This window comes from Crassostrea angulata, chromosome 5 (genome assembly GCF_025612915.1).
Source record: "Crassostrea angulata isolate pt1a10 chromosome 5, ASM2561291v2, whole genome shotgun sequence".
NCBI lineage: Eukaryota > Metazoa > Mollusca > Bivalvia > Ostreida > Ostreidae > Magallana > Magallana angulata.
The window spans coordinates 19,757,574-19,901,752 of NC_069115.1; the positions used below are offsets into that span (position 1 = coordinate 19,757,574).

General features: G+C 33.5%; 5 protein-coding genes and 1 long non-coding RNA gene across 7 annotated transcripts; 2 read left to right on the forward strand and 4 right to left on the reverse strand.

Moving 5' to 3' along the window:
- The first annotated feature begins 13,900 nt into the window (after window positions 1-13,900).
- LOC128183269 (tyrosine-protein phosphatase 10D-like) lies at window positions 13,901-36,474 on the forward strand. The gene is made up of 29 exons (XM_052852217.1): window positions 13,901-14,259; window positions 15,511-15,766; window positions 16,450-16,799; window positions 17,536-17,728; window positions 18,332-18,610; window positions 18,857-18,998; window positions 19,662-19,792; window positions 20,235-20,501; window positions 21,037-21,184; window positions 21,665-21,786; window positions 22,400-22,500; window positions 23,022-23,229; window positions 23,711-23,980; window positions 24,234-24,518; window positions 24,780-25,040; window positions 25,589-25,849; window positions 25,971-26,104; window positions 26,566-26,682; window positions 27,014-27,077; window positions 27,368-27,853; window positions 28,437-28,623; window positions 29,462-29,546; window positions 29,865-30,032; window positions 30,696-30,830; window positions 31,249-31,371; window positions 31,623-31,771; window positions 32,181-32,316; window positions 33,030-33,132; window positions 33,763-36,474. The coding sequence occupies exons 1-29, from the start codon at window positions 14,116-14,118 to the stop codon at window positions 33,795-33,797; spliced, it is 5,340 nt and encodes a 1,779-aa protein (XP_052708177.1). The 5' UTR covers window positions 13,901-14,115; the 3' UTR covers window positions 33,798-36,474.
- Window positions 36,475-42,681: 6,207 nt separating this feature from the next.
- On the forward strand, window positions 42,682-67,347 carry LOC128184718 (temptin-like). 2 transcript variants are annotated; one of them, XM_052854297.1, is made up of 4 exons: window positions 42,682-42,897; window positions 43,551-43,701; window positions 44,235-44,343; window positions 67,337-67,347. In XM_052854297.1, exons 1-3 carry the CDS (start codon window positions 42,718-42,720, stop codon window positions 44,297-44,299), a joined length of 396 nt encoding a protein of 131 aa, XP_052710257.1. In that variant the 5' UTR covers window positions 42,682-42,717; the 3' UTR covers window positions 44,300-44,343; window positions 67,337-67,347. The 2 variants fall into 2 exon arrangements, with proteins under 2 accessions (XP_052710257.1, XP_052710256.1); XM_052854296.1 differs by lacking the exon at window positions 67,337-67,347 and having other exon boundaries at window positions 44,235-44,467.
- LOC128184726 (uncharacterized) lies at window positions 48,940-52,324 on the reverse strand. The gene is made up of 3 exons (XR_008243771.1): window positions 51,835-52,324; window positions 51,166-51,299; window positions 48,940-49,071 (listed from the first exon to the last, which is right to left on the reverse strand). It is a non-coding gene; the product is annotated as an uncharacterized LOC128184726 (long non-coding RNA).
- LOC128185200 (angiopoietin-1 receptor-like) lies at window positions 56,598-60,280 on the reverse strand. The gene is made up of 6 exons (XM_052854857.1): window positions 59,893-60,280; window positions 59,230-59,363; window positions 57,534-57,671; window positions 57,293-57,412; window positions 56,846-56,965; window positions 56,598-56,602 (listed from the first exon to the last, which is right to left on the reverse strand). The coding sequence occupies exons 1-6, from the start codon at window positions 59,967-59,969 to the stop codon at window positions 56,598-56,600; spliced, it is 594 nt and encodes a 197-aa protein (XP_052710817.1). The 5' UTR covers window positions 59,970-60,280.
- LOC128184708 (uncharacterized) lies at window positions 65,969-72,749 on the reverse strand. Its single transcript, XM_052854282.1, has 4 exons — window positions 72,594-72,749; window positions 71,970-72,326; window positions 66,598-66,835; window positions 65,969-66,432 (listed from the first exon to the last, which is right to left on the reverse strand). Exons 1-4 carry the CDS (start codon window positions 72,747-72,749, stop codon window positions 65,969-65,971), a joined length of 1,215 nt encoding a protein of 404 aa, XP_052710242.1.
- Window positions 72,750-128,508: 55,759 nt separating this feature from the next.
- On the reverse strand, window positions 128,509-132,951 carry LOC128184709 (uncharacterized). The gene is made up of 5 exons (XM_052854283.1): window positions 132,796-132,951; window positions 132,335-132,555; window positions 131,965-132,154; window positions 129,235-129,472; window positions 128,509-129,037 (listed from the first exon to the last, which is right to left on the reverse strand). Exons 1-5 carry the CDS (start codon window positions 132,949-132,951, stop codon window positions 128,580-128,582), a joined length of 1,263 nt encoding a protein of 420 aa, XP_052710243.1. The 3' UTR covers window positions 128,509-128,579.
- Window positions 132,952-144,179: the final 11,228 nt, after the last annotated feature.

Consider the following 144,179-nt stretch of genomic DNA (forward strand, 5'->3'; position numbering starts at 1 on the left):
ATTTTCCTCGGAATTCACCTTTTTCCTGATGGAATATTTTAATTGGCCCTAATAGCCTTAGTTAAATGAAAAAAAATATAAATCCATGAGATAGTGTGATTTTAGCAGTGGCAGGGGTAATGGAGAAAAATACATGATTTTCTATGCTCTGAATTTATATTACCAGTATTTATCTTATTTATTTGTTTTAATTCATTCTATTTATTTGTTTTGTAATTGTTTGTTTGTTCTTTATTTTCATTTGTATAAATCATATTTGTACGACAAATCTCCTAACATCTTCCGGTAGAAAAGGGGGGGGGGGGTTAGTTTTTCACTGAAAAACTAACCCCCTTAGTTTTTCAGTGAAAAGCTAACCCCCCCCCCCCCCCCATTCGCGTAAAAAATCCAGCTGCTTTTCAATTTAGACATTAATATTTGATCTGTAATACGTAAATCATCTCCACAAGCTGTAAATTCTCCACTATAACATCGTAGATGTTGACTGGAAGCAACACTGCACTCCTCAAATCTAAACTTACAATGAAACGAAGTGAAGTAGCCTTTGTATGCGACAATGCTTGGCTAAAACGCGATGGCTACGATCGAGACGTACATAATCCAAACTGCGGTCGCGGCAGTTAAGAAATTCACCGAATTCCGAGTTACAATAAAACATCATAGCTATAAGCTTGACGTTATTTACATGACAAGTTCCAACAAGCACTGCATCCATTGCCACAGAAGATTTACCGATCCGCGTCACTTCCGTGTTCGTGACGTCATATATTCTGTTTGCACCGAGAGTTGAAATTGATGGGCGGATCATGAATTAAGCCTGAAATATCTACGAACTTAAAATTGCATACATCTTATCAGTCCCTGGCGACATGAAAATAAATATAATTTCAGCGGGGTTTACATGCTAAGTGTTTAAGTAGAAATACTAACGTAACAAGTATATTTTCTCATATATTTACAGGTACATGTACTCTAACAGTACGGTATATAAATAACGTATATATCTTGAACAGGTATTTATATGTGTTGTTCAAGTTGTATTCATTAATTTGATTTTTTAATTACCATATTATTTCAGTTTCTGCATGTGATTACAGTACAAGCAGTACGGTTTTTTTTACTATACTTTACATGTATAATAGGCATCTCTAACATTATTTAGGAATGATGGACGTTTTGAATGCATGTTTCTTCTTTAGTCAAACTACACAAATAAGCAGTGGTGTGTAGACATGAATAAACGTCTCTCTGTTTTTAACCTGTTGGGTTCATCATTTCTTTTAAAAAAATTCCATAATAATCAATATTATTTTAATATCTACTGACAATACTTGAAATACCACGTTTCTAATATAATGCATTCTTGACGCAGTACGTTGAATCACACAATGCATTAGCGTGATCGTAATATTCGTTCATTTTAATTTTATATTTGTAACATGCAGATATTAAAATTATATTGGAAAAAAACCCACAATAATTCTATGGAAGTCTGCGATGTACGTTGTTATGAGTTGTGATAGAATTATGGGCTCATTGTAAATCTTCATTTTAATATTCCTTTTTTTTTTAATTATATAGCTGGAGACATTACCCATCACCTAAGTAAGATGCTGCGTCAGTGGTCTGGCAGAAACTAAAGAGTTCTCTTCAAAATACTAATTCAAAGTTTTGAAGTTTCAGGATCCGCCCATGAATATTTCTGCCAACTAAAGTGTCGATTTTAGTGTGCAAGTCTTCCAAAACTTCTTCAAACTGACGTATAGCCTACTGTTACGTCACGAAGCTAGAACTGGAGATGTTCAGAGGCATTGCGAGCACCGGTTGCAGGCAGAGAGAGAGAGAGAGAGAGAGAGAGAGAGAGAGAGAGAGAGAGAGAGAGAGAGAGAGAGAATATTAAATGATTTTTATGCATGCATACATTTATTTTCAGAACTATGATAAAGCATGTTAAACGGCATATATATGTACATACATGTGAATGCATGAAACATACGTACATGACTGAAGAAGATTGAATAATATTAAAGATCACCGGTTGCAGAGAGAGAGAGAGAGAGAGAGAGAGAGAGAGAGAGAGAGAGAGAGAGTCAATGATTTTTATGCGTGTGTACATTTATTTTCAGAATTATAATAATGACTGTGATTCCCCCATGCACGAGGAAGATAATCTTTGCTAGCCAAGGGTTTTAGATACTTTACGTTCCTCATAAACTTTATATAAAGCTACAGTGAACATGAAAGAAGATCGACTGAATTAAAATTACAGAAAACATAAATATTATGGACACTGCTTGCACAGAGAATGAGAGAGAGAGAGAGAGAGAGAGAGAGGGGGGGGGGAGGGAGAATGCCATTAAAAAAACCAATTATTTTTTAAACAAGTAATACATGTAGCTTTCCAAAAAGCTTGCCTGACAAATGAAAATTGTTTCATAGGAAAGATGTACAAATTAGGCTATCTTTTAAAAAATATATATTTTTTAATTTTCGCTGCTGTTCATAAATTCATAAATGGAACGTGTATAATCAAGAATCAATTTAAATACATTTATTTTTTTCATCTAGTGAACGTACTACAATATATGGAAATATTCGCCCCGTTTTATTTTCGCCCATTTCGCCCCCGTTGTCAGCGGGCGAATTTAAGACTAGGCGAATTCAAATGTCTCAAAATATCTCAGTCTCTTTAAGCATAACTTTGGGCGGGCGATTTCAAGACGGGGCGAAACCGTTTGCAACTGAATAAGGGCGAAAATATACAGTACAATAATTTGACTATAAGCTTGGAATGTGGATCTGGGCATTCTTTCCACATATTTCAACCGCTATTTATTATAATCATGATTATATTGTTGTTGAATGTGTATGCCCCTTGATGACCCTTTAATTGGTGAATAAACAAACATAGATTTTTAGAATTTTATTATTTCAAATTATTTTAGGATTGTTCATGTATCAAAAAATTGTAGGCTTGACAGCAGAAGAGAAAACAGACAAAATTTAAATTTTATTTGCTAAATAAAGATGCAAAACCAAAGGCCATTTTTGTTATTTCCAACCATAGGATTTTTTTTTGTTTTCAAATAAAGCTACATGGGTACACGCGGTATTCTCACGATCCCAATTTGGACTCGTCCACTAATGTGATATTAATTTATTATGGCGCGAACTTCCATTAACATGTACCTTCACCCTCTGCCTTTCACCGAAAGGATTAGATCATCGATGCCTTGAATGAACTCATCAATGAGCCCATCAATGGATCTATGGGGGGGGGGGGGGGGGTCAAAGAAAGAAGATGGGACAATAAGAGGGCGCAAATGGCCATTTGGTTAAGTATTGAAACAGAATTTTGAATTTTTTGAGTCAATTGTATGAATTAAAATAGTGATGCACACTACTAGTTATTGTTTAATGTACATTTAGTATGACACGTACATGTAAATTAGTTTTTTCATAATTAATGATATTAAACAATTGATCAAAAAATCGGGACAAGCCCCGCTTCAGCGAATCAGTTCCTCCAGAAAATATTCCAGCTTTAGGAATATATATTTATTTTAATCCGAACTGATTATTTTTTGTTGATAATGATACAGCAAACTACATTGAAGCGTTTAATAGTAGCGAACTCCACAAAAGTTTCTACGTAATGTTTTGACTGACCTTTGTCCAATCAGATCGTGGCTGGGCGGAGTTGAGACCTTAACTTGAGAGAGAGAGAGAGAGAGAGAGAGAGAGAGTTAACTGGTTAATGGAGTAAATTATAGCCTAGATGAGGCAGATTAGCGAACTATCTGTCAACAATAGTTATAAAGTGACAAATCAAGGTCTAGTATATCTTTTTTAATTTATGAAACTTTGAAGACAACGATGTCTATATATAGATAATGTGAGGAGGTAATGTCAAACATCGAAGACTACGAATATTTAAGAAACTGTTTTTATTACAAGTGTTACCGTTAGTACTCTAATCAAAGTTTGCCGAATCTTCCTGGAATTAAACATAGGTTGTAAATTTACTTTGTATAAAACTTTCTTCATGGTTACTCAGTCTGAAACATTCTTTACCTGAGGACGAATTTGTCCGCCATTGTTTTACTTTTCCACTAAGCATCCACCTGCGTTGCCTTTCCTTTACACAACACCTAAATTCATCATGTTCATAAGTGATCATTCGTTCGCATTTCAAAATATTTAATGTCCATATTCTCGGACTCCATGCTAGGAAATTTAGTTGGTTAGCTACGTCATTCTTATCCATGTACATGTACGACGGCGCGCGGCCAAAGAAATTTTCACAATAGTTCTTTAAAACGCTTTAAAGTTATACCAATAGAGGATATATTATGTAATTTTTATAAACAGACCTTAATTAATTTGTTTGCAAGTTTATAACTAATGATTATTCCTTCATCGGCACCACTTATAATTTACTCAATTCACTCTCTCTCTCTCTCTCTCATTCAAATCACGAGCGGCAATGTCTTAACTCCGCCCAGCTACGTACTTACATTCTACCATAATATACAACATCCCTGTGAATGTTATTGTCATTTAAATTTTAGACCACCTGTTTTTAATTGACCCTTTCATTTTCGCAGTAAAAATCGTGCCTCTTGTTTATAGCCTTCAGTAGGGACTTGTTATCAAATATAAAATCTCGAGGTTTATTGATTTTAAACTTTATCTCCATTAATTGGTGGATAAAATATATTCTAGAAATAAATGTGACAATAAAAAAAGCAATAGTTTTTTCTGCTGTTGCAACATTTAACATGCTTAGTAGAGACCCCCCCCCCCCCCCCCCCCCCCTAAGGGTTTTTTTTTCCATCCGCGCCTGACCTAGTAAGGCATCAATAGTGAAACATAATATACTATTTTATGCAGAATGTTTCTTGAAAATGTCTTGATATACTTAGTTCTTATGCAAAACAGACACCCATTATTTTTTTTAAAAACATGGTATTGCACACAACAAGCATCAAACATGGCTATGATTTTTTTAAGTAACCTAAAGGCTAATGTTTATATTTTCAACCACTCTACACGTGGTTCAACACGACCGATAACTCTATTCTGAATATCATCGTTTAATTTGAATAACCGCTAGGTTGTGAAAAAAAAAACCCATATCTTGAAAGATATTCATGTTTTAACATAAATCAAAGTAGGATATGATATGAAAAACGACCAGAACTTACGTATTTTGAGAATATTATCCGAACACATATACTTCCGCTCGTGAACTTTCATTCGAGAACCTCTGGATTTATTATATACTTAACAACGATAGAGAAAACATTCCGAACACATTCGCAGGGGTGCACAATAGGCAACAATTTGTAGCGGTGACACCCCCCCCCCCCCCCTTCCACCAGGATTACACTTATATATGGTGAACCTCCCGTTTACTTGAATACTAATTGTTGCTAATTATATGCTATATGATAAATATTAATCTTTCTTACGTAAAATATTAATATTCCTAGCTCACATTGTCTGCACCGTTTTGGAGAATGCAACTTTCAAACCTTAAATATGCCTGATGTCTAGACGTCAGGCCAAATGCGCCATGCAGGCAAAAAGCACGAGAGCTCACTTTCAGACCCCCCACACCCCCCCCCCCCCTAAAAATAATGGGAGTCAATTCTTCGAACCCATGCAGCCAATCAATCCTCTATTTTATTTTACTTCTACAAAAGTATTTTATTTTCTTCCAGATATGCAGCTTAAATTGCCTCTCTAATGTCAAATATGAGAGGGGACTTGATGTAAAAGTTAGCTTTTTTCTAATCTTTTAAGAAAACCAGGATTGTATTATTTAGAGAGCTCTATCATTGACAACCATTCAAACATTAGTATATACATAACTTTACTAATACATAAATATATGTGTATTATTAGATACTGGTATATAGCTGAATAACCAATAATTGCATGTACAATTTAGATAACAGTCTCATCGGAAAGATTAATTCTGCACACCTTTAAAGGGCTGTATATAAATAAATCACATAAACATAAAGCCATCTTGGGATTTTTGACGACTGGAGCGGATCCTTAAAGTTCAGAAAGGACCGAGGATTCAATTTGGGTCTTCGTCGAACACTCTTTCCACCTGATAATGATGTCAGCATTGCATGTCAGTTTTGCATCACCAACTACTTTACATATCTATATATGTGTACATGTACACTGGTGATGTGTACGTATCTGTGTGATAAGCGATAAACCGTATGCATGGGAGTTTTTATATCGAAAGGATACTGCGGACTTCTTCCTCATCGGTAGATTGTTTATTGAATTTCTCAGTTTAATTATTATGTGTTAACGTTACGCCGCCCCAATAATTTTGCCATTTTTTTTAGAATAAATTTTATAGCAGCGATCTGTGTTTAACCCCCCCCCCCCACCTCCTTTATCGATCAAATTCACCGCCCCAATAAGAAATACATTTAGATGAACCTGCGTTATACGTACGCATTCAAACATTAATCTGTGCACGCTCAAGTTGATCAAGTTACATGATCAAAATTTAAAGAATATATATATAATTTTGTTGTGCGTGCATATAAAGACAGGTGCGCTTTCCTATCCATAGTCCCAGTATTTGTGTACACTATATAAGAATTTTCCTTACATTGACGGACAGCATGATCCTTCGTAATACTTGTACAGGCCTTCGAAGGTGCGATTATGTTGCATTTTTACCGGGTAGAAAATCTCAGGTGAGGTGGGTGGGGGGGGGGGCTTAACGCTGCTAATCACTATACACAGGAAGGAAATTAATACACAGGAATTAATAAATTGTCAGAACTGATCTTAATTGGTATAACCTATTGTTCTTAATGTCTGTATGACGCGATTTTATACGGAAATGAATCAGTCCAATCTAACAGCTGTACGTTCTACATCGAAGTCTGTGTCGTCCAAATTTTCTCTAAACAGACGTGCGTAAAGCACAAGTGAATAAATGCAGTAAATTAATTCTGCTTAAAAAAATATAGCTCAGCACATTGTACTTAATTTCAAAAAATTATTGTAAAAGAAAACAATGCGATCCATAAGAATGTGGAATGAAAAGGCAGCCATGTTACGATGACGATGGAGTTGTTTACCAACTCGTGCACCAAGTTCCATAGCCTGTATTACCAGTAAATAAAGCTTTAGTAGCTCATACGTTTGTTTTGAAAAGAAAATTTAATATGTTTTGAAGCTGCTCATCTTTGGGAATTTATTAGGTCGCACAAATTAAAATATGGTGTAATTTCTATTACTAAATGAAAAGTCCCGATCGGAATAATTAAATTGGGTGTAATGTTTAATATATATAAAACAATTGAGTGTTCACTCCAGATGCACCTGTTTTAAACCACAAAAGACAATGGCGAGAAAAGTGTTGTAGTTGTAATAGGATAAAAAGCTTTATTTATTTTCCTTTTTTGATGTTTTTGTTTTGTTTTGTTTTTTGGTTTTTTTTTTTTTTGGTCAAGATTTCGGATGTTTGCCGGTTTGGCATTTGTCAACTTTTCATTTACTAGCAGCAAAAAACACGTACACCCCGCAAGGTACATGTATACTATTAGACTTTGTATTTAAGTTACACATGCTTTTGAAATCAAGCCCGGTCTCTCCCCCCCCCCCCCCTTTCCTCCAGAAACAACATCAAAAATTCAAATGACCTCGCATTGTTACAAAACTGGGATAGTCAGACATATACATTTTTGTTTAATCTCATAAAAAATCAGCTCCTGTCCCGGGAGGAAACGCCCTAAATTCAACTCGGCATCTATCGGTTAGTTTAGCAGTCATCTATGTAGCACAATGGATATATACATGTAACTTCTGACCCACAAGTCCCGTGTTTGGAATATAGCAGGGACCTTTTTTTAACCATCAATCTTATTAAAATAATTATAAGACTTGTATAAAACCGCTTTTAATAAATTTTAAACAGTTGATATCCCCCCCCCCCCCTAAAAAAATAAATGGGTAGACCTTTATCTGTCAATCAAACACATGATATAATTTCATTTTTATGTATCACTGGGAAAAATAAGGTATTTCTATCAAACCCAAAAAAATCCGAAGCCTAGTTCCCGACTGATGAAAGTGGAATTAATGTTTTTTTCCTCAGTGGTACAATGTGATACTGGTATACATATCTGAAGGTCTGAAACTTTCGGTCTTAAAATTCCGATCCTCCAACCGAATTGTTTTTAGACCGGAAGCTACAGACCTGCAGCTTATACCGATTTAACAAATAAAGGAGTTTAGACAAAATGCCTTTAATTACAGTGCATCGAAATTGCATTTCATATTGATAATCTCTATAAAATATAAAAATTTGGGTTTACATGCAAAACTTTTCCCACAGGTGAAGAGGATTCTTACCTTATTCAATAATCCCAACATGTCACTTTCCAGTGGCGTCGGAAGCAAATTTAAAGGGAGGGGGCTAGAATATCATCAAAAATCTTGACAAGCAAAACGGAAAAAAAAGGCAAATTCCCCAAATCATGACATGTGTGTGTGTGGAGGGAGGGGGGGGGGGGGGGGTAGGGGTACCGATACCTTCAATCTTCAATATCACTCTTAAATTTCCTTATTTTCATTTCAAATTCTAATAGATACTCCCCCAAAAAATTGGAAAGGGGGGGGGGGGCAACTTCGTGATACTTCATTTTTTTAAATATGTAAATTAAAGAAAAATGATGTTTGCTACGAGAAAAGTTGGGGGGAGGGGGCTGGCTTGACCACCCCCCCCCCCCCCCCGACGTTTCCGACGCCTTAAATTTGCTTTCTACTGTGTTTGAGCTGCTTATCCTGGTATATTTGCCTGCTTTGGATCCCTGCTCCATGCAGTGATGTCACTAGATTTGAAGAGTATAAGTAAAAATATACGTTATTTAAATATGACAGGTTTTTTCCCTAAAAGGTCAGCTCAGTGTGGTAGAACATAAATAAAAAATACGTTATTTAAATCTTGTTGTAAGTGGTGCCCACCGATGGTCTAGGTAAGAATCTCAATGAAAGCTTATGTTTTGTTTTGTTGTTGTTTTTTAAATAGAAAAAATTCACAAGAAGATTTTGCATTGCCAGGGACTTCAACAGTACCCGGATAAAAAAACTTCGATTATTGTGTAAGGTGTTTTAAGTGTCTTTGAATGGCAAAAATGTATTCTTTTTTTAATTATAGACAGGAAGGGGGGGGGGGGGGGGGGTAATCACTCATTTGCTACAGTCAGACCGGTATGACACTTATCACACAATGTCATGGAAATGAAATCTGATTTTATGCGTATTTGCAGTTTACGGGATTGAAATCTATTAAAAGCATGTTAAGACTATAAACCTAAAAGTGATTGATTTCTTTTTTATGAAAGATCCAGTAAAAATTCATCTTTTTTAAGAATCTACATAGCACATAATACACGTACTTATTTTAGGGTCCAAATTCAACTAGCGTTTTCCTTTTCAACGAATCTGTTTCCTGTGAATTTAATTTTTATTTAATATTCAATCTTCAGTCATGTACGTATGTTTCATGCATTCACATGTATGTACATATATATGCCGTTTAACATGCTTTATCAAAGTTCTGAAAATAAATGTATGCATGCATAAAAATCATTTAATATTCTCTCTCTCTCTCTCTCTCTCTCTCTCTCTCTCTGCCTGCAACCGGTGATCTTTAATATTATTCAATCTTCTTCAGTCATGTACGTATGTTTCATGCATTCACATGTATGTACATATATATGCCGTTTAACATGCTTTATCATAGTTCTGAAAATAAATGTATGCATGCATAAAAATCATTTAATATTCTCTCTCTCTCTCTCTCTCTCTCTCTCTCTCTCTCTCTCTGCCTGCAACCGGTGCTCGCAAATGCCTCTGAACATCTCCAGTTCTAGCTTCGTGACGTAACAGTAGGCTATACGTCAGTTTGAAGAAGTTTTGGAAGACTTGCACACTAAAATCGACACTTTAGTTGGCAGAAATATTCATGGGCGGATCCTGAAACTTCAAAACTTTGAATTAGTATTTTGAAGAGAACTCTTTAGTTTCTGCCAGACCACTGACGCAGCATCTTACTTAGGTGATGGGAAATGTCTCCAGCTATATAAATTAAAAAAAAAAGGAATATTAAAATGAAGATTTACAATGAGCCCATAATTCTATCACAACTCATAACAACGTACATCGCAGACTTCCATAGAATTATTGTGGGTTTTTTTCCAATATAATTTTAATATCTGCATGTTACAAATATAAAATTAAAATGAACGAATATTACGATCACGCTAATGCATTACTGCGTCAAGAATGCATTATATTAGAAACGTGGTATTTCAAGTATTGTCAGTAGATATTAAAATAATATTGATTATTATGGAATTTTTTTAAAAGAAATGATGAACCCAACAGGTTAAAAACAGAGAGACGTTTATTCATGTCTACACACCACTGCTTATTTGTGTAGTTTGACTAAAGAAGAAACATGCATTCAAAACGTCCATCATTCCTAAATAATGTTAGAGATGCCTATTATACATGTAAAGTATAGTAAAAAAAACCGTACTGCTTGTACTGTAATCACATGCAGAAACTGAAATAATATGGTAATTAAAAAATCAAATTAATGAATACAACTTGAACAACACATATAAATACCTGTTCAAGATATATACGTTATTTATATACCGTACTGTTAGAGTACATGTACCTGTAAATATATGAGAAAATATACTTGTTACGTTAGTATTTCTACTTAAGTAATGTGTAAACACTTAGGATGTAAACCCCGCTGAAATTATATTTATTTTCATGTCGCCAGGGACTGATAAGATGTATCCAATTTTAAGTTCGTAGATATTTCAGGCTTAATTCATGATCCGCCGATGAATTTCAACCCTCAGTGCAAACAGAATATATGACGTCACGAACACGGAAGTGACGCGGATCGGTAAATCTTCTGTGGCAATGGATGCAGTGCTTGTTGGAACTTGTCATGTAAATAACGTCAAGCTTATAGCTATGATGTTTTATTGTAACTCGGAATTCGGTGAATTTCTTAACTGCCGCGACCGCAGTTTGGATTATGTACGTCTCGATCGTAGCCATCGCTTTTTAGCCAAGAATTGTTGCATACAAAGGTTACTCACTTCGTTTCATTGTAAGTTTAGATTTGAGGAGTGCAGTGTTGCTTCCAGTCAACATCTACGATGTTAAAGTGGCGAATTTACAGCTTGTGGAGATGATTTACGTATTACAGATCAAATATTAATGTCTAAATTGAAAGGCAGCTGGATTTTACGCGAATGGGGGGGGGGGGTTAGCTTTTCACTGAAAAACTAAGGGGGTTAGTTTTTCAGTGAAAAACTAACCCCCCCCCCCTCTTTTCTACCGGAAGATGTTAGGAGATTTGTCGTACAAATATGATTTATACAAATGAAAATTTTTCAAATAAAGAACAAACAAACAATTACAAAACAAATAAATAGAATAAATTAAAACAAATAAATAAGATAAATACTGGTATATAAATTCAGAGCATAGAAAATCATGTATTTTTCTCCATTACCCCTGCCACTGCTAAAATCACACTATCTCATGGATTTATATTTTTTTTTCATGTAACTAAGGCTATTAGGGCCAATTACAATATTCCATCAGGAAAAAGGTGAATTCCGAGGAAAATAATTATTCTGAAATAAAATAATACCTTGTTATATATTATTTACTAACTTGAAATTTAAAATTAGCTGTAATGAGGCTGGTTGATAAAGGATCAAATTAAAGTCTGATGTTATGCAGGACAATGCTGATTTCTTTCTTCTGTTAGTTTGCAATTTTATTTGAAATCAATATTTAATTATTGTTGCATTAATATGTAGATAATGTATGTTGAAGTTTAAATTTACCATGATTGTGAATATCATTATGATTAGTGAATTGCCATGATTACAGGGATTAATTGTTAATCAGAAATCAAAATTGGTTTATGTACGAAATTTTATGAAAGATTTATTGAGATTTGGAAAATACACATTGTGTATTTAATATGTTACTAATATTATTACAAGTGTACACATTCATGTACCAGTGTATACTTAAATTTGCTACTAACATGCCTGTATCCTTCACTATGGACAAATTTTATTATAAAGGGTACCTTGTACTTCTAAAAAATATCAGATATTCAATTACCATGATTACCTAGTTTTATTTTGAAAAACCATATCTTAAAGATATAGTCGTATGTAAGCAACAGATAATCTGATATCCACATAGTATGGAACATATCATATTTCAAAGCTGGAGAATGGCTTATCCACGGATAACATTGTTGTATAAGGCAGGTGTGTCATGTATAGTGTAAATGGAGAAAAACAAGATCTCTCGATCTAAATACTTGATAATTTGGTTATATATACTTGGGTGTGATGAAGGACAAACCTAGTACTTTACCCTTTAAAGTGTGACTTGTGAGAAATATATTTGTATGCATAGCAGATTGATTACAACTTCAATATTCATTAACCCCATAATCAAAGTGTCCTAGATTTGTTTATATAATAATATATATTTGATAAAAATTTTTTTTGAAAAAATGTACTCTAGAGATGCCTGTAGAAAACTTGCTTATTTTTAATATGCTGTATATGTGCACATATCAGCATGTAAGAGGAAGGTTAATGGTTTAAGCTTAGTTACCGAATTACCTTCCTACTGAACTATCAGAAGAATGCATTAAATGGTGGCAACACACTTTGCAACTTCATCCATTCATTCTTAAACACCTATTTGTGCACCCATTTTATAATGATACAACTCAGACAGCCTAGTTTCAGAAAGGTGGTAAAAGGGCTCATTTTTAATATAATATCTGTGTGTTGAATCAATTGAATATTGATTCAGTGACATATATATACATGTACATGTATAACAGTATGTTATTACTAGTATGTATCTGGATTCAATTTCATTTGCTTAGAAACATGTACCGTTGATGTTTCTGAGCATATAAAGCAATGAATATGTTTGGGGCTACAAAACACAGAGTGTTAATTCTCTTAACCAGCCATGCATCATCATGGCCCCTCTGTCTTCCATCGTCCAATGATTAAATCGTGACCAACAGACCAATACACACAGATGACACATACACACACAGTGTACAAAGTACGTGTAGTAGAGTACTAGCTAGTATATAGACCACGTAATAGAATACCTCAATCCATGGATGTGCATAATTGATTCATATAAAATGGTGGTCTATGAGTAATCATTGTTAATGATAAAAGAAACACCTGTAAGCAATATGCTACAATGTAACATGTATTTTGTACACTAGGCAGTATCCCCTCTGTAGTCAGAGGGGGTTTCAGGTATCCAAACATGCGGGATCCAGAAATGTTTTCCATAGGGGGTCTAGTTCTCACATTCAAGCTTGCCAGGGGAGTATGAGGCAGATTTTGTGTAATTTTACAATGTAAATTTAAAAAAATTAAAATTTTCTGGGGGATGAAAGGGTCCCAGGTCCCAGCTAGGCTTTGGAGGAGAGGGTTGGGGGGGTGGGGGTCCCCCTCTGCCCTCTAGATCCATGCATGCCAACTATTGTGAAATGTATTGTTTAGGATAGATGATTGAGTTTAAACAATTTTCAAAATGCTGATAAGGGAATATCATAAATAGGTTAGTACATGTATATGTTAATTAGGATTGACTTAAATTTGACTAATTGGAATCTACATGCACACATCCGAAACTGCTGTTTCCCCTTCCCCAATCTCTTTGACAATATCAGAGCATAACTCTTTTTATCTATTTAATATATTATAGTATAAAACTTAACATTCACAAAAATCTGAAACAAAATTACATGTATATATATTAACATACATGTACATATCTATGAGATCTTGAACCATTAACACATTTAAGAGCCTAAATCAGTTCAGTGTTTATATTTTGAATGTGCCAATATTAAACAATGTTGAATTGTTTTTCCTGGAGAGATCATTGTACAATTGACAGCTAGAAACCAATATTTCTTATCAGTCCATAGGTTAAGTACAGTATAAACCCTTGTATACTCTGTGTATGTGTCAGCCTAGCCCCGGGGGTGAGTGTAATTCATGGACCGTCCCCGGGGGACAGGACAGAAACACTGACACAGCGAGAATCAGGAAGATTATAATAGCAACAACACTTCCTATAACAGGGGATAAACAAGCTTTAAGTTTGGTAATTTTTACATTATGTTTTTAAAATACAATACACAATTAATGTAATTTACATATTCATGACACTGTACACATCTGCATGTACCCGTTCACTCAAGAGGTTAAGTGTGACCCTTCCTTGTGGATTATCATCTTATCATGATTTATATCTGTTCAATATTTTTTTGTTTCAAATGATTGTGTGGCCACTGAAGAAGACAACATGATGCACATGTTAAATTCATTTCTCAAAACAAAAATTAATGTGCTTATAAATATGACATTGATTTTCTTAGTTATTGACATGGAGAAAATGCTCAATTTCTGAATGGATGCTAGTTCATAACTTTCGACTTTAATGGAGATGTGTAACTATGAAATATGATTAAATAAAAAAGATTGCCAACATTCACTGCAAACAAAAATATAGGAGCTACATTTATAAACAGGTTTAAAGATGCCCTACATGTTGAAATGAAATAAGACCTTAGGAAAGGCAGGCCTATATGTATCATACCGGTTGATTGATTTCATCAACCGATCTGATCATGAAATCATGTAATCTGTCAGTTGTGAACCTACGCATTTATGACCTCTGACCTTCAGTTCAGACGTCATTCAATGCATGAGTAAATCTAATATTTGACAAAAAAGTGACTGGAGTTTTTAATTTGAAAAAAATCAGTTGATTAACAAATAATAAATGTAAATCGGGTCTGAAAAAACTGGAACATTTTGCGTACCACTGACACATATAATCACTTGACAATGTAGGATACGTGACATAAAATGTTCAAAACTTTTAGCTTGAACTACTTTTTTTTTAATGCTAGTTTGATCTCATTTACTGAACTGCGTGAAGTATATTTTTCAAAATCCAGTGAATATATTTTTTTCTTTCCACAAAGTGAAAAACCAGTTTGCTGCAAATCATAATTTTTTCTACCCGTATTAACCCGCTATACAGTATGTAATACAGTATCTACTCCTATACACTAGCTGTATAAGTTTTTTGTAATTTAAACTTTTTCAATATTACAATGTATTATGTGTACTCCTATGAATTGAACTGAATCTACAATTATTTATTTGAATACAATCATGTAGATACATGTAGGTCCACTCCCATTGAAGAGGCTGTTCCTCTTCCTTTAAAGTATATCAAATGAACATTATATAATTACATGTATATATATACCGTATGTTTTTTTCAATAATCATGATAATATTTAACTAAATATTTTTTCTATAAATTTTTTTTTTTAATGAATAGGTCCACTCTCAAGAGACTGTCTCCACCTCGACCTCTGAGTATGAGCTGACGGTCAACATCACGGGCACTGACCCCAGTAAACAGTACCGCCTGGGCTATGGAACCACCTCCGAGAACCTAACCTGGGTTGAGCTGGCCGGGGGTGATGCTGCCACCTACCTCCTGTATCCAGTCATTGGACTCAACCCCGGGGTCACTTATAGGGTCAAGGTCGAAAAATCTGGGGCAGATATCTACAATCAGGAGGTCACAACCAGTATGTGTTTATTTCTTTGTGTTGTTTACACCCACACCTAAAAAAAACTAAGTAAGGATGGATAATACATGTAACATGGATTCTTACAAAATTTTACTTTTAGAGATTGACACTTGTGATGAGTAGGCAATTTGTATTGCACTGATTAGAAGAAGGATTTTTTTTTTTCAATGTTGGAAGTGGGTTCAGGGTTTCTAGAATTATAATGATGCTCAAATTAACAAATTTTGTATCATGAAATGATGTGTATTTGAATTATTAAGTGATGATTTTTCTTACTCTTAACTAATTAACTTTTAAAGAGGGAAATATTTATTGGTATATACTTGTTACAAAAATTGAGAACATTCATTGATTAGAACACCAATTTTCATAGATTTTATTGTTAAGTCGATCCACCAAATGAAATGTAAGATCAGACAACACAACATATTGCTAAGACCATGTATAGTCAACTGATAAATGTCTGTCTTCTCTTAACTGTGAATTTTGATACAACACAGGAAAATTTATGCCCTTGCATGAAAATTGATGAAACCACAGGGTTAATATATTAACTGATTTTTGTAAAACTCAGGGAAATCAAACCAATTATAAACCTGGAAGATAAATTAAAAAAAAATCCTTGTTACATAGTGATTTATTAGCTAACAATGTTTTTTTTGGTTTTTTTTTGTTATTAGACCCACTACCACCGGTGAACATCCTGGTCACATCAGCAGGAACCCACTTCCTGACCATCACCTGGGAAACGGACCCCGGGAGTACCCAGGATGGGGGCCGAGTTCTGTTATCCTCCAACGGGTCAGAGGTTATGACCTTTGAAGCGACCTCTGGAAAACAGGTCAATGCCACGAACCTTCAGCCTGGGGTCAGGTATTCCATCAGTGTGATAACGCTCAGTAGAGGGAAGGCCAGCGTGGAGTCCCAGCCCCACGCGGACAACACCGTGCCCCTAGCCCCCACTCTGACCTCTGTACAGGCCGTGGACACCAAGACCCTGATGATTACCTGGACTACCCAGGGAGACCATGTAAGGGGGTTTCTGTTAAACACGCTACATCGTCAAACACACCATATGGTTTTATCTTATTTTTACAAACTCTCCGTACTAGAAACTTGCATTAATATAAAAGAAAGAGTTATCCAACTTTGCATATAGATGAGGTTCTTCCATTTATATCTGAACTGATACATTTAACCTGTATTTGATTGTAAGAAATAAAAGTTTTGTTTGTCATGTTTGTGCATACTGATAAATCAGGGTGTGAATCAGATCACTGGAGCTCAATAATTTAACTTTTTTTTTTTTTATTAAATTGCAAAAAAGTTTTGACTCCAGGCCCTAAGGGCAATTAAAGTTTAACAAGTTCACATTTTATCTCTGTCTCACTTTTACAATGTAAAGAAATATATCATATGATGATAAAGCAAGAGAGAAGAACAGAGCTTATATAAATTTTCATGGCCCCAGGGGCCGGTACAGTCTCTAAACAATGGTACTGCCAGTCTGACTCTTAACCTTTTTTTTAACCTTTAAATATTAACCTTTTTAGGGAAGATATTTTTTAAAAGTTTGGTGGGGGTGGAGAAAGTTTTAATGAAAAATCCATTGTATTTATGAAAAGTATGTCTATACTAGTACTGTCCATAGAGGATGATGTTCTCCTGATATACATTATATTATAAAATAGCCTTTTGTTACGACAGCCAGTGAGCCTGTGGATGATGAGCATGTTATGTATTAAATATATCCATTCTCCCCACAGGATGATGTGCTTTTGACAGCCATCTACAACGACACGACCAACGAGGAGAAGACGCAGAAGCTGACCTGTAGGATGCTGTTCACGTTCTGCCTGGTGGACGTCCTCGGGGTGCCGGGGCAGAAGCTGCTGATCCAGGGCTACACCACCCTGGGGCAGAGGCAGAGTAATCCCTACAGCACCTACCACTCCACAAGTAAGTGTAGACAGGGTCAACAGCTGGTCAAAGGGGTATTATATGCACTAGTCTAATATATGTGTACTGTATCTGGGGGTATTCATTTAGTTACAACACCTACCGCTCCAAAAGTAGGTGTAGACGTGGTAAAAGGGGTGTAAAGTCTTATATTACTTGTCTAATATATATATGTACGGTAGTTGGGAGTATTCAGTACGTTACAACAATTAACACTTGACAAGTAGGTTTAGATATATTGAAAGAAAATCTTACTAGCCGTAAGGATTTTTCTCACTAGTCAGATATATATATTTATGTAAGGGTATGAATTGCTGTAAATTACAGCCTGTACAGGGTCAATCCCTCCACAAATAGGTGCGTTGCAGACATGTTATTGAAAAAAATTATCCTTTGATCTCATCTGCTTTGTCCATTATCTAAGTTTGTGAAAAAATAGTGACCTCTCTTCAATTGTTTTCAGATATTTATCATGGATGTCTATAGAGTAACTTTAGGCAAATAATGACACACATGTTGTACATTATGTTAAGATATTTCTTCCATCTCTCTGACAAAGTGAGAGGTGACACATACATGTATGGTTGTCTTCTACCCTTCCAGAACCAGAGACAGTGCTCGGTCTGCTAGACAACTCCAGCTCCACATCTCACCTCCATCTCACCATCCTACCCCCATCCTACTCCTACTTCAACCTGTACAACATCGAGGTGTTCCGAGACAACGACTCGGAGCTAGTGTTCGATCAGAACATCTCGCTGGCTCGCGACGAGACGGACATATTCCTGTGGAACTTGACAGCTGGAACTCTCTACAACTTCTCCGTGACGACGCGAACTATCTGGGAAGAGAGTGACATATTCTCCACAGAGTTTGTGACATGTAAGACAATAATATTTTGTATACTAAGTGTAGGAAATAAGGACGTTAATTTGTACAAAATTCAAATGTATCGGATTGATAAAATTTTGACATATAAAGTTGCAGTCAATAATTTCTACAAATGATATAAACTAAAGTTTTTTGACCAATTAAAAAGCATTTTACAACCAGAATTAATTATTTTGAAATATGATAAAAATAAATTTTGGTTTATTTGAATCCAATATAAAATTAATTTGATTACAGATCCGAATAGTCCAGAGAATCTCCAATTAACAGAGGTCACGAACTCTAGCGTGACCTTGACCTGGATGCCGGTGGCCTCTGGTGGCTTAGATTACTACCAGTCCAGTATATCCCCGCGGGAAACACTCACCAAGTCACCTGTGTAGGTTTCAGTATAATTATACATGTTCAATTATGAGTTGATAATTGAGTTAACATTTATTTGCTCATATTGTTACTGTAGTTTCCTTATTTTACATGTCATTGAGTACTTAATTCCACGATTCAACTAGTTTGCATCAAATCACGAGCATATGAAATCCTGAAAACCGAATTTTTAGCATACTTTCATTTAGTTTATATATGTCTGAAAAATAAAAGCGAGATTTTGAATTATGGGAGGTGTGCTTCTCGTGATTTAACGAGGATATTAATTCCTTGCGTTTAATTAGGAATCTTCAGTAAATCTTCATCTCCTGCCCACTGGAAAGTCATAACACTCGTTTAAAATAATATAAACTCCTCCAGTAAACAATTGAAATCAAATTCCCACAAATAGTTAACAACTGCATGTTTCAAAAATAGAAATCTTTATTATTTGCAAGTATTTATGAAGCAATTGATATAAAATATTACAATCATTGATTTAAAATTGTTGAAATTCAGTCACCTTTTCATGGTAGACCAAACATGTACTGAAAATCTTCATAATAATTTTTAGTAAAGATGAACTGAAAATCAACATGAATATTCTTGCACCCTGCAGTAGATTCTTCAGAACTGGTATTTATTTGCTTGTATTGTAAAAACCTGTATATCTTTGCAGCTTGCAGTACAATCTCCAGGTGAGAGAGGTGACCTTCAGTAGCCTTGTCCCCGGGAAAAACTACTCGGTCGATGTTCGCGCTGCCAAACAGAAGAAGCTGAGTCCCCGAATCTCTGCCGAATTCCTCACTTGTAAGTCCCCTGTACTGTACACAGAGGCAGTGTCAATGTGATAATGTAATATAGTACCCAAAAAAGTGATGCCACTTCAAACAATGAAAATGTTGATATGGTTTCACTGACGTATTCATGATGTTGTTTTTCCTAAGTGATTAATTCATAATGTAAATTCACAAAGATTCATTAATTATTGCATAGTTATATCGTAATGTCCAGGAAATATTTGTGTTCTTATGTTGATAATTTATAAAAAGAAAATCAAATGACAGGTAAGATGTTCATGATGTTTAGATTTGTAAGCTTGAGTGTGAATATGACTACATGGTAATATACATATGTAATATTACTTTTGCTAAGTTGTCTAAAGTTGATGGTTTACATTTTAATTGATTCTGATTGTAAATTTTACTATAATTTGAACTTAATTGTCTTAAACTTTCATATACACGCACAGTGCCAAATCCCCCGGAAATGGTCAACATCACTCCCATCAGTGGCAGAGAGCTGGATGTTGATTGGTCGCCACCGGCCAATGGAATAGTGGATTACTACACTTTGTATCTGACATCTGACCACGCCCATCAGATCAACGTTACGGATAAGGTGTTCATCAGCTACCACAGGTTTACCTCGCTTCACCCCGGGGAGACCTACACGGTTCATATCCGGTCACACGTGGCCAATGTCATGAGTTCAGAGGTCACCATGTCAGCCATGACCTGTAAGTGTTCAACTCTGGGGAAACATAGCTTGACTTTTAAAATTCATATTAATGATAATGTGCGGTGTTTTCCTTATGAACTTTACAGAGACGGAATCAGTAAATTTAATCTAGTTTGGAATCTAGTATAATTTTGTACCATTCATATAACTTATTATGATTTATTGACCCTGCAGTTAGAACGAGGGATCATTTACAGTGACTTCTGTCTTTTTGTACTATAGTTATGTATTTTGCTGATATTTATCTTTCATTTTACCATAATATTATAGATCAATAAAATCTGTTTGATGTAATTTTAATAAAAATGATGTTAATCAGCTTTACGAGATAAAGATTTATGTGTTAACTGGATGACTTTTGAGATTAAGCTATGAACAAAAACTGTGAAGGAAGTCACAGGAATCATCAAGTTGAAGGCAAAATTAATTACTTTGTTAATAATATGGTTATTGGATATTTTTAGAGGCATGTATATATTTAGTGTTTAAAGAACCCATCTCATCCATGTGTACATGTTTTATTTGTTGAATAGATCCAAGTTCTGTGGCCGAGCTGTATGTGGAATACGTGGGGACCCGGTCTGTCAACATCTCATGGCCACGCCCCAACGGCAGTGCCTTTGACACGTTCGAGATCGCCATAGACCCTCCCCATGTCAACGCCCCCATACGCATACCTGAGTAAGCACTTTAATTTACTTCTGTTGATGTTATGAACTTGAATTTAATAGTGATGCATTTATTTGAAGTGTATGTATTTGAGTAAGCACTTTAACTTCTGTTGGTTGTGTAGAAAATGTGTTATGATGTGAAATTATAGCAACACAATGGCATGTAGTTTAACATTTACATGTATGTCCAACAATCAATGACAACTTTGTTGATGCTATAGAAAACTTAGTTCTGTATGAATTAAAAATCAATTATAGTTTTACACTTGTACAAGAATGTAGTACATGTATTCTTACTTAATAAGCTGTGTAGAAATATTTTTCACATTAGTGCACTGTTGTTTTTTTTTCTTATTTATTTTGTTTATCAATGAAAATTGTGGTTTGTAACTTGATCACGTCAGTGTCTGTCTTGTGATTTCATCTTTTTTGACAATGACATTTTCCTAAAATATCTGATATATTTGTTGATTTTTTTTTATCTGTGCAGTGCTGATGACATCTTACAGTACACTTTCACTAACCTGACCCCAGGTCAGCTGTACAAGATCTCCATAGCAACAGTCAACAGTGGAACTCAGAGTGATCAGGCCAGCGTTTATGTCATCACAGGTACACACAGCAAATTAAAAGATCTTTGGTGACACTGATCAAAATTCAAAAGTTCGGGAAAAGCCAACCTTGAGTCTCATTTTCTAAATGTAAAGACAAAATGAGAATTTTTACCAGTACCATAGTTTAGTAAGCTTGTTTACCTTTCATTATCACAGAGCCAGTCATCATAACAAGTTACAAATTTCAAACCTATCTAGCCATCAATGAACATAGATTTTACAACATGACATTGTCAATTAAAATATTATTTAAGTTGATAAATTTTTTTGTCTGCCTAATGACAACAATTTTTGCAATATTTCATTAAAAAATTACTTTTTAGAAAAAATTATATTTTATGTACCTGTGCTAAATCACAATTAAAAGTCAAATCATATTTCATGTACCTCTGCTAAATCACCACAAATAAAAGTCAAAATGATTAATGCATAAAAAATAGAATGTTGTTTTATGATCCAGTGTACTGTCTCTGTGTAGAACCCCCTCCTGTGAATATTTCGTGAAAAGAACACAAAGCCATTTTATTTAATTTGTGAATGATACACATGTTTACTTTAAGAAACATGGTTTTATAATCCAGCGTTTATTGCTCAGAGTCTCTGTCTTGTAGAACCCCTCCCTGTGGAGGAGCTGAATGTGACCTCGGGTGACCCTTACACCCTCAACGTGGAGTGGAGCACCCCAGACCCTGCACAACAGCACCACTTCAATGTAATTACAGCCTACTGTTTAGATTTTCTACCATTATTCTCTTCATATTTCTTGATGAAAAAAATATTTTTCGCATACTACATGGATTATTTCTTTTAACTCTCTTCTGTTTTTCATAAAAATAAAGATGAAATCAATCTTCTAAATTTAATTATAATTGTAGAAGTTATGTGGAACTTTGTTCTAATCTTTAATATCAAATTATTTTTGGAAAAGGGGTGAGGGATTCACTCTGATATTTTACCTATTTGTAGATGGTTGAATCACCTTTTAAATAAGGAATGAATTAAAAAATTATTAATTTTATACAATACAAGATAGTTCAGTGCAGTTTACACTTTATAAACTGTGAAGCCAAATCCCTGTTTGAAACATATTTGACATTAGTCTCACTATGATATAAGCAACATTCTTTATGCAATATAAAATATTAATTTTTAGCCAATCAGAAAGAGCGTTACAACCAGAATTAAGTTATTAATGAAAAAAAAAGTAAATAACAGTTGACTTGTACTTTGTAGCTGCAGTACCATGACTGGTTGGACAGTGGGAATACTTCCTTCCCCATGGTGCTCGCCCTCCACGACCAATCCAAGTACGAGACCCACATCCTCAGCCTGAAACCGGGTCACCATTACTCGGTGTACGTCCAGGCTAAGCAGGTCAAGGACACAGGAAACGGGTCACTGGTGGCGTACAGCGCGTGGCAGAGTGTCAACAAGACGACCAGTAAGTGGCAGGGTTTGTGTCGCGGCGGCCGAGGAAATTCAAAATAAGGACATTAGATTTTATGTTGATATAAAGATATGTTATTAATACTATGGAAAAAAATTCAAAACTGCAAAAAAAGAATATTGGAATTAAGACAAGAAAAGGAAATGGGTTGTTTTGACTTTTAGATTTAGAATGTTTTATGGTATGTGCATTAAAAGTTTGATAAAATGTCTTTTAGAATGTGCTCGGAATAATTTCCATATCTGTGTTTATAATTATTAATTGAGAGAAAATCTATTGTATGTTATCTTATCACTGTGAAGTCTCAACCACAGCTTGATAGAAACCTGATGTATGATATCAGTATGTTTACATTACGGGGTAAACTTGAATGAACCTTATTTCAAACTTTCCATGATTTTATAAACTAATGTCTATAAATTTTTGAATTACAAACATGTATGCTGTACAATTAATACGGGAAATTCTGTTTTAGAGCCAAACAAAGTGATGAACTTGATGTACACAGCGTCACACGACAACATCCTTCTGACCTGGTTGCCAGGCAACGACAGTATGCAGGACAGTTACTTTGTGTGGTACCGGGCTCGTCTCCATGGCGACTACAGCCAGTGGATGAAGAATATTAGCAGTGATACGCGTATCGAGCTTACGTCGTTGTTCCCAGGACTGATGTACGAGATGGTGGTGTTCGCAGTCAGCCATTCCGAAATGAGTCCGCCCTCGGTCGTGTCAGCTCTCATGTGTAGGTCATAGTTCAGAGGTCATTGAATGATCCAAAGATTAAAAGGAATTCTAAAAAAAGATACTTTGTAATGATAGGAAACTTTCATAATAAAAGAAAACAATTAAGGTAACTATGTTTTCCAGAAAAACTACATAGTAAAGATATTTCACTTACCATTTATATTGAAATGGATAGGAATAATTCAATGAAAATATCTATCCAATGGCATGGAATTTTATCTTATATTTTTGGGGTAATTTATGGCTTTCAGCTCCTCTGCCTCCCAGCGATGTAATGGTGACCGCCATTAGCAATGACAGCCTCTCTCTGAATTGGACGTTTAACAGTAACGCCACCTTCGTGGAGAGCTGGAATGTTACACACACCAGTCTAATTGACGGAACCTCAGAAACGGCAACAATCCTAGCCAACGCCTCGCAGAATGTCATCAATTATAACGTTACTGGACTCACTTCTGGACACACCTATAGCATCTCCATCTACAGTGTTGTCCAAAATGTGGTCTCTGAAGCTATTAGCCTAAATGTCTCAGTCAGTAAGTACTATTGTTAGAGCCTTGTAGATCTTATGAACATAAGATGTTTGGGGGAATAAAACTTTGAAGTTGTTTTTTTTCCCTAATTTGGATTAAGATTTCAATCATTTGGCTGAAAGTATTTCGATACATATACCTTTCAGGTATTTAATTTTTGTAACAGTTTTGTAAATGAAGTTTTTCTTCTAATGATTTTAACAAAGTTTTTATTATCATTTGCAAATATTAAAACTACATGTAAAATTATTTGTCGTCTTACAGAGCCAGACATAGAGACGGTTTTATCAGAAGGCACCGTTGGCAGTAATAACCTGACAGTGTCGTACACACCGACAGACAACTACTTTCAGTTTTATGTCTTTGAGCTGCTGTCCCCATATTCGGTCCAGAGGAAGGACAGAAACGACTCGGACCGCAGCGTGGTGTTCTCCGGGCTGCAGGGCGGGACCAAGTACACGGTCAGGGTCATGGCTGTCAGCGGGGACCAGTCTAGTCCCCCGAGGTTCATACTAATTCGCACTGGTAAGCTGAAACTCCCCATTTTTAAAAAAAAAATCAATTTATTAATGAAATACTGTATACATGGTTATTTTGAATAGGCCTAGCCACAGTGGTGATTAAAGGGAGGTAATTGAGACATAAGATTTCCTCCAGTCTTAAATTTGCCCGCTAACAACAAGGTTGAAAGGGACAAAAATAGAATGGGGGTAAATATTTCCCTGTGTACAGGAGTACATGTAAAAAAAAATTACATGTCAGATTTATCTTTGAAAATTATTCTGAGAAAGCAGAGGAAAGAAAAGAAAAAAAGTTTCAAATTTAGTTCCATTACAAAAGGAGTAAACATGTATTGGGGGGGGGGGGGGGTTCATTGTAAATAAACGTTCAAATGAATAAAAAATCATTTTCATATTTTTATTCTCAAATGCTTCTCTCTACTGTGACAACAAACAGTAAAAGTTTTTTGATCTTTTAAATTTTAACTTTTAGTTGAATTTGTTGCAGTGAAAAACTGTTGTGTTTTTTTTTAAAGGCTATACAAGGGTTAATGTTCTTTGTTATTGTCTCAGTCCCAGAGTTGCCCTTTGTGGAGAGAGAGATGACTGCCAATTACATCAAGTTGAAAATCCACAAGCCCCCAGGGATTGTTGATACCTACAATGTGAGTTGTTCGCAGAACTGTGGATCACAGTCCAGGCCTGCCAATCAGACGATAGTCGAGCTAGAGTTTGGTCCCTTGAATCCCTACACGGATTACAATTTCGTTATTCAAGCCATCGCTGGGGACAAAGTGAACTCGCTATTTGTCTACTCCAGAACGGAAGAATCAGGTATTAAGGATTAAAATTGTTTTTCATAAATGAAATTGTCACATAAAGCACGGAGGGAAGGGAGTAATTTAGAAAAAAAAAACTTGAAAGATTTTAAAAAATAATTCTGTCTCTGTTTTAGCCCCCTCTGCTGTGCAAAATCTGAACGTGGTTGAGATATCACCTAGAACTGTAAATGTGAGCTGGTCACCCCCAATGTATCCGAATGGAATCGTCCGGTCTTATCACATTACATACACAGCTGAGGATGAAACTGTAAGAGGATCATTTAGTGATGATTGATTTTAACCAAATAAAGGTTTTTTGATTTAATACATATATATTAGATGGTAACTGTTGTTAAAAATCTGTTTCTTGGTTATACATGTAGTTATTAAACTGGACGCAGTGCGGCTTCATTTTTTTCAGCTGAAGTAAAGAAAAAAACTGATTGTTGATAATAATGTATATTTAAAAAAAAAAAAATCAAAAATACCTGTAAAACTATTCATGCATTATTCAATAGAGAGAGAGAGAGAGAGAGAGAGAGAGAGAGAGAGAGAGAGAGAGAGAGAGAGAGATATGAACAAATACATGTAATATTAAGTCATGCACAAGAGAAAAAATAATTTTGTGTAAATAGTACACATGTAATTAATTGTCTTCTCATGCCAACTTATGATATGTGTTCTAGTAACACATTAAAAAGATGTGTACATTTATTTTACATGCATCAGGGACATATAATGGACCAAGGACAGGCCGACATTACGGTGACCCCGGAACTATTGAGTGCCCAGACCTTCAGACAGAAGTTTGTGGACCTGAAGGCCGGCCTGAAGTACACGTTTAGAGTAAGTCAGACACTCAGAGGTTCCCTGTTCAATTTAGTTAGAACTTAGGCATGAATGTATCAAATGATTATGACATTTCATTTAGGGTTTTAAAATGAAGTTTTACTTTGAGGAGATGCTTTAACTAACGATTTAATTTGAACATATTTAATTGTATTTCATTGTCCATATCAACTACATGGACAGACAAATAAACTGGATGCAAGTTCTGACCCTTTTGATATCATTACAAATGTAAAAAACTAATTCAAATGCTCAGCTACTAAGTTATTAATAAAAGTTTATTACCAACACTTCAAAAAATAACTCTTTTTTGTCCTTTATTTTGCAGGTTTCAGCTAAAACAGTCCTTGCAAATATTCCAGAGAAAGCTGAAATTGTCCTACGCACATATAGTAAGATAATTTATGTAGAATGAAGTTTAAGTAAATCCTAAATTTAAGTTTTAAAAATGTGGCTATAGCACATGAAGCATAATAATTACTTAATATATCAAGTAAAATCTGATATTTGATATTATAATACTTGTAAGTGTTTGTGTTTCTAATCAACAGAAAATTTGAAACCCTGTAATATGCTACCGGTAGTTATTTTATATTTTGGGAAAAAACAATTAACAAATTGTAAAGACATACTAATAATGCAGACAGATTTATAATGGTTCTCTTGGTGATGTCTCATTTAGATCCACCGATTAAAGATGGCTTAACTCTGAGCCAGACCAAACCAAAACAGTTGACATCCGGGGGTCAAACTGTGACCCCTACAACCATCACCGCCAACTTCACCAACGCCTTCTCGGACAAGTACGGCCCCATCCAGGCCTATATTGTCATAATAGCCACCGACGCCGACGAAGAGCACATCAAAACCAGCACGCTGCCCGACTGGAAGGCAGCACAGGTCAACCCGAACATCAAGGCCTATCAGACTGTGCGCAACTGCTCCGACTTCTTCCTCCCATCGTCTTCCTGCGGACGAGCGCGCAATGTGCGCAGCACAGGGGGAGAGAAGAGCTTCAAGGTGTTCGAGATCGGAGTGGAGGCAGAGTGTGCTAACGTGCCGTACTGTAACGGTCCGCTCAAACAGAATACTAAGTACTATGTTAGACTGAGGGCGTACACTGCGGGGGGATACGCTGACACCGCTTACTCTGATCCCATTGTTACAGGTAAATGAGGCAACTTACAGTCACTGTAAACCAAGTTTTATTCGTGGGCAATTATTTTTGCGATGTTCAGGAAAGCCATTTCAAAACAGACTTGTAATTTACTGCTAGATGGAGAAACTTTAAAAAAAATAAATGTGTTACTTATTTGCAAAATTAGCTCATTTTAATTGATATAAAAATTTATTTTCAAACTTTTTACAAAGATTTTAATTTGAAGTAAATACTATCAATATTCCAATCAGTAGTGAGTGCTGATATATACAATATACATAATTCTATCATTTTTTATGTTTAATCAATACACTTACTCCAGTTTATTGTTTATAAGAAAGGTGAATGTATTTTACATGGTTATCAACCTTAAAGTTTGTTGTTACAGTGTAAACTTGATAATTATGAAAACAAAACTAGGTATTTAACCAGATCATCAATTTGAAATTAATCTACTTTATCTAAGTAGATTACCCCTGGTAAATAAGTCAATGTGTTTTATGAAGTGATCAATCTACATTATTAAGGAATGGTACCTAGTCAATAGGTCAATGTATTTTACGAGGTCATCATTCAACCCTTGTTGTTACAGGAACGGTCCCTGATCCAGATGAAGGACCAGGCACAGGGGCCATCATTGCCGCTGTGGTCAGCTCCATCTTTGTTGTTCTCTTCATCATCGCTGTCTTCTTTGTTCGTCGTCGATTTCAGAATAAGAGCCCGGGACATACCCCTGGAGGACCGTCTCCTAGAACCAGCTTCAGCCGGCACAAGAAGAGGTTTGTCTAGATGTCGAGGAATTCTACCTCAGATCTATATAATTATGTATTAATTGCACCGTAGATTTACGCACCTTAGATTTCTGTGTATCAGTATTAACTGTAAATCAACTTTTATTCGTGTGCGAGAAATTTTTGCAAGGTTCTTGAAAACCTGTTCATCACTAATATTTCTCACTGTGAACCAGTTTTTGACATATGGCTGTCATAACAACAAGATATTGTGAATGAATCTTTTGTCGCTAAAATTAGTTGTCGCGAATCAGTACATGTATATCCAGAGTTAATCACGAAATTAAATTGTCGCGATGTAAAGTTGGTTAACAGTATACGTTGTTACAGTCGTTGATTATAATTGGTACATTTTACGTTGATTGCACCATTATACATGTAGGATTCTATGTATCAACATTTGTATAAAGGCTGCTATATAGTTGTTTTTTGTACACAGTTGTTTTTACCTTAACATGAAGATGTTTTGTTGGACACTGCATTCGATTATTTTATAAATGCAGAAGTTTACCTGTATATGTAGTCGTTTAAATGTTTAATGATCGTTTCTAACAAGTTCTAGAATATCATATAAAATAGAATAACCGTTGTGTAGAATCTCAAATAACATGGAATAACTGTTATGTAGAAACTCAAATAACATGGAATAACTGTTATGTAGAATCTCAAATAACACAGATTAACCATTAACTTCAAACTCAAATAAAATAGAATAACTATTATGTACATGTACAAAAACTATATGCAATATCATTTCCATACCCTGAAGATAGGATCTTTATAGAGCCCTGTATGTAATTGAATGATATGTGTGTCTTTCTTTTAGCCATGAAGTCAAGGTGGCAGACTTTAAGGACTACATTAAGACCCTGTCTGCAGACTCGGACTTTAAATACGCAGAACAGTTTGAGGTTTGTTGTTTCTCATTTCATTCTCCTATTGTTATGCTACAGTTACACTGTTAGGCCAAAAATGATAATTTTTTGTTCCTCAGGCACTATTGCATTAGCTCAAATGCTGATGTATTGATTAATTTTATTTCCAAACTGAAAAAGCGAAGAATCTATATTTTTTTAAAAAATTTTTAATTATATTTTGAAAATTTTGGCATAAGTATTAAATTTAAGATTATTTTTTTTTGCCAAGTTGTTAAACTTTTTCAAAACATACACATAGTACATGTATTGATAGGAAGAAAAAAATGTTATGTTAGATTTTTAATTTGACAGGACCTGAAAGAAGTGGGACGAGAACAGACTTGTTCTGCAGCAGAGTTACCGGTGAACCGCGGGAAAAACCGATTTACCAATATTCTGCCGTACGACCATTCCCGAGTGAAGCTGCTTCCGACAGATGATGAAGAGGGGTCAGATTACATCAATGCAAACTACATGCCGGTATGCAAAAAAGTGTTGGCTAGATATTATAAATGTAAAAAATTTTCAAAATGTAAAAGTTGTACGTCAAATGCTTTGATTGAAATGTTTGATAAAGTTGATAAATAAATCTAGGGGTACCAATCTTAAAGCTTAAGAAAAAATAAAAGTAAATGAAAATGTTTAATCTAAATCAAATACATGTGAATGAAAATTTTTCAAATAAAAAACTTTAAATTTCTTTCTATGTTGTCGATGATATGTGAAATGACTGACACACATTCATGTAGATCAACATGAGACAGAATGATGTTCATTTCTTTGGATTTTGTTGATTCATATTTATAAAATGGCTCCTCTGTTCTGTATGCAGAGTTTTACCTCTATAGTAAAACATGGTTATAGTGAACATTCTTATGATGAATTGACGCTTACAGCGAAGTGAATTTCATTCCCCGTGACTTTATTACATATTGTAGATTTTATTACATGTTGTAAACTTGACAGATATAACAAATTAAGCTTATAACAAAGCAAAATTGCCCATCCCTGGCACTTTGTTAAACATGTAAGCATGTTTTACTGTATAAAGTATATGATATTTTCACAGTTACATTCAAATTGAAAGTTTTATTAGGTATTTTAACAGTCAGACACATTGAAATTCATCCGATCTATGTTCAGGGTTACACCTCTAAGCGAGAGTACATCGTGACCCAGGGACCCCTCCCCTCCACGAGGGACGATTTCTGGCGGATGATCTGGGAGCAGAACATCCGTAACATTGTGATGTTGACCAGGTGCACCGAGAAAGGCAGGGTGAGTGTAGAACAATGTAACATATAGCAGTCTGTGTTAATGAATGAAAAGTGTTTTTACTTCTGTAAGAGCATTATGTACATGGTATTTTGTCTTACATGTTATTGATATACCTGGTAGGATTCTTTAATGTATAAAGTCATTCTTGTATGTATGTGCATGAACCAAACAATTTGAAGAAGATCAAAACTTTATTTTAAGAGAATATGTATTAAGATAAAATGTTATCTAAAATGTAAAAAAATTCTCATCCAAAAAAAAAGGTAGAGAAAAGTGAAATTTACAGTTGAGTCAAAATGATTTCATAATTATAGTAATGATTTTGTTCTGTTTCAAATATGGTTATACATATGTACAGATCAATTAGTTACAAGGATACACACATTCAAGTAATTTACTGTTTGGTGCTGTTTTTCAGGAGAAATGTGATCATTACTGGCCGCCACACTCGGACGCCATGTTTTACGGTGACCTGCAAGTGGCAGTACTAACGGAGACCAGGTTTCCTTCCTGGAGCATCACAGAAATGAAGATAGCTTATGTAAGTTATGTGAGAACTTGTGTTCAAACCCATTGTTTATCATGTACCCGGTATACAAAAAATATGTTCAAGCCAATCCTAACTTCTCATCCTCGTGAGACTAAATTTACTGACTTCAATCTGTGGCAAGTCACAACATGACTATATCTTGTTACCAACTGTAAATGGTAATGAGCTTTATGTTTCTTGTGTATGAGGATTTTTATTTGGTATATTGCCCTATTTCTATAACTTTGATGTTTTTCTCCCAGGGTAATGTAACACGACCCATCAGACACTTCCATTTCACCGCTTGGCCGGACTTCGGGGTCCCGGAGCGACCCCAGAGCTTGATCAAGTTTGTACGCATCGTGAGGGACCAGATGATCAGAGAGTGTGGCCCAATGCTGGTCCACTGCAGGTAAGGGTTTGAATTAAAAATGAAGAAAAAATTCAGCATTTTGTTTATTTTGAGAATTAAAATGTTATTTTAGAAATGCAAAGTAAATGCACAGGTGAAGTGGGCCAAAAAAGAAAAAGAATATTTTGGTTTTTAAAAAGCATTACTGCATTAGATCAAATCCTGACACATTGATTAATCTTATTGCCATATTAAAAAGGTAAATAACTCTATTTAAGTTAAAATTCCATAGCATAGTTGAGTTATTCCACTTAGCCAATCTATAAAAAAAGGAATGAAAAACATGCCTGCCATATTGTATTCTGAAATGCTTGACTAGGGATTCAGTACAGTTTAAGCTGTAGCATTAAAACTGACCACCTTTGAAATAACGTAATCCTGATACATTTTACCTTGCTGTTTATGACAGTGCGGGTGTCGGACGATCAGGGACGTTCATCGTACTGGACCGCCTCCTACAGGAAATCAAGGAGCGAGACACGTTGGACATCTTTTCCATCGTCCACGACCTGAGGAAGGAGAGGGTGTGGATGGTGCAGACAGAGGTAGGTCCTCTATTCCTGTCTTTTGTACATCATACATTTGTGACTCTTGTGGTCAAACGCTGTGCAGATGTTTTGTGTGCATGTGTGTTAAACTCAAGTATGATAAAATTGTTAGTTATTTAATATGAAAATTTTTTTAGCAGTTGTGCCCTTTACCTTTCAGCTGGATTAACAAGAGCAACTTTTTTTCATTCTTTTTGTTCATTTAGAAAAAAAAAATGAGACTTTTTAAGAAGAGGTTATTGCTGGAAAATACATTTGTCATCTTTTCATTTCTTCTTCTCCAGTTTATATATTTGTAAAGCTAACAAAGATTTTTATTAACTAATTCTTATTGTACATGACATGTACTTATAAACAGTTTTGAGATATCTGCACATATTGATATGTGTACTGTATATAGGGAAATATTCGCCCCTGTTTTATTTTCGCCCCTTTCACCCTCGTTGTCAGCGGGCAAATTTAAGACTGGGAGATTCCATTCTCAAAGATAATACCTCTTTTAACAAAATTGCATCTGGGCGAATTCAAGACGGGACAAAACCGTTTGGAAGTGATGAAGAGCAAAAATAGTACGTGGCAAAAATAACCCTGTATACAGTAGTTAGAAGTGGCAAGTGGTCTCATTCTCTTGTAAAATAGGAGAGAAAGAGTGAATTGTCTCCCTTGGACTGAAGCAGAGTGTTCAGCGCATTCCTTTTCTCTCGTTACAGCAACAGTACGTGTGTGTTCACCAGTGTCTGCTCTGTGTCCTAGAGGGACGAGAAGAGGAGCATGTGTATCAAAATCTCGGAATCGCTAACGCCGCCTTCGACGGTGAGTCAATGTGTTGAGGTTTCATTTTTTCTTGTATCTGGGAGCATGCTACGTTTCAATTCACTGCCGTAAATTTATCAATTTGAAATCAACATCAAGAATCTGAAAATTTAGATAGGTTTCAGAGTTTTCAATTAAGAGTAACCGGTAAGGATAGTAAGAATTGTTTCTTTAAAATTAAACTCTAGGAATCTTTGCTCATCTCTTGACAAAAGCTTTTTAGATAATTGTGTGTACTTAAAAATCAGTACTTTGAGTTTTTGTCAAATGATTAAAAATCAAATGATTTTTTTGATGTTCAATCTTATAGTTGCTAATGTTTAGTGTCGATAGAGACCAGCTCATTGATAAATAAACAAATCTACATGTAAGTTGAAAGTGATAGATTTTTTATTATTGTTGGGAAAATTATACATGCACTTATGGGTTTAGCTGCAATAATGTAGCCCTCTCCGATTTTTTATATCTGATGTTAACCCTCTCCTCCCTCCCCCCCCCCCCCCCCCCCCAAAAAATGCGAGAGAGCTACATTATTGCAGCTATTATGGGTTATTCATTTAGTAATAATTATACATGCTTGTGTAATACATGCATACATACATGTAATTAGATGTATTTATGATTTTACAGCTGATGATGAAGGGATAAATGTGGAAATCCCTTGAGGGGCCTCCTTTCCCCAGTGTTATTATCTGTATATCATCGCAAGTTGCTGTTTTCACTAACATAGAAGCATACCGATACATCAAGGCTGATCAAATGACACATTTCATAGCTTTCAGAAATTGTCATACATGTATGGTATTGAACACAATTTTTTGTGAATTATTTTTCACTTCAAAGACGATTCTGTTAAACTGTATAATGTTTTTGTAAACGCATTGTATACAAGTTCTCAAGTTTCTTTTTTTTTTCATTAGAATATAATTCAGTATTTAATCATGCAAAAGAACTTGTTGAAATAATTTTATAAAGAATTAGTTAAGAGGCGTAAGAAATTGCCAAAAATATTATTTTTTGATGATTTGAATATCAGTGAAAATCCATGAAGGACTTTTTTTTTTAAAGATATTGTGTTTGTTGATGCAACTTTTTCCCGGATATGCATTTATTTTTTACGCATATCATACTTCACAACGAAATGCAGAATACAGCTTAATTTGTTTTGATGCATGACGCATCATTCTTAAAGCATGTTTTGTGCACAGTTTATACTGCCAGTAACTCATACAATCTTGTACCGTTGACTTATCAGAGGTACGTGTAGTGATCAATTAATTTTTTCTCATTAAATGATAAGATTTTTATGCCATGTGTGTTTTTTTTAATTATCATGTGTATATTATATATATCTTTGGTCGTGATATTGTAAGGTTGTGCGATTTGTCATATCATCTTTGTTGGTGCTGTGAAGCCTTTTTGTAAATATATCCATTCCAAAATCTTTGTACATCTATTGTTTTATTTTTTATATTGATATTTATTATGATTATATGTATTTATTGTTGGGCCATGTCGTTTTTTTTGTGTACTACTATTCTTGTAGTGGAAATCTTCCCATTAAGCATTGGAAGTCAGATTTAGCTAAGAATTATAATGTCATTGATGAAATATCAGATTATCAACGAACATTTCCTCAGTATATCTGCCATTTTCTATTTCTGTATACAGTGTGTGTTTATGCATGTATAATTACTATGTACATGTACATACACACAAAATTGATTCCACTTCCCCAGTCAACCAGAAATTGGGAACATTATTTTTTTTTATTGTTTAAAACATTTCATACATGTATATTTGTCACAAAAAATGAATTCTTTATATTTTTTTTTTGAAGAACAATTTTTACTGTTACAACTGTTTTCTGTAATTAGGAGGGATTAATTGTTTATACTTGAACAATGAATTAATTAGGAACATTTTTGGGATTTATGTAACTATATCATTGCAAAAAAGTTTTCTGATTTTTTCCCAGCAATTGAAATTCAATTTACATGCTTTTATTGCATCTTAAGGTGCCATGATATTTTTGTACATGTAGAGATATTTTATAAAGCTATTCTTTGTAGAGTTTATTAAGGTTGTTATGTAGTGCCTTATTTAGTATGATCTGTAAGGAGTGTCTGAGTCTCTCATACTCTTTATTCAAACTCAACATTGGGGCATTATTCCAAGAATCTGTAAGATTTGATATTAAATTTTTTTTTTTGTATTTTACCAATTTTTTTGTTTTTTTTTAGTACAATGTATCAATTTAATAGAATAAAATGGAAGTTCTGTGTACAAGATAATTATTTACATCCAAATTTGTTTTTGTAACACTTAACCTTATTGGCAATGTGCTTCAATTTATTCAACACAGAGCCTAATTTTTATTCGCAGCAACTTTATTTCACTTTTTATCAGAGATGAATCAATTTCCTGCTGCTAATTTTCGCGCCAAGCCTTATAGATCTAAACCTGTGTTGTTAAACCCATTTTGCAAGGACTGGTTTGCCGCGGGATACATTTAGTGGATAATCTCTCGTGAACCTTGCTGCGAAAATTGTCTTGCATGCGAATAAAAGTTAGTTAACAGTTACTGATTTTAAAACATTCAAGTTAATTAATTGTCTTGCACAACAGTTGTGCCTTGACGAAATTGAGCAGGGCGATATTTTTTACAGTCTTGTCATCTGGCAAAAAAAAAATACATGCATCGTAAAGAATTACAGTAACCTTGTACCAGTTTACATTCTGTCATTATTTGTCAAATGGTTGATTTTTAGGACATCTCAGCATTGTAGTTCTTCGAATTTTGGCATTACATGTATTTTTGGAGAAAGTAAATCCAATACAGTAGCTTTGATTTCTATAAACAGTTGCTAACAGTAGTTTTATGTTGTTGATTTAAGTTGATAAGAATTAGTATTAAACTATTTAAATGATAGAATATTCCAGATTTTGTAATTATAGATTTCAAGGATGTAGTATCTTTTATATTCCAGATTTTCAAAATGTATTATCCACTTTTGTGTGTTGGGCATTGTATATCTAATTAGTGTTTTGTTTGACTTTCGTGTGTAAAATGTGCACAGTGTAAAACTTTAACAAGCTATTATCAGAATATGGTGTTTACCTTTGTGCTCCCCTGTATGGTTTTTTCCCCCACATGAATGTAAGTGTTGTATTTTTGTACAGTACTGTACTAATTCTTTGAATCAGCATACCATCACGTGATGTTTTGTTTTTAATGATGTGACTACTCACCTGAAAAGAAATAAGTTTTCTTTTACATCTAGTCAGCATTGAAGTTCTGACCTCAATTTCCAATAACGAAATGAATAAATATACAAATATAATCTTCAGTGTTGTTTTGTTATTTTATTCTCTTCGTTTTCTAAGAGATTTAAAAGAGATTTGGATATCGATGTAATGAAGGACTTGTATAAATTTATAAACCATATGTTGGTAATCAGACCCATCACAGCATTTGGATAGCAATAGTATTCGTCTTTTTTTTCTTTTTTTTTTGGTGTTTTTTTTTCCAGATACATGTAAGTTAATTGGCCTTGTTTACATTTGAATGAGATATTATATGGTCGAGTTCTAACAATTCTTACTATAAAAAAATTATAGCATTTTATATAACAGAAAAAAATTAAAATAATACTTGCAATTGATCCATCGTGAGAAAATTTAACTATGCGCAAAGACACATGACTAACCTTTTTTTCCGCTGAGATGTGCATTACATGTGCATGATATTAGAACAATACTTTAATTGCCTTCGCGTGAAATTGGTAGTGCATATATATGATTCTCTATTAAATTAAATAAAAAACCCAATTTTGATATTTGACGTGCCAAAAAAGAAAAAAAAAACCTTAATATGTGTTAAATATCAAACTCGTTAAAAACGCCTGAAAAACGGTAGAAATTTTAAATCCATCGAAATTTTTCACACTTACATGCACATATGTTTATTTATCTCTTCTTCGTCAACTGTAAGTTATTTTTCTTGTTAATGAACTAAAATTTGCTTTTTAGGGTATCTTTAAATAACGGCACGTTTCCCGGGCCTACACACTGTACTGTCGCCATTTATCATGTGTTAATCTGATGAAAACTTTTTTTTTATGAAAAATTTAGTGATATAAATATTACCGGGCTTCATGGTCTCTTAATTAAAGTTAAGGTATCTCACTACTCATGTTTTGATTTCATTGCGCAGATGATCATTATATTTAAAATGAATATGATTTTATTTATTTAATCATCACAGATAGATTATAATTTCATAATTACACAACATTCATAAAAGATCCATTTGAATTCAAGAAACAAACAAGTTTTTTGGGGAACTATTTTTTCGTGCGGAAGGTTTTTTAGACGAAAATGACAGAAACAAGCAATTTTATGAATTTTCAATATACTTTTCTTTTTATTATACTTTATTCGTTATTCACATTTTTAACATTTGATAGGTTTGTAACATATTTTATAGGTTCTGTGTGACATGTACAAAATCAAATCTTGAGAATGTGATAGCCGTTAAGCATAAAATCATGCATATATATAGAACATGTCTGAATTTTGTTAGGCCAAATTTTGCGAGAATTTGACCTTTGAAGCCCTATATCTAAAATTTGACATCACTGACCCCCCTGTTATATTATGTCAAAATGATACTGAATACATATTTAGGCAAACTGGATTAATCTTATAAAATTCTTGATATTCAAGAAGTTTTCATTTCAAATCAAATTGTGACTATTATAGAAATTGTCTATTTTAAGTGCAAAAAGGTCACAAAAAAATTTATGCAGCTTTGTACAATTTTTTTTCGTAATCCCTCTATTCAGTGTGACCATTGTGCATAATTAAAAACAAAATTTGAAGAAATAAGTTTGCTTAATCAAAAATACTGACAACAAAACCTAATCAGGATGAAATTGCATTTTAGGTGCAAAAAGGTCAAATTAAATAGGCCATAACTCAGAGGGATGGATACTGATCCCCCATTATCTTTGTATTTTTTAAGTTTGTTTTGTCTACAGATTTCAATGATATACTTCTCAAGAAAATCTTGATACAACAACATTGAGGAGTGGGATACCTTAACAAAGAAAACAGAATAATTACTGAGTATATCGTATAATTTAACATTTCAAATTGAAAAGCGAACTAACACTAGTCCGATATTATTTGATGTTTTGTGTAATAAAACAGACATGTTTATAGTGTAATATATACTAATCACTTCATGATTCAAACCTAACCCCTGCCCACCCCAAAAAGAAAATTGCATCCGCGATACACAGTGAAATGGCGCATTAATAGCCGCTCAACAATTCCGATGCATTACACGAGGATGATACAAATTTATATATCGTTCTTACATTTTGGAGGTAGTAGTTGTTTTTAAAATCTTTTTTCAAGAAAAAAAAATTGAACTCTTAATTGATAGAGCTTTGTGAATGAAAAAAAAACTGGAGAAAGTTTAGAATAATATCTTTGCTGAACGTGGAAGGGGTAATATTCATAGCAGCACTAGCAAAGTGGATTTCAGGGTACTTGGTGGACAACATATAAACGGATACATCTTTACAGAAAGCAGGCATACAAGGGTTCCACAGATGCGTGGAACACACGAGTGTTTTTAGCAAGCTCTGTAAGGAGGCCAACAAAGAAAGGGGTTTTAACTGCTGCAGCAGTGTGGTTAGGCCTAGCCAACACCTATTGATCTGTCCCTCACAAGCTGATTTAGTCAGCAATGAAACTGTACCATTTACCAGGAAATGTACAGAGGATTATCAGGGGAATACAGATTCAGTTCATTGTTGACGATTTCACCACATTCTGGCAGAGAGTAGAGAAGGGGGTATTCACGGGATATGCCATCTCCCCTATCCTGTTTGTAATGGGAATGGGGATTCTGCCAATGATAAATTCGGGGATCTATCAACCACCAATCAGACACTTCATGAATGATCTCACAGTGACAACATCAACTCATATATACAAGCAAGATGGGCCCTTTCAACGTTGGAAGATAGCGTTTCCTTGGCGCGTATGAATAAAGTTCAAGCCAAAGATGTCTTGTATTATAGGCCGTGTCAACAGACTTGTCAAGATGCAAATTCAATAGATCCCATCAACAGTAGGAACTCCATGCAATTAGATGCTTTGGAAAGTTGTTTAACCAATCACTCATAGACAAGGATAGCATCGAATACACAACCAAAATGTTCCAAACATGGCTGAAAATAGTTGACGACAGTGGCCATGGATTACCAGAAAAGCACATGCATAAGGCGTGGATATACCAGCAAGGGATCCCGTCAAGACTAATGTGGCTGCTCTCTCTCTCTCTCTCTCTCTCTCTCTCTCTCTCTCTCTCTCTCTCTCTCTCTCTCTCTCTCTCTCTCTCTCTCTATATATATATGAAGTTGCAACTACTACAGTTGAATATGGCTTGGAGTTTCTCCATCATTCACATCGACTGGTCTCTACGGCAACTCAACCCAATTAAGAATCCTCAGTGATGGAAGAGTTCAAGGTTGCGAAACACCGCCTAGTAATGATTTTATGAGACTCGACAGACGACAGGGTTGCGAGAACAGGGATTCAAGCAAGGACAGGAAGAAACTGGTCAGCAAGAACATCAGTAGACCAAGCAACAAAGAGTATGCGTCACTTAAGAGACATCACTGGAAACACAAGCATTGGACGACAGGGCGTGGAAATGTCACATTTCAGCAGTGGTTCAAAGCATCAGCAGCAGAAAGGCGCACTATGGTTCAAGCGCTGAAGTAAGACGCACAGAGGAAGATGTAGAAAAAGCAACTTAACTTGAAAAACAGCGGGCCTGGATGAAGATGCTACTAGAGCGGAAGTTAACCCGGAAAGAGCTATGGAGGAATAACCAGTTGAGAATATCGTTCTTCCTGAGGTCGGTATATGATATTACCATCTGCGGGATACTTGCAATAGTGGAGACTAAGTGAAGACCCTAACCCAAACTGTAAGCTGTGTAGAAAGTGAGGGACCATGGTGCATACTCAATCAGGATGCCAGGTAGCTCTGGGAGATATAGATGGCAACATGACAAAGTCCTGCGGGAGTTGATTGATGTGCTGGAGGTGGAGAAAAAAACAAGGAAACGACCATCAGACTCGAAGCAAAGACAGCTTCAGTTTTTAAAACAGGGTGAATCAACACTTGACACAAGAGCGCCAAGACGTACATCATCGCTGGATAGAGGGAATGACTGGGAACTCAGAGTGGATCTAGATAGGAAGTTAGTTTTCCCAACCTTCTGGGAAACCAACTTAAGACCAGACGCAATGTCAGTCTCCAAGCATTCGAAGATGCCCCGTTCATGAGTTCGAATTCAGGGATTTAGATTCCTCTCATCATGGAGATGCTTCAAACATTACAATATTAACTATTAGCCATTTAGCTTTCAACAAGAAGTTTAAACTGTAAAATTTTAACGGAAGACAGACGACGCATGACGACAGACAATAACCGGAGGCAATTGGTCATTTGAGCGACGCAGGTGACCTAAAACGTTGAAGTATACCATTAAAAGAGTCCGCAAGATTCCAGTTCTCCGTGCGCAGTCTTATCTCCCAAGGGAAACTGGAATCTTGCTGATTCTATCAAAGGTATTATCTAATTGTATACTGAAAGTGCAAATATAACAGCGCCCTATTGTCTGTTTAATGCATTGTTGGGATTTCAGCGTAGATTTAGTGTAAGAATATTGCTTATAAAATTCCTAGCTTTTATAATATTTACCTGGAATCAATATTATTTAAATAATTTGATATGGCATATTTTTCACGTTTTTATCCCAATCCTAAATTAATTGTCACAACACAACACAATCTTAATTCTTAAATCTTAAACACAACTCAATTTAAACTTTGCATTCAAGACAATAAATGAACAGAGTACGGACTTTTCGGCATCAGTTTTGATTAATATTCTATGACGTTTGTAAATAACTTAATATAACTTAATGAATTTTCGTACAGAAATATTTATCAATATATCATTTTGGTCGAAAACTCGATGTCTATAAATAAACGTGTTTAGCCCATTTGTGATAGTCAGATCAGACATGTTTTTGGCACCATATATTTGATGTAATCTGATAGTGTAACAGAATAAAAGAACTTAGGGCTCCCCCTCCCCTCCTTCTAAATGTCCTACACATCCTATCAATAAATGCTCCACATGTCACAAAGATATCTGGTGACACAGTTTGACAATGTCAGAGTTTAGGACAAAGTTTAGGTTCGAGAGCACCGACACAAACTGATAGATAGTGCTCACTTTTATTCTTATTAGATGTAAACAAAATCATCTCTTTAATAGCGTTTTAAGTTGTAATTCAAGTAGGTTTATAAGCTGAAACTTAAGAAATATATTTATAAGCTATAACTTAAGTAATATATTTATAAGATGTAACTTAAGTAATATATTTATAAGCGGCTGAGCTTGCAAGTGTTCAGGAATGTGTTTTGTGAAAGAAATTAACTACAATATTGTAGAAATTCTGTTAAAGTCTCGCCAAAAAAAGAAAAAATCCCCAAGGGACAAAAATCATGATATCTAATTTTTAATTGAAACTCTGAAGATATGATTTTGTCGTATAAAATTTCATAATTTTAGTGTCTGATGAATATTATCCAGCATTTTTAATTTGGTTATAAGTTGTAAAACCCAACCTTTTTTGCTATATGTACAGTACACCCTCCCGAAATAAATAGAACGTAGCAAATATTTAATTTTACATTATGTATTTATTCCTGAATGCATGATTTTGAGGGAAATATGCAGATTCATTCCCCAATGAAAAATCATATTTCCCGAGAGCAGTGCCCGAGGGAAATATGATTTTTCTGGGAGAATAAATCTCCATATTTCCTGAAAGTTGATGCAAAATTGTTTATTATACCGAACGACATGTGATAATTTAGTATATACCGGATTCTAATTGTTTTTCAATTCTAATGAAGCAATCTAGTTTATGTTTTCCGGTTTCTTTCTTTGACAGTTTTCTGATATAAAAAAAAGATTTCAAACGATTTTTTAATAGAATCAATCATTAAGTTACATCGTATGCTCATTTTCGGGGATTTTTCATAAACATGGAATGAAAATTCGTGGGGGGATGTGATGAAAAATGTGACGATGACAAGGAAATATGAAGTTTTTTTGCCCTGGCACGTGATTGTCTAGAACCAATCACATGTCGCGTTATATAGAACAATCATATTGAGGTATTATAATAATACATTTTATCATATAACCTTTTAATTTTTTTCTAATTTGAAGTAACATTGTGTGGTAAGCAACAATTGAACCATTATCAGAATACTGTTTAACATTCAAGATTTATTTTTGAAAAGAACTAAGAATCTATTGTAAGATAAAGTCGTTAAAATAATCCTATCTACGGACGAATTCGGACTCAGTTTCAAGATAAGGGACATCCGCTATTTCGACCACTGTCAGATAAGCACCGCACATGGTACAAATACTTGGCCTAGTTAGTACAGTGTAGTCGGCATATTTTTCTGTTCCACCATGAGGTCCCTCGTCGTTGTTTCACTTTTGGTCGTCTCTACCTTAGCTCATTCAGGGTTCCGACTCCTCATTCCTAACGGCATTAATGTCCCTAACCCATGCATCAACGTTTTTGGGTTGTGGAATGCGGTTGGACATAATATTGAGATCGGAGGCGGGCCGGGAAACGTGTTTGGAATGGTTCGTATGTTTACATATTGTTATGTTATAAGTACATGTACACGTATTCAGTAGAACGTAGACTTGGTAAATAAAAGTACAACAGGGCCATGATTTTTATCTTTTTTATTTTTCAATAATCATCGAATCATTTAACCATTACGCTGATGAATATACTTAGTACATGTCATCTAGACCAAAAAAAAAAATAGACTTCCTATTCATGACTTTTGTCTTCGTCGAAAAGGGAAGATATGTGTAAAAGAGTTTAACAACGATTAATCTCCTTAAACATATGCCCTTTTTAAAAAAAAATCCAAAACATTGTAAATTTTTAATTACATTTTCTGCTGATTAGACATAAATTTTGACACCAAAGAAATAAAATTCCAAACAGAACATTTGATAAGTTTTTGCAAACTCATTCTGAAAATCAAAGAGAATAAATTAAATTTTTAAGTCCTCATTAATCGTCGATATAAAAATTAAGTTTTTGGATAACAAATTAAATCAAAGAAAAATAGTGGCCAACGTCAAGTAAAGTTCTATCTTTAAAGTAAAGCAATAACTAATAATTTTTCAATAGTCTTTTAAATTTATTTCTGAACACGATCTAGTAAATGTATGTCACAATAACCAATGCATCTCCCTATACCGCCTGTATTTATTTATAGGACTTTGTAACTGCCAATACTCAATGGACAAAAGATCTGTGCCAGAAAGACTCCGACATGGACGGCAAAACAAACGGGGAGGAGCTGGGGGACCCAAACTGTGTGTGGAAGCAGGGGGACACCCCAGCGGGGGACGCTACTGGTCACCCAGGTAAGACTGGACAGCGAAATACCGAGGGTTTAGGGTGCTGATTGTTTTGACAACACAGCTTAATACAGGGAAAAGGGAAAGGGCTTACCCTTACGTCTTATCTAAATATCATTCATATCATACGAATCATTCATAGTTTTGGGAAGTGGGATTAATATCTACTAATATTCTGCCAAATTCAGTACATGTGCTTTTTTCCTTAATTTACTGACAACGAATAAGACAGTAACAATTTTTGATAAGTGAGATAAAACCGAATCTATTATAATACAACACATACAAGGCATACAAATAATATGAGGTTAAAACTTTAAGGTCAACATTATAGAATCCTTCCTTTAGACACATTGGTAATATGCGTGAATTTCTTATAATTAGTATAATTAAGTTTTCTATATACATGTACCAGTATGAAGTTTTAGCAACTATAACTAAGTACTCCCTCCATTCTATCACTCAAGAGATGTAACTTCGAGTGGGCCTTCAAACTATTTGAGATTTTACACGATTATCACTTTTTATTTTTATTGCAGGTATATGTGAGCCTATGTCGGACCCTAACTGTATGAAGATTAACGCCAATATCACTTGTGTATAAATAGTGTAGGTGAACGCATCTACTATCACTTTGATATGTAGATATGTAGATATAAACTCACATCGTAAATGTAGAAGACTGTAGTAATGAATTTAGAATTCTAATTAGGATTGATATACATGTTCATTATAAAGTGAATTATGAAATAAAGGAATGAAATACAATTGATGTACGTGTACTAATCTACATGTCTCTATTTGTATTGCACTCTTGGTCTATTTCTCTAAAACAATTTATTGCGTTCATTACTCTGATCTTAAACCTTACCATTAACAAGGTGAAAATCTGCCAATAAGCCATCTAAATGTTTATTGAAATACACGGAAAGGTGATTGGATGTAGGAACTTTGACATTTCTTCCAGTTACATTATGATTTTTTAACTCTTCGTTCCAAGAATGATCGGAGTTTTTTCTTAATTATGAATAGGTAGATAAAAAAATTATTCACGAAATTATGCATATAATCGCTGTGTTGTCATGGCATTATGAACTGCAGATTCCCTACATATATATGTAACGGTATTACCATAGTTAACGTGCTGCACCCAAACTGTCCTACACTTCATATAAACTGGCGATTGCCTTTGCAAGAAACAGATTACAGAATAATGATATGACTTTTTTTAAAAATACCAATAGCATTTCATAAGCAAATGTTTTAATCGTGTATGAAGAAATGAGTAAAATCTCTGGTTGGAAAAGTGTATTTAATACCTGCAATACAACTCCTTAAAAGGAGATTAAGCTTCAGATAAAAAATTACAGTTCTTTTCACTCTGTGATATCTTAGTTGGTTATTCTAAAATTCAAATCTTAATCATTTTTCGTGTACAAACATTAATAAGATTAATGTGATTCCGTGTTTTTATTGATAACCTTTCTCACTAAATTAAACTCAAATTGTTGATTCTATCCCTGAACTACAGCTACAGAGTAAAAAAAACAACAATATATTCCTTCTAGTATTTCGGTGATGAGCATGTTGACTTTTAAAATAGAATCATTAACGCCGTCGATTGCAATCAATTCCCTAAAAGCTGTCCATTAAAGCCTTTTTACAAATTAAAGCGGAAATACAAGACAAAAAGCACAAACAATTGTGTAACATTGTTTTAACAGAAGTTTATTTCAGTTTTATATCAACGTACAAAAATTAAATGCAGAACTGAACACTGTTGACTTCTCTAATTTGATAAAATTGCAAACCCCACCCCCACCCCTTTTAAAAAAAACCCATACCCCAACCCTCTCCAATAATAAAATAGCGCATATTCTGCTGCACTTGGAAATATCTAATCTACATTTCATATCAGCAGCTATTGATGTTAAACAATCCATGAATATAAGAAATTGGTTTGGAAAAGGGGCATACTAAGTACAAAAAATGTAAATACACGCATGGCATCAAAATAGTGTTTATACTGGTATTGGATTGCTATTCACTTTGATGCGCTGAACAATGAAAAGAAATATATGTGCGATCACAAGCCAAATAAATAGGATGCAAAGGACCCCAAGGCTCGCTTTTATTCCTCTGTTTTCGCTTAAAGAAAACAGACCAGATGATTTTCCTGTTCCTCTCTGTTTAATGTTGAGATGCATTGTCTTGCATTCCAAGGAGGCATCCCTTCTAGTTTCTTTATAACAGCAAAGAAACAATAAAATGTTTAATACAACAAGTTCAACTGCCATATGAAATTTAAACTGAATTAATGGCTTGTGTCTAGGGGGCGTAGCTTACATTGTGGCAATGAGGCAACTGCCTCACTAGAATTTGTTTGACCATCAATGGGATTTTCCCTCCCACATAGTAGAAATTCTTTCTTTTGTAAATTTAAGAATTAAACAAATCTAATAAATAAAAAAGTTGATGATATACTTTCATTTCAATGTGATCAGGATCAAAATCTCGGGCTCTTGATCCAATAAAATCTTAGAGTTGTTTTTTTTTTGCGTGGAAATTATGGATTAAAAGAAACTCTGGTCAAGAGAAAAAACAAACAAAGCTTACATCGTTTATAAAGAAAAGGAAGAACGACAGCCAAGAATCGGCATCAGGTACTTTACAGAAACACATATAAATCACTCAATTATGTTATTAATGTTTAAATACTCGAATTCAAAATAAATTTTTGCAGTTAAGGCCCAACACTGTTTCAGATTACAAAAAACAACACCATTCCCAGGAGTTGAACATGTAACACCAGAAATAGATATTACATAACCCGAGCATAATGATTATATAGAGAGGAAAACGCAAAACAGATTCATTGGATCCTGTGAATTTTTTTGAAAAAGTGTTTGATGACAGTGAACAATACCAAATACTTTCAAACAAATTGAGCCCTATCTCACATTTTTGAATCATAAAGAATTCAAAAATTGAATACGCGACAATCGTGTTCTCAATTTTTGAATTTCTTATTATTCAAAAATTTGTATACGACAATACTATGAATAGATAGTGGTCTGAAATGTAAAAAAACAAAACTTCGTTCCGGACAGTGGGTTTTTTCACATTCTTAAACTCCCAAATTCATTTTTCGTAAATTTGCCTTACTAGAATATTATCTCAAGCTCTACATAATGGCATAACATGTGCAGGTAGAGTTAATATACAATTCTCGAAACGGATGTGAAATGGAAAAACAAAACGGTTGGATAAGAAAAAAATTGTAATAGTATTCCTTTTATGGTAATTATGTGAGTGAAATTTGAGATTTGTGTCGTATTTATGCCAGTTCCTGAAATATTACGTTAGTTTTACAACACAAGAGAGAGAGAGAGAGAGAGAGAGAGAGAGAGAGAGAGAGAGAGAGAGAGAGAGAGAGAGAGAGAGAGAGAACTGATGCAGTCAAACAAGATTTACCGAGACGTGTATGATTAAAGGGGATGTGCAGCTATCTTGTACAAATGTGAACATTGCTTGATCTGGCTTGATTTTGCCCAATTGACTAAAACTGTTAAAACTATATATTATTTTTATTTAAGACAAAAATAGTTTTTGAACCGCTACCTTAATTCTAAATGTAATCTAATTGAGATTAGATTTAGTTTTATGCTTAGAGAACTGAAAACCCCCCAGAACTGGTATAGAGATGTGTGTCCAATTTAAGACGTTTTGAATTGACAATTATTTTTTTCCTACGAAAATATAACGCCAATGTTCCTCCATAAACACAGTAGTTCTAAGTACAAACTGGATTTTTCTCGTTTTTAAAATAGATCCTATGCCGACTGATAAAAATGGGATACCCTATTTTGAGACAAAGTTACTACAAAAATGTGCAAGATTCATTTAACCTTTCTCTCAATAAATGGTTATAGAGATGACACCAATTTCATACTTTTTCAGATTTATTGAAGATTTTTAAACTTTCAAAATAAATCTGAAGCGGCACAGTTCAACTGCTGTTCTAAGTGATACAAATTATTGTTCTGTTCATGTGTGCGTACTTTTCACATGTAGAACCTCATATTTATTTCCTTTTCATCTTTTAAAGACAGTTTTGGCCAGTTCCGGACAGAAACAAGCCAATTAAAGAAATGTGTACATTTTTATTCTGAAATAAACAAGTTGGCCGCCCACCTCATTTCAAATATGTGTATCTTAACTATCAAATTCAATGATATGAACATATTCCATATGTTGTCATACTTTCAATATTCAATAAAGGAAGCGCAAGCGAGGTAGACAGAGATTGAGGAAAGATTTGTACGTCTTCTCTCTTTTCGTTTGTTAGTCGAAAATGGTATTTCATAAGATAAGTGATTTGAATTTAAAAAAGGTCATAAAAGTGAATGCAAATGAAACATGTTTTCATACGACGAATGTGAGTATCTGCCTCAGATCTTTTAAAATGGGGGGGGGGGATCAAATTTGGGGAGGGGGGGGGGGTACTTAAACTGCTAGTTTCATCCGTCTGCCAATTAAGAAAAACTAAACATTAAACATTACCTGCAGTTTGTGCCTGAGTCCAAATCGTTGTATTAGACATCGGTGTCATTAATTTTTCATTTGTAGTTTCTTTGTTGATAGTAAAAGCTTTCAGGGAAGATAGAGTTTGGCTATTCACAACTGCAGAATCAAGAAAAAATAATAGAAAGTTAATACATCTTTAAAGTAGTCACTATTATCCATGTTGGTACATATATCGTACATTGTACATCGATTTATAAAAATGACTGTATTTTTTACATTGTTGGGGCTTACCAAATGTCATATTCGGAGATTGACTTTTCTTTTACCTTGTGTGTCAAATGACATCGACTGATTGTTTTTTTTTAATATTGTTTTATAAATCTATAGAATTGATTGTTAATAGATACATGCGTTTAACAATTATATAAGAGACATCAAGACCAAAACTTAAAAAACCACATTACCTGCACTTTGTGCTGGAGTCCATATCGTTGTATTAGACTTCGGTATCAATAACCTTTCATTTGTAGTTCCTTCGATGATAGTTAAAGTTTTCAGGAAAGATACAGTTTGACTATTTACAACTGCAGGATCAATAAAAAACTTTTATTTATATGTTATTATGTATGAAGTACTCACAATTAAAAGAAAGTGTTTGTACATGTAAGTTGATTTCATCTATTTATTTTTAAATATTACTGCATTATTTACTCTTCCTTTGACATCCGGTTGAAAAGTTACAGACTGCTTCCGTGCAAAGACATTTTTGTTGGCAACCGACTCCATAGGACGGAAAGATGCACTTTGATTCACAAAAACTACCAATAAATCCGGATGGACAACTGGAAGCTAATATTTTAGATGTTAAAAAAATCTTAAAATCATAAATCTACAGAGTGTTAAACAATTATGATGAAAAAATGAAATGTTTATGACTATGTTTATTTCCTCAAAATACCATTTTTTCACAAATTTCCTTCATTCGATTATAATGTCCAAAGGATAAAAATATGACTGACTTAAGCAGTTTGTTTCTTCAACTACAACTTATTTAGCTTAAATAATCCCAATCATATTTCTTTATTTCGCATGTTATGAAGTTTAGTTTTTGCTTTGGAAACTTGTTATTTGTCTGACGGTAAAAACAAAAGAATTCGACCAAAATTAAAAGCAATTTCTCCACTACCAAAAACATGGAATTCATTCATTGCTTTCAAATTCTCCAGTAATATGGTATAGACACGTTTTTAAAAGTGTATAAGGCCTAACAAAAAAATAGGTTTGTTTCCGCTTTCCCGACCGACCCTAACTTAAACCCGCCGATCCAAAAATTTTTTCGAGTTTTTTCGTAAATTTTCGTTTATATCCGTTTTTGTTAAACTTTTGTTTTTATCCGATTAAAAAAATTAACGTGTCCTCAAAATTTAAGTCGTAAAAACGCTTATAGAACTTATATAAATGTCATCAGTGTTTTATTCAGTGAATCATACAGGCAATGTTATTTACTAATCATACATACAATGTTATTTACTAAGGGCAGCACATGTCGTTCCAGTTGAGCTCGAGAAATGTAAGATTCAGGGTGAAAGTAAATATTGTAATTTCTTGCACAGACAGACAACAAATACTTGGGTTTTTGTTATCTTACCCAGTTTAATAGATAAATAATGGTTTAATGTGCACAATTGAACAGATGGGAAAAAACCCGACCTACCGACCCTAATTTTTTTTCAGCCTGAAAGCGGAAACAAAGCTATTTTTTTGTTAGGCCTAACATCAAATCATGTAAATTGTTTTGAGCTGGGCGATTTTAGACCGCACCTATGGTCACCTATAAGTTTTTGTACTTTATGTAACATTTTTGTTTGAAATAGATATAATTACTTGTTATTTTCTATTTTAAATGTACCTTTGTTTTTCTTACTTACATGTTTTATTCAACGAAGATGGGGGAGGGAATAAGATAGTTCATATGCTCATTCAGTTTAGTCGTTAAATACAATTATTAATTTTTTTTTCCAAATAAATATATTCAAATATATTGTAATACAAGTTTGCAAAAGCACAATTTCTAACTATTTGCAGTTTTTATTAAATTAAACAAACAATAAGAAAATAAAACCATTGCCTTAAATTTTGGTGGTACGAAACCAAATCATGAAAATCCTAGTTATGTATAAGGCTTGCGCACGTCTGGTGCTCTAATCACTGAACCATTTCAGGCACAATAAAATAGGCTGTTTAAATACTATGTGTTACTTTGGCCACGAATTTACGGACTTGTATTATGTTTTCAAACCGTTCAATTGTTGGGATGGAAATGATATATTTAATGTATAGTGGATCATTTCCCACGTTTTTGATGACATAATTCGTTTCGTTCTCCAATAATAGAAAAATAAGGAGCACAGACCCACTCTATAAAAGAACAGGCATTGAAGTTCTAAAATAAGCACTTTTGGAGGTTTTGATAGTGTACGCCTGTTTGATCATTCAACATATTCAATGTACTGAACATATCTGAAGATTAAAAATCAATGATGTGTTAAATATATACTATTTGAATATTTTTTGAAAAATATAAGTTTTTTTGATATTTTAATTTTTCAGTAGCTTATCCGTCCGTGTATAGGCATTTCGCAGTCTTATCTACCCATTTTTTTTCTAAGTTTTTCAAAGATGAATTGTGCCCAAATTTGAGTTGAATCTCAACAGGTGTATAACATGTATTGGTTGTATATACTTTCATCGCTTTAAATTTATCAAGCTGTGATAAAAAAAATCTATTTAATACACATCTCTCTGAAATAATTAATTTTAGAGCTATGACTGAAGGAGGAAGCAATTAGTAAAAAAGCCCCACATTACAACTTTTTACTTGCAATTTGATTGAAATTTACTAATTTCAAAATAAAAAAATAATAATCGTATAATCATATTTACCACGTATGCATCCATTCACATGACTGCAATATTTTTTTGCGCAAGAACACGTGTCAGCGCAGAGTTTACCGTAGTAAGGATATGGGCAAATATCTCCACAAAACAATCCAAAATATCCCGGGCCGCAGTACCCTCTGGAAAGCAGTTTTTAAAATTTGAAAAAACTTCCTTCCAAAATTATACTGTAGTAATTCATGTTAGCATATACAGTATAAAATTTATCAGTATAACATTGGAACAAGAATATTTTTCATCTCTTGTAACTATAACATTGTCTCTATACCAATAAAGCTGACAATAAAAGACATTTAATATCAGTGATCCATGCAGTTTCCAGAATTGATTCATTTATTCAGCCATGAAATCTACAGTAACTTGGTATTTTAGTTATGAAAAAAAAATAATCGAGTGCAATAATTTTTAAAAATATTTCGATATAAGAAATAAAAAAAATCAAATGACCATCCAAGTAAGAAATTCAACATAAGTTGATATCAGTATTTTTATTTTTCATAAAACTATCCCTACATTATAAAAATTCAGTCAAAAATATGATGACAGCATATATAAATGGAATCGAAGTATCTAAATAAACACAAACATTTATACATCTGCAAAGTAATGGATTTGAATTATTAAAAAGAATTGGAAAATATGAAAAAATCTCACGGTCGTAATCCAACGTCGGGAGCTGCACACATGTAAACTAAACTGTAAACAACGGACAGGTACAATGTCATATTGTGTTTTCTACGAATGTTTTTAACTCTTCTATATTACTCACAATAGTTAGTGAAATGCCCCTTTTTATATGTGTCAATACTTTTATTTCCTGGAATGTGTTTACTGCATTATGTATTAAGTTTTAAAAAAACATTATAATTATTAGGAGGAAGTTATGATTTGGACAAAAATAAACAATTTACACAAAGGAAACTTAGTTTTCAAGAGACATTGAATTCAAAGTGAATATTAATAATTATGTTCTTATTCACCAGTTCAACCGAAGATAAATTATTTATAAAATAAAACACAAACACATAATTTATAGGATAAGCTCGCATGCGCGAATGCAACAGACTTCAATAATCGTATAATGTATTGTATAATATAGTACAACGTAAACGTCTCTCAGTCTCTTTACTCTCATAAACAAGTACAAGCATACTCATTCTACAAAAGAAGAAAAAATCATGTAGAAGCATAAAACAGACAGAAATTCAATGTAATCATTTGGGAGGGGTGGGTGGGGATAGTCTGGTGCATAGTGGCATCGAACTTCGAATAACTTAAAAAACCCCGAATTCTACTTTATATTTGTACAATTCATGCGTAGCACGGAATAATTCACCCTATTCACCCGTAAACACCCGTAAACAGCCAATCGATATGTAATATCGACACACCCACTTAATTCAAAACAAACACACGTGTTTTCAGTAACTTTTATTAATATATAAAACAATGCATATGTATAGTAAAATTCAATGCAATTTCCTGAAAGAGGTTTTTATCTGTAGACTAACATTGATAACGGTACAATAGTTCTAACTTTTCTGTAAAGATAAGTTACTGTAACTGAAAATTTGAATTGTAGGGTTATCTGTACGAAATATGACGAATAATAACATGTTTCGATCATGGGCGCGAGCTCTGTAACGAGTTATCGTCTATATTGTTTACTCTTTCATAAAGCTCCGAATGTAAAAGACCAATGTTGAAACATGCCGGAAAGTAAGAACTATTGAACAACGTTTCTGATTTTTCTAAGTACAAAATCTTTATCAGCTGGGAAATTGAATGTGCAGAGAGATAGAGAGAGAGAGAGAGAGAGAGAGAGAGAGAGAGAAACAAGTTTGAAGATAAGATAAGGTAAAACTAATATCAGTGAAACAAGATGCTAATTGCCCTGGTATTAACGTTGATTTTATTAAAGATAATACGACCCTTCCAAAGATCTTTTTTTCCTATTATAGTCGATCTTAAATAACAAGCACTTGGTACGCATTTATCAATTATAGGCACGCACATTTACGGCATATATGTTAGAATATAGAGGAAGGCAACAATAATAAAAAAGATATAATTAAATCTTCTTTGATAACTTGAAATTGATTAACGGGATCTTACGTTTTCCAACAGACACACACCAGGCAGGTACCCCGGCCAAGGCGTTTTACTGGAAAATCTCCTTCTCTACATGAGAAGTGGCCCGCGCCCCAATTTGTATAAAAGAAGAAACAGAAATTCAGCTTCCAGTTGGCTACTCTTTATTTTTGCTTTATAACATTTTGATAACATGATTTTTTTACAATGAATATCGATAAAATAACAATGAAATTTATCAACATCAATATTCATAACTGCAAAAATCTCTCTGAAAACCAAACCTTTAGTTAGTTGAAACCTTTGAATCAAATAATTTAAAACTATGAGGATGCGCGCAAGTGTATTTAGTTATATCAACTGTATAAATGAGGTGGCGAAAAAAAGACCCCCCCCCCCAAAAAAAAAGCAAAAAAAAAAAAAGCTTCCAGACGACTTCCAGATCACCATGGTTCTCACACCCTCATTCATCTAGTAACTGATCTCAGTCTGAAGTCAGTCAGTTGGTTTATCTACGATTCAGTGAAGAATAGCTGAAAAAAATTACTCCAACGCAGAGTCGTTCTCAATACTGCAAAAATAAGACAACAATCAGCACTATACACGTGTGTAATTTATTGTATTCACGTATTAGTTAAAAAATAGAACGGGACATTGCTTACAATATTGAAATGTGTTTGTAATAAGGTTTTAATGAACAAGAAATGCCCATGTAGACTAGCGGACATTTAGTTTGGGTCACGGTAGATCGTGATTTGGTTTTGTCAATATGCATAACAATTTTATAGGAGATAAAACTTTCAAAAGATGCCAATCATGGTAACAGAACTAGAAAAGGATAAAATGAAGCAGATCATCAATTCGTTGGTCAAATTCAAATTTCGTTATTTGGAGAATGTTCATTTTAAATAGATATTTCATTTTACGGTTTAAACAGGGCCAAGGTTAGAAAAGTTCTTTAATACATGCAATTAATGATGATCCACCTAAATTAATGAATAATATGTATATTAAAGTTAAACCAAACATGAAGATTTTACCAAGACTTTCAAAGGTTGAAATCCAAGTATAACTTAACTTTATATTTTACGACATGAAATATATTTAACCAATATCACTTTGAGCTGTATTGAAGACATTCATAGTATATCGAAGTTCAAAGATGCTAAATTTTTTTTTATATGTTCAGTTTACTCAAAAAGAAAAAAAATCAAATTTGAAATCAGTTGGGTCGCCGAAAACCTGCAAGCAATGACCTGTCTGCGTACTATCCTTTTTACCATCACTGATGCATGTTTATTGGAAGAAAGTATAGCAGAAGGGAATTTCTCGATATCGATAATTTACCTTTTTAGAAATAAAATATGTCAGAATATTAAAATGTCATCAACCGACTCGTGCTCGTAAATATAAGCGTTCAATGGCATTCATTTAAGACGGACTAATTACGTAGTTTGATGTTCAAAAGTCGCATATCATAAAGGTCACTTTGATCAACGTATATCCTTGCTATTAAATATCAAAGTGAAATATTTATATTTTAGATGCAACATAACTTAATGTAGATTTATTTAATCAAAGGACGTTTGTAAAATTATGCAAACTTAAAATTAACGTTTGTTGATCTTTTCTTAAGACTACTAGTATTTCTGAGTTAGAAAGAAAAGAAGATTTAACACAGAGAAAGTTGACATTACAAATTGTACTGAAGAAATAATTTTTGTTTTCAAAAACAAACGACCAGTAAGCAAACTAAATGTAGAAGGGAGAACCTTGCTATTTTATTAATCTAAGTAGCAAACATGGCTTGTGAACCTTGTATCAGAATGTGGGCTGTATATGTATATACGTGTTGTACCGTATCTCCGGGTCGTTTTTCGCGTGTCACAAAATGTGCGAAAATATGGAAATATGAAACTTTTTTTTATTTGCGTCAGTCATTTGTGCTATTTAAAAAGTTTCTTATAGCAAACAATACCAGATATCATTTCTGCGTATTGAATATGTTGCAAGTTAAGGGATCGCGGAAAATCAATAATTAGATCATCGCGAACATTACCGGATATACGGTTGTATGCTCTCCTCAGAAGACAAAATGACATTGTATGAAAAAAAAAAACAACTCGCATTGATGCTAGTATTTCGTTAAGGGGGATACTTAATGTATAGTGTATATTTTCAGGAAACTAAACAGTCTTCCGGGGGAAGTCACACTATAAATATAGTGAAATTCTTTTAAGTGTTCCAAAACGGTAATCAAAGAAAGTACCATAGGATGGAGTCAATTCAGATTCAACAAAGAATGGCCTTTTTATAAAAAAAAAATACGCCTCGCTCACAGACAAAAACAATTCAATGGTATTTGTGACTTTATAATTTCACAGATGAACATATAAACTACATAATTAAGTGTTTAAAATTTTACAAATGCATGCCATAAATTTTCAATTGAATTATCAACTTACCTCTGATGCCAAGCTGAAAATGTCATTGCGACCTCATATTGCCAAAAACCGCTTAGCGAATATTCTAGCATGATAAGCGGTTAGTTAGAGAGAAAAATGTATAAACTTGCTTTTTAAAGTTGTAATTTTGTCTCAAAAGAGGGTACCCTAATCTTGAAATGGGTCCAAAAAAAAAACAATAATTCGCAATAAGTATTTTTGTTTGTGTTTATGGGAGTACATTGAAGTTACTAGTATATTTTGAATGAAAAATATAGGTGCTTTCTTTTTTTAAAGACAATACATTTTTGAACTCCTATCTTAGTTCTAAAAAAAAATTAAGATTTAAATTAATGCTTAGAGAACTGAATAAAATCCTAAAACTTGTAAAAGGATGTCTGTTACGTTTTGAGCTGACAATTATATTTTCTTACGAAAATATAACGCCAATAATCCTCCATAGATACAGGAGTTCTAGGTATAAACTGGATTTTTCTCATTCTAAAAATAGATCCGATTCCGACTGATAAAAATAGGAACACTATTTTGAGGCAACTTACTACTTAAATTTACAGATTCATGTAACGTTTCTCTCAATAAATGGTTGTAGAAATGACACCAATGAACAACTTTCATACTTTTTCAGACTTTTTTGAAGATTTTTAAACCTTCAAAATAAATCTGCAGCGGCGCAGTTCTACAACTGTTCTTAGGGATAAAAGAGCATTGTTCTGTTCATGTGTGCGTAACAACACGTAGAACCTCATATTTATTTTCTTTTGTTTTCATCTGTTAAGGACAGTGTTGGCCAGTTTCGGGCAGAAACAAGCCAGGTAATGAAATATGTACATTTTTAATCTCAAATAAACAAGAGGGTCACACTTACCCTTAAACCGAAATTTCAAATTTATTGACACAAACATATTCCAAATGTTGCCATACTTTCAATATACAATTAGGGAAGCGCAAGCGAGGTAGACAGAGGTCGAAAACAGATTTGTACGTCTTCTCTCTTTCTTTTGCTAGCCGAAAAATGCTATTTCTTAAAATAAGTCATAGATAAGGGGGGTATTTAAACTTCTTAGTTTCATCCATCTACCAATTAAGAGAAACCAAGCATTAAACATTACCTGCAGTTTGTGTTTGAGTCCAGATCCTTGTATTAGACATCGGTGTCATTAATTTTTCATTTGTAGTTTCTTTGTTGATAGTAAAAGCTTTCAGGGAAGATAGAGTTTGGCTACTCACAGCTGCAGAATCAAGAAAAAAAAATAATATAAACTTAAGTTAATTCATCTTTAAAGTAGTCTGTATTATCCATGTTGGTATGTATATGTCGTATACATTGTACATCAATTTATAAAAATGACTGTATTATTTACATTGTTGGGGCTTACCAAATGTCATATTCGGAGATTGACTTTTCTTTTACCTTGTGTGTCAAATGACATTGACTGATTGTTTTTTTATATTGTTTTATAAATCGATGGAATTGATTGTCAATAGATACATGTGTTTAACAATTATATAAGAGACATCAACATGATCAAGACAAAAACTTTAAAAAAACACATTACCTGCACTTTGTGCTGGAGTCCATATCGTTGAATTAGACTTCGGTATCAATAACCTTTCATTTGTAGTTCCACCGATGATAGGTAAACTTTTCATGGAAGATACAGTTTGACGATTTACAACTGCAGGATCAATAAGAAACTTTTATTTATATGTAATTATGTATGAAGTACTCACAATTAAAAGAAAGTGTTTGTAAGTTGATTTCATCTATTTATTTTTAAATATTACTGCATTATTTACTTTTCCTTTGACATCCGCTTGAAAAGTTACAGACTGCTTCCGTGCAAAGACATTTTTGTTGGCAACCGACTCCATAGGACGGAAAGGTACACTTTGATTCACAAAAACTACCAAAAAATCCGGATGGACAACTGGAAGCTAATATTTTATATGTTAAAAAATCTTAAAATCTCAAATCTATAGAGTGTTTAACAATTACAATGAAAAAATGAAATGATTATGTTTATTTCCCCAAAATACCATATTTTCACAAATTTCCTCCATTCAATTATAATGTCCAAAGGATAAAAATATGACTGACTTAAGCAGTTTGTTTCTTCAATAGCTTAAATAATCTCAATCATATTTCTTTACTGCACATGTTATGAAGTTTAGTTTTTGCTTTGGAAACTTGTTATTTGTCTGACGGTAAAAACGAAAGAATTCGACCAAAATTAAAAGCCATTTCTCCACTACCAAAAATATGCAATTTATTCATTGCTTTCAAATTCTCCAGTAATATGGTTTAGACACGTTAAAGTGTATAACATCAAATCATATAAATTGTTTTGAGCTGGGCGATTTTAGACCGCACCTATGGTCACCTATAAGTTTTTGTACTATATGTCACATTTTTGTTTGAAATAGATATAATTACTTGTTATTTTCTATTTTAAATGTACCTTTGTTTTTCTTACTTGTATGTTTTATTCAACGAAGATGGGGGAGGGAATAAGATAGTTCATGTGCTCATTCAGTTTAGTCGTTAAATACAATTATTAATTTTTTTTTCCAAATAAATATATTCAAATATATTGTAATACAAGTTTGCAAAAGCACAATATCTAACTATTTGCAGTTTTTATTAAATTAAACAAACAATAAGAAAATAAAACCATTGCCTTACATTTTGGTGGTACGAAACCAAATTATGAATATCCTAGTTATGTATAAGGCTTGCGCAGGTCTGGTGCTCTAATCACTGAACCATTTCAGGCACAATAAAATTGTCTGTTTAAATACTATGTGTTACTTTGGCCAGGAATTTACAGACTTGTACTATGTTTTCCAAAACGTTCTATTGTTGGAATGGAAATAATATTTTAATGTATAGTGGGTCATTTCTCCACGTTTTTGATGATATAATTTGTTTTGTTCTCCAATAATAGAAAAATAAGGAGCACAGACCCACTCTATAAAAGAATAGGCATTGAAGTTCTAAAAAAGGCACTTTTGGAGGTTTTGATAGTGTACGCCTGTTTGATCATTCAACATATTCACTGTACTGAACATATTTGAAGATTAAAAATCAATGATGTGTTAAATATATACTATTTGAATGTTTTTTTTTGAAAAATAGAAGATTTTTTGATATTTTAATTTTTCAGTAGCTTATCCGTCCGTGTATAGGCATTTCGCAGTCTTATCTACCCATCTTTTTTCTATGTTTAAAGATGAATTGTGCCCAAATTTGAGTTGGGTCTCAGCAGGTGTACAACATGTATTGGTTGTATATACTTTCATCGCTTTAAATTTATCAAGCTGTAATAAAAAAAAATCCATTTAATACACATCTCTCTGAAATAATTAATTTTAGAGCTATGACTGAAGGAGGAAGCAATTAGTAAAACAGCCCCACATTACAACTTTTTACTTGCAATTTGATTGAAATTTACTAATTTCAAAATAAAAAAAATAATTGTATAATCATATTTACCACGTATGCATCCATTCACATGACTGCAATATTTTTTACCGCAAGAACACGTGTAATCGCAGAGTTTTCCGTAGTAAGGATATGGGCAAATATCCTCACAAAACACTCCAAAATATCCCGGGCCGCAGTACCCTCTGGAAAGCAGTTTTTAAAATTTGAAAAACTTCCTTCCAAAATTATACTGTAGTAATTCATGTTAGCATATTCAGTATAAAATTTATCAGTATAACATTGGAACAACAATATTTTTCATCTCTTGTAACTATAACATTGTCTCTATACCAATAAAGCTGACAATAAAAGACATTTAATATCAATGATCCATGCAGTTTTCAGAATTCATTCATTAATTCAGCCATGAAATCTACAGTAACTTGGTATTTTAGTTATGAAAAAATAATCGAGTGCAATATTTTTTAAAATATTTCGATAAAAGAAAAAAAAAAAATCAAATGACCATCCAGGTAAGAAATTCAACATAAGTTGATATCAGTATTTTTAATTTTCATAAAACTATCCCTACATTCTAAAAAGTCATTCAAAAATATGATGACAACATATATAAATGGAATGGAAGTATCTAAATAAACACAAACATTTATACATCTGCAAAGTAATGGATTTGAATTATAAATTTTTTTGGAAAATATGAAAAAATCTCACGGTCGTAATCCAACGTCGGTAGTTGCCCACATGTAAACTGAACTGTAAACAACGGACAGGTACAATGTAGTTTTCATATTGTGTTTTCAACGAATGTTTTTAACTCTTCTACAGTACTCACAATAGTTAGTGAAATACCCCTTTTTATATGTGTCAATACTTTTATTTCCTGAAATGTGTTTACTGCGTTATATATTAAGTTTTAAAAAACATTTCAATTATTAGGAGGAAGTTATGATTTGGACAAAAATAAACAATTTACACAAAGGAAACTTAGTTTTCGAGAGACATTGAATTCAAAGTGAACATTAATAATAAACAATGCATATGTATAGCAAAAATCAATGCAATTTCCTGAAAAAGGTTTTTATCTGTAGACTAACATTGATAACGGTACAATAGTTCTTACTTTTCTGTAAAGATTAGTTACTGTAACTGATAATTTGAATTGTAGGGTTACATGTATCTGTACGAAATATGATGAATAATAAAATGTTTCGATCATGGGCGCGAGCTCTGTAACGAGTTATCGTCTATATTGTTTACTCTTTCATAAAGCTCCGTATGTAAAAGACCAATGTTGAAACATGCAGAAAAGTAAGAACTATTGAATAACGTTTCTGATTTTTCTAAGTACAAAATCTTTATTAGCTGGGAAATTGAATGTGGAGAGAGAGAGAGAGAGAGACAGACAGACAGACAGAGAGAGATACAGACAGACAGAGAGAGGGACAGACAGAGAGAGAGAGAGAGAAGTTTGCAGATAAGGTAAAACTAATATCAGTAAAACAAGATGCTAATTGCCCTGGTATTCACGTTAATTTTTAAAAAAAAGATAATACGACCATTCCAAAGATCTTTTTTTTCCCTATTATAGTCGACCTTAAATAACAAGCACTTGGTACGCATTTATCAATTTTAGGCACGCACGTTTACGGCAAATATGTAAGAAGATAGAGGAAGGCAACAATAATAAAAAAGATATAATTAAATCTTTTTTGATAACATGAAATTGATTTACGGGATCTTACGTTTCCCAACAGACACACACCAGGCAGGTACCCCGGCCAAGGCGTTTTACTGGAAAATTTCCTTCTCTACATGAGAAGTGGCCCGCGCCCCAATTTGTATGAAAGAAGAAACAGAATTCAGCTTCCAGTTGGCTATTCTTTATTTGTTTTATAACATTTTGATAACATAATTTTTTTTTACAACGAATGTCAATATAGATTACAATTAAATTTATCAACATCAATATTCATAATTACAAAAATCTCTAAAAACCAAACCTTTACTTAGTTGAAATAAATTTACTTATTTTGAATCAAATAATTTAAACTATGAGGATGCGCACAAATGTATATAGTTATATCAACTGTAGAAATGAGGTGGCGAAAAAAAAAGACCCCCCCCCAAAAAAAAAAAAACCAAACAAACAAAACAAAACTTCCAGACGACTACTGAAGAGATCACCATGCTTCTCACACCCTCATCCATCTAGTTATTTACTGATCTCAGTCTGAAGTCAGTCAGTTGGTTTGTCTACGATTCAGTGTAGCATAGCTGAAAAAATACTCCATCGCATAGTCATTCTCAACAGAGGCAAAAATAAGATAACAATCAGGACTATACACGTGTGTAACTTATTATATTCACGTTATCAGTTAGGACATTGCTTACAATATTGAAATGTGTTTAAAATAAGGTTTAAATGAAAAAAAAAATGCCAATTTAGACTAGCGGACATTTAGTTTGGGTCACGGTAGATCGTGATTTGGTTTTGTCAATATGTGTAACAATTTATAGGGGATAAAACATTCAAAAGATGCCAATCATAGTAAACAGAACTAGAGAAGGATAAAATGAAGCAGATCATCAATTTTTTGGTCAAATTCAAATTTTGTTATTTGGAGAATGTTCATTTTAAATAGATATTTTATTTTACGTTTTGAACAGGGCCAAGGTTAGAAAAGTTCTTTAAGACATGCAATTAATGATGATCCACCTAAATTAATGAATAATATGTTGGTATATTAAAGTTAAATCAAAAATGAAGATTTTACCAAGACTTTCAAAGGTTGAAATCCAAGTATAACTTTAGTTCATATTTTACGACATGAAATATATTTAACCAATATCACTTTGAGCTGTATTGAAAACATTCATAGTATATAGAAGTTCAAAGACGCTAATTTCTTTTTATATGTTCAGTTTACTAAAAAAGAAATAAAATCAAATTTGAAATAAGTTGCGTCGCCAAAAACTTGCAAGCAATGACCTGTCTGCGTACTATCCTTTTAACCATCACTGATACATGTTTATTGGAAGAAAGAATATCAGATGGGAATTTCTCGATATCGATAATTTACCCTGTAAGAAATAAAATATGTCAGAATAATAAAATGTCATTAACCGACTCGTGCTCGTAAATATAAGCGTTCAATGGCATTCATTTATGACGGATTAATTTTGCTGTTTGATGTTCTAAAGTCGCATATATATCATAAAGGTCACTTTGATCAACGTATCCTTGCTGTTAAATATCAAAGTGAAATATTTATATTTAAAATGCAACATAACTTAATGTAGATTTTATTTAATCAAAGGACGTTTGTAAAATTATGCAAACTTAAAATTAAGGTTTGTTGATCTTTTCTTAAGACTACTAGTATTTCTGAATTAGAAAAAAAGATTTATTTAACACAGAGAAAGTTTGCGTTACATATTGTACTGAAAAATTAATTTTTGATGTCGAAAATAAACGACCAGTAAGCAAAACTAAATGTAGAAGGGAGAGCCTTGCTATTTTATTAATCTAAGTAGCAAACGTGGCTTGTGAACCCTGTATCAGAATGTGGGCTATATATGTATATACGTGTTGTACTGTATCTCCGGGTCGTTTTTCGCGTGTCACAAAATTTGCGAAAATATGGAAATATGAAACTTTATTTTATTTGCGTCAGTCATTTGTGCTATTAAAAAAATTTCTTATAGCAAACGATACCAGATATAATTTCTGCGTATTGAATATTTTGCAAGTTAAGTGATCGCGGAAAAGCAATAATTAGATCATCGCGAACTTTACCGGATATACGGTTGTATGCTCTCCTCAGAAGACAGGATTTATGAATAAAAATAACTGTTGATGCCAGTATCTCGTTAAAGGGGGGGGGGGGTTGCTTAGTGAATATCGTATATTGCCAGGAAACCAGGCAATCTTCTGGGGGAAGTCACGCTATAATTATGGTGAAATCTTCTGAGTGTTCAAAAAATGGTACTCAAAGAAATTACCTTAGGAGGGATTCAACTCAGATTCAACAAAGAATGGTCTTTTTTATAAAATAAAAATAAGCCCCGCTCACACCAAGACAAAAACAATTCAGTGGTATTTGTGACTTTATAATTTCACAGATGAACATGTGAACTCCATGATCAAGTGTTCAAAATTTTACAAATGAATGCTATAGATTTTCAATTGATTTATAATCTTAACACTGTTGTCAAACTAAAAATATCATTGCGACCTCAAATTGTCATAAACCGCTTTGCGAATATTCTAACATGATAAGCGGTTAGCGCACTGTTTCATGTATGATAACTTATCACTTGTACAGAAAACCTTGCCCATGAACATGTAGATTAAAAACTTAAAATACATACAAAATACAAAAATAATCAATATAATACATGTGCATGTAAATGTCACTCTGGTTTTTTTTTTTAAATATGATTGCAAACTGGCTTAATTTTTGTTGAAACTCGATCCCACAGACATAGATCGGCAAGAAATTTTCATGTACTTGAATTATGTTATGCAGAATAGTTTCAATACTTCTTCACAATTTGATGAGATTGAAGAAAAAAAGGAAGAAAAATATATAAATTCGACCGCCAAGCGTGTTTTTTTTATTACTAAATAGGCCACATCAATTTAATGATTTGTAATATTACATGTACAACGTCAATTTTTAAATGAAATAACACTGCTGATTTATTTAAAACACACGCTATTTAACAATTAAAAAAAAACTATCATAAATTATTTAAGATGGTTCCATTAATGAAACGATATACATGGTGATAAGTATACTTGTAGCTGTCAATTATTTTTTGTTGAGGGAGATAACTTGCGTTTCATTTCGATACTTTTGTTCACCTGTAATTGATCTTCAAGACGGCGGCGGTGTTGACTTGCTGGAAGACTCTATCTCGGGGTACATTGTGTACGTGGTTTTGTAATAATTCCGGATATTTTAGGTTCGGCCAGGACCGGTTTTTCTTTTAGTTCCTTTGTTTATGTCACGTGATACAAGGGTATAAATACAACAGTGAATCAGCTGTCGGCTGCTTAGTAGATGATCAGCAGAAGAGAGAATTTAGTGAAGTTTAATAAAAGGTAAATGTGTCAATACAGAGCTTGCCCGTTCGTAACGGTGTTAAGTGTTTTTGATAGGCCAAAGAGAGGTTGTCCTCTTGGTACTGTAGGTTGCAGTCTTTTTGGCTTGTCAGTGTGTCACGGTAGGCTTTCCTCGGAGAGGCTAGCCATTGTTCATTTCTCTAGTGGCTGATCAGACTGTCGTCCAGGCCGTTGTGCTCACTGTCCGTCCTGAATAAGGCAGCCTACAGTGTGCACAGTGGTTGAAGGGCTACCACATATACTGTCCGTCCTGTATAAGGCAGCCTACAGTATATGCGGTAATCTGAGGACGGTCAGTCATTTTAGCTGAGTGGTTGACCTCAGTGGAGTGTCACTGTGGGTGTGTACTGTCCGACCTGAACAAGGCAGCACCAGTACATCACACACAGTGTCAATTATATATATTTATTATACCCTTGTTTTGTTTGTAAATATTCTAGATTCCCTGAAATTACTTGTTGATTATTAACCTAAGTAAGGTTAGGCTATACAAATCATTTTTGACAATCAATAGAAAATCATTATATTATAAGACTTTGTTAGTGTACACCCAAAACCCTGGAAAAGACCAGGCACGAACCCTTCCCCTGGCAGTACAAGTAGCTCGGTACGTTACAGTTTTACCTGAGACACCTTAAACTATCTTTAACTGCATTGCAATCTGGACGGCGGGGTGCACGGAAAATACGGGATCCGCGTTGCCTGTATTGTAAACTAAATGACCAAGTGCTTAAAATAGTATAATTTTCGATGAATTTTTTATGCAGCTATCTTTTTTTGTAAAAAAAAACCAACAAAACAAACAAAAAACCCAAACATTCTATATAGTCATTATTACACTCACTGTAAAGAATCAAGTCAATCAGGCTATACATGCAGATACTTGATGAAAATATTACAATGGTGCTATAGATTTCCAATTGAATTTTTGTTGCATCTTTCATCTTTCATGAAAAAAAAAGTTCTATATAGTTACTATTACACTCACTATTCAGAATCCATAGTCGCAAATAAATGGATTTTTACGGGACATAAGATATCAAACAATCATTTATAAGTCAATCAGACTATGCGTATGGAAACTTTCTTAATAAACGATCACAATGAATCTATATAGCAGTATACCTTTATATGAGCTGTTAACTTTATCAAAACACCATATTGCAGTTACAGTAATAATATCACAATTACCTTTAAGTCTGGTGTAATGATTTTCCCTTCATCTTGTCAAAATGTTTTATGCAAACATCAACTGATTTTAATGGTGTCTGGTTTGGTATTGTGTATGTTGTTTCATATAGAAACAAAATTTGTTTTGATTCATAGTGATAAAAAAAATCAAAATTTCAGAAGATCTAGCACCCAACTCAAATTTATACAATGAACATCAAAGAATGTTAATAGATTATACATAAAACTAATTATTTTTTGTTTAGGATGAAATTGAAGTTTAAGGAAAACCTTAACGAGGCTTGTTGGTCAACAAATTACCCTTGAGATCTACCTTTCATTATTAGAAATGATCAGATTCTGTTAAACTATAAAGTATTATTTAGAGCTCTTCTTCTAATGGAGATCAATACAGTCATAAAATGGCCACGACCATCTAGCCCCCTTAATATAGTACATTTGTACAGTAGTTACTATATATGAACCTAATCACAACCGTAGCTGTCCCTGCAGGGAACACTCCGGTGGAGAAGCGTTGACGTTATTGGGGTCTTCTAAAAAGTAGGAATAAACATTCAGGTTAACGTCGACGACGATAAAACGTTTGGACCAGGTGTCTTGTTCGGTAACGCCCACAACGTTGCTGGGTAGTTTGTACCACAGGTTTAATGGCTTCCCGTTGTTATCCACGTTTGTCGTGTCGCTGATAAGGAAACTGCCCTCATGAGGTTGCTGGTTGCGGTGGTAATAAATTGTGCCAGTGGACGCGTCAAAGAAGTAAAAAGTCATAACGCCGGTGATGTGTGTGTAAACCGACCAGTGAGCAGCGCTAAAGATATTTTTAGGGGTGTAATAAACGGCATCTGCGATGTAAGCCTGTTTGGTTTTGGGATATTCTGATACTGGGACAAGATTTCCATTGTTAATATTCCATCGGTACACTTGATCAGCATCTGAAAGATGTAGAACTATAATGAGATAGATAGATAGATAAATAGATAGATAGATAGATTCTAAAATACATTTAATGTTATTTGATTTGTGAAAGCATTGCTTCAGTTGCATGTGAAAACTATTTAACCTTTCGCAAGCTGCTGTAGTTAAACAAAACCATATACCTGTAAATAGGTCAATATAAGTATTGGTGTAGGTAAGCAGAGCTTTCCACGTGCTCTTATCAGGGAGAGAGGTGAATCCTTGGAACAACTCTGCATTAGTCATATTCCTACATGCCCCAGTGGTCAGTGATGAGGCGTCGTCATAGAGATAAACCCCATTGGTAGTAACTATGGCTTTACCGTATTGAGTGTTCATGTTGCACATGTCGTTTAAGTTGTCTATTATATCAATGATGGTCTAAATTTGATTAAACAAGAACGTTATTCGTAATGAAAACCAATACATGTATGTGCATATAGAGTCAAATGTATATTTTTGGAATTCTCTTTTCTTATTATTTCAAGTCAAAATAAAATCCCCTTTTATCTAGCCAAAATCCGTTTAATATTATGATACAGTCAAAAGGAAGGTGAAGACTTGCTCAAAGATCCGTTCATCAGATGTCATTTGGCGGTAAAATTGATTTTTACATTGTCATATTTTCCAATTGATCCAGTAGAAGGCACCATTAATTATAAACTACACGACACAATAACGAATTTCAGTGAATAAAATAAAACATTAAACGGTAATTATGGCGTATTTCTTGGGTCATTTACAAAATCACAGCAGTGCGTTGAAACAACCGTCAAAGATACAACGCTGCTTAATGATATAAGTAATAAATAAAACCATACTTTTTTACTGTTTTGTGGTGCTGTGTAAATTATACCATGGCTTGGTTCACAACTCCGGGTTTAAACTCACGAGACGAAGTTAAGTGAGGTTACCCTGGGTCATTAATCCCAAAACATGGTATAATTTACACAACATCACAAAACAGTTAAACTATGTATGGAAGATATGTTTTAACCTATGAATTAGCTATTGAATGGTTCCTCTGATGCATAAGTATTTTAACTTGACATCGCTAAGCATTTGTTTTAACGCAGGATAAAAATATCCCATTGAGGGCCCAAATGTCGACGTCACTAATCTTGCATCATTTTCCGAAAATGACGTGATGACACTAGCTATCTGTAATTCCTTCATTGTGGTCAGCATGGTCAAAGGGTCAGGCTGCATCATGGAACCTAAAACCCCCGATTAAGATTTACATTTAATGGACATTGTGCCTCATAACATCTTCAGCAATGCATAGGAAACAGAAAGCGGACAACTATAAAAGACTACGATGAACAGAAGACAATATGATTTCCGAGTTTTTGAGGTTGATTTTTATCTTGATTCGTTGCGTATTTACCTCGAACAAACCTGTGATTGATTTTAATGCCATATTTGAAACCCCGTTGGCGACGGTGATTGAAATGGATTCGCGCAGTTCCACCGAACACGAAGAAAAGTACGAAAAAGGCTGTCGACGGATCCTAAGATGCGCTACTGGTGAAGTTCAGGCGTTTGTGTCTCTTATTTAAAAACAGAAAGTGATCATGTATTTAAACGTGCAATTCCTGTATCATTTTATGCGAGACAAATATGTCGGACTGGTGAAACTTTCTCAAAACCCCATGGATTCCGAATCAGTTAGATTTGTTGTCATAATGTATTGGGCTAGTGGATTTTCAGATGGATTATTGAATGAACGCTAAAATATTCCCATTTACTATACCCCCATTCCAGAGGAGAGGGGGAACTGTTTTACCCCCCGTGTGTCTGTCTTTTTGCACGTCTGTCTGTTTTAATGCATGTTAAAAGTTTAATTAATGATAGTAGAAAATACAAACACAAGTAATGAAACAGAAATATATTAAGCGTATTCAGAGATATGAAAAAGTATTTTTTTCATAAAAGTACTATGAGCAATTATACAATTGTTTATCATTACTACCAAAGGATGCGACTGCAACGCTAAATGATAAAACGTTTGTATAATAAATAATAACTGTTGAGAGTGTCGTTGTTGGCTTCTAAGGTTGCTGTGCATTTGCGCCGCTAAATGATTGAATTGTATCATTAAGCGGCGATTTACTATAAGCGGTTGGAGATGTCAACTGTTAATGTAATAATTTATAGCATTAGGCGTTGTAATCGCATATCGCATATATTGTTAGACAGTAACCATGTATTTTGTATTTGTTAGCGCGACAGCGTGCTGTGTGAAGCTTCGTTAGCAGGACGGTGTGTTGTGTGAAGTTGTGTTAGTGTGACGGCGTGCTTTTTTGTGTTTTAATCCTTTAAAATGTCCAACTCCCTAGCTTCATTGCATACCGCAGTGTCAATTTTAATTTGTTGATACGATTGCTTTTTATTCAATTAAAGATCTCAATATCGAATTAACGATAATAATTAAAATCTGAGTAAAGTGCTTTCCATTTACAAGGATGTATCCTTCACATCATTTCCTTATGGACAAAAATCGAACGAATTAATGTTTATGGTTGAAAAGGGATGAAAGATTGAATATTATAAATCTTGATTTCAAACTTATTTGACGTAGAGTGCAAAATAGCTTTCCGGCAATCCTCACTTTTTACCGTACCTTAGGTCAATGACCAAACAGGTTGGTTCTCCTAATATCTCTGTACCAATTGGAAATTTGAAGTTTTAATATTGAGATAGCAGCAATTCAAATCCATGCAGTGATACATTTATTTTTCACGGACATGCGCATGGTTCCTGATTTGTATAATTATCTTTTATTGAGAGTTAATTATTAGTATGTGTGCAAAACCTGAAGAATCTATCAGCTTCGGTTTAACAGCAAAAGCTAAAAGATTAATTTTCGTCGCAATTAAAAAAGACAAACCGATTAAAAACTTGCATACCATACACATATACTGATTATCGTCAAAAGCCAAGGTCTGTATAGCTTTCTCTTACCCGTGGCTGTTTGAACACTTAAATCGTCGAGATCTTGCATATTCACTCCTAATGCATGACGTCATTTTTAACCAATGAAATTAACCTTCGAACCCTGGGCACCACCATTGTTGTATCAACGATATATTATTATAGTATGTTTCGTAAACTGCTTTTGGATAATAGAAGGTCGCATCAAAGGGCATCTCTGACTATGTTTTGCACTATTCTGTCTAGTATATACGTTAATGAACTGAGATATTCGAATTCTCACCTCAACCACGGCCATATGTTAGAGGATCGTACATATTGGCCGTGATTTGCGACGATAGTAATTGATCTACTTCAGGTTTTGGAGTTCAAAACTAAAGTTCACCATCATTGAGATTGTAAGCATCCAAGACAGTGTTGCTTTATCAAAAGATGAAATACTAAAAGTTCAAAGTCACAGCAAATGCCGTTTCTTTTCTGGTAAAGTCTAAACCAGATTGGGCCAAAGGAAGATACAACATAAATTATAGGGTATGTTACACTGATGTAAGATATAAATTGGACCTTTGATTTGAAAACTTTGTTTAAGGTCACTGCACACTCATTAACCACATGTACTGTTTATGTGAAGCATTATCTACAATGTACATATTTGCTTTTCGAGAAAACACACGGTCCAGATTACACTTTATACAATACTAGTAGTAGGTTATGAGCTTGGCTCTCTACCTAGACACTTCAAGGTTGCTGGTTTCTCTTAATTAAAGCAAAGGCATGCTTGAATTATTCTGCGATGTACCTGGCATCCTTGAAATGGAGACTCGCTTAAAGGGCCATTAGATTTAAATTTTTACGAAGAAATTTAGTTTAGGATCATTGCACATCCTTATCCAAGTCGATGTGAGTAGCAGAGGTCAAAAAGGGTCTTTGAGGAAAATAGTCCAGACATGGATTTCATTTATGGTCTGTGACATGACCTTGGCATTTGACAAGTAATCTTATATTTTCAGTCTGCATTAGCGTTTATACACTACAATAGATGAAAACTTCAAATCTCTCATGCCGTAATTTTTGCTTCATACAGGGTATAGACACATAAATATATATATCGCTAATTAGATGTGTTACATATATAAAAATGTAATAAAATAATAAATATATAATTCTTTACTATATTCGTTTATGATATAAAGTATTTGAAATATGTATTGGCAAAAATCAAACGGCACCTATATAATCTGAAAAGGTCATTGTGGTGGTTGTTACAATGGCCCATTTTTAAAGCGCTTAGCCATAGCTCAGCGCTTTATTGTCGTTAGACTTCTATTTCCGGTGCATCGAATAACTGCCCCCTATGGACAGAAGTATACATAATTTAAAATTGGTTAGGAAACCAGTTTCAGTAGTTTATGCACATAACTGCACGGGCTATTGTGAATCGTACGGGCTATTGTGAATTTAATGTACGGGGCTTACATACATCATTGCAGGAGGTGCCACGCAGTGATAAGGATATAGTACGAATACAGAAGCTGAACTTGAATAAAAATTATTTTCAAAGTAATAAAAACGTTTAAGGTGCTATGAGACATCTGTCAATGTTGCAGATAAAAGTACATTATAATAAAAAAAGATTCACCGGTTAAGAATTTTGAATATGACCCAAAAATATGTTTTGAAATTTTTTTGAAAAAAATAATAAAAGCCCCATTGTAATTCAAACTCATGACTTACAGATTCGTAGTTAACGCTCTAAACCATTGCACTACGCTGTGAGGTAGCTTTTTTGAGAAAGAAAACATTATTAAAACTATGCTTGATTTTATTGTTTATTTCAATTGGCAGAACGTCTAGTATGGAGGTGTCCCATACCACCTTGATTACAAGACAATGTTTACAAGCAGAAAAGCGTTCGCTTTTGTGCTGTGACGATTTGTAATGTAAAGTTCTCATTACTCTGTTGTTGCTCCATAGACTAACACTTATGCTAATTGGATAGAACTTAACAATACATGATTGTGTAGAAGTCGAAACAATAGTTTAAAGCCAGAAAATATATACAGTCAGTTCAAGCATATCTTTTACAACATACAACATGTCATAGCATAGCATTGAGATCTCATAGCATAGCATTGAAATATCATAGCATAGCATTGGAATCTCATACCATAGCATGCAATCTCATAGAATCGCATTCGTCATATCATACCATAGCATAGCATACAACATTATTTTAACTCGGTTTTAAATGTTTTTATTTAAAAAAATAAATGTTTACATGATAGATTTGTGGTAAACTTTGGCTTCTTATTATTTTAATTCGAAATGTGTGGAACTCTTCTGTGTATGGAGGCGTTTTTGTCAAATCTCATAGCATATTATAGCATAGCATAGCATACCATATCATTAAGCCCTTCATTTCAATTTCTCATAGCATAGCATACAGATCTCATAGCATAGCATACAAATATCATAGCATATCATTAAAATCGCATACCATAGCATAGCATTAAATTGTAAAAGATATGCATGAAATGACTGTATCAGCTAATTTACGGTGTAAAATCCAAAGTAGACAAACCTCCCCAATAGATGTTGTCGGTGTTTTTGTTGTCGTTTTTGTCGGTGTCGTTGTTGCATGTGTTGTTGTTGTCGGTGCTATTGTTGCTGGTGTTGGTGTTTTTGGTATCGCTGTCGGTGTCGTTGTCGGTGCCATTGTTGCCGGTGTAGTCGTAGTTGTTATTGTTGTTTCAGTGGATGTTTCCACAGACACTTTCTTCATGAAGCACACAGACGAGTTGCTTTCCAAAACGTACGGACTTACTCTGGTCGACACGGTGACTAGCGTGCAAAACCCACCACGTCCGTACTCGATCTTTTTTTCAAACAAAATAGTTCCACAGCCTGAAGTTATCAAGCAGTGAGCTGCACATTCGATCTACAAAGTATATTTCATAAAAATAATAAACCCAAGTTTTACTTTTGCACGTTCGGCCGATAGAACAATATTCAAAAACTTTTTTCGTTCATAAAACCAAGTTAAATTTGACCGGATTTGTTTTAAGGTAACAACAGTAATCGCATTGAACTGTGCCGATGTTAATATTCATCATTAGGAGTTATCTTAATAAATGTAGTATATAATTGTGAATCTCCATCTCATCTACTCTTGAATACTATCCTTCTCAGTGATTTTGAGACTTACCCTAGATCTGACAATTCTAGTGCTCCCTAAAATAATGTGACTTGTGATGTTATTTCCACATTCCATTCCCAACAAGTATAATTGTTGATAAAATGAGGAACCTTCCAAAGCGTCAAACTTGAGAAAATAGAGGAGGAATATATGCCAAACTCTCATGTTGAAATATTTCACATACATGAATTTACTTGAAGAGAAAGGGATATGATATGCGCGCAATGTATTTCCAATCGATTCCAGTTTATATTGAATTAATGACATTATGCAGAGCGGAATGTGACGTATCTCATTTTTCTACAAAATTTAATGTGATGGATGAGCTTGAAAATATTTCTTTTTAAAATTTAATTTTTTAAATTTGTTTTTTTAATACTTTGATAGGAACATTTAAAACACAAATAAAAAGTTAACATATTTCAGGGACTAGGTCTGCATCTTAAAAGTGTATTAAAATGTTATATGAAATATTTATATTGAAAACTTGTTATCATAATGTTTGTCTTTAAAAACCCGATTTCTATAAAACATTTTTCTTTTTATCAAGAAAATGTGACTTAACTTTGAGAAGCAACGCATGATTTACTACTCGCCGTAAGAAGTACTGATATTTTGGATTGTTCTGACAAATTATGACATTTATTAAATTTTGACCCGTCAATGCTGATAATTGCTGCTATTTACTGATACGTTTACTGTTGTTACTCTAATTGCTGATGATACTGATAATTTTTTATAGGCATACTAAAAAGCCTAATTTGGCCACATAGCCTGGTCTCAGAATAAAAGCTTGACCTCATTTTTGGCTTCACCTTTGGCTTGGCGTCACCTCTACAAAAATGTTTATGTCTTCAATTTTATTTCAATCCTAGTATATTCTTCACATTTTTGTTTTATTTTATTGATGTATATTCAATTAATACATACGAAAAATCAAATAAAATGCTATTTAGTGTCTTTACAGTGAATGTTCTATTTAAAGAGATACATGTACATGAAATTGTGTATGCTACAAATTTGATTGATTGATTGTCATACCTTTGACCCTCTCTGCTCCGAGTGAAAGAATTTTGCATTTTTAATATTTGGAATGGTCAATATGGTTTTTTTAATTGTTTGTCAAAATTTAAAAGTCAAATACCGATTTACAAGCGAGTTACAGAGGTTGGAATTCTTTGTTTTGTAAACAAAGCTCGATCCCTGTTAAAGTTAATATATATGTATGTGTTGTATTGGTATATTAAGTTTCAATCTTATGTTGCGTTTTGTTGTTGATAAGATTATTCATGAACAAATTGAACCAATTTATGTTGTTTGCTACAAGTTAATTTGCCAAAGAATGGTTATCTCTTTACTTTACATTATTTCAAATATTATACTCGGGCTTTGTTTACTTTACAATGACTTTTTCCTCTGTATTTTGCTTGTTACTTGACTTCTAACATTCAAATTTTGATGGGTCAAGTTAACCGTTTAATAGATAAAAATTACTAATAAAATACTCATCTTAAATCGTGTGTGGGTCCTTTTTATTAATTAAAATTGATGCATGTGATTGCAATGAAAGACTCTCTAAATTTTAAATAAAACAATGGTTTTTTCTGTAATAAAGATTTGTTCATATAATGTACAATTCCATGCAAATTTATCAAAAAGTAGTGCAGGGATTTGCAATGAAAGTTCTTCATGTTTTGATTTCATTTCGCAGATGATCATTATATCGAAATGGATATGATTTTTACTTATTTATTAATCACAGAAAGATCATTTTTTCATAATCACAAAACATCCATAAAGACAACTCATTTGAATTTAAAAAACAAACAAGTTTTGGTGGAACAATTTTTTCGTGCGGAAGGTTTTTTTTTAGACAAAAATGAAAACGAGCAATTTAATGAATTTTCAATATACTTTTCTTTTTATTATACTTTATTCTTTATTCACATATTTAACATTTAATAGGTTTGTGACATGCTCTAAAGGTTTTGTGTGACATGTACAAAAAAAAATTTCGAGAGAGTGACAGACGGGACATTTAGCATAAATTCATCCAAATATATAGTAAACATCTGAATTTTTTAACCCAAATTTTGCGAGAATTTTACCTTTGAAGCCATATATCTAAAATTTGACATCACTGACCCCAATGTTTTATCATGTCAAAATGATACCGAATATATATGTAAGCAAACTGGTTTAATCATAGGAAATTCCTGATATTCAAAATGTTGTTATTTAAAATCAAATTGTAACTAATAGAGAATATGTCTAATGTCTTTGCAAAAAGGTCACACTAAAAAAGTTTGTTTTTCGGAATCCCTCTATTCACTCTGACATAATTAAAAATAATATTTCACGAAATAAGTCTGCTAAATCACAAATACAGACAACAAATCCTAATCTAGCTGAAATCGCATTTTAGTTGCAAAAAGGTCAAATTAAATCTCAGAAGATTGAACACTGACCCCCAATTATCTTTGTTTATTCAAAGTATGTTTTGTCTACAGATTTCAATGATATACTTTTCAAGAAAATGATGATAAAAGGACATTGAGGAGTGAGATACCTTAACTATTTTTTTTCTGTATAAAATATTCATATCATAATGTACCATTCATTCTAAATCAACAAATATTGGTGCATTAAATTACAATAAAAGATATCTCTGATTTTTAAGTACAACAAAAATGAATTTGTTTTTCTGTATGAAATATTAATTTTCTAATGCACTATTCCCTGCAAATCAATTAAGATTGATACAGGTAATTGCAATGAAAGAATCCTCGAGTACATTTATGATTTTTCTTTTTAAAATATTAATTTATAATGTGCCATTCCGTGTAAATCCACTGTAATTGACATAGAAAATTAAAAGAAGGAATTGTCTGAATTTAAAGTAAAACAAAAATGTGTTTCCTACATAAAATATTGATTTTAAAAGGAACTAGTCGGTGTAAATCAATCAAAACAAATCACAAATGAGTAAAATGACTGCAATAAAAGAATTCTGTAAATTTGGATACTTCAATTTGGAATAAAAAAAATTCAGAAGTTGACAATTTTACATGTTTTCTTTAGATTGCGTGATTCCCTACAAAATAATGAACGATTGAGATTAAAACAAAACGAATGAATGTTGACTTTTGAATTTTAATTTATTTTGATACAGACAGACTTTACAGTTTGAACAAATTCAATGAAGTCAAGTTTTCACGTACAAAATACTACTGGTAACTATGATTAATTATTTACAAAGGAAAGTAAATATATGATTGAACATTTTGAAACGATGCCCGTATAATTGAAATATCTCAACTTCATACATTGTTATATCTAAGATTTCTTAATCGTCCCCCCTTTACCAAAAAGAAGCTGTACATGACATATGAAGCATAACATCATCATATAGAAGGAGTCTTTCAACTTTGAACTCATTATATTGCTTGAACATAAGCAAAAATGATCAGAGTTACCATAGAAGCGTTTAAACTAAGCAAATAATCTCGGCCAAAATAGGGGTATTTTTGTACTTAACTTCAGAGAGAAAACACATTTTTAAAACTATTTCTATGCATACATGTAGGCTACGGCGTTTTAATTATCAGTTTTTCATTAAGGGGATCTCGTTCAACCAGATATTTTTCATGTCTCTTATATTGTTCAGCTATCCATTATATAATGATTTAGGAAATAAGTGACTTCATAGTGTGTGCAACATACCTTTAAGTTTATACCTGGACAATTGTTAACACAATAGCATCAAAAGTCATTGCTAAATAATGTTGAAATTTGTTAGGTTGGGAATCCTCTTTTTAAACTATATCAGATTATCTGAATTATTTCGACTCTGCTGTTCATGAAAATCGATATGATGTAAAGAAAGAAACAAGTATAAACGTACATCAAAATTAATAACAACGGAACATAAAATAATATCCAAAACGATTACTGTAGAAGCAGAAATATTCGCTGAGGATTCAATTTCTTTATTTTCAAAACATAGCCAATATTTGGACTAGCATATTTCTTTGAATATAAATTAAAAGGAGAAATTTAAACAAAAACAAAATGCGTTTGTCAATAAATCTGAAAGAGTTAACCCCAAAAAATGTGTTGAATTTATAAAAAATCATAAAATATACTGTTAAACATTTTTCTCATGGTTGCAATCATATATTTTATAGGTTTTAAATATTACTGGTATATTATAACTACAGAAATTATTTGCCTAGACATTGGCATTTTTAAACAGAAAAAAATACATGTACAATGTTAAACATTTAGGTTTTTTTTTTATTTGACACCTCAAGATAGTATTTAAAAAGGTCAAAGGTCAAGGCCAAGGGTAAATGTCACTCTTAAGATTTTAACAATCATTCTTCAAAGAGGGATAACTAGTAAATTTAGCTTTTTACAAAGGAACAGTCATTTTCACACCCTTTAAACCCCTAGGAGGAAAAAAGTTAACCCTCGAAGAATCATTTTTAAATTGCCTCAAACAAAACCGAATAAAGGACTATGTGCGGTATCGTCTAATATCTGCCCCAAATTTTAACGAATTTTTAAATAGTGTCGTATAAAAATAAAATCTTCATAAATCAGTGTACAGTGGACGCCTATCACTTTAATCTTGATTTTAACCACCATTGCTCATTGGCTATCTATGACGTCAACTTTATGACCTTATTCCCTCAAATTTGCAAACGGATGAAAATATTCTCATTTTTGTTTTAAATTTTGCATTTGGAAGTATAGAGCGCAGGTCTGCTCAAGTAAAAATGGTACTTGAGCAAGCCTGCGTTCAATGTTTCCCAGTCGAAAAACCATCGGAAAACACCCATATTTTGCTTCAAAACATCAATTTATCAAAATTAGGCAATATTCATGACGTCATTTCTACCTTATGACGTCACTGTGGTGAAAACCTTTTGCACCCTTATTTTTAATAAGATTCTATCTATCTTCACTCTTATTTTTAAAGCGCTTGATAAAACTTTAATTTGGGGGGCAAAAAATGCATAAAACCGCACATAGTCCTTTATTAAGAAAAAGCACAAATTTAGAAAAAAATTTCCTGTGTTTTTAGTAACTATTATATGTCATTTCTAGTCTAAGAATTCTGCATCTTCATATTTAACAATGCCAAATAAACTATATTAAAATTAAATGGTTTAAAGAAATGTACATACTTTAAGAGAATAATAAGGGACATTGTTTTGTGACAGAAGGTTTTCAAGTAGAAAATGAACAATTTTCAAACTCAATAGTTAGAGTCATGTTACTTTAACTTCCTAATTTTCAACGCATATCAAACGTTCAGATAGTTTGTGCATTATGCTATCTTTATGTTCCTCTGAAAAACATATTTAAACACTATTTTGATATTTCTATAAACAGTTTTTGGCATATTAAGCTTATATATAATAGAAATCAAAAACAAATGAACTACAGTGTCGGGTCTTGATAAACTTTCAACAAGTGTGGTTGACTGATGTCTTTTTTTTTCCAGAACTTATGATCATGGACAATGTCCCACCGGCTTCATCCCGTGTATCGCTACCAGTGACAGCGATCAGCGATTTATAAGGGTCTTTTCCCTCAGACCACATTGAGTGATAAAGATCAAATCACAGAATTTCGATTTGCATCCCCTCACAACTGCCACATCCGCTCAGCTATTCAAATGAACGTTAGTACAAAGATATCTCCCAATTTATAGTGGTCATCACCCATAAAATTTGTTCCGTACGAAAATTAAATAAGACAGTATTCCAATTTAACGCCTCTCATTCTTCCAATAGGTTCCATAAATTCAACAAATTTCCACTTATGAAACCATCTACAAATAGTAATATCCTGGACAACAATTATGAAACCAGAATGGATGACGATTTTGTTCCATCTAACAAGGAAGCCCTTTTTTCGTTAATCCAGACCTTGATCTGACAATCACTCTTCCAGAGGGATATGAGTGCGTTACAACATCCAGACAGGAAAATTCCTGGCTTGATATCATACCCGGTCCTACTGTGGGCTAAACTTTGACGGCAAAGGGAATGAGAAATTTGAAAAATTCTGGCGAGATCTGGTAGAATCCCAGAATAGACAAACAGCCCAGTTAGTCCTTGACTATGTGGAGGACAAAATGAAAGCCAAGGAAATGGAAAGTAACCAAATTAGAAACCAGACCTTCCAAACTGTAAGGCGCCAGTCCGTCGACTTTGAAAATGAAAAGCGTCGCGTTGACGAAAACATTACAAAACTTAACCAGGAACATATAACGGAAATCCAAGAGTTTAGAAGTAGGCTAGCAACGGCAACCCAATCTAACTTCTAAACGCGGGACCAGTCCAAAAGACCACACGGAATACCATTCCGTAGACCTGGACGTCACAGGTTACAACCGAGAGGCAGGCCATATTAACACATAATTTCATAGCTAACCAGCAGAATGTTCAAATTAAAACTTCTTGAAACAATTTACCCAAGATGAACATAATGTTTCTGTGACAATGTGATGCGCAATATTCTGATATTGGAATATCTAAACCCTCGTTATCAAGAACATGAAAAGTGTAATAACTACCATTGTTAGTTAAACCTCAAATTACTATAGTATTGTTAACCGATCATGTGATACAAGAATATACCATAATACTTGCAATATTTTGTTTTTATTCATGATCATCCGATCGTTTACACAAAGCTATGCTGTTTTTATTAACTTTTATTAGCCGTTTTTAAATGAGTCGTAGTTTGAAGCCACGTGTTGTTGTAAACTGATATCTTCCAAAGGATTTTGACAAACCAGTAACATTCTTTTAATACATCGACCAGTCGTTTAGTAGACGGGACGTTTGATTTTCATAAGTATCAAAGATCTACTTCATCTAGCTTAAAAATTATTTCAACTCCACAAAACAGCAACATTAAAAAATCATATTTAACGACTCTAACAAGTTTGCTAGGAAACTTCGATGCACGTATCATTTTGGGAAAGGGAAATGCGGCCACCTCTACTTGCTCCCTAAATAGACAAAATGAAGTCCAATACGCCCTTCAAAACTGCCCATGCAGCACTAGACAACTACCGCCTGGCCGCCCAATAATTTTACAGTGTGATACACCAGCACGGAAAATCGGCGTACATGACGATTGCTTTCTAATTCCCATAGTACAAAAATCAATCAACTCATATCAAGGATACCGCCAATTTTATCAATAAAATCGAGATTCGCAAACTTACAGCAGAAGCGGTACTATTTGTATATGATGTAACTAGTATGTATACCAACATGGAATTTATCGAATTACTCAGAACAGTCAGTGAAGCATACAAAAGCGCTAACAAACCACAAATTGACATTCTTTATCCAGAGACCGAATATCTTATATTCTTATTAAAATGCGTCTTTGAAAACAAGTACTTTGAGATCAATGAAAAAAATTATAAACAAATTATAGGATGTAGTATGGGTGCAATACCATCTCCAGAAGTTTCAGATACAAAAATGTATGAAATCATGAACTATATAATGTCAAAATCCAAATTCGCCAATCAAGTTCTTTACCACCAGCGATTTAGGGACGATTGTTTTATAGCCTTCAACGAGACACAAAGTGAAATTCTAGAATTTTTGACATCGGCAATACATGTCACAAACCTGAAATACTTGTGACATGCATTATGATTGAGAGAAAATACACAATTTAATCAAAGGAAACATGATTGAATGACAGACGTGAAATCAAAAGCGTACATTAAATGACAGACTTTAAATAAGCAGCACAGCAAAATTAACCTCCTGAACGAAAGACGTTTTGGTCATGAACTGTAGGCAAAAAAATGAACGGTAGATCTTAAAAAAACCCAATATTTTCTAGTTAATTAGCTATTGGCAGATATTATTGTTTAATTTTTTTTTAAACGCTGCAAGGCTATAAATTCAATTCATAGTAGAGAGAGAGAGAGAGAGAGAGAGAGAGAGAGAGAGAGAGAGAGAGAGAGGGGGGGAGAGAGAGATCCTATTGCTTAAATATGTGCACAGCATGCTAAGCTCAAAGATCATTTAGTAATGCAAAAAATTACTTATAAATGATTAGTGTAATGCCTAGGGCTAAAACGCTGTATATTTTATTTTCATCAAATGATCAAACTACTTTGAAAATACATCTTAGCAATGATTGCATATTCGTTTGTCAATTAGGGTAAAACATCTTAATTGATTGACTGGACAGAATTAAGATATCATATTTCATTCATTATATAGATGAACCTTTTATACTTATTTCTTTTCTTAAACATCTAATGAAACAACATTCCAAATTAAATAGTCTAGGTTAATAGGTGGGATACAATATAATGCGAACATCCCGTGTTATCCGTACATTCATATGTATAAATCACTCAGTCTTACATGTAGTAAGTCTTGTTGTACAGGTTTTCAGATCCATCATTTGATTGGTAATTTAGGTATTGATTCTCGAGTTTACATTTTCGTATTTCGAATCTCGATTGAGCCTGCTAGGTTTTTTTTGTTTGACGATACAGAGAACTTTTAAGAAAGTAAGAGGTCCTACTGAACGTTTGTTTTTGCCAAAAAAAAAATACAGTGAGAAAAATACCCAACTATATACTTTGCTGTTTCCTCTTATATCAGTTCTACAGTTATTGATAATAACTTTTTCATAGTTTTGAAAATCATCAAAAGAAAATAGAATATAATATGTTTTACGGTGCGACCGTTGGGGCGAGCGCAGTATGTGATCAAATAATGAATTATGATAAATCAATAAAAATAAAAGTATCAACGTAACTGAATTCGAATGCAAAATAAAATATAAACATGCCTATTTTTTCTAGTAAAATTTCATTATTCAGAATTTATAAGATTGTTTATTTATTTAAATAGAATTTATCTCAGATACAATGTTGTTGAATAATAAAGATTTTAACATAATGTTTATTGCAGTTTATTTCCTCTTTTCTTGTAGCAGACATTTTTGTTTAAACTTAGTACATATAAAAAATTGACTTATCATAGAGCCCCCCCCCCCCCCGTTTAAAAAAAATGTAATTTACGTATAAAAAGAATTGCTGATCATATAAGAAAAACGGTTTTGGACCCCCCCCCCCCCGGGAGGATGTAATAAATGTGAAAACAAAGATACCGTTGAGCAGTTAAAGAGCTAAATGCATACTACGCACTCACCATTCCTTACCCGGATTAGAATTTCCCTGATTTTGAGATTTTCTTTTTCATTTTGCTTGTAAATATTTTTTGAATGATGCTGACGCGCCCCCTTTTAAAAAACGTTCCTGGAAATTACTGTAAATATATAGTGAATAAAATAAATGTGAGCATTCATCCAAATGAGAGCAAATTACAACTGTTTAATTTCCTATTTAATAAAAGATGTCCCCATTCGTTAGCTTTGCAAGATTTTGAGAAGATTTTGGTATTTATATTTTAGCAGATTTACAATAACTACTTAGAGTAATTTCCCCTTTTTGTGACGTCAAAGTTCACGTCGGTCAAGTGTCGTCTGTCTCTTTAAAAAAAACCCTGAAAAAAAACCTAAGTGAAATATACTGTTTTGTTTACTTAAAAAGCATGATATTCTTGAAATTACACAATTTATCTGTTTCTCAAAAGTTTTACTTTGATTCTCGCGAGAAGGAATCAAGTGATATCGTCCGACATTGATAAATTGCATTGTGGGTCGAAATTTACTGACTCCGAAAAATTCTGCGGGATCAATGTGCAAGAAATCCATTGTGACGTCACTCGAAGGAACGACAACTCTGTTAGTCTTATGTGATGGAATTATTTTATTTACAATGCATGATGTACATAGTCTTTTATCTTGTTCTCGTGAGAGTGTGAAATGGGAAACCATATTTATAGGGAATTACTGGGACGATTAAAACAAGGCATTGCTGGTCCGATTTACTGACGCCAAAAAAATCCGTTGAATGAATGTGCAACTAGTCCGAATTTTCTATTCACACACGCCTTGCCGGTAGAGCTCGCTTTGCGCCGGCGCTGCGCGCCGGCGAGCTGCGCTCGCTATCAATCAGCAAATGAACTAAATACATTGCAATAGCATAACACTATCAAAACACGATAAACGCAAACAAGCGAAGTAAGAGTTTCTTCCAACAATGCCATTGTCCTTGTACTTGAATAAAGAACATTTTTGAAGTGTTGAGTTTGACATTTACACTTAAGGAATGACACGATCTAGTATTATTGCTTGACAATTGACCAGAACCCCACCTCCACCCTTTCTCCTAATCCGGCCCACGATGTTGGCACACAAAAGCAAATCTAGTGCCGAAAACTGCCTAAAGGGGGCATCGTTTAATTTTGTTTGTAATCATTATACAGACCATACTTTTTATGACATGAAATGTTAGGATTTTGATAAATTTAATCTCACATGCAAACATTTCAACAAATTGTATATAAAGTGCCGCTCAGGTGTATAATTGGATGGGATCTCATCCTTCGGGAAAACTATGATTTTTAAAAAGTACCAGAGTTGAATGTGGCCTTGTTTTTTTTTTGTTTTTTTTTTTTTTTTTTACTAAAACTGGAACAAGAGATTGTTATATAGGGGCAAATACTTGGTCCTGATTTTGTATTTTTATTACTGGTATATAAGAGCCCATGTCATGTCCTAACTGTATGAAGATTAACGCCAATATAGCTAAGGTATAGACACTAGCTTAACGTATCTACGATCACTTGGATATATACAGCCATAGACTCACTTCGTAAATGTAGAGAACTGTGGTAATGACTTAAGAATTCTAATTAAGATTTAGATACGTTTTCCTTAAAAAATGGATTATGAAATAAAGGAGTTAAATACAAGTACTTGATGAACTTATCTATATGTTTGTATTTGTATCTCATTCTCGCTCTATTTTTCTCATAACCATTAGTTGCGTTTATCACCCCCACCCTAAACTTTACTATTACACATGTAAAAAGATGAAACTCTGCCAATAAGTCAACTAAATGTTCCGTAAACTGCATGGAAAGGTGAGTGGGTGGCAGAGGTATGAAGTGTGTCCTTTAGGAAAGTTAATATTTTTGGGAATCATTTGTAGATGTCAATTTTGTCATGTACATGTACAAATTTTGATTTCCAATAATCTAAATTTCTGTAATTATAAAGGACACATTGGATCACATTTCAGTGCAATTAAAAGTATGACAACATCGTTATATTGTTATGGCAAATTCTCTAACGACATAGCATAGTGAACGTGGTGCAAATCTCTAATCTTCTTTTAAGGAATTGTATTGATGTATTAAATATAACTATTTGTTTTATTAAAAAAGAAAACTTTGAAACCAAAAACATTTACTCATACCTTCATTGGTAATGAAAAAATAAATAATCTGTCAATGCTATTTACGTTTGGGGAGCTATTAGTAATGTTTTACTCACACCTTATTAATAAACGGACGAAGCTACTATTCACTATTACGCTTTTAAAGATTTTAACATTCCATCAACAGATTTTAAAACGTATATTTTATCAAACTGAGGAGATTTGTTTTGATTTCGTGCAAGTTTGAAATCTTCCAAAAATATAGGGTTTTAAGCAAGTACTTTTTAGCGTAATCATCAAAATAATGTGAACAGTGTTATTTCCGCGATAGATTGGTTATTTTATCAAAATTAAGCCAGGAATGCCCCCTGTAGTTGATGGCGGTAAATCCAGTTTTCGCAAAAGCGCTGGTTCTGACGTATTCCTGGCAAGTTAAATATCAAAATTGTTTAAAAAATGAAGGGAAACGTTACCTAATTCAGACTAACCCACCCCAGATATCGCATATATTCTAAGACAGTAATCGTACATTTTGTATTTGTTAGCGCGACAGCATGCTGTGTGAAGCTTTGTAAAGTAATACGTTGTGTTGTAGTAAGTTGTGATAGTGTGACGGCGTGCTCTTTTGTGTTTTTATCCTTTAAAATGTCCAACTTCCTAGCTCTGTTGCATACCGCTGTGTCAATTTTATTTTGTGGATACGATTGCTGTTAATCCAATTAAAAATCGCAATATTAAATCAAGGATATTAATTAAAATCTAAGTTATGTACGTTTCATTTATAAGGCTGTATCCTTCATATCGTTTCCTTAGGGCGATAATAGAACGAATTAATGTTTTTTGGCTGAAAATGGGTAAGAAGAATAAATAGTCTAAATCTTTACTTTTTAACTTTTGGCAGGGGAAAAAAGAAAAAAAAGATATACAAATAATTGTAAGAAGCGAATCATATTGATCAATTGTTTAATGAGGCTTTATCTGCATGTATAACCCCCCCCCCCCCCAACATGGATTGATTTTTTAAAAAAGTAACTAAATTTTATGAACTAGTTTAGTACATAAACAGTACGTGTTTGATGTTTTAGCCAAAAAATTATGGTACAAAAATGGTTTTTTTTTCTCTCTTTTTACAGCTCGTTCACAAACGTGAATGAAATATAATTGGATAAAACGTGACAATTGCAAACTCTAGACTTTAGTTACCGTCGGTTGAAACTTAAGATATTTCAAATGTTTAAAATTGAGTAAGGGTTTTGTATTCTGAGAAAAAGATATGGAACAACAAAATTTAAAACAAATATCATATTTTACTCAAGACAATATATCACTATAATACTGAAGTCATACCAGTTATTGGAAGATCATTCATTTTATCCCCTTTTTGTGTTACAAAATGCTCTTTTTTTTTTCTTTTTTTTTTTTTTTTTTTACATTTTCAGCATTTCTAAAAGATATGGATCCTTTTACTACTATCTTATCTAAATTTAAAAACAGAAAACCTTTTCATAAAAATTTGAGAATGTGGCAATTTATCATGCACTGTATGTAAACCTCCAACAGTCTATGATAAAAAGAAATAACTCTTGCTGATTGAAGCAATACAACAAGAATGCTATTCCGAACGATAAAGCAGCCCTTCTTCATGTTTTTAATATAAATTTGCAATGTACATGTATACATGTATAACCATACATTTTTTTCATATACAGTTAATATTTTTTATATTATGCTGCGATAGAAAAATTTTGCTTTTTCTAATTATCACTATGTCTAGTTTTCTTCATATCATGATTACATACATTATCAATTTTTGAAAAATCTAGCAGCGCTTCATCTCTTCAAATTTGTTTCATTTGAATATATTCCAAAAAATATATGGTAAAATTAATGACAGAGGGCTATTGCACCTAAAAATGGCTTTTCGGCAATCCTTACTTACAATCCTAAGGTCAATGACAAAACAGGTTAGTTCTCCTTATATCGCTTTACCAATTAGAAATATTTGTTACTGACATAATGCGACGTTTCAATATTTACAAATTGGTGTAAAAAGATTTTAAAGTATTTACGATTTTTTTTTTTATTTCCCAAGAACTAATATTCGTGTATGTTCTATTCACTTGTCAAATTCACGAGTGACTTAAAGGAGACCTTTTTGTCAAATTTCTATAAAGGCAAATATGTTTTCATTCTGATATATTTACATTTTCCAGTGTCTTTGCCTGTGATAACACTATGTATCGATTTTATACTATATAACTCATTAAGCCAAATTGAGGCGCCGGCAGGGTTTGCTTATTTATATTTAAATATTAAATCGTACGATGGTTTTAAATTATATAAATGTAAGGAATAAGGAATCAGTCTTTGAGTATTATGAGGTGATAATTTCGGCCGGGGCGTGATCAAATTTACCATAAAGCCCTTCGGGCTTTATTGGATTTGATCACCCCCGACCGAAATTATCACCTCATCATACTAAAAGAATGATTCCTTATTTATTGAGACAAAGGTATGCATAAAAACTAGAACGAATGTCATTGTAAAGCAACGATTTTTATTTTGAAGCTATTAGTAGAAAAAAAAAAGTTTATATACAAATGATTCACATTATGGTAATGTAATACTAGAAATACAAGATTAATAAACGTAATTTTTAACCTATCTCTACACTATTCTTGTTTTATGTTCTGAACGTCGATTGCAATTTGTATACAACAAATCTTTGTCAATATTACCATCAATTCTCTGTAAAGACCAAACTATTACTATAGGGTCATATCACACACTATCTTAGATTTTTATGAAACATTTTCCAATGATTGATACTCATAAGGTTTGATATTATCAACCATCAAAATAATATCTATTACCTTGGTTGCCATGGTTACCAATTTTATTCATTAGGGGACCAAATACACAGCTTTATAGGTGGTAAATATTGTAAACTGAAAGTCACAGGTCAGCTTTATTTTTAAAATCTAATGATATTTCATACATAATATACATAGTACAAATATAGATATTAATGATCCAAGAGAAAAAATAAATTCCAATTTCCTTGTATATTTTTAAGGTTGTGATTCGAAGATGGCCAAAATATCTAAGATGTATCAATTTGAACCCTATTTTTTAAGGAGTCTCTCAAAAATTGCAGGCGAATAAAAACATCATAAAACAACGTTATTATTAATATAAAAAATAGAGCGGGTACTTTTTTCTTTTGCATTTTTTCTTGCTTCCAAAGTTTGGTGATTTTATCCCTTCCAATCAATCTGTAGTCCTGTTGTTGTTCTTTAGACTTTTGAGACTATAAGGCAGGTCGTGTTTTGTGATATTTATTAAGCACACGATTATCTTAAAATGGTATAAAAGCAATAAATCTCTCTCAATCAAATCATTAGCACAAAATCAGCATAAAGAATAAACAATTGTCAATATATCTTTACTGGTCATTGTTCATAAGTGACCTTTGATTAAAAGTTCATTGCTTAAAGGTTAATTACAGGTAGGAGTCTTAATTACTTGTGTCTGTTTATTGTCGTCCAAATACCAATCATCATTGAGAATTTTAATCTTTCTGGTCATTTCGGTGACACCATGAATCTAAGCTATGTCACTTATCCTTTTCGGTCGATGACCTTACTCTGTTCACTATTATCTGTCTTTGTACTCGTGTCGTATCGTCATTTGAACTAATGTGTAATAGTTGCCAGTGCATATGACTAATAAATTATATGATTATTAATAATTAGCATAAAACAAAATACAATCATGAAAATTATTTTTTATATATGCCATCTGGTCACAGATTCTCCTAAAACGCAATTTAAAATATTTTTTAAAACAAAAATGAAATTCCTATAAAGATAATTTATAAAACTATGCCTGATTTTAATGTTTATATCAATTAGAAGAATGTCCAATATGGAGGTATCCCATAGCACCCCAATTACAAGACAAAGTTTAAGAGCAGAAAAGGCGTTAGCTATATGCATTGTGACGATTTTGTTCTCATTACTTAGTTGTTTTTGCTCTCATAGACTAGATAACGCTCCTGATATTTAAGTAAAGCTAAACTGTACATGTGTAGAAATAGAGACAATAGTTTAAAGCCCGGAAATATCTATCATCTATTTAACGGCGTACAATCCAAAGTAATATACCATTCCAATAGATGTTGTCGTTGTTTTCTTTGTTGTTGCTGGTGTCATTAGTGTCAGTGTAGTCGTAGTTCTTGTCGGTGTCGTTGTTGCCGGTGTCGTTGGTGACAGTGTTGTCGTAGTTGTTGTCGGTTCCGTTGTTTCCGGTGTCGTTGCTGACAGTGTTGTCGTAGTTGTTTTCAGTGTCGTTGTTGCCGGTGTCGTTGTAGTTGTCGTTGGTGTCAGTGTAGTCGTTGTTGTTGCCGGTGTCGTTGGTGTCAGCGTAGTCGTAGATGTTGTTGGTGTCTTGTTGCCGGTTTCGTTGTTGTCATTGTAGTCGTAGCTGTTGCCGATGTCGTTGTTGCAGGTGTCGTTGTAGTTGTCGTTGGTGTCAGTGTAGTTAAAATCGTTGTCGATGTGGTTGTTGCCGAGATCGTTATTGTCAGTGAAGTCGTAGTTGTTGTTGGTGTCATTGTTGTCGTTGTAGTCGGTGTCGTTGGCGACTGTGTCGTTTTTGTAAATGTCGTTGAAAATGTTGTCGGTGTTCTTATTGTTTCAGTGGGTGTTGAGTGAGTTGTTTCCACAGATACTTTTTTCATGAAGCATAGAGAGGAGTTGCTCTCCAATACGTACGGACTTACTGGCGACGACTCAGTGACCAACTTGCAAAAGCCATCCTGTCCGTACTCGATCTTATTGTCAAACAAAATGGTTCCACAGTCTGTAGTTGTCAAGCAGTGAGTTGCACATTCTATCTACAAAGAACATTTTATAAAATGATTAACCAAAGATTTACCTTTGCATGTTCGCCCAATATTACAGGAAAATTCCAGAAACGTTTTGTTCATACTGAAGCTTTTAATTTGACTCATTTTCTTTAAATACTGCACCGATTTAAAAATTCATCATATTAATTTGTTTTTAAATAAATATTGTCAGATGTAAAGTCGACATCTCATCTACTCTGTGCCACCATCCTCCCACGGTGATAATGAGACTTACCCTAGATTTTACAATTCTAGTGCTCCCTGAAATAATGTGACTTGTGATACTATTTCCACAGTCCATTCCCAAAAAGTATAATTGTTGATAAAATGAAGAACCATCCAAAGTACTAAACTTGAGAAAATAGAGGAGAAATATTTGCCAAACACTCATGTTGAAATATTTCACAGTTATGATTATACTTTTAAAGTAAGGGAAATGCTATGCGCTCTTTCTATTTACAAATGATCCCGAGCCAATTACTGACATTGGGTAGAACCTTATTAATGCATGACTACGCAGAAAGTGATATTTTTATTGTTTCTAGGAAAATGCACGTAATGGTTGGGATTGTAAAAAATCTTTAAGCTTTATTTTTTATATTTCGGAAACTATCAACATTTATTATCATTTTCTATTTCAAAAGAGGGGGTTGGTGGTTTAAAGACCGCTACTTTACACCATTAAATGCATCATAATGACATTAGAAGCAAAAATACACATAGTTGACCGGTATTGATCTCAAAACGTTTTAAAGATATTAAGTATTTTTCTGTTTCATGAAGGTCCATAAGGCCATGGCCGAACCATCATTATACATTTTAAGGGGCATGGTCACGATTTCGGTCAAATTCAGTATTACTATTTTTATTACTTACAATGCCTAAGGGATGTATTTCTAATGATCAAGTGAAATTTGAGAGTCGGCGGTGGAGTTATGAGCAAGATACAAAGCTCACAATTATTTGTTATATAAACAAGGCTCGTGCCCTATTTTTGTTTACATAGGTTCAAAATACCAGTAAAAAATCTTTTTAAGCTGATTTGTCTATCTTCTTACTCATTTTAAGCATACATACCGGTAAATAAATTTTAACGTTTAACACATTCATTTTAGGTCTAAATTTAGAATTCAAAATGTAAACAAAAGCTTTGCTTACATAGCAAAGAACGTAAGCTCTGTAACTTGCTTAAAACTCAACAAAAGATACTCAAATTCTGGTTGCCTGTTAAAAATGCCTTACTGAAGCATTGTTAACATTAAAATCGGAAAAAAAACAATTTTTGACCAAAATCGTAGCCATGCCCCTTTAAGCATTGAATGCTTATTTTTGGATATCTTCAGTTCCATAACAGAACAAGCGGTGCAGAAGATATGAATACTGCAAGTTACCAACTGGTTCAGACAAATTGAATACCGCGCTTAAGCGATAAAATATAATGTAAAACTATTCAAATTCGTGAATGCCAGTTTTCGTAGATTGCTTAAAATTTACAGGTTCGTGGGGACGTAATTTCGTGTCTTATCTTATACCTACCAAGGAAATAGACTTTATAACCCTAAAATATTAATTCGTGGAGATTGATAATTCATGGATAAGGTGTACCGACGAATTCCACGAAAATTGAGCCGCCATGAACTCTAATGATTCCACAGTATATTGATTCCTTGCAAAAGAGACTAAGACACGGTTTGAGCCTGATTTTGTAGTTGTTTTTTATGCTTTGTCAAATACCAAGTTACAAGCGAGTACAGAGGTTTTGTTTTTGTTTTCAATTGTAAACAAAGCTCGAGTCCTTTTTTGTTTAAATATGTGTTGTTATGAGATTTCAATCAAATGTTGCTTTTTGTAAATGTAATTAATCATTTATGAACACATTAAAGGGACATGGTCACGATTTGGGTCAAATTCTATTTTTATGTTCTTTTATTTACAATGCTTTAGAAATGCATTTCTAATGATCAAATACAATTTGAGAATTATTCGTAGAGTTATAAGCAAGATACAAGCCTCACCATTCTGTGTCATGTAAACAAGGCTCGTGCCCTGTTACATAGCGAAGAATTTCATGCTCTGTAACTCGCTTATAACTCAACAGATGTCACTCAAATTTCGGTTGCCTTTTTGAAATGCCTTTCTGAAGCATTGTAAACATTAAAATCGGAAATATATTTCTGGAGCAAAATCATGACCATGCCCCTTTAAACAGGGTTACCTTGTTTGCCGAAAAGTAGAAGTGTGGCAATTCATTTATTTTACATTATTTGTGAACAAATATAAGACTCGAGCTTTGTTTGCATAGCAACGACTTCTTCCCTCTGTATCCTGGTTTTAATTATGTCTAAGAATCAAATGTTGATGTATCATTCAACAAACACAAGTAAACCATCTAAACATAAAAAAATCAAAAATAAACTGTTCATCGCAAATCGTGATTAGATCTTTTCAATTAATCAAAAAGTAGTGAATTGGATTGCAATTAAAGTCTGAATTCAAAGTAAAAGAATTTGTTTTTCTGATAAAATATTCATTTTTATTGTACCATTGTGTGTAAATCAATAAAAAAAAGTTGTTTTTGATTATTAGAATTACCGAACTGATACATTGTGAAAATGTAAAGTGGAATTTTTTTTCGACCAAAATTGTGACCAGGCCTATTTAAGTGAAACACAATATGTTTTTCTGAATAAAATATTCATTTATAATATTCCATTCCGTGTAAATCAATTTAAACTGATGCATGGAATTTGCAATGAAAACTCTACTCGGGGTTTTCTTTGGGTTTACTCGGGGTTTGCTCTTCGGATCCATTTTATTCACTGAAGTGTGAGGCAGACCCGTCTGTTATCTAACCATCTTACCGCCTGTAATTTCCACTCCTTGTATATTCTAAATACACAATCATGGATTATTTGCTTTCCGGGGTCTACTTCTGATCGGGATTTACACTCTGGGCCCACTCTGGGTTTACTTTGGGTTTACTCGGGATGAACTCTGGGTCTGATCTTGTAAACCCGGAGTAGACCCCGAGTAAACTTCGATAGTAAACCTAGGGCTTACTTTCTGTTAGGTAGGATCTGACCATTACTGTACCTTTTTTGAACATATTGTTGAACCTCTTCAAATTTATTTGGTTTTATAGTTAATAGGTAATTTTTCTAATTTTTCTGATATATGATACATGTATGAAATTTTATGACTTTACATTTCAATCTTAAGATAACATTTGATGATTTTAACATCTTATTCAAATTTATGCATCAAATTATAATAAGCTATATAGATTATGTAAACGAAGTTTTTCTTTCTCAAACGGTCACGAATAACGTGAAATTTTGACCTTCCACTTTGAGACTTTATAACTGTTTTGTTGAAACTGATTTCCTGAAAATCAGAATTTGATTAAAATTTGAAAATTAAAATAACATTGGCAATGTGCAAAGAAGCTTTTAGGGAGCATTGCTTCTAAATTTGAACCAATTGCTTTTGGATCTTGTAATTGTTCCTTGTTGTGGCTAAAATTACCGTCATCTAAACATAAGCTACATTAACTACATTGTGAATTACTCAACTGACAAGGAAGAACACATCAATTTTAGTGACACTCTTTGTTTGGCAACACAGACATAAAACATAATTCTCTCTCTCTCTCTCTCTCTCTCTCTCTCTCCTATTGATCTTTCTAAGACACGATTGTCATTAATTTAGGTTTAATTATTAAGGGAGTTTGAGTGAACTGATTTTCTAAATATAAAATCATGTGAACCAATATTTATATTCAAAGTGAAAACATACAATCATTTTAAATGAAAATAAACAACACGGTGTTAGTCCATGGATGGAAAGTATTTTTTTTAAAACGTGTGCATCACAAATATTGACGTAAAGAGTAACTGAAAGTAATAAAAAATATAATTATAATTACATTGAATTTTTTTTAGCTGTAATCGATTTAATTTCGAAAATTCAGGAAAGCTCAACATAGAGTTCGGGACAGTAAACAGGGTTGTTAAAAAAGTGATTAAACTTAATTAATGAAAAAATGAATGTTTTTTCAGAAAAACGAAAAGTTTCGTAAATTTTACCAAAAAATTAGTAGAAAAAAATCATATATGAAACACACTGCTGATGACATTTTAAAGACGTCTTTAGATATTTTTTGGCATTTAGCAAGTTTTCTTCTCTTCTTTATCTTCGAATTAATTAAAACGCTTCACATCCTACTCACGAGTTTGTGTTTATTTCATAAATATTTTATGTTCGTTTGAGTGAAACGAATAAAAACATAAATGTATTTATTAATGTTACTTAAACACGTGGTAGTGTTTGTTTATTCTTTACATCTATTGGTTGTTATTATTGTCACCTAGTCAGGTGACAATATTCATATTCATAGCACTAGCTATGAATAACTGTGAAAGTTATTGTGTACTAGTAAAGCCATTCGAAGGCCCTTTTTCGTGCAGTCATGTAAGTCCCACCCACCCGCCTTTTGCTTCGTATTGTATGATATATAAATGTATACACTGTCTAAAATTTGCAATTTTATATTGTAGATGTGGAAGATTTGGTTTTGAAAGAAAGAAATTATTGTTATATTGGAATTAATTAAAACTGCACTTTCAGAGCGCTTCACATCGTACTCAATGTTTGTGTTTATTTCATACATATTTTATGTTCGTTTGAGTGAAACGAATAAGAACATAAATGCTCAATAAAGTTGTGTAAGTACAGGCACGTAGCATCGTTTTTTACTTTGTAAACTTAACGTGTAACCATGGGAGGAGAGGTTTGGAATTCAACTGCGTTGTTTCAACCTTAACCAAAGTGTTCAGCTCTTGTAATTAAAAGCTGGAAAACAAATAAACAAACACTTTTTTGAATGCGGACTTTTGGTCTCAAGTTTGGCTTGGCCCAAAATTTTGGCCTGACCTCAAATTTGGCCTGTACAAAAAGTGTTGGCCTTTATTTCATTTTCATATTTTATTTACATATTTGATGATTTTTTTGAAAGAACTATATATGATAAGAGTTAAATTTGGCCCCCATAATTCGCCATTTTTTAAGTGTTTCGGGTACAATAAAATGATAACTAATTTTTTAGAAGAGTTGATATAAAATATATTTTTCATCTATTTATTTGATTTATTTGCACTCACTGGCAGTATATGACGTCAGAAGTGACGCCATTTCTATAATTCAATCAAAATCAGCCAAAAATTGACATTTTTCTTATCTATTTACGAATGGGAACTATAGAGCGCATGCCTGAACAAGGAAAAATTTTTTGTCACTTATTAGTCTTGGCTAGATACATCTCTGATTAAAATATTTTATTTGTTCAAGAATGCGCTCTATGTTTTCGGAAGGAAAAACTGCTTGAAAACAAGCTGTTTTACGCTAAAAATGCAAAAATGGCGGGAAAAGGTTGCCTTTACAATGTCGTATTTCTAAATTGTGGGCACTTGAACCAAAATAAATATTTTGTAAACACATCACATATATGTCTGTACTAAGAAAACAAAGAATGATAGTAAAATGATGATGTTTATTTTTGGGGGCCATTTTAGGCCCTTATCATATATAGTCCTTTTACCAAAAATAAGTAGAAAAAAATCTTATATGAAACACATTGCTGATGAGATTTTAAAGACGTCTTTAGATATTAAAATTCAAATTAATCCCGTCTAGAAGCCAAGAGCAGAAAATAAATAGCTGACAGTTAGAGTCTTTGACAGATATGGATGAAACTTTGAAACCACATGTCAAAGTATCTCCTGCATTCTAAAAATGAAAATACAAATAAAATATATACACATAGTTTTTAACGAGCAAAATACCAGCAAAACCTAAGCCGGTACATGTTGCTTTATATTTAACCCATTTACCTCATTGTGGCGCTTCTTATTCCACTGTGAATTGTTTAAAGTATTTGATCAAATGGATGCACGATTTATAATGCTTAGTTCTTCCAAGAGATCTTTTGAGACATAAAAGATCAAAGATTTTGTATTTTGACCCTTTAATTCCCTGTTTACGTAACATTAAAAAAATAGTATGATGTCATTTGCATCTGTAACATATTACAAAATGTTTATCAGTAAAGAGTCATGGAAAATAGACTTTATACCCCTCAAAATCCTTAATATCAGCAATGAACTAGCCGCTATTTCTTGTCCAAAAAAGGGTACCAAATTTGAATTTTTACTATATGAGGATGCTACCATACAAGGAACAGCTTTTCTGGCCAAATGCGTTATAAGAAGAAATTTTTCTTTTTAAGGTCTTCCGATTCCGAGTTAAAGACCTTATTTCTATTCTGAAATATTTTCAGATTTTTTTTTAATAATTTATACTTCTTCTAGACACCAACTTTGATCCTTTATATATCGAGTGTTTGTTCACCGATTGTTTTGATATTTTCAGGTCTTATAACATGACGCACGATGATGTCGTTTCATATTTTTACTTGATGAAAATCCCCATCCGGTTTTGAATTATTCCCCTTCTAGTAAAATTTAACGACTTCTTTTTTTTCGGATAGTCTTATCTTCAACGATGACTGGCAGAGTCTCAAAGATGGCTGGTTTGGAAGCTGACAGATTGAATTGGTGCAAGACATATTTCATTTTTTATTTAAATGCAAGTAAAAGGAGTGGTATAGGTGTTGAAACAAAGGTTAGAAAAAAAATGCAAAAAATTTCACCTATTTTCCGTTTTAGTTTTTTACCTGATAATAATTTGTAATAATTTAAAGGTGTTTTTTAAAATTTGTGGGTCTTACCGAGACTTTTTTTTTGATATACAGAAAAGGGGCTGGTCCCTATAATTAGGGAGTTGGAGGCTTCAAAAATGTTTGTCAATTACTTGTAAAGGAATAACAATTTCTAATGCATTATTGAAGCAAAGTTATAAAGAAAGTAATCCTAATTCCTTCCGTAGTATTTAATTTGATGTTTTCGTAATTTATAATCAGTATTTGCAGAAACAGTTTTTGTCAGTTTGGTCCATTTTCGTGGGTGGGGGTGTGCATGTTTAAGAAGTAATGAAATAGCTTCTTGTAATGCACTAACAGAAAGAATTCAAGATGATCATCTTAGTTACCACTTTGTACAAACATGAAATTTATTTATTTAGTGTTATTCTATTTATCCTTTAAGTGGAAATGAATTTTAATATGTATATTTCCGCTTGAAATTAACAAATTGTGTCAGTGTAATAAGTCTTTAGTTGAATATTTCCAACTTCAAATCTGAGACCTAGCGGCTAACCTAGCGGTCCGTTCAGTAGACCTAGATATTTACGACCTTGCGGCTAGGCTAGCATCTACGATCCTGAACGCAGCCCAGGTAACCAATCGATAACAGAGCCGTCGCCCAGACAACAGTGCATGTGCTTCTAGAGCTGGACTTACACAATGCATGTTTAACGCCCCACTGTTTTACTGTCACTATTTCAGTACTGGGGTATGAGTAAATATGATGTGTTCCAGTGCATGGTTATTAAACTCAACGTTTCTACAATACACGGCCGTCATATAAAGCGTATTGTGTATTACTGAAATGACAAATGTACGCGGGAATTTAGACTAACACGGGATTGATTCCGTTAGGACACTTTCTTTTAAAGCATAACAAAATACTGATTTCCGAAAAAGATAGTGAACTTAATGTTCGACTATGATAATATTTGAATCCAAAGCCGCTAATTTAAAGTTATGGTTATAAGTTATATTAATTATGAATCGCCCCGCTTTACTTGTTTTTTTTTAACTATTTGCATAACATCTAATGTACAACGAAAATATCAAAGAGCCTTCATCAGTAATTAATAAATTATTTAGTACTTTCAGAATATTAAAGAAGTAATTAAATAAATTGTTATTTATGAATGTACTAACTATCTTCCGTGGAAAAACAGATCTGCATGGAAAAAAATGTTGCTCAATGTTTATCAAATACGCTGTAACCTTAGCAATCGAAAATAATTAACAAACTGTATATTGTTCGATTTAGACATTAACAAACATTTAGACCTGCAATGCGTTTTATACAAATTCATTATAATGTAGACTCAATTTATTAACTGAATTCTTTACCATCTTTTGTTTTGGGTATTTTAAATCACGCATGTACACTATCCATATGTGTACATATAAATAGCAATATGAATAATTAGTTTAAGTGTTGAATTTTCAAAAAACAATTTGTGTACGTGCAAAACAATGCAATGTTAGGGCTATTGAATTTGAAGAATGTATACGGTGAGGGCCGGACTGATTCTGGTTCTGCTTGTTCTACAAATAGCGAATGTAAGACGAAGTATAGGTGTGTTATTTTTTTTTAAAACAAGTAAGTATAGCTTTCTTTAAAGTATTTCATCGGAAGCATTATTAGTTACCTTAGCTGCATATATGTAGCTCTAGGTCTGAAAAAAAAATCAGATTGACCACCATCCGAAATTTTCCTTACAGAGGTCTACAGACTTGAAGCTAACATTTCCTTAAAAAACCTCTACACCACGCTAGTACGCAATCTTGTTGCGATGACCCCTCCACGTGCTTGCATGTGGAAGAAGACAAACTCGAACTTAACTGTTAACTATAAGTTACTCATATCATCTCTTTGGAAATGTATTTCTCCTTTATTAGGTAAGTGTAGCAATTGATAATTGTGAAAACCATAGAGGAATGCATGGTCTGCGCACAATAACTGCTTGATACAATATTTCTTTTTTCCAACATGCTTTTTGCCTATGATAATAAGAAAATAGCTTAACTGCAGATCGGAAATAACTCATTTTTTTATTTCCTTTTCAATAAACAAAACAATCCAACAAACAAAATTGATCCAGATAAATATAATTATCAAAAATAAACCTCCAAAACAAACTACACATTCATCCTTCATATTGCCTTTTCGATATATGTCATCGTTGTAGATTCAGTACATTCATAATTTTACTTTTATCATGATTAGAATATAATAACGGTACATTTTGTATATTTTCTCAATTAATGCTGAAACTTCAATCCACGTAATTATACGCAAGGTTAATGCACATTTAGTCTTGCCTGGCAACTGTGTCGGCTGTGATGTTTGAGCATTTTGAATTTATTACGAGACACACAGACAGAAAGAGAGAGAAAGAGAGAGAGATTGTCCTTTTTACATTGATATCATAGTATCGATAACTCTCTTTGTGTAAAAAATCGTATACATTATTGGTAGACAATACTAAATAGAAAATCAAAGTACTGAAGTACTGACGGGAGTTGATTTTATCGATTATTATTTATTTTTGAATCAACGATAATGTTATTTTGTATGGCAAGTGGTTGCTTATATGTATTTGATTTACACACATTTTTTATAATATGAATACTCGGACTCTTCCGAAATGAATTTCGAGAAAACGCCATATGAATCATGTCGTGTAATATTTAAAGATACTATTAATTCTATCAACGTACCACTACTGGCTCTAAAAACCCCTGTCCGCATGAAAATCCCCTGTCTTCCCCTGTCACCCCCTGTGTTCTCACTGTCATCCCCTGTACATCCCCTGTGTGCCACTGTACAGAACCCCTGTGTACCCTGTCATCCCCTGTGCGCCCCTGTACACATCCCCTGTGTGCCACTGTAAGCCCCTGTCACCCCCTGTACGCCCCTGTCATCCCCTGTAAGCCACTGTATACCCCTGTTCATGCCCCTGACATCCCCTGTACGGCTTTTGACTTGTTTTTTTTAAATATCATTTTCTTATTTCAGATATTGAAATCACATGTGTTATATTTTGAGCTATATTTGCACTCAACAGCGCCGAATCACAAGACACACTGTTATCGTAATTTTAGAAATCACATGTTTTAGTTGATAATTTATTGATACTTTAATAATCATGCTAACAACTAAAGATTTGAGATTCACCGGGTGGTAAACCTCAGGTGAAGGCGGGAATTATGTTTTATATTAGGTGTTCAAGCCTCAGTGTATGTTGTCCTTTGGAGCTCGGGAACATCGCTACTCCCTAATGTTTGAAAAAAAGACATAAGAATACAACCTAGAGTGAATTATTCATTTTTTTTAATTGTCTACAGATACATGTACACTTTACTTATGAATATCTTAAGCCTATGAATCATATGATTCTTGGTAATAAACAACACACTAGAGACTAAGATCAAGCGCGGCACATGGTTTTTAATTTTGTATATATATATCTAAACATATAGGAGCGAACTAAAACCAATAAATCAGTCAGAATATAGAATTTATAATCAGCTATGTAACGATAGAGTACACCTTTCCTCTTTTTTCTAACCAAGTTCTTGGTTATACCTTTATTAATTTCCCGTGCATAGCAAAATAAAGCTTCAATAGCTTATATAGAAATTATTTTATTATGTTTGTTCAATACGTTTCTGACCGGCTAATTGGAGAGAGAGAGAGAGAGAGAGAGGGAGAGAGAGAGAGAGAGAATGAGAGAGAGAGAGAGAAAGAGAGAGTTTGCATTGATTTTGAATTAAATTTATTAATTATATAGTTTACCCTGGAATTAATTTCCTAGTAAAAATGCAATCCTAATTTTTATTACCTATTCTTTATCATTCTGCAGCCCTGGTCAGAACATACACAACATACATGTAAATGCAGAACTAGTGTGTTCTTTACATGTAGCCTAAGGAGTTTATACAGAGAGAGAGAGAGAGAGAGAGAGAGAGAGAGAGAGAGAGAGAGAGATTGCATTGATTTTTAATGAAAAGTTACTAATAGTTTAATCGGGAATTAATTTCCTAATATGTAAACATGCAATCCTAATTAATTTTCATAACCAATTTCTATAATTATTTAGATTAACTTAGAGCTGTCATATTGATTTTTAATACATCAATGTTTTATACTAGACCAGATCAATTGATCAAAATACTTGAAGACACATGATTAACAACTAGCTGATTGAAGCTACAGTTTTCAAAGGAGAGGATGTTGACATTATTTCACTTGGTCAGTGATTATATAATAGATACTGTACACAGCCCTTCTTGACAATTTGCAGTTCACGGTAGCAAGAGATGATAGACACACGTGTACACGTATATGTACACACAGTTCCTCAGATCTGAATGGTCGGTCAGTGATTATATAATAGCTATATACTGTATACAGCCCTTCTTGACAATTTGCAGTGCACGGTAGCGAGATTAATAACAATGAGGTGACAGACACACGTGTACTTGTATATACACACACGTTCTCAGGTCTGGATGCTCGATAATGCTACACAATAATGCAATATGTTGTTCAAACACACCTTTTTTCCCAGGCTGTCAAGTACAGAAACAAGAAATTGAAAATTTCAATTTTTCAGTCCTGAGAATTTCAAACATGAAAAGATTGAAGAGCTTTAAATTCAGAACATTATTTGGCACAGTGATATGAATTAAAACTGTATATTGCTCTTTTATATTTTTCATTTTTCAAATGAAATAAAATTTAAATAAATGCCTGATATTTTTCTGATCCGAAACCCGGACCATTGTTTAAGATAATACATGTGTGTATAATTAAATGGTACCCCGTTACCGGCATTTGCCTGCAGTCACGCATTAAATCATTCATTAACGGTATCATTGCTCTACAGTGTATATGCATGAGGACAATTCTATAGAATAATGCATATAGATAACTCAACTGGAAAATGCACACTAGCTGATAGAAGTTAAAAGTGTCAATGGACCGGTCTAATCCCCCTTTCCGAAAAAAAATCAACTCTCTCTCTCTCTTTCATGATTTATAAAAAAAACAATACTGACAGCAATTATCAGCGATTTACATCAACTTCATAAAGGCTGTTTAATTCTATGCATCATTACACTGGTCAAAACATTCAAAATATATCATTTCATCATTTCGATCGGTGTGTGGTTATCTGCACGTGCTGATCATGTTGTGTTATTATACATGGCACAGAACATTGCAGATTTCACGCACTCCTCCACTTATTTTTCTTTCTTTCTTTTTTTTAATACAAATTACAGAACATGGTCATAAAAATGTTTAAATGCATGTAATAAAATAAGCGGTTTATCGGTATACAAGTATATCTTAATTTGTGTCAATGTTGAGACAAAATTATTTACGTTTGTAATAATATTGCCCTCTATGAAATGCAAAGAAAAACATGCACCGTCTAAAACATGAATGCTAAATATAAATTTTTAAAAATCCGAATTAATTAAAAGCTATTTATTTACTTAGAGAGCAGTAAAAGACAGTACAGGGGATGTCAGGGGCATGCACAGGGGTATACAGTGGCTTACAGGGGATGACAGGGGGTGACAGGGGCTTACAGTGGCACACAGGGGTTGTGTACAGGGGCGCACAGGGGATGACAGGGTACACAGGGGTTCTGTACAGTGGCACACAGGGGATGTACAGGGGATGACAGTGAGAACAGTGGATTAAAATCAACTCCCCCAAAATACCCCCAAAAGAAAGAAGCAAGCTCCAAAGACCCATGTAACAATCTATTAAGTAGGTGCTTGCACGACATAGAACCCCTTGCTGATCAACGTTTACATTAACGCGAATAAAGAAAAAAAAAGTATTTTGATATTTTTGAAATTTCTTTTGATTTAAAAAAGAAGTAATTAGTTGTTCTCAGTCTTTTTTTATGGTTGTTTGTTAGCAGTTAAATTAATCTACGTTCATTGCGCATATCTTCTTGTAATCTGATTTAACGTTAAACGTTTCGGATGACGCTATGAAGGGTTTTATCTTGAAACTTCAAAAAAATATTAGACCCTTCAATTGTAAAATGCTAACATTGAAAATTTTGCCCGATTTCTTTCTTTTTTAGGGGAAAAATTTCATTGATGTAAAAAGATGAGTCTTTAAGACAAAATAAATAGACATAATCAATAAGACTTTGACAATCTCTAGCTACAGGTCTGTAGCTTTGATAGACGAACGTCTCGGCCCAACGACACCTGGGCCCAGGGCGGTTGACACCTCGGCCAAGACGGGTCGGCCCAAAACTATTGACACCTCGGCCCATGTACAAGACACCTCGGCCCACATAAATTTTCAGTTAAAAATATGTACAAGACATCTTGGCCCAAAGAAACTTTTGTTTGCATTTTAAATCATAAACAGGGGCAGGTAATTACTGTATCTATTCATTTATGTCGTTAATAAAATGCAGTTTCATTAATTTTCGTCTCGTGTGTGTTGTTAATATTATGCAGCTTCATTAATTTTCATTTCGTATGAACAGTCTTTTTTTTAGTGCTACTAAAAAAGTACTTATATTTATTTACGGTTCACTTGAGTGTGGGATATAATTTGTTTTAATAGTTAAACAGACTATTTTGTCGTACGTACCTGTCATGATGTCTTGTTTCTCTGGCGATTTTGTAAATCTGATATGGGGTAGTTACTATTGAAAGGATATATATGGTCTTCGGCGGTTATCGTCTCATAACTAACAGCTCCTAATTAAACCCCCATTGACACCCGTGACACGCGTTTGAGACTCCAAAGGAGTGTGCCGCATCCTCTTGTTTGTTTATCTATAAGCACTTAATTGTCGTCATTTTCATAATTTTACTTTCTTGTCTGCTTAACAATAAGCACTAAATGGTCTCGTTTTTTCTAATAATTCAACTTCTTTTACAAGTATTTGATATGTAATATTTTAATACTTTTAACATGTATTTTCGAACAGTCATAGCCGCTTGCTGCTTTCGATAAAAAATGCGTGTAAAATGTTTTCTTCTAACCTTCATACCGGGCAAACCCACTGTGTAAATATAATCGTTGTCCATTTTCTGTTTATATTTAGTCAATTATGATGATTAATTAAGTTTCTCAAAATAAAATGCTCGTGCAAACAACAATACATATATTAAGAGTATAGAATAAAGTTGCAGATATATGGCTCAAAGGCAATTGTATTTCACAATTGAAGAACTCATCATGAAACAATCTCTTACGTACAATGTATATCGAAAGCATTTGTCTCTTTTACTCAGTGTTTATAAATCTAATATTGTACCATGGTCAGTTTCAATTTTGTATAACGTCACAAGTATGACGCAGCTACGACGGAAGACCTAATCGTTGCTTGCTCGTCTCCAGTTTTCTCAATACAATCCAAAGTAAAAAACGACTCCCGATGTGACACAACTCTATTACCGGGAATAAAGATTTTAACAAACTTGAATCTACATGGTCTGAGGTTGCTTTTACACAAGTAACAGCTTTTCTGGCCAAATTGTTTTTAAGAAGACGATTTTTAAAGATTTTATTCTCTATTTACTTCTAAGTGTGGACTGTGGTCCTACCTACATGCACCCCAAAAGACAAATGTGGACGAAATCCATAGGTCGAAAATATAAAAAACTTCACAGACAGATAAACGGACTTTTATTTATATCGGTTACTTCGATTGCCAGAATTAACATTACATTAAAGATTAGCAAATATCTGTTTCTTCAAATTGTACTAGCATATTATTATGGCTTTGCGTCTTGTCCTTTTTTTTTTAAATATTACAGAAAGCAGTCTAATAGTACTGCAGAAATATTCCCAAATATTTTCAATGTATAAATTAAATGTACAATATGGTGAAATGTTAGTCCGTCTTTTTAAAAACACAATACTGCTTCTATTAATTACAATAAATCAACTTTATTCGCGTGACAGAAAATTGGCAAGTTTTGAAAGAGCGATGCCAGCGCGAAAATTTCTTGCAGCGAAGCAGTCGTGAAATGTCTTTTGTAATTTATTGTTCACGTACACTAATTAGTCCGTACGAAGCAGTTTATCTCTAATAAATCGCTGAAAAAAATCAAGTTTACAGTATCTGTCAAGTGAAAACTGAACTCTCCCGTATTCGATCGTTTGAATCGTTCAGAAGTGTAAACTTTAACTGTAACGTGTGTACAGGTACATGTACTAGTAAACAAGAGGCCCATGGGCCACATTACTCACATGAACAACAGGTTCTTATAGCATTCATACGTAGCATATGCTATTTCTTTTTTTAACTTTGAATTCCTTACTTTGGCCCCAGTATTGTTCCGTGGTTTATGGTTGGCTTTAACAAATTAGAATCTACACTATATAAGGGTGCTTGCATTGAAATCTCACAAACTGTAGCATTGTAGTTCTCGAAATGAAAATTTGAAAACATCTTCCATGTTTTTCTATGTTAAACTTTAAACCCCTCTTGGGGCCTCAGTATTAGTCCGGGGGTCCCAGCTTTATTAATTTAGATTCTACATTTTCAAAACATAGTTATACCACAAATTGAAGCACTGTTGTTCTCAAACATTTTCCCTCTATATTTCTATGTTAAATTTCGAACCCTTCTAATGCCACATTATTATATCAAGGGTCACAGCTTTTATGATTTAGAATCTACACTATTTTGGGATGCTTACGTAGTAATGAAGCATTGTTACAGTTGTTTTCGAGAAAAAGATGCTTAAACATTTTCCATATAATTATACTTCTACGTTAATTGTTGAGCCCGTCTTGGGTCCCCAGTATTATTCCAGGGGTCACTTTCTTGATAATATTTAATCTTCATTATCCAAGATCGCATGCATAATATACAGATTGAAACATTGTAGTTCTCGCCAGTAAGATTTTTAAACAATTTTCCTCTTTACTTATATGTTAAACTTTAAACCCCTCTTAAGGGCCAAGTATTAATTTGGGCGTCACGATTTTACCAATTTAGAATCTATATAGCCAAGGATACTTGTATAGAATCCCACAAACTGTAGCACTGTAGTTCTTTATAGGAAGATTTTAAAAACATGTTCCCTATATATTTCTATGTTTACTTTGAACCAGTATTAGACTGGGGGTCACGGCGTTTTAAAATTTAGAATTTTTACTTTTGGAGGATCTTTGCATAGTAATCCCACAAAATGTAACATTGTAGTTATCGACAAGATGGTTTTTAAACATGTTTTACGTATATGTTTATCAATGTAAAACTTTGAGCTTCTCTTAGTGCCCCAGTATTTGTCCGGGGGTCACGATTTTAACAATTTAGAATCTACAATAACCAATGATATATGCATAGTAATTTTCCAAACTGCTGCATTGTAGTACTGGAGAATTAGATATTTTAAACATTTTCCTATATATGTTAAACATTGAATCCCGCCTGGGGCTCCTTTTTTCAAATTTTCCTACTTATTTCTTTTTTTAAACTCCGCCTGGGGCCCAAGTTTTGGTCAGGGGATCACGATTTTTACCATTTAGAATCTTCACTTTAAAAACCGTCTTCTTTTGGAGCGGGGTTTAAAGTCTAAACAGAATTACGTAGGAAAAAGGAAAAAGGTTTGAAAATCGTCTTCTCAAGTAACAGTGCACCACAACTGCCAACATTTACACAAAAGCTTGTATATATGGTTAAAATTTTAAATTATAAAAATCGACCCTCGGACAAAAACTCAGTCCTCAGAAGTGGTTCAAAGTTAAAATAGAAATGCATAGGGAACATGTTTGAAAGGCTCCTTCTCAATAACTAAAGTACATCAGTTTGTGGGATTACTATGCAAACATCCGTAACTATTGTAGGTTCTAAATTGGAAAATTGGTAAACCCCGGGCTAATACTGGGGCCCCATGAGAGGTTCAACTTATCATTTTTTACTTTATTTATATACATAAAAGCATACCAAATATGACAACAGCTTTTATTTAAATCATCAATACGTTCATTTATTTTTAATTGACACCTATGACGTCACACAAGATGGCGCACAACTATTGCTTTCGAAATATGCTTATCGTGAAATTCAGATTTTGATGTTAAGCATCAGTGCTAAATCGGCTACAAATGCAATTTTTTCAACAATATTTAAAATATGCAGGTACATTTATAAACAAATATCTCTAAATTGATTTTCTTATACGTGATAAAAACCCTTTAAAATTGGAATGAATATTCTTCAAAGAGTGATGACTTTTTAAGAGTAAACATAGCTTTTAAAGAAATGAATAATCATTGCATGCCTGTAAAACCCCTAAAAGGAATTAAAAAGTAACATACTGGAGCATTATTGTTAAATTGTACTTTTTACTCGGAACAATAAACCGAACAGCTTTTTTAAAATTTGATGAAAAGTAAAAAGTTACAGATGAAAGGCTCTTTTACTTGCTCTCCCGAATCCCATACCTTTTCCCAGTTTGCGCAATGTGTGTTATTATACCGATAAATACACTTTAAAATCGTTTGAAAAATCGTAGCGCGCATGATTTTATACTGATTTTTATAATCCGATAGCATCAATAAACAGATAAAGGATTGACCCCTAAAACCTTTTTTTCCAGATATCTAGAGAATGGTTAACGATTTCTGAACAATTTATAAAGCAAAATGTGTTTAAAATAACCGCATGTTTTATTGGCACATAAAAAAGAACTGGGTCCTTTATATTGAGTGCCTTTATGGGTATAAAGACTTTTATCTATAGCTATTTGCTGAGTAATATATTGTTATATTTTACAAAAGCAAAATTGTTCATATCACAGTTACTTAAGCTTGCTGAAATGTAAAGATATTTCCTTATATGTTTCATCAATAGGGATTTAAGGTGCAGTTTTGTAACAAAGCGAAATCATTAAGCAAAATCGTTATCGATTTTGTAACATTGTGTATTTTAACAGTTATTTCGCCTTACACGTTATCATACGCAAACACAAACAACACACTATTAATCTATCTAATTCGACATAGTACAGCGCCAGGCAAATGAAAATAAGCATCATTATATTAAATGTGTTTAATTTATAATGACAAGAACAATTGCTTTTTGAACATAACACATGGTTTTCATTTATAGTGAAAATGTTTTTTTTAATATACAACTAGACTTTGACTCGTGCGCACACGGGTTGACATTGCATATCAGACATTTAGGAAATAGAAACATCGACACATTCATATTGTAAGGTACTGTTGAAATAAACAATGAATGTGAATACAATTCTGGTATTTGTTTTTATCTTGTTTCTGTTTTTTATTTAAAAAGTTGTTGCATAACGGCGTAGCACAGAATGGGTTAAATTAATCATAACAAACCTTTTTGAGTCTGTAAATATATACTAGTTTACCTTTCATCAACAATTTTAATCCATATACATGTAATGGAGATTGCAACACTTTTTTACCGACGTTTTATTTAAACACCATGTTGACATTCGGGGTTCTGGGGATTTTTCATACTAAATGCACTGAGTTAGAGTTTTCTCCCGTATTTTCTCTGCTACAAAGACAATACACGGAACGTATTCTATCGTTAAACCCGGTTCGTAGGGCATTTTTTGCATGGAATCGACTATTTCATTGCCTATGTTAATGTTTATGTTTCCACAATATCACATTTGCATGGATAAACACAGAAACAATACTGGAAATATGACTATTTTTATTTTTTTAAAATCAAGTCTATGATTTTGATATAGTAGTATAAATTATCCTTCATGTTTTAGGCCTAAAAACATGTTTTAATATTCTACATGCTTACTTAAAATTCATTACAGACAAAACATGATGTAGTAGAATTTCTTGAGACAAATATTTACATAAATTGTGTGAAATGTAAAATTAGGGAACAAGATCAGCAGGTAAAGTTTAAAAAAAAAGATCATATTTACAAAAAATGAACACAAGTCCTAAAAAAGTTAAAAAGTATGTAGAGTAGTACACAATATTAAGAATTTTAGTATACTATCATAATTGCTTGTAGCAAAGTTTTTAAAATGAACATAGAACGGGTTTTCTTACACAAGTAAATATTGCTTTTTGTCCACTTTGATGCGCTGGAACTCGTAAAGAAGGATGTGTGAAATCCCAAACAAAATAAACAGAATGCAGAGGACCACTCACTATGCTTGCTTTCATTCCTCTATTACGGATTAAAGAATAAATATAAGTTGATTTTCCCGTCCTGAGAGGCATTTTTTGTATTCAAACGAGGCTTCGCTTGCAGATTTAATATGACACGAAGGATAAATTTCGAATTTGCTTTCAATAATTCCAAACGATACATCAAATTTAAATCAATACTAGACTTTGACCCGTGCGTGCAAGGGTTGGCATTGCATATTAGACATTTACGAAATAGATACACTGACAAGCCGTATAGTTGACATTTACATATCAAAGCAATGCTATTAATTTCACTACACGTTCTTTGGTTAGAATAGATCTAATAAATCTAACTGTGTTTAGGAAAGGTCCTCACCATGGACAGTTAGAATACTTCCCATATTCCCCTAATGTAACAAAAAATTGCAGAATCGCCCCAGAACGATTTTGGAGAAATTTAATGAAGTTGCATTGAAAATAACAGTTTATTTAATTTTTGTAAACCATTTTGAGACTGACTGTAAATACCTTTCATCTAAAAATTTAATCCATATAATGTAAAAATTCAACACTTTTTCAACAACGTACAAGTATTTCTTTGCTACAGAGACAATACACGGAACGCATTCTATCGTAAAACCGGATCTGTGGGACATAAATAAGTATTTTTATCATTTTAACGATACAACATTCTATATATAACATCCTTACTCTCTTAAGAAATATATTGTAAATTTTATGCATGAAATCAAATTTTTTTTTTGCCATCACGAAGTTAACAGTAAGTACTAAGTAGATATGTATATTTGTTATTTTATAATTTCTCTCATAAAAAGTCATAACTATATATGAACAGAATATATAACAATTAAATTTCCAATGAAAATTTATACGTATTTGTATTATCGTTTCTCAGTTTATTAATGCAAATATGATATTGTGGAAACATAAACTACAGACCCCGTTAGCGTGAATGTTTTGTGCATGCGCTAGATTTTAGAATCCAAAAAATCCAGATGATGTCCGGGATTTTTTTAGGAATTTTCACTGATTATTAATTAGCGAAGCTTAACTGAGAAAAAATAAAAACAAATTGGTAATCTTCAAGTACAAATGATGTTTAAAATATATAAAACAAAAGGCAGTACCCTTTTGATTTATCGGTATTAAAGCCCAAAAGTTCGAGTCTATATTTTGATATAGTAGTATAGATTACATTTGTGTCGTTTGGTGGTAAAGGAAAAAAAAATTCAAGTAGGAGATCAAATGTTTTGTTGTTGTCATTAGTATGATTTGTATGAGACGTCGCTAATTGTGTCTAAAGAAATGAAAACCTCTATTAAGCATTTAGGGTTAGAATATAGGTGTGGAACTGTCATTGAACACATTACTTTACTTTGAGCTCGAATCGAAAACAACGTTACTGGTATTGGTGTAGAGGATTTGTCATTTGTAGTTATTTCGTTGTTAAATGTTTAGTGTATACAACTACAGAATTCAGAAAAAAATAAGAAAACTTTATTCCATAAATGAATAAATGTTCGTAAGTATCTTTTATTTATTCATCCTTAAATGTGTAATACGTAATATTTACGTTTCCTTTGACATTCAGTTGAATAGAGACATATTTCCGCTGCGCATAGGCATAGTTGATTGCAACCGTGCCCAAAAAATAGAAAGGAACACTTTGATTCACAAAAGCTACCAATGAATCCAGCCAGACAACTGGAAACTGGAAGTTTAAAAAAAATCTGACATTTTCAATATGTTTTAATTACGAATAAAAGCAATGTTTGCACAATATTGGCATATCATACAAAATTTTCTCCTGCAATTTATAATAATAAAGCTGATAAAAAGATGTTTGAAGTATACACATTTTTTTACCAGGCTGAATTGATTTAGGACAATCAAACAGTTATAGTTTTCGTTTTACTAGTTCTGTGCTATAATTAGACATGGATAAATTATTTTTTTAAACTTACAAATATAATGGAAAATCAATTTTTAAAATGTTACCTTTTAGCAGGAAAAAAAATTGAATTTGATATAAAACAAAAAGCCAATTGGCCTTAACGGTCACCTGAGTAGCATATGACCCATGAACAAACGTGTCCAGGAGTCTCATATATGCATTTAATTAGGTTTCATTCTGGAGTAAAAAAAATTATAAATATGTATTGACGACTACTTTCCTGCCTAAAATCTTTGAAAAAGAACTGTGAAGCCTATAATAAAATGTATAAAAACTTAAAGATCTAGTCTACAAAATCATGAATTCAGCTTTCCTTTCAGGTGTGTGGGAGTAAAGAAGATAACTTTTTAACATTACGTGCATTAACACCTATACTTCCATTTTGGCCCTGCCCTAGATTCAAAACCCATACTCCAGGGGACATGATAATTAAAATTTCAGTAGAGGACTTCCTGGTTAACATAATTATAAGTCAGTTTTTATACGGATGTGTGAGAATAGAGAAGAAATTGTTTAAACATTATATGCATTAACACTATAGTTCTATATTGCACCTCCCCCATGTCCTGAACCCCTGACCCAGCAGGGGGCCATGAATTTCATAATTGAGGTAGAGGATTTAGTGGACATCATAACCATGTATTCAGTTTTGCTCACATGGGTGGAAGAAGAGAAGATGATTCTTTAAGATTTAAAACATTTTTACTATATGGCAATATTGACCCCACTCTAGAGCCTGAACCCCAAAGAAAGGGGTCAAGAATTTCACAATTTTGGTAGAAATCTTCATGGACATTATAACCAGGCATTTAGTTTTTAACAAATATATATATGGGAGTAGAAAAGAAGATTTTCTAAGATTTACTACATTTTTACTATACGGCCATATTGGCCTCACCCTAGAGCCTGAACCCTTGACCCAGGGGTCGTGAATTTCACAATTCTAGTAAAAATATCATTTTTTTCAATTAGCAAAATAATTCGTGACAACAAAAATGAACTAATGGGAGCTAAATTCACATTTAAAAGGGGCTTAATTGTTTTTACTTTTCATATACATTTGTTATACAATAGTTTTCATAAGTCAAGGTATAAATATTTGATCACTCCCTAAATCACATTTCTAGGTACCTGATGATGTTTAATGCTAACTTTGCTTATGGTTTTTACATGTATATCCGGTTCTCCTAGCCTTCCAATAATGCTCCGTAAAAGAAAGGATTATTGATATGTTACCGAAGGTAACTCCATTTGTAACATGTACACGCACATGTATAATATCATTGTAGTTATTTAGAGTTATGCATCTTTGTTCACATTTTTCGGTCGCCAAACTTTGCTAGGGCATTTTAGATTTATATTACTTGATGTACATCTGACTATGCTTAATTGAATTAGGTTATTATGATACTGATATATCTGAAAGTCATACTGTAATAAAGTTGATTCAGTATTGTATATACTGGTGTTTATATTTGTGTTCCTCTTTAATTTTGTTATGAATGGGTTACCGTATGTGAGTGACGAGTGTCGGGCGAGTGTGCTATTTTTAGATCGAGTATTTAAAGTGACCGGTTTGGGTGTAGTGGTTAAAGCTGACATGAATTCATAAAAGCATTTAGTCGCCATATTAGTTTCGATCGCTCCTCTACTGCCACTGGAGTATATATATCGGTTGAGAAAGTTACGGTCGGTTGCTTTCCGATCGAGGCATTCAGGTTGCACGGACTTCTAAATGCATGAACTCCATATTGTAGTAAAATGTTTGTAGTAAAGAATAAAGAAAACAACAATCAATGAAAAACAAAATATGTTCATTCTGTGAAAGGATTTTCTAAATATCTTTATCATTTTGCACATATAGTGCTGCCTCACTACGCATTCACATCGAACACGTGTGTCGTTCATACAGAGTGAATAACCTCTGCGCCTTTTGTAAAACCCCGGTGGCACTACATCGAACACAGTAGATAAATGATAGTAAATCCAAGAAAATGACAATGTAACATCGTTTTCATCCGTTCCACCGTTTCTAAAATCCATGCGATCATTGACATTGCTCGATCTGCCACAGTGTGTTGTTTGCGCATGTGCGATGTTATAACATACACAGGAAAACGGTCCACAATTATCGAGGAATTTTATAAGTATCTGCGCCTGGATTTCAGTCTGTCTTGTTTCATCGTGTGTTGGATATATCTTGCCAGTGCAGTGGTTGTCATTCTATTTTTCTTCAAAACGCGTTTCTACACGTATTTTCGTCAAAGGCAACGTGTTCGGGTGCATGAAATACCTCAATGCTGTGAAGCATGAATAGTGCTCTCAGCTTATATAGGGGGTGTGTAGCGATGAGCAGAACAATAGAAATCGACAACTAATATGGCGGTAGTCGGAGATAAAAGGGAAATAATGCGTATTTATGAATTCATGTCAGCTTTAATAGAGGGTCCGGTAACGACATCAGCCGGGTGCCACGTTTTGCAGCTCCTGTTTCAAGATATGGTGAATATCTCAAGTTAGCTTAATACTAAGGAGAAATGGGTAGCCATTGAAATTTTGGATTCTGTTAGGCGGGCACATGTTTTCCTAGCTGGTAAGGTTGTTTTGTTGTTATTTTGTACATTTCGCTGGTAATTTAGTTCTTAGTGTAATTGGTAGTATGTTTGTATGTTTATCGGGACTTTATTAGTCACAGTATGTTTTTTTCAGTGCGTAAGGGTGTTTGATACAATTACCTGAAATACAGACTGGTGTGCTAGACGGAAATTTTCCTATGGAAGGTCGTGGGGACAATTGACAAGGTCGGGGACGCATTCTATGCTGAGTGGGGCGTGGCTTTCTATCCGGGCAGTGTCGTAGACTGGAAGCGAGAGACCTGCGAGTCCGGGGCTTTCGGTTAGGATAGCGACAAGAGGGACAGGAAATTTGACGAGGGCAGGAGCGTCTCGAGTGCATAGTGACCTTGAGTTCATTTTCAGAGAGGTTTTAAGTGTTATAAAGCGACTGTTATTACAGGCTAATTTTCATATACATGCTTTTGAGCTTAAATTTGAAGTAATTGTAAATTCACGGTATTTTGAATTATTGAACTTTAATATTTTTTTGAGTAAATTTTTCAACAAGAGTTTTATTGGTTGAAATAACTTCTAAACAACATTTTGTAGTTTACTTCCATTTTATATCTGATACAGTATGATTTAATCTTGAATTTAGTAGGATAGTATCAGATATTTGTTCTTTGTTTAATTGAATTATTATTCTTTTTTTTGTTATGTTCGAATGAGAGTGGTGTGAAAGGGGGAGTGAGAATAATGATTTGTTTTGTTTATTAATTTTTTTTTCAAATTAAACTTGTTTATTTTCTTTACAAAATCTTATTGTTCATTCAGCTGACAAAATCCAAAAAGAACTCATTACATATGGTGGCAGCGGTGGGATTTTGTCATTTAGGCTGATTTTTTTTTTTTTTTTGTATTGAATTTTTCATGTTTGTTTGAATTGAGAAATTCATATCCGTTGTGATTGAAACATTTTTTGATTTTTGAAGAAAAGTTCAATAATTGTTTAATTTCTTATTAAAGTTTATTGCAGCTCAGTCCCACCTGAAAGAGAACTCGGTCTTTGATAGTCAGTTGGTTTTGTAGTCTAGAGTTGTACGATGTCGTTACCTGGTTGGGTTAAGAAGGCTGTAGAGGAGGGTCAAGATTTGTCTACTTGTATGGAGATGTGGAAACATGCGTGTGCAGTGGAGCGGGAAGAACGACAGGCAAGACGAGAGAAAGAGAAAGATGAGTTAGAAATGCAGAGAATAAAAATGGAGAATGATGAAAAAGAGAGAAAACGTCTGCATGATAAAGATCTGGAAGAGAAAAGGTTAGAGGTGAGAATGAAAGAGTTAGAACTACAAGAAAGAGAGATGAGAGAGCGGGAGACTAATCCAGTAGCAATGGTAGAGAGAGAAGCGAAACACGAGGTTAAGTTTATCTTACCAAAATATGTTGAAGGTGAAGACATAGATGTTTTCTTAAGATCTTTTGAGCGTTTAGCAACTCTTCACAAGTGGCAGAAAGCAGAGTGGGCTCTCAGACTGATACCACAACTGACAGGTAAGGCGTTAGATACATATGCACGGTTAGGAGAAGTTGAAGCAAATGACTACGATGTCATAAAGAATGCTATTCTGAAGCGGTACAATCTTACAGCTAGCACGTACAAAGATAAGTTCAGAGGGTGTAAGCAATTTTCAAGTGAAACTTTTAGGGAGTTTAGTAGTCGAGCTACCAATTATTTTGACCATTGGTGTCAGATGGAAAAGGTAAACAAAAATCATGATCATCTGGTAGATGTTCTGATACGTGAACAGCTTACAAATAGTTCTTCTAGAGATCTTCAGATATGGTTGAAAGAGAGACAACCTAAGTCTGTAGAGGAGATGATAGAATTGGCAGAGGCTTACCAGAACGCACATAAAGGTAACCAGGTAATGAACAAAGGACCTGTGCCGCAGAGAGAGGTAAGAAACCAAGGTAATGGTGTTAAAAGCAATAACAATCCTATGGTCGGTCAAAACAGGGAAGAGAAAAAATGTTTTCAGTGTCGTAGAGTAGGTCACTTTATGAACAACTGTCCTCTACGGAAACAGGTACCCAAGAATTCTAGTCCTGGCTTTAATGATAAAGGTCAACCATCTCAGGGATATACTGGTAAGGATAAAGCAGGTTTGATTCATTCTCCTACTATATCGAGAAAGGGAGTGGCAGTGGAGCTTCCGGTTATAGTAGATGAGAAGAAGTCTGTCATTGAGTCAGTTATTTGTCAGAGTGGACTTAGAATCGAAACAGGTACAGTGAACGGTAAGAGTGCATCAGTACTCAGAGATACCGGGTGCACTGCGATTTTAGTATCTGACAGATTTGTTAGTGATGATGACAAGACAGGGGTGACAAGTGATGTTACCCTGGCAAACGGAAGTTCACAAAGATGTCCAGAGGTCTGGATACAGGTAGACACGCCTTATGTGAAAGGTAAAGTTGTTGCTTTGGTGATGAACTCTCCATTTGCTGATTTGATTGTTGGTAACTTTACTAGGGTAGATATTCCAGTGGAGAGATCTACAAGACCTGTTAAGCCGGATGATGAAATGTGTCAGGCAGTGGAAACTAGAGCTTCAGCAAAGAAGGTATCACAAGATAAAGATGAAGGTATTGGGGATAGATCTGTGGTACACGACATAGTCTCCAGAAAGGAGTGGATAGAGGAACAAGGTAAGGATCCTAGTTTGGAACAGTGTAGAAACAAAGAAGTATCTGAAGGAACGGAGAATGGTAGAAGTTATATCATGAAGGAAAACAGAATGATGTATAGAGTATTTACGACAGTTACTGACGAGGTTCTAAAGCAAGTAATTGTACCAAGTAAGTTCAGAAAGCAAATATTGTCGTTGAGTCATGATATCCCTTTAGCAGGTCACATGGGGATTAAGAAGACGAGGGAAAGAATTCTAAGGAATTTCTTTTGGCCAGGTATTTTTGAGGATACAAAAAAATACTGTCAATCTTGCCCAAAATGTCAGAAAGGAACGTCAAAGTCGAGGGTAAGTAAGGTACCTCTTGTTAAAATTCCTTCAGTTGATTATCCATTCCAGCGTGTGGCGATTGACATGGTTGGACCTTTGCCAAAAACGAAACGAGGTAATCAGTACATTTTAGTGATGTGTGATTACGCCACTAAGTATCCTGAAGCAATACCCCTCAGAAGTCAAGATGCAGAAGTTGTAGCGGAAGCTATGATGGAAGTTTTTACGAGACTTGGTGTTCCAAAAGAGATACTATCTGACCAAGGTACCAACTTTATGTCCTCATTAATTACAGAGCTTTGTAAATTGTTAAGCATACGCAAACTCAACACAACTCCGTACCATCCACAAGCCAACGGTCTCGTTGAAAGGTTCAATGGAACGCTAAAGAGAATGCTTCAGATTTATGCTCAAGACGAACCAGGTAAGTGGGACAAATTGTTACCTTATTTGTTGTTCGCATACAGAGAGGTTCCCCAAGAGACAACTGGATTTTCTCCTTTTGAACTACTTTACGGAAGGTATGTGAGAGGTCCTCTAGGAATACTTAGAGAGAGTTTGGAGGAAGATGAGGCGGATAGTCAATTACAGCCATCAGTACTGAGTTATATTCTTGAAACCAGGGAAAAGCTGGCAAAGATGGCGGACATTGTGTCAGAGAATGAAGAAGTAAGTAAAATTGAACAGAAAAGATACTACGATCGGAAAGCAAGGCATCGATCTTTTGAAGTTGGTGACAAGGTACTGGTTTTATTACCTACAAGTACAAAGAAGTTATTAGCTCAGTGGAAGGGACCAGTGTCTGTTACAGAGAAAGTAAGTCCAGTCGATTATAGGGTTCAGTATGATAACGGTGTCAGAAAGGTGTACCACATCAACATGTTGAAACGGTGGATAGAGAGGGATGATGACAACGTTGTAAGTGATGAGAAAGTAATGACTGCGGTCTGTCACGCAGACTCTTCAGATGATGATGATGAGTGGATCGGGAATCCGCTTTTGCATGTTAGAGATACGGTTAACGATGTAACAATTTCTCAAAGGCTGACGCAGAAACAAAAAGGTGAGTTACAAGATTGCTTGGATCAATTTAGTTCTGTTTTGTCCAATGTTCCAGGTCGAACTAGTCTGTTGAAACATCGTGTGGTAACTACAAGTGAAATACCAGTTTTTCAGAAACCTTATCAGATACCACATGCATTGAGGGATGAGGTCAAAAGAGAGTTATCAGTAATGTTGGAGGCAGGTATAGTAGAGCAGTCGGTAAGTCCATATGCCTCACCTGTGGTAATCATTCCCAAGAAAGACCAATCTATTAGGTTTTGTGTAGATTACCGTAGACTAAACGCTGTAACTCAATTTGATCCAGAGCCTAATGCGCAGATAGAGGAAATCATTGACAGATTGGGAGAAGCTAAGTATCTTAGTAAGTTAGATCTCACTAAAGGATACTGGCAAATTTTACTGGACAATGAAGCAAAGGAAAAGAGTGCGTTCATCACACCATTTGGCCATTATCAGTTTACTGTGATGCCATTTGGTATGATGAATTCAGCAGCTACTTTTAACAGATTGGTAAGAAAGATCTTAATGGGTCATGAAGAGTATTCAGATGCTTTTATTGATGACATTATCATTTTCAGTAAAGACTGGAACAGTCATGTAGGTCATGTAAAAGCAGTTCTTACATCTATTCAGAACGCAGGTCTTACAGCAAATCCAAAGAAATGTGAGTTTGCGGCTAGAGAATTGGAATTTCTAGGTCATTTAGTCGGAAATGGTCAGGTAAAACCAACCTCAGACAAAGTACAGGCTATTTTGAATATCCCTGTTCCCACGAAGAAAAAGGAGGTAAGATCATTTCTGGGCTCTATAAATTTCTACAGAAAGTTTATAGAATTTTTTTCGGAAAAGTCAGCTAGTTTGTCAGATCTCACTAGAAAATCAAGCCCGAATAAGATTGTGTGGACAGATGAACATGATAGATCATTTAGACAATTGAAGTCAGACTTAGTTAGTGCCCCGGTTCTATGGAATCCGGATTTTGCATTAACATTTACGTTACAGACAGACGCAAGTGACAGAGGTCTGGGGGCGTTATTATTGCAGGAAAAAAATGGTGAGTATCATCCGTTAGTCTATCTCAGTAAAAAGCTCCTACCTAGAGAGCAGAACTTCGCTACGGTTGAGAAAGAGTGCTACGCAATTGTGTGGGCGGTGCAGCGTCTGCAAAAGTATCTGTATGGGAGAGAATTTATCATAGAGACAGACCATCGTGCGTTACAGTGGCTTAAGACAATGAAATCACAGAATCCAAGACTCTTACGATGGAGTTTGGTATTGCAGGAATATAGGTTTACTGTTAAGCATATCCCTGGGGCAAACAACAAGATGGCAGATCTCTTGTCGCGGTCGACATAAGTCTTGTCAACTTTATCTGTTATTTATTTACAATGGACATTGGTAAATAAATGGGGGCGTATGTAATAAAGTTGATTCAGTATTGTATATACTGGTGTTTATATTTGTGTTCCTCTTTAATTTTGTTATGAATGGGTTACCGTATGTGAGTGACGAGTGTCGGGCGAGTGTGCTATTTTTAGATCGAGTATTTAAAGTGACCGGTTTGGGTGTAGTGGTTAATAGAGGGTCCGGTAACGACATCAGCCGGGTGCCACGTTTTGCAGCTCCTGTTTCAAGATATGGTGAATATCTCAAGTTAGCTTAATACTAAGGAGAAATGGGTAGCCATTGAAATTTTGGATTCTGTTAGGCGGGCACATGTTTTCCTAGCCGGTAAGGTTGTTTTGTTGTTATTTTGTACATTTCGCTGGTAATTTAGTTCTTAGTGTAATTGGTAGTATGTTTGTATGTTTATCGGGACTTTATTAGTCACAGTATGTTTTTTTCAGTGCGTAAGGGTGTTTGATACAATTACCTGAAATACAGACTGGTGTGCTAGACGGAAATTTTCCTATGGAAGGTCGTGGGGACAATTGACAAGGTCGGGGACGCATTCTATGCTGAGTGGGGCGTGGCTTTCTATCCGGGCAGTGTCGTAGACTGGAAGCGAGAGACCTGCGAGTCCGGGGCTTTCGGTTAGGATAGCGACAAGAGGGACAGGAAATTTGACGAGGGCAGGAGCGTCTCGAGTGCATAGTGACCTTGAGTTCATTTTCAGAGAGGTTTTAAGTGTTATAAAGCGACTGTTATTACAGGCTAATTTTCATATACATGCTTTTGAGCTTAAATTTGAAGTAATTGTAAATTCACGGTATTTTGAATTATTGAACTTTAATATTTTTTTGAGTAAATTTTTCAACAAGAGTTTTATTGGTTGAAATAACTTCTAAACAACATTTTGTAGTTTACTTCCATTTTATATCTGATACAGTGTGATTTAATCTTGAATTTAGTAGGATAGTATCAGATATTTGTTCTTTGTTTAATTGAATTATTATTCTTTTTTTTGTTATGTTCGAATGAGAGTGGTGTGAAAGGGGGAGTGAGAATAATGATTTGTTTTGTTTATTAATTTTTTTTTCAAATTAAACTTGTTTATTTTCTTTACAAAATCTTATTGTTCATTCAGCTGACAAAATCCAAAAAGAACTCATTACACATACATTTCATCATTGTTAACAAATACTTTAATATAATATAATAGTAATATATTTGCTACGATGAATTAGTGTGTGTTTTGGATAAGTTTATTTACAATATCTTTCTCTATTTTTTATAGTAAATCGTCTATCGTCTATCGTCTTACATCTACATGTATCATCTAGAGTCTATCAACATATTGTCATATCTATATACCATATATTCATTGGTCATCAATCGTGTGTTTTGTCACCCTCCAAGTAAAGACGCATTTACAAGAGAACATTACAGTTTCGTTTTCCCTAGCCAGTGTCTACGTCCTGTTATCTCTGGATATCGATTTTTGACTTTAAGATTTTTTAACCATATAAAAAAATGGCCAAACCAACCGTTCTAGACACTTAAGTTGGAAAAGTGTGTCTTTTCATGCTGAAAGTAACCCTTTCACGCTAAAGACTAGTAAACGAGATTGCAAATGTTCACTCTCGCAATATAATTGTATCATTATTACATCAATATGATAAATTGATATAATGATTATATTTACCGGGTATGCATTCATTCACATGACTGCAATATTTTTTAACCCCCCCCCCAAAAAAAACCCCACAAAAAAACGTGTTATCGCAGTATTTTCCGTAGTAAGAATATGGACAATTATCGGCTCAAAAATATCGAAAACAGTCTTGACCACAGTACTCCCTAAACAATACCTTTTTTTTAAATACCATACTGTATATTTGTTCTATGTCCCATGGCAACATGTTATTAGCCTAAGGGTATGATAAAATATGATTTTCTAAGGATGTCTAAGAATTTTACAATATTTTTCGTAGTGCAGAAATGGAAAAATATCGGCAGCAAAAAAAAAAAAAAATGCAAAATAACCTGGACCACAGAACTCCCTAAACAATACACAAATCCTTCAAATATCATATTCTATCATACCCCTAAGCTAATAGAATATTGCTATAGGACTTTGAATAAATCTGGCGTCTTTTCAATACATCACTAAAGTATTACGTCTATATAACTAAAGCTAACATTAATACTAGTAAATGTACTATTTTAGAATTATCGAAAGAAATTCAGACATAACGTGTTATTAGGGTCTTCCGTTTTCCAACGGAAGACCCTTTTGTTTTTCTACGGTTTCTTTTTTTTAGGGTCTTCCGTTTCCAACGGAAGACCCTCTTGTTATTCTATTGTTTCTTTTTATTATTAAGGTCTTCCGTTTCCAACGGAAGACCTTCTTGTTATTCTTCGGTTTCTTTTTCCCTATTATCATTATTATTTTTTTTCTTCCTTTTTTTGTGCACGCGATTTCTCAGAAACGGCTCGGCCGATCTTAATCAAATTTAAGGATGTGATAGATAGTGGTCTGAACTTGATTGGAAATTTTTTGTATTGATGACGTCATATCCGTTTTTGAGATATTGAGATTTTTCTAATTTTTATATGGGTATTTTGTCTTCTGTTGTTCTCCTAAACTATAAGAGATATTAAGCTCAAATTTCTACGGTTGGTAAATGAAAGATTGAAGTTTTGCATGATTGTTGTTTTGTATGTTTAGCACTACTGGCGCCAATGCTCGCTATGGCTCGAAAATTGACATTAAAAAAGCGTCGTGAATTTTTGTGCTTTTCTCTCTTTATCTCTTTTCTGGAAAATATTTTGTTAAAACATGTAATGTAAAAAAAGTTTATATTTACAAGACCTTTGTGCTGATATCAAGAAAAAGGGGCTGGCCCCTCAAATAAGGGACCTAGAGGGCTCTAAAGTCATTTAACCATAACTCTTTACCGAGGGATATTTTGTAATAAATTATAGAAGCAAATATGTTTATCTTACAGTTATGAAGCCAAGCAGTATAACGATTTTCTCATATGTTACGTAATTAGGGATTTTTAGGGGTCAGAAGTCCAAAACTTTGACCACCTATATCTCAAAACGGAAAAATATTTTGAAATGCAGTATAAAAGAAAAGATGCTCAAAATGATGTCCTTAACACCATGCAACCTAAAAAAAATTGGTTCAGCGGCCCCAATAAGGAGATAAGGGACCGGCCCCTAAAACTTTCTTTCTCAGATATCTCAAGAATGGTAACGAATTTCTGAACACTTGTTGAACAAAATGTCTTTATAATTAAATGACCTTTCATTTGATACCAAGAGAAAGGGGCTGGCCCCTAATATAAGGGACCTAGAGGGCTCTAAACTCTTTTTACTATAGTTCTTTACTGAGGGATATTTTGTAATAAATTATAGAAGCAAATATGTTTATCTTACAGTTATGAAGCCAAGCAGTATAACGATTTTCTCAAATGTTACGTAATTAAGGATTTTTAGGGGTCAGAAGTCCAAAACTTTGACCACCTATATCTCAAAACGGAAAAATATTTTGAAACGCTGTATAAAAGGAAAGATGCTCAAAATGATGTCCTTAACAACATGCAGCCTAAAAAATTTGGTTCAGCGGCCCCAATAAGGAGATAAGGGACCGGCCCCTAAAATATTCTTTCTGAGATATCTCAAGAATGGTAAAGGATTTCTGAACACTTGTTGAACAAAATGTCTTTATAATCAAATGACCTTTCATTTGATACCATGAAAAAGGGGCTGGCCCCTAATATTAGGGACCTAGACGGCTCTAAAGTCTTTTTCCTATAGTTCTTTACCGAGGGGTATTTCGTAATAGATTATAGAAGCAAATATGTTTATCTAACAGTTGTGTAGCCTAACATTATAATGATTTTTCTCATGTGTTACGTAATTAAGGATTTTTAGGGGTCAAAAGTCCAAAAATGTGATAACCTATATCTCAAAAAGAAAAAAATATTTTGAAATGCAGTATAACAGAAAAGATGCTCAAAATAATGTACCTAATAACATGCAACCTTACAATTGTTGTTCAGCGGCCCCAATAAGGAGATTAGGTCCGGCCCCCTAAAATATTCTTTCTGAGATATCTCAAGAACGGTGACGAATTTCTAAACACTTGTTGATCAAAACTCTTACACCTGAAACAAAATAGTATCAGGCACTTAAAATGAAGATCCTCTTCTCCTGTTTTAAATCATGTATAGCTGTTAAATAGCAAAATCAAGATCAAACAAAAATCTCAATTTCTAAAATCAGACGGAAGACCTCCTCGTTGCTCGCAACGAGAACGTGTCTAGTTATTATTATTATTCTTTTTCTTTATTTTTTTAAAGCTTAATATCTCAAAAAGTTTTCAACGGATTTACATGAAACTTTCAGGGATTATGAAGCATTATTGTCCCTTAAAGATGTTAAATTTTGAACTACAAGGTCACTTCCGTTTTTACGTTACGTCAATTTTTAAGTTTTAAAAAAGTGATTTTGTCCAGGGCGTTTTTCAAAAACGCTTCAAGATAGAGACTTGGAATTTTCTGTGTTGAAGCAATGATCGTTTTTATTTGGACATAAGGCTGGAATTAAGTTTCCGTCACTTCCGGTCCAAACCGGAAGTGTTTTAAAATTTTCGAATTTTCGAATTTTTTGTTTCAATTTCAAATATTTACGAGGTTTATAGAATTTGTTACGCTGAATACGAAACTGAAATCCGTTTGAAAATCGGACGATGCATTACAGAGATATCGGGGTTTAAAAATTGATTTTTCCGGAAATTTTGATTCTGCGTCCTTGGTTTAAAAAATAGCGTAATGTTCAAAGTAAAATTAACTCGTACCAAAAATAATTGTTAAGTCGTACTTGAACACATTCGGATTTTTTTGTTAAGTCGTTCTTGAGATCGGAAAAGTTTTTGCTAAGTCGTACTTAATATCATTCGTATTTTGTTAAGTCGTTCCAGGAATAATTCGATTTTTTTCATCTTTTTATTTTAGTTATTATTGTTGTTGGTTTAAGAGCTCTGCTTCTTACAGGAACTTCCAGCTTGACTTCCGACATAAACGGAAGACCCACTCGTTGCTTTGCAACGAGCTTTGCTCTAGTTCTTATTCTTATTATTATTATTCTTTTTATTTTTTTTCCAACTCAAATATTTCATGAACGCTTGCATCGATTGTTTTGAAATTTACAGGTTTAATGTATATCTAAAAGATCTCTATGATATGAAAAAAATATTTGATGACGTCATCAAATTCGTCAGATATTGACGTTTTTCTCGTTTTAAAAAGTGATTTTGTCCGGAGCTTTTCTCATTTTCGATTTAAGATAAAGCTATGAGATTTACAGAGTAGGTAGAACTACCGTTTTACTTATGACATAAGGCTGGAAACTCAATTCGGACACTTCCGGTCGAAACTGGAAGCAAAACCAATTTTTTTGAATTTTCATAATTCTCAATTTTAAAATTTTTACGTTTGCGTACGTAAAAATTTTAAAATTGAGAATTATGAAAATTCAAAAAAATTGGTTTTTACAGTAATTTCCATGCTGAGTTCAAAACTGAAATCCGTTTGAAAATCAGACGATGCATTACAAAGTTATTGGGGTTTAAATATTGATTTTTCCGGAAATTTTCATTCCACGTCCTTGGTTTAAAAAATAGCGAAATGTTCAAAGTAAAATTAACTCGTACCAAAAATAATTGTTAAGTCGTACTTGAACACATTCGGATTTTTTTGGTTAAGTCGTTCTTGAAATCGGAAAGGTTTTTGTTAAGTCGTACTTAAAATCATTCGTATTTTGTTAAGTCGTACCAGGAATACTTCGATTATTTTTATCTTTTTTTTTTAGTTACTCTTGTTATTGGTTTGAGAGCTCTGCTTCTTACAGGAACTTCCAGCTTTACTTTCGACATTAACGGAAGACCCACTCGTTGCTTTGCAACGAGCTTTGCTCTAGTTGGTATTTTATTATTTAGGAGTTAACTCAGCTGTAGAAAACTCTAGATTTAACTAATTCCGCAAAAAAAAAAAAATGAACAGATATTTATAATGAAAAACGCGAAAAAAGGAAACTAAATAATGAAATTCAACATAGAAAAATCTGAGAAATTTCACGGTCGTACTCCAACGCTGGGAGCTGCACACATTTAAACGAAACAATAAAATACGAGATGGTACAATATAGTTGTCATGTTGTTATATTTAATGAATTCTCATCTGGTCAATTTTTCGTAAAACAAATGTTAAATACCGATGTACTGAAACTGATGCTCACATTTCCTTAAATATAATAATTGCATAAAATATCTATTTTTATAACCTCATTATGATTGAGAGAAACGCGGGTTATGTTTTTTTTCTGCAATGTCGCTACCTTCATATCTCGAATGAATCACCAACGAAAGCATCTTATTGTTTAAGTAATAGCAATTTCAACAGTTACCCTCCCAAACAGGCATTTTTTATTTTATTATACTGAATGTCTTATCTTTAAAATATTTTTTTACTGCTTATATATACAAATGAAGTGAATTCTATGGCGAACCGTACGCGCTTAATTTACGCGCATGTAACAATTCGTTGTGTTACCAGTTGCCAAGTGTGTTGCTAACGCTGAGGGTAATAGAACGGATTGCCAACTGCGTCTAAAGCAATCAGATTTCAGTATTTAAAATAAAATTATAATAAAACAAATCATTACATTTAATACATCAATACAACTACTTAATAGAAGATTAGGATTCAAATAAAAATTCCAATTTTTCACTCGTTGTATTCACATTCCAATTTTCGTAAACCAACTTTATGACCACATACGGAGTATTGGAAGCAAAAAAGAATGATAATATTTGAATAACACATACCTTCATTCATATTAATATCTTGTATAAAGAGTCACATAACATCGAAGGGTGGTTTAGCTCGACGAAGCTATCATTTAAAAAAATATTAACATATTTTTGGTTTTTCTTCAGATGTTTATTATATAAACAGTCAAGTAACTCATACACTTTTTTTTTCAAAACTGTCCATGAATATTCCCTGGGAAAAAAATTATCATTCAGAGTAACCTTCACTTTTGCAAGACTCGGTGCTTTTAAAGACACGTGCAGTTCAAATCATTGAAAAGTAAAAAAAAAAATTCAAGAAATTAAGTCCATGTGGTTGACAACATGATTAAAAGATGTGTATATTGTTTTATAAACATTCCTTTTTTTTAAACACAGTACTATTTTTCTCAATAGTTCTCACATATTGTTGATTTTATCCCGAATCAATTCACGCAGAGTAATATTGTAAAGTGATTATTTAAGCGGGGGGGGGGGGGGGTGTTACAATAGTTGCGCGGTAAGCTTGAAAACCGCGTACAATACCCCCGCGCGAATGGTAAAAAAATCAAAACTTGTGTATGACGAATCACAAATCCGCGAATTTAATACCAACGCGTATTGTTTGACTGCAGAAATCGCGTACTTTACCACCAGCGTAAATTACCACTTTTACAGTATTTGTTTATATATTCCTATCTTACTGCATTTTATGATATTCATTATATTCATCTTCGGGATCTTACATTTTCAACAATGCCCACACCTGGATGGAGCCCTACCCAAGATGTAACACTATAAAATCTCCTCCTCCACATTCGGGGAGCCCGTGTCCCAATCTGTATAAAAAAAGAGAACAAAAAAGACAGCTTCCAGTTGACTATTCTTTATTCAAGACATTTCTATAACATAACATTTTTACAATAAATATTAGAATAAATTACAACGAAATTTACCAACATCAATATTTATAATTACGGAAATCTTAAAATGACAAAAAAAAAGTATAAATTATTGCAAATTTATTTGTTCAAATAACGTTTGTAATGTTATGCAAAGTAATGATTAATCTAAGATGACCTTTTGCTTGGACTACTAGTATTTCTGGCGAAAAGAAAGATTAATTAAGCTCAGAGAAAGTTGACATGCATTGTACATACGAAATAATTCTTGTTTTCATAAACAAACGTCCAGTAGGTAAAATAAATGTAAAAAGGGAGAACCTTGCGATTTAATTAGATTAAGCAGGAAAATGGCTTGTGAAACTTACATCAGAAGTTGGACTGTTTATGTATATACATGTACATGTTTTACTGTATATCCGGGTTGTTGTTTTTTTTTCGCGTGTCTCAAAATGTTCGACTATATTGAAATGTTTTTACTTATTTACGATAGTCATTTTTGGGATTTAAAAAGATTCTAATAACAAACAATATCGGATAAAATTTCTGCGTATTGAATATTTTGCGAAGTAAAGGGATTGCAAAAAAGGAAAAATTATATCCTCGCGAAAATTACCAGAAATACGATTGTAGGATCTCCCCAGAAGACCGTTTACTGTGGTTTCATTAATATTCAAGGGTATCAATTTTCGTTGATAAAGTGAAAATCACAGTTTCAAGGATACGTAAATTCGGGGCCAATGACCCTATCAATAGAAAAAGTTAATAGAAATTACACTTCACTGAACAATTTCGTGGATCAACTTAACAATGAAATCCACGAAAACTGGTATTCAACGAATATAAATGAAACCACAGTATATAGAATAAAATAAACTTGCATTGATGCCTGTATTTCGTTAAGGGATGGAGTGCTTAATATATAGTGTATGTATGGGGACCAAACATACTTTTTTTTGGGGGGGGGGGGGTCACACTATAAAATTAATGGTGAAGTTTCCTTAGTGTTCTAAAAGCGTTGCTCAATGTAACTACCTTAGGAGGAGTTATCCCATATTCAACAACGAATAGCCTTCTCGATCAAGCAAAGAAAAACACAATTCAGTGGTATTTGTGACGTTATGAAAACTGAAATACACTACACGATCAAGTATTCAAAATATTAAAAACGGATGCATTAGATTTTCAACTGGATTATCAACTTAACTCTGATGTCTAACTGAAAAATGTCATTGCGACCTCAAATTGCCATAAATCCATAACATGATTAGCGGTTAACGCGCTGTTTCATGCATGATAATATACTACTTGTAGTGTACAGAAAACTTTGCCCATGGACACGCAGATTAAGAACATAAAATACATACAAAATACAAATATAATCGATAAAATACATGCAAATGCCACTTTCTGGTTTTTTTTATGATAGCAAACTGGCTTAATATTTGTTAAAAATTCGATCACACAGCTATACATGGATCGGCAAGAGCTTTTCATTAATTTGAATTATGCAGTGTGCATATATTAAACAGAAAAGTTTTAATACTCTTCAAATTTTACTAAAATTGAAAAATAAGAAATAAAAATTCGACTAACAAGCACATTTATCTATTTCTAAATAGACCAAATTAATTTTAATGATTTTTAAAATATATATTGTCAAGTAAATAAATGAAATAGAATTGCTGAATAATTAATGTCACACACTATGAATTAAACAATTTTAAGAATAAAAAAATATCAAATATTAAATTTATTACAGATGGTTCCATTAAATAATTATACGATATACATAGTTACATGTACACATGTAGCAGTCAATTATATTTAGTCGAGGGAGATAACTCGCGTTTCAGTTTGATACTTTTCATCACCTGTAATCGATGGTTAAAACCGCGGCGATGTTAACTTGCTTGACGACCCTACCGCGGTGTTCGCGGTTTTCGGGTTAACCTGAGAAACCTGTCTTAAACCACGTTGCAATATGGACCGCCGGGGTGTGCGGGATAATGGACCCACGTCGCCCGTTCTGTAAACTAAATGACCAGGTGTTCAAAATATTACAAATGCTGCTATAAATTTTCAACTGAATTTTTGATGAATCTATCATCTTTAATGAATATAATTACACCGTATTATATATAGTAAACTGTTATTATTACTCTCGTTATGTATAATTCACAAACACGAAAAAAAGACCCCGATTTCGACGGGATATAAAATAGCAAACAATCAAGTCAATCAGACTATACATGCGGATTCTTGCTCAAAATATTACAGATATTGCTATAGATTTTCAATGGATTTTTTGGTGCATCTATCATTATTAGTGAAACAAATTTCCATATATAATTATTTCTGCATTCGCTACAAGGAATTCACAGACACGAAAAAACCCGATTATTTTGGGGTTATAAAATAGCAAACAATCAATTATATCAGGATATGCATGTTCAACACTTTACAAATGGTGCTATAGATTTTCATTAAAATTTTGGTTCATCTATTATCTTTAGTGAAAAGAATGATGTTCCATATAGTTTCCATTACACTCACTATAAAAATATTCATAGACACGAATAAAGCGATTTTACGTCATATAAACAAAGCAAACAATGATTGACATACGATCAGGCTATGCATGCGGAAACTTCCACTTTTTTTAAATAAGCGAGCACAATGAAGCAGTGTACCAGCAATTTTTATTATGAGTTGTTAACTTGTTAACTAACAAAACGCCATATTGCCGTAATAATATCACATTTACCTCTAAGTCTTCTATAATGATTTTCTTCCCTTCATTTTCTTGTCAAACTATTTTTGCAAACATCAACTGATTTAAATGATGTCTGTTTTAGTAATGTGAATGCTCTTTTTAGAATACAGTAACAAAATTTGTTTTGATTGATGGTGATAAATAGAATCAAACTTTCAGAAGGCCGATCACTCACACTTAATTTGATAAAATTATAATAAAAGAATGCAGATTATACATTGAACCAATTTTTTGTTTAGGATTGAATTTAAGCTGTAGGAAAACCTTAATAACGTACATTTTAACAGCAGTTACTTTCAACCCGATCACAACCGTAACTGTCCCTGTAGGACACATATCGGCGGAAAAGTGTTGACGTTGAAGGGGTCGGGTAAATGGTAGGAATACACATTCAGGTTAACGTCGACGACGATAAAACGTTTGGACCAGTTGTCATCTTCGGTGACGCCCACCACGTTGTTGGGTAGATTGTACCACAGGTTTAATGGGTTCCCGTTGCTATCCACGTTTGTCGTGTCATTAATAGAGAAACTGCCTTCGTGAGGCGGCTGGTGGCGGTAGTAATAGATTGTGGACGCGTCAAAGAAGAACAAGGTCATTGTGCCGGTTAACTGTGTGTAAACCGCCCATTGAGCACCGCTAAAGATGACTATAGGAGTGTAAAAAACGGCATCTGCGATGTAATCCTTTTTGGATTTGGGGTACCTTGATACTGGGACAATACTTCCAGAGAGTTTCGCCCATCGGTACACTTGATCAGCATCTGAAAGATGTAGAACGATAGATAGATAGATAGATAGATAGATAGATAGATAGATAAATAGATAGATAAATAGAGAGAAAGAGAGAGAGATTCTAAAATACATTTAATGTTATTTGATCTGTGAAAGCATTGCCTCAGTTGCACGTGAAAACTATTTAACCTTTCGCCAGCTGCTGCAGTTAAACAAAACAACATACCTGTAATTAGGTCAAAAAAAGTATTGGTGTAGGTAAGCAGAGCTTTCCACGTGCTCTTATCAGGGAGGGAGGTGAATCCTTGGAACAACTCTGCATTAGTCATAGTCCTACATGCCCCAGTGGTCAGTGATGCGGCGTTGTCATAGAGATAAACCCCATCGGTAGTAACTATGGCTTTACCGTATTGAGAGTTCATGGTGCACATGTTGTAAAGGTTGTCTATTATATCAATGATGGTCTGAGTTTATTAAAAAAGAAGGTAATTTTTAATGAAAAACAATAGATGTATTTTCACATAGCGTAATATGTATACTTTTTAGTACCACTTTAGTACATTTTACATAATACAATATATCTGTGAGCCGATGCTCCCTAGAAATATCCCCACTCTGACGTAAATATACTAAATAAGCAAAGTCGCTATTCTGATTAATACTAAAATAGAGCCCACCAAATAGCATGCCCAATCAAAGAGTATGTGCAAACTACAAGCATTTGTGATTGTTAGTTCCCGCGAAATCTTTGATTAGATAGACAAAATGATATATGCATGGATATATGGCGTTTTTAGATAGAAATGCAAACTGGCGGACAGACATGCAGTTAAATACATTGTAGATATCAGACCTATATAGTCAAGTCAAAAGATAAAAGATTAATCACAAAACACGGCAAACCTTTTTTTGAAACACAGATCGCAAATCGCAATTCAAAAATATATTTTATTAATTATGACACTTTTTAAATTTATCTTAATATTCGGAAAATTGAAATTCTCGGTCGTCCACCAATATGAAGTGATTACATAGTCTCTAGTCTAAGATTAATGAATTAAAAAGTATGTTTCTGTCTTTAAATATTCATTTCATAATGTAGTTTTTCCGAGAAAATCAATCGAAATTGGTGCAGAGGATTGAATTTAAAGAATTCTTTGAATTTGAAGTAAAACACAATATGTATCTGTTTAAAATATTTATTTCATAATATACCAGTCCAATTAGTGCAGAATATTGTAATGGAATAATTCTAAAAATGTTTTCTTTATAAAATAAATAGGGGAAATATGAGTGAAGACTATGCGCGTTTGAGCTCCTTTCAGCTCATATTTTTCAGGTACCCTTTTATTGTTTACTATTCCATAAAATAATGCTTTAAGTAATTATATGTAAGTGTATTGTATATCAAACTCGCCCTTTGTTACATTATCTTACCCGCGCCCAAATATCGCCTAAATTTCAAGACAGTAAGTATGTATTTCGTGTATGTATACGCGACAGCGTGATTTGGGAGTTTTTGTTAGCATGACAGTGTGTTGTATCAAGTCGTGATACTGTGCTGTTTTGTGTTTTATTCTGTTATATACGATTGCCCTTAACACAATTAAAAATCGCATTTTTAAAATTAACGATATTAAATTTCTTTTCATTATATTCTATCTATAAGGCAGCATCCTTCACATCATTTCATCAATGGCAAAATCGAATTCAATGCATCAATGTTTATGGTTGAGAAAAGGGGTAACAGAATTAATGATTATAAGTCTTTATTTTAAATTAATTGGACGTAAAATGCAAAAGAGCATTTTGACAATCCTCATTGTTTTTATACCTTACCTCCCTTCAGTGACCAAACATATGCTTCTCAAAATATCTCTATACCAGTTGAACATATCTGTTTGTGACAGAAGTTTCAATGTATACAAAGTAGGGTACAAAGATTTAATTTAAATCTACTTAAAGAAGTCACGAAGCATCCCCCTTCATAGTTTTATTTTCCCTACAAAATACAGCTATAATTATAAGTACATGTGCTCTAGGAATATAAAGGCAAATTGCAATTTTTCGCGCTTCAAAGCATTTTTACTTTTTCTTTCGTGTAAATTCTAATATTGTACTCCTACAAAGGTTCATTTATTATAAAGTTAATCATCCAAGCATAATTATGCCAACACTCACCTTCAGAAAACCGGATAATCGTTCAAAAATAGAAATTTTTGGACAAAATCTAAATTCTTCTATCTATATTTTGATCATTGGGTTCAGTTTCATGGATGGTATCGGAACAATTTCGGTACATGTCATATACGAAAATGACCAGAAAATCATTTGTGATAAAAAAAAAGAGTTGGCAATCTTGAAATAGGCTCTTCAAACCCTAGGCGAATCCTTCGTGTTAACATGAGCCTAAACAATAACAGTAAGGAAATAATATCATGAACCTTGTAGATACTGGACAATATGGCTCAGTGGTTCCGATCAAAAACAAATATGTGGCAGGTTCAAATCTCCTAACTGTTCCCTGCCGTACTAGTATGCTTTGTCGGAATCGGAATAATTTTTGTGAATACAATTCTGAGGATTAGCTTTAATTATGCATTGTGTTTAAAACATGAATAAAAATTATTTTTGATTTATTAAAACCGTTATAAGATGGTATAGAACACCTGTCGATATAAATGTAGAAAAAGGTACATAAACAAAATACTTTTACTGGTTGAAGAATTTTAAATTAATTATTTTGGTTTGTTTAACGTCAATGACAATTTTCACTAGTATCCGTAACGTAGAAAAACCAACATCCGGTTTGTCACAACAATTTTCTTACAACCCTCGTAGACGAACACTTGATAATTATGTTTAAAATATGTTAATATAGAAGCAATCCTATAAATCCCGTAAAGTATGTTTAAAGCTAATTTTAAACAGTGTAAAATCCAAAATAAAACAATACCTCTCCCATAGACGTTGTCGTTGTTGTCGGTGTCGTTGTTGTCGGTGTCGTTGTTGTCGGTGTCGTTGTTGTCGGTGTCGTTGTTGTCGGTGTAGTCGTAGTTGTTGCCGGTGTCGTTGTTGTTGTCATTGTTGGCAGTGAAGTCGTAGTTGTTGTCGGTGTTGTTGTCATTGTTGCCGGTGTCGTTGGTGTCAATGTAGTTGTTGTCAGTGTTGTTGTTGCCAGTATCGGTGTAGTTATCGTTGGTGTCAGTGTAGTTGAAGTTGTTGTCCATGTGGTTGTTGTTGTCAGTGAAGTTGTAGCTGTTGTCGATGTCGTTGTTGTCGGTGTCACTGTCGACTGTGTAGTTTTTGTCAATGTCATTGAAGATGTTGTCGGTGTTCTGATTGTTTCAGTGGGTGTTGAGTGAGTTGTTTCCACGGATATTTTTTTCATGAAGCATACAGACGAGTTGCTCTCCAATACATACGGACTTACTGGCGACGACTCAGTGACCAGCGTGCAAAACCCATCACGTCGGTAGTAGATCTTATTGTCAAACAAAATGGTTTCACAGCCTGTAGTTGTCAAGCAGTGAGCTGCACACTCTATCTACAAAGTGTATTTCATAAAATAATTAACCCAAGTTTTACCTTTGCATGTTCGCCCAATATTACAGGAAAACTTTTTTGTGCATACTGAAGCTTTAAATTTGAATCATTTTGTTTAAATACTGCGCCAATTTAAAAATTCATCAAATTTGGTTTTTTTTTAAATTAATATTGTCAGATGTGGACTCAACATCTCATCTACTCTGTGGCACCATCCTCCCTCGGTGTAAATGAGACTTACCCTAGATCTGACATTTCTAGTGCTCCCTGAAATAATGTGACTCGTGATACTATTTCCACAGTCCATTCCCAACAAGTATAATTGTTGATAAAATGAAGAACCATCCAAAGTACTAAACTTGAGAAAATAGAGGAGAAATATTTGCCAAACACTCATGTTGAAATATTTCACAGTAATACTTTTCAAGAAGGGAAATGCTATGCGCCCGTTCTATTTACAAACTTTTAATGATCCCGAGCCAATTACTGACATTGGGTAGAACCTTATTAATGCATGACTACGCAGAAAGTGATATATTTAATGTTTCTAGGAAAATGCACGTAATTGTTGGGCTTGTAAAAAATCTTTAAGCTTTATTTTTTTTCTATTTCGGATACTATCAACATTTATTATCATTTCCTATTTCAAAAGAGGGGGATTGGTGGTTTAAAGACAGCTACTTTACACCATTAAATGCATCATAATGACATTAGAAGCAAAAATATACATAGTTGACCGGTATGGATCTCAAAACATTTTAAAGATATTTAGTATTTTTTTGTTTCATGAAAGTCCATAGGGCCATGGCCGAACCATCATTATACATTTAAAGGGGCATGGTCACGATTTTGGTCAAATTCAATATTACTATTTTTGTTACTTAAAATGCGTAAGGGATGTATTTCTAATGATCAAGTGAAATTTGAGAGTCGGAAGTGGAATTATGTGCAAGATACAAAGCTCACAATGATTTGTTATATAACAAGGCTCGTGCCCTTTTTTTGTTTACATAGGTTCAAAATACCAGTAAAACATCTTTTTAAGCTGATTTGTCTATCATCTTATTTATTTTAAGCATGAATAAATAGATTCTAACGTTTAACACATTCATTTTAGGTCTAAATTTAGAATTCAAAATGTAAACAAAAGCTTTGTTTACATAGCAAAGAACGTAAGCTCTGTAACCTGCTTAAAACTCAACAAAAGATACTCAAATTCTGGTTGCCTATTAAAAATGCCTTAGTGAAGCATTGTAAACATTAAAATCGGAAAAACAATTTTGACCAAAATCGTGGCTATGTCCCTTTAAGCATTGAATGCCTTTTTTGGATGTCTTCAGTTCTATAACAGAACAAGCGGTGCAGAAGATATATATATAACGCACGTTACCAACTGGTGCAGACAAATTGAATACCGTGCTTTAGCGGTAAAATATACTGTAAAACTATTCAAATTTGTGAATGCCAGTTTTCGTAGATTGCTTAAAAAAATTTACAGGTTCGTGGGGACGTAATTTCGTGTCTTCTCTTATACCTACCAAGAAAAATAGACTTTATAACCCTAAAATATTAATTCGTGGAGAATGATAATTCGTGGATAAGGTGTACCTACGAATTCCACAAAAATTGAGCCGCCATGAACTCTAATGATTCCACAGTATATTGATTCCTTGAAAAAGAGACTAAGACACGGTTTGAGCCTGATTTTGTAGTTGTTTTTTATGCTTTGTCAAATACCAAGTTACAGGCGAGTACAGAGGTTTTGTTTTTGTTTTCAATTGTAAACAAAGCTCGAGTCCTGTTTTGTTTAAATATGTGTTGTTATGAGATTTCAATCAAATGTTGCTTTTTGTAAATGTAATTAATCATTTATGAACACATTAAAGGGGCATGGTCACGATTTGGGTCAAATTCTATTTTTATGTTCTTTCATTTACAATGCTTTAGAAATACATTTCTAATAATCAAATACAATTTGAGAGTCATTCATAGAGTTATAAGCAAGATACAGGGCTCACAATTCTTTGTCATGTAAACAAGGCTCGTGCCCTGTTACATAGCGAAGAATTTCATGCTCTGTAACTCGCTTATAACTCAACAGATGTCACTCAAATTTCGGTTGCCTTTTTGAAATGCCTTTCTGAAGCATTGTAAACATTAAAATCGGAAAAAATAATTTTTGAGCAAAATCATGACCATGCCCCTTTAAACAGGGTTATCTTGTTTGCCGAAAAGTCAAAGAGTGGCAATTCATTTATTTTACATTATTTGTGAACAAATATAAGACTCGAGCTTTGTTTGCATAGCAAACGACTTCTTCCCTCTGTATCCTGATTTTAATTATGTCTAAGAATCAAATGTTGATGTATCATTCAACAAACACAAGTAAACCGTCTAAACATAAAAAAATCAAAAATAAACTGTTCATCGCAAATCGTGATTAGATCTTTTCAATTAATCAAAAAGTAGTGAATTGGATTGCAATAAAAGTCTGAATTCAAAATAAAAGAATTTGTTTTTCTGATAAAATATTCATTTTTATTGTACCATTGTGTGTTAATCAATAAAACAGTTGTTTTTGATTATTAGAATTACCGAACTGAAGGATTGTGAAAATGTAAAGTGGAATTTTTTTCGACCAAAATTGTGACCAGGACTTTTTAAGTGAAACACAATATGTTTTTCTGAATAAAATATTCATTTATAATGTTCCATTCCGTGTAAATCAATTTAAACTGATGCATGGAATTTGCAATAAAAAAAACTCTACTCGGGGTTTTCTTTGGGTTAACTCGGGGTTTGCTCTTCGGATCCATTTCATTCACTAAAGTGTGAAGCTGACCCGTCTTTTATCTAACCATCTTACCGCCTGTAATTTCTACTCCTTGTATATTCTAAATACACAGTCATGGAACATTTGCTTTCCGGGGTCTACTTCTGATCGGGATTTACACTCTATGTCCACCCTGGGTTTACTTTGGGTTTACTCGGGATTAACTCTGGTTCTGATCTTGTAAACCCGGAGTAGACACCGAGTAAACTTCGATAGTAAACCTAGGGCTTACTTTCTGTTAGGTAGGATCTGACCATTACTGTACCTTTTTTGAACATATTGTTGAACCTCTTCTAATTTATTTGGTTTTATAGTTAATAGGTAATTTTTCAAATTTTTCTTATAAATGATACATGTATAAAATTTTATGACTTTACATTTCAATCTTAAGATAACATTTGATTATTTTAACATCTTATTCAAATTTATGCAACAAATTATAAGCTATATAGATTATGTAAACGAAGTTTTTCTTTCTCAAACGGTCACGATTAACGTGAAATTTTGATCTTCCACTTTGAGACTTTATAACTGTTTTGTTGAAACTGATTTCCTGAAAATCAGAATTTGATTAAAATTTGAAAATTAAAATAACATTGGCAATGTGCAAAGAAGCTTTTAGGGAGCATTGCTTCTAAATTTGAACGAATTGCTTTTGGATCTTGTAATTGTTCCTTGTTGTGGCTAAAATTACCGTCATCTAAACATAAGCTACATTAACGACCTTGTGGATTACTCGGAAGAACACATCAATTTTAGTGACACTCTTTGGCAACACAGACATAAAACATAATTCTCTCTCTCTCTCTCTCTCTCTCTCTCTCTCTCTCTCTCTCTCTCCTATTGATCTTTCTAAGACACGATTGTCATTAATTTAGGTTTAATTATTAAAATGGGAGTTTGATTAAACTGATTTTCTGATTATAAACTCATGTGAACCAATATTAATATTTAAAGTGAAAACATACAATCATTTTAAATGAAAATAAACAACACGGTGTTAGTCCATGGATGGTTTAAAAAAACACTTGGATAGTATTTTTTATACAACGTACGCATAACAAAATATTGATGTAAAGAGTAACTGAGAGTAATAAAATAATGTAATTATAATTACATTGATTTTTTTTTAGCTGTAATCGATGTAATTTCGAAAATTCAGGAAAGCTCAACATAGAGTTCGGGACAGTAAACAGGGTTGTTAAAAAGTGATAAAACTTAATCAATGAAAAAATTCAAGTTTTTTTCAGATAAACGAAAAGTTTCGTAAATTTTACCAAAAAATTAGTAGAAAAAAATCATATATGAAACACACTGCTGATGACATTTTAAAGACGTCTTTAGATATTAATATTCAAATTAATCCCGTCTACAAGCCAAGGGCAGAAGAAAATAAAAAAATGCTGACAGTTAGAGCCTTTGACAGATATGGATGATTGGTCAGTCGACGATGACATTTACGAATATTATGAAAAAGTTTGGGAAATTTATACAGTTAACAGATTTGCAACACAATATAAAAAGAATTGTGTCAGTAACAATTAAAAATATTCATGTCCTGATAGTGAATGCATAGATGCTTTTAATGCAAGCTGGACGGAGGTCGATAATTGGATGGTTCCTCCCCCAAAATTTAATGTCAAAAGTTATAAGATCCTATGTCAGTTTTAAATATTTTCCATATTCTCAATAACCAAATTAAATTTAGATTAAACACTGTTCATTATCACCACATGTCACCATCATAAACATATTTGTTTCAGACCGAGGAAAGTCTGTATAGTAACCTGGAGAAACTTTGCAACCACATGTCAAAGTATCTCCTGCATTCTACAATTCAAAATACAAATAAAATATATATATATAGTTTTTAATGATGGATCATTCATCAAAAATCACGGATATAGCATATACCAGCAACACCTGTACACGTTGTTTTAAATATAACCCATTTGTGGTGCTTCTTATGCCACTGTGAATTGTTTAAATTATTTGATCAAAACGATTTATAATGCTTAGTTGATCCGAGAGATATTTTGAGACATAAAAGATCAAAGATTTTGTATTTTTGACCCTTTAATTCCCTGTTTAAGTAACATCAAAAAAAATAGTATGATGTTATTTGCATCTGTAACATATTACAAAATGTTAGTAAATAGTCATGGATAATAGACTTTAGACCCCTCTAAACCCCTAATATCAGCAATGAACTAGCCGCTATTTATTATTAAGAAAGGGTACCAAATTTGAATTTTTACTATCTCAGGATGCTTCCATACAAGGAACAGCTTTTCTGGCCGAATGCGTTTTAAGACGAAATTATTATTTTTAAGGTCTTCCGATTCCGAGTTAAAGACCTTACTACTATTCTGAAAAATTTTCAGATTTCTTCTTAATATTTTAAACTTCTTCTAGACACCAAATTTGATCCTTTATATCTCGATTGTTTGTTCAGCGATTGTTTTGATTTTTTCAGGTCTAATAACATGCCGCGCGATGATGTCGTTTCTTATTTTACTTGATGAAATTCTCCATCCGGTTTTGAATTATTCCCCTTTTAGTAAAATTTAACGACTTCTTTTGTCGGATAGGCTTATTATCAACGATGACTGGCAGAGTCTCAAAGATTGGCTGGTTAGGAAGCTGACAGATTGAATTTGTGCAAGACATATTTCATTTGTTATTTAAATGCAAGTAAAAGGAGTGGTATAGGTGTTGAATTAAAGGTTAGAAAAAAATGCAAAAAAATTTACCTATTTTCCGTTTCAGTTTTTTACCTGATAATAATTTGTAATAACTTAAAGGTGTATTTTAAAATTTGTGGGTCTTACCGAGACTTTTTATTTGATATATAGAAAAGGGGCTGGTCCCTTTAATTAGGGAGTTGGAGGCTTCAAAAGTTTTTTGTCAATTACTTGTAAAGGAAAACCAATTTCTAATGCATTATTGAAGCAAAGTTATAAAGAAAGTAATTCCAATTCCTTCCGTAGTATTTAATTTGATGTTTTCGTGATTTATAGTCAGTATTTGCAGAAACAATTTTTGTCAGTTTGGTCCATTTTCGTGGGGGTGTGCATGTTAAAGAAGTAATGAAAGAGCTTCTTGTAATGCACTAACAGGTATACTCAGCGCGTAAAGATGATTCCACAATAAATTCCCAAATGTTTTTATTCATATGTACATTTTCATTTCATAAAGATGAACCTCTTTGACCTAATCTCTGATGTTTGTTTCAAATCTCTGCCCCTCTCTAAATTTAGATACATTACAGCATGTACGATACTCGGGGCTGCGTTCAAGATCGTAGCTGCTACGAAGGGCTACGTAGTTGAACGGTAAGCTAGCCTAGCCGCTAGGTAGATTTTCGTAACCTAAATATTTTATGCTAAGCATCGAATTCAAGATGGCCACCTTAGTTACCACATTGTAACAAGCATGAAATTTAATTATTTAGAATTTTTTATTCATCCTTTAAGTGGAAATGAATTTTAATATGTATATTTCCGCTTGAAATTAACAAATTGTGTCATTGTAATAAGTCTTTAGTTGAATATTTCCAACTTCAAATCTGAGACCTATCGACTTACCTAGCGGTCCGTTCAATAGACCTAGATATCTACGACCTAGCGGCTAGGCTAGCACCTACGATCTTGAACGCAGCCCAGGTAACCAATCGATAACAGAGCCGCTATCTGTATTCAGGCCGTCGCCAAGACAACAGTGCATGTGCTTCTAGAGCTGGACTTACACAATGCATGTTTAACGCCCCACTGTTTTACTGTAACTATTTCAGTACTGGGGTATGAGTAAATAGGATGTGCTCCAGTGCATGGTAATAAAACTCAACGTTTCTACAATACACTGCCGTCATATAAAGCATATACGAACACGGGATTGATTCCGTTAGAACACTTTCTTTTAAAGCATAACAAAATACTGGTTTCCGATAAAGATAGTAAAATAAATATTCGACTACAACATTATTTGAATCCAAAGCCGCTAATTTAAAGTTATGGTTATTAAGGATATTAATTATGAATCGCCCCGCTTTACTTGTTTTTTTTAACTATTTGCATAACATCTACAACGAAAATATCAAAGAGCCTTCTTCGGTAATTAATAAATTATTAAGTACCTTCACAATAATAAAGAAGTAATTAAATAAATTGTTAATTATGAATGTTCTAGCTATCTTCCGTGGAAAAACAAATTTGCATGGAAAAAAATGTTGCTCAATGTTTATCAAATACGCTGTAACCTTAGCAATCGAAAATAATTAACAAACTGTATATTGTTCGATTTAGACATTAACAAACATTTAGACCTGCAATGCGTTTTATACAAATTCTTTATAATGTAGACTCAATTTATTAACTGAATTCTTTACCATCTTTTGTTTTGGGTATTTTAAATCACGCATGTACACTATCCATATGTGTACATATAAATAGCAATATGAATAATTAGTTTAAGTGTTGAATTTTCAAAAAACAATTTGTGTACGTGCAAAACAATGCAATGTTAGGGCTATTAAATTTGAAGAATGTATACGGTGAGGGCCGGACTGATTCTGGTTCTGCTTGTTCTACAAATAGCGAATGTAAGACGAAGTATAGGTGTGTTATTTTTTTTAAAACAAGTAAGTATAGCTTTCTTTAAAGTATTTCATCGGAAGCATTATTAGTTACCTTAGCTGCATATATGTAGCTCTAGGTCTGAAAAAAAAATCAGATTGACCACCATCCGAAATTTTCCTTACAGAGGTCTACAGACTTGAAGCTAACATTTCCTTAAAAAACCTCTACACCACGCTAGTACGCAATCTTGTTGCGATGACCCCTCCACGTGCTTGCATGTGGAAGAAGACAAACTCGAACTTAACTGTTAACTATAAGTTACTCATATCATCTCTTTGGAAATGTATTTCTCCTTTATTAGGTAAGTGTAGCAATTGATAATTGTGAAAACCATAGAGGAATGCATGGTCTGCGCACAATAACTGCTTGATACAATATTTCTTTTTTCCAACATGCTTTTTGCCTATGATAAGAAAATAGCTTAACTGCAGATCGGAAATAACTCATTTTTTTATTTCCTTTTCAATAAACAAAACAATCCAACAAACAAAATTGATCCAGATAAATTTAATTATCAAAAATAAACCTCCAAAACAAACTACACATTCATCCTTCATATTGCCTTTTCGATATATGTCATCGTTGTAGATTCAGTACATTCATAATTTTACTTTTATCATGATTAGAATATAATAACGGTACATTTTGTATATTTTCTCAATTAATGCTGAAACTTCAATCCACGTAATTATACGCAAGGTTAATGCACATTTAGTCTTGCCTGGCAACTGTGTCGGCTGTGATGTTTGAGCATTTTGAATTTATTACGAGACACACAGACAGAAAACGAGAGAAAGAGAGAGAGATTGTCCTTTTTACATTGATATCATAGTATCGATAACTCTCTTTGTGTAAAAAATCGTATACATTATTGGTAGACAATACTTAAAAGAAAATCAAAGTACTGAAGTACTGACGGGAGTTGATTTTATCGATTATTATTTATTTTTGAATCAACGATAATGTTATTTTGTATGGCAAGTGGTTGCTTATATGTATTTGATTTACACACATTTTTTATAATATGAATACTCGGACTCTTCCGAAATGAATTTCGAGAAAACGCCATATGAATCATGTCGTGTAATATTTAAAGATACTATTAATTCTATCAACGTGCCACTACTGGCTCTAAAAACCCCTGTCCGCATGAAAATCCCCTGTCTTCCCCTGTCACCCCCTGTGTTCTCACTGTCATCCCCTGTACATCCCCTGTGTGCCACTGTACAGAACCCCTGTGTACCCTGTCATCCCCTGTGCGCCCCTGTACACATCCCCTGTGTGCCACTGTAAGCCCCTGTCACCCCCTGTACGCCCCTGTCATCCCCTGTAAGCCACTGTATACCCCTGTTCATGCCCCTGACATCCCCTGTACGGCTTTTGACTTGTTTTTTTTTAATATCATTTTCTTATTTCAGCTATTGAAATCACATGTATTATATTTTGAGCTATATTTGCACTCAACAGCGCCGAATCACAAGACGCACTGTTATTGTAATTTTAGAAATCACATGTTTTAGTTGATATTTTATTGATACTTTAATAATCATGCTAACAACTAAAGATTTGAGATTCACCGGGTGGTAAACCTCAGGTGAAGGCGGGAATTATGTTTTATATTAGGTGTTCAAGCCTCAGTGCATGTTGTCCTTTGGAGCTCGGGAACATCGCTACTCCCTAATGTTTGAAAAAAAGACATAAGAATACAACCTAGAGTGAATTATTCATTTTTTTTAATTGTCTACAGATATATGTACACTTTACTTATGAATATCTTAAGCCTATGAATCATATGATTCTTGGTAATAAACAACACACTAGAGACTAAGATCAAGCGCGGCACATGGTTTTTAATTTTGTATATATATATCTAAACATATAGGAGCGAACTAAAACCAATAAATCAGTCAGAATATAGAATTTATAATCAGCTATGTAACGATAGAGTACACCTTTCCTCTTTTTTCTAACCAAGTTCTTGGTTATACCTTTATTAATTTCCCGTGCATAGCAAAATAAAGCTTCAATAGCTTATATAGAAATTATTTTATTATGTTTGTTCAATACGTTTCTGACCGGCTAATTGGAGAGAGAGAGAGAGAGAGAGAGAGAGAGAGAGAGAGAGAGAGAGAGAGAGAGAGAGAGAGAGAGAGAGAGAGAGAATATGAGAGAGAGAGAGAAAGAGAGAGTTTGCATTGATTTTGAATTAAATTTATTAATTGATATATATAGTTTACCCTGGAATTAATTTCCTAGTAAAAATGCAATCCTAATTTTTATTACCTATTCTTTATCATTCTGCAGCCCTGGTCAGAACATACACAACATACATGTAAATGCAGAACTAGTGTGTTCTTTACATGTAGCCTAAGGAGTTTATACAGAGAGAGAGAGAGAGAGAGAGAGAGAGAGAGAGAGAGAGAGAGAGAGAGAGAGAGATTGCATTGATTTTTAATGAAAAGTTACTAATAGTTTAATCGGGAATTAATTTCCTAATATGTAAACATGCAATCCTAATTAATTTTCATAACCAATTTCTATAATTATTTAGATTAACTTAGAGCTGTCATATTGATTTTTAATACATCAATGTTTTATACTAGACCAGATCAATTGATCAAAAAACTTGAAGACACATGATTAACAACTAGCTGATTGAAGCTACAGTTTTCAAAGGAGAGGATGTTGACATTATTTCAGTTGGTCAGTGATTATATAATAGATACTGTACACAGCCCTTCTTGACAATTTGCAGTTCACGGTAGCAAGAGATGATAGACACACGTGTACACGTATATATACACACAGTTCCTCAGATCTGAATGGTCGGTCAGTGATTATATAATAGCTATATACTGTATACAGCCCTTCTTGAAAATTTGCAGTGCACGGTAGCGAGATTAATAACAATGAGGTGACAGACACACGTGTACTTGTATATACACACACGTTCTCAGGTCTGGATGCTCGATAATGCTACACAATAATGCAATATGTTGTTCAAACACACCTTATGACCTTTTTTCCCAGGCTGTCAAGTACAGAAACAAGAATTTGAAAATTTCAATTTTTCAGTCCTGAGAATTTCAAACATGAAAAGATTGAAGAGCTTTAAATTCAGAACATTATTTGGCACAGTGATATGAATTAAAACTGTATATTGCTCTTTTATATTTTTCATTTTTCAAATGAAATAAAATTTAAATAAATGCCTGATATTTTTCTGATCCGAAACCCGGACCATTGTTTAAGATAATACATGTGTGTATAATTAAATGGTACCCCGTTACCGGCATTTGCCTACAGTCACGCATTAAATCATTCATTAACGGTATCATTGCTCTACAGTGTATATGCATGAGGACAATTCTATAGAATAATGCATATAGATAACTCAACTGGAAAATGCACACTAGCTGATAGAAGTTAAAAGTGTCAATGGACCGGTCTAATCCCCCTTTCCGAAAAAAAATCAACTCTCTCTCTCTCTTTCATGATTTATAAAAAAAAACAATACTGACAGCAATTATCAGCGATTTACATGAACTTCATAAAGGCTGTTTAATTCTATGCATCATTACACTGGTCAAAACATTCAAAATATATCATTTCATCATTTCGATCGGTGTGTGGTTATCTGCACGTGCTGATCATGTTGTGTTATTATACATGGCACAGAATATTGCAGATTTCACGCACTCCTCCACTTATTTTTCTTTCTTTCTTTTTTTTAATACAAATTACAGAACATGGTCATAAAAATGTTTAAATGCATGTAATAAAATAAGCGGTTTATCGGTATACAAGTATATCTTAATTTGTGTCAATGTTGAGACAAAATTATTTACGTTTGTAATAATATTGCCCTCTATGAAATGCAAAGAAAAACATGCACCGTCTAAAACATGAATGCTAAATATAAATTTTTAAAAATCCGAATTAATTAAAAGCTATTTATTTACTTAGAGAGCAGTAAAAGACAGTACAGGGGATGTCAGGGGCATGCACAGGGGTATACAGTGGCTTACAGGGGATGACAGGGGGTGACAGGGGCTTACAGTGGCACACAGGGGTTGTGTACAGGGGCGCACAGGGGATGACAGGGTACACAGGGGTTATGTACAGTGGCACACAGGGGATGTACAGGGGATGACA

Bases quoted from the DNA above. Each gene is read 5' to 3' on its own strand.
- LOC128183269 (XM_052852217.1), top strand. From the start codon at position 14,116: ATGTGTCAGCCTAGCCCCGGGGGTGAGTGTAATTCATGGACCGTCCCC. The intron at 26,683-27,013 runs GTAAGTCAGACA...TTTATTTTGCAG, and splicing joins GCCTGAAGTACACGTTTAGA to GTTTCAGCTAAAACAGTCCT. The intron at 32,317-33,029 runs GTAGGTCCTCTA...CTCTCGTTACAG, and splicing joins TGTGGATGGTGCAGACAGAG to CAACAGTACGTGTGTGTTCA.
- LOC128184718 (XM_052854297.1), top strand. From the start codon at position 42,718: ATGAGGTCCCTCGTCGTTGTTTCACTTTTGGTCGTCTCTACCTTAGCT. The intron at 42,898-43,550 runs GTTCGTATGTTT...ATTTATTTATAG, and splicing joins CGGGAAACGTGTTTGGAATG to GACTTTGTAACTGCCAATAC. The intron at 43,702-44,234 runs GTAAGACTGGAC...TTTTTATTGCAG, and splicing joins GGACGCTACTGGTCACCCAG to GTATATGTGAGCCTATGTCG.
- LOC128185200 (XM_052854857.1), bottom strand. From the start codon at position 59,969: ATGAAAACTACATTGTACCTGTCCGTTGTTTACAGTTCAGTTTACATG. The intron at 57,672-59,229 runs GTAAATATGATT...ATAAAATATTAG, and splicing joins TGTGAATGGATGCATACGTG to CTTCCAGTTGTCCATCCGGA. The intron at 57,413-57,533 runs GTAAATAATGCA...TTGATCCTGCAG, and splicing joins AAGCGGATGTCAAAGGAAAA to TTGTAAATCGTCAAACTGTA.
- LOC128184708 (XM_052854282.1), bottom strand. From the start codon at position 72,749: ATGAGAGTTTGGCATATATTCCTCCTCTATTTTCTCAAGTTTGACGCT. The intron at 72,327-72,593 runs GTAAGTCTCAAA...TATACTTTGTAG, and splicing joins CTAGAATTGTCAGATCTAGG to ATCGAATGTGCAGCTCACTG. The intron at 66,836-71,969 runs GTTTGTCTACTT...AATCAAATTTAG, and splicing joins CGACAACATCTATTGGGGAG to ACCATCATTGATATAATAGA.
- LOC128184709 (XM_052854283.1), bottom strand. From the start codon at position 132,951: ATGAGTGTTTGGCAAATATTTCTCCTCTATTTTCTCAAGTTTAGTACT. The intron at 129,473-131,964 runs GTATTGTTTTAT...TAATAAACTCAG, and splicing joins CGACAACGTCTATGGGAGAG to ACCATCATTGATATAATAGA. The intron at 129,038-129,234 runs GTATGTTGTTTT...TACATCTTTCAG, and splicing joins TTTTTTTGACCTAATTACAG to ATGCTGATCAAGTGTACCGA.